Genomic DNA, 109,024 nt, shown 5'->3' with positions numbered 1-109,024 from the left:
CAACCACCAATTGTGCAAATTCTCCGACTTGAAAAGATTAGAGAGGCTTGTAATTGTCAACATGGGTAAACCTCAACCATGAGAGACAGAATGTGGAAAAAAACAGAAAATCACATTGTTTGATTTTTAAAGAATTAATTTACATATTATAGTGGAAAATAAGTATTTGGTCACCTACAAACAAGCAAGATTTCTGGCTGTCAAACAGGTCTAACTTCTTCTAACGAGGTCTAACAAGGCTCCACTCGTTAATTGTATTAATGGCACCTGTTTTAACTCATTATCGGTATAAAAGACACCTGTCCTCAAACTCAGTCAGTCACACTCCAAACTTCACTATGACCAAGACCAAAGAGGTGTCGAAGGACACCAGAGACAAAATTGTAGACCTGCACCACGCTGGGAAGACTGAGTCTGCAATAGGTAAAATGCTTGGTGTAAAGAAATCAACTGTGGGAGCAATTATTAGAAAATGGAAGACATACAAGACCACTGATAATCTCCCTCGATCTGGGGCTCCATGCAAGATCTCACCCCGTGGCGTCAAAATGATAACAAGAACGGTGGGCAAAAATCCCAGAACCACACGGGGGGACCTGATGAATGACCTACAGACAGCTGGGACCACAGTAACAAAGGCTACTATCAGTAACACACGCGCCGCCAGGGACTGAAATCCTGCACTTCCAGCTGTGTCCCCCTACCGAAGAAAGTAACGTCCAGGCCCGTCTGCGGTTCGCTAGAGAGCATTTGGATGATCCAGAAGAGGACTGGGAGAATGTGTTATGGTCAGATGAAACCAAAATAGAACTTTTTGGTAGAAACACAGGTTCTCGTGTTTGGAGGAGAAAGAATACTGAATTGCATCCGAAGAACACCATACCCACTATGAAGCATTGGGGTGGAAACATCATGCTTTGGGGCTGTTTTTCTGCAAAGGGACTAGGACGACTGATCTGTGTAAAAGAAAGAATGAATGGGGCCATGACCAAATACTTATTTTCCACCATGATTTGCAAATAAATTCTTTAAAAATCAAACAATATAATTTTGTTTTTTTTCCCCCACATTCTGTCTCTCATGGTTGAGGTTTACCCATGTTTACAATCACAGGCCTCTCTAATATTTACAAGTGGAGAACTTGCACGATTAGTGGTTGACTAAATACTTTTATGCACCACTGTATCAAGGTTCTGGAGTGGCCTAGCAAGTCTCTAGACCTCAACCAATAGAAAATCTTTGGCTGGAGCTGAAACTTGGTGTTTCTCAATGACGGCCCCGAAACCCGACAGATATAGAGAAGATTTGTGTGAAAAATTTATATGAAAACCTGGTGAAGAACTAGAGAACGTGTCCAACCTCTGTAATTGCAAACAGAGGCTGCTGCACTGAATATTACAACTGATTTTCTCAGGGATACAAATACATACCCTAACCCTAAACCTAACCCTAACCCCAGTAAATTACCCAAAAAAATTTTGAAAAATCATACAATGTGAGTTCCAGATTTTTGTTTTAGGTTATGTCTCTATAAGTGGAAATGCATCTATGATTGAAATTTCAGACCTCTACCTATTTTCTAAGTGGGTGAACTTGCAAAACGACAAGGGGTGAAAATACTTCCACTCCTCACTGTATTTTTAGAAAACGTGAAAACAAAAAGTGCACTGGTCAATTTATGTCATATGTTTACATGTAGGAGAAGGCGGGAGGATTGATGGACCCCCGAATGAAATTTCGCGTAGGCCCCAAAATGGCTTGGGACAGCTCTGGGTGCAGGTTGAGGAAGCCTTTTTACCTATGGCCTCCTCTAAAAAATATATAAAACAAATTTAAAAACAAATATCTGAATTAACATTGTGACGTCAACAATATATTCCTAATAGCGTACAGCACAAATGCTATTTTTAGACCGTAACGTCGCCATCGTAACGCGGAAGTGGGACATTATAGACACACCCTTGCATACATACCATGTTATTTCTGCTTATTTTCTCCGGTAATCTTTCAAAAAAAGAAGATGCCGATCAAACACTGCTGCTATGTAACTTGTAGAAACGACTCTAGACATTACGACATATGAAGGATGTTTTCTTCATACGTTTCCCGAAACCAAAAATTTGGAGGAAAAAATGTGAAGAATGGATCAACTTGCGCGGACGTCCATAAGACCAGTTTAACGGCAGTAAGGTGAAGCCATTCACATTTCACAAGCAGTAAACATTTTTTTTTGGGTCCATAGTCCTTTAGAAGACGAAGAGATAAGCCATTTTGATATTTTTACTTATTTTTTAGCGTGGCGTTTTGCCGTGCTGCTTCTAAAATTAAAATGATATCTGACTGCCACGTTACCTTTTCTGTTGTACAAAAAAAACAAAACAACTTTAGTAAGGGGGAAGTGTAAATAAATTATAGAATTAAGGTTTGTTATTAATGAAAAAATTAAAAATGTTCGTTAGCTGTCACTGAGTAGCATTTGCGATTGCTACACAAAAATATCAATGCAAATTGCCCCCAAGAATGGTCAGAGACGTAAGACAGCCAGAGGATATAATATATAAGAAAGACAGGGCATATGGTGGTAAGGAATAGATTGCTGAAACAGGAGAATGTCAGTCGCGTAAGGCAATGCACACAAGAAAAAGGTGTTGATAAAAAAGCTAACAACTCTGGATCAGATCGGCTCTTTTTCCCGTCTTTTTCAGCCCTCGACATTCAAGCCTCTCTCTTTAACTGAACATTTATATGTTCTTCCACATCTTTACCAGTGAATTTGGCACCAGGGACATCCTTTTCGGACAGAATCGGTAGTAAAAATCTCGTTCGTACACTATTTCCATTCATTTACTATTAGGGACACACCACGGGAGGTTGACCCGCCTAGCCACAATTGCTAACGTCATGAATATTAATGAGCAGAAGTGACGTTATGCTTACGGTACGCCATTGCAGAGAACAGTAGATTTGATGGCTGTGCTTTTATTGTGAAAAAATTCCCGGAAAAGGTATGGTTTTGTTTTTATATTTTGACGTTGCTGGTGGTCGCTGGGAGGAGAATTCATTGGGCTGCCACTGCCAGTCTCCGACTTGAGTGAAAGACAAGACTTGCGAACCTTTGCCACGACTCTCGCGGTCTGCCTCTCCCTCTCTCTATGGACAGTAGCCAGAGGGCAGACGAGAAAGCTGGACGTTTTGTTGACGGGAACTGGTGAGCCTCCCCGAGGTCTTGGCTGTGCTTGAATTCCGGAAAAAGGAAGGAGAAGCAGAACGAAAGGCAAGAAACGGGAGAGCTGCAGCCGTGAGAGATGTGCGGTCAGGCCGAGATTGCGGCGGTAAGTCGGGAAGAGTACAGCTGCTACTGTGACGTGTTATTCCCCCCGTTTTTCCCTTGACAAACATAAGAGTAGACATGTCAAGACGGGGCAAAGGAGCTACTCCTACTCGAACACATATGAGGGTCTGAAAACCACTACAGCACCATGTCTGTGGCCCAGCGCGTGCTAGCTCTCGCTGGCCGCGATTCCACGCTGAGGAAATAGCCAGACGTTTCTTGTTATCCCACTCGGCTGCTTACTACCTCCGACTGCGGAGTGGCTCCCCCCAAATAGGCTATTTTGCCTCACTTACCCCAAATCGTATTGTATCGTCGGTGCGGACTGCTGTTTTGTATAAACCGTATAAGACCTGAATCTCGTAAAACTACGGTCAAATGTAGTGGTGGAGAAAGTTATTGAATGCATTTTGTGATTAGCGCTAAGAAATGCTAGCCTTCCTGCCAGATGTTTTGTTTGTTTGTTTGTTTGTTTCGTATGTCTGACTGTCTTAATTGCATTTAAAACTGTTTAGTATTTCATATTTAAAAGTATATGTTAAAACTAGACACAGACTTGGATTTACTTTATTATTACTTGTTATACAATGCATCTTCGTACTGTATTTTCCCCCTCTATCCACAAGAAGAGAACAATATTCTAAACAAATAAAAACAGAAATACACTTTGGCTTGGTCCCCAATAGTTTTTCCCCTAGTATTGAACTCATTGCACGCTTTTGACAATGATGGACCTTTAATTCATTAAAACTGAAAGGGCTCAGTTTTCAGTGGCAGTTAAATCCTATAAAGGGTTAAGTCATAATACACTGATCACTTACTTCTGGCTGTAAGATCATATGAGCTATTTACATGTCCAAAACTGAAAAGTAGTGGTAATTAATTACTAAAGCTGCCCGAACAGTTCCTCTCTAAAGCGTAAAATGCGGTTGAAAGTATGTACAGTTCTGCACACTTGGAATTGTTGTTTCACGGGTCTCCCTCCTCCTCCTCTTGTAGGTATCCTTGTCAAAGCCTGGGCTGAGCATATTGTTCTGAAAGGAAACTGATAACAAACAGGGGAAGCGAACATGGCTGGGACCTCAGGCTTCTTTTCCAACGGACCCATCGCGTGGATGGACAATGATGCAGAGATGAACAACCTCTACAGAGACCTAGAGCTGGGCACGGTGTTGACACTATTTTATTCAAAGAAATCTCAGAGGCCAGAGAGGAGGACTTTCCAGGTCAAGCTGGAAACTAGGACTATTATCTGGACTCGGGGAACAGACAAAATAGAGGGCGAGAGTGAGTACCCACATACATTTTTACACTCAAGTGCTGATATCAGAACCTGCTTATAGTACTGTACCTCAAGCCATTAGTGAAACGATAATTATATATATATTTTTTATAATGCACATCAGTCAAAGCCTTTTGTGATGCTGCCATTGTTTGCATCATCATTGTCAAAATATTTTAAAAATCTCACAAGTAAAGCCAATTTGGCTTTTTCCCTCCTTTGAAATTAGTCATAAATTGCTTCTTTTTTAATATCTATTTGTGTTTTGATGTGATTCAAAACAGCTAGCAAAAAACGTTAGCACCTGCCAAAACTTGCTGGTTTACATATTCCTCCACTGTGCCGCTATTGTTTTGAGATACTTGAATGAATGAGCAAGCTGAAACTCACTTAGCAAACACATATTTAATAGCTGCAATGGAATGTCTTGTTTTCATTTGTGTAGGTTTGCTGTGTGTTGCTGAAATTTCTCATATGAAAATCTGTTGGTTTGGATTTGCTTTGATCAGATGTTGTATTCGTAATGTAGTGTGCTTAATTTAGTCTTAAATATTAGGGCTGTCAAACGATTAAAATTTTTAATCGAGTTAATTACAGCTTAAAAATTAATTAATCATAATTAATCGCAATTCAAACCGTATATAAAATATGCCATATTTTTCTGTAAATTATTGTTGGAATGGAAAGATAAGACACAAGACGGATATATACATTCAACATACGTTACATAAGTACTGGATTAGTTTATTATAACAATAAATCAACAAGATGGCATTAACATTATTAACATTCTCTTAAAGCGATCCATGGATAGAAAGACTTGTAGTTCTTAAAAGATAAATGTTAGTACAAGTTATAGAAATTTTATATTAAAACCCCTCTTAATGTTTTCGTTTTATTAAAATTTGTAAAAAAAAATTTAATAAAAAAATAAACTAATAGCTCGCCATCGTTGATGTCAATAATTACACCATGCTCACTCATGGTGCTGAAAGCCATAAAATCAGTTGGACCCAAGCACCAGCAGAGGGCGCCAAACACCAAAAAACAAGTAACAAGCAGACATTACACTCTGCTGTCATTTTAATCTGTTTGAGCGGGGCATGTGCGTTAATTGCGTCAAATATTTTAACGTGATTAATTAAAAAAATTAATTACTCCCTGTTAACGCGATAATTTTGACAGCCCTATTAAATATATTTCCGAATTATCATGGAACAAAAAAAAAAAATCTGTACTTCTGTTTAACCTCGGATTCGGTCTACTTTCAAAGCATCATATTTCATTAGTGATTGTTTATATTTAGAATAATTATTTGCAGAGTTTTGTTGTGCAGTGTTTTCAAATCACTGTACCGCAGAACACTACTGTGTCGTAGTATTGTCTGGTGTAGACATGTGCCGGTATGAGATTTTGACGGTATGATAACCTTAAGCAAAAATACTACAGTTTCGCGGTATCACCGTATTGCAATGATAGCTCTAAAATGTGTTATTTTGAGATGTATGGGTAGAATGTTTTTATTACCATTGAACAGGATTTTTATTTTATACAACATATTTGCAAATTGGAACATCAACATGAATATAATGTTAAAATAAATAAATAAAATACCAATATTTTGAATAAAATTGAATTAAATATATCTTATAGACTAAACCCACAGCCACAGCTGTAGTTGCTAAACATTAGAACAAAAATAGGTATTTTCCGTAAAAAAGTAAAAACACATTTTAAATAAAATTATATATATATATATATATATATATATATATACATACAGTGGTTCTTTGACACACGATCTTTTCCACATCCGACGTAAAATTTGACTCGCCATTTGTTTCTACATCCGACGACATGCTCAAAATACGACGATTTATGACATCGCCGCAGTTTTTGTTTGACTGACGCAAGGCGGATTGTCTTGTGAGAGAAATCAACACGGGTTCCAAGAAGGTCAGTGCAGGTGGTGAAAAAGGAAAAAGGTGACTCTTACCTTTGAAATGAAGATGGAAATGATGGAAAAAATTACAAAATACTTACCTTACTCTGTCCCTTTTCAATATGACTTGTCCCCCCCTGTTCTTGTCTTCCTGGTGCTGGGTGTCCGCCCTACCTCACATTGTGTCCTCAGGTAATTTCGCAATACCAACACTACAGGGTAGCATGTGTATTTAATCATGTTTTATGTATCACTTTTTTTCTCTTGTACATGTCCCACCAAACCCTTATTTTTGTTCGGCCGCATTTTATGAATGACTGAATGAATAAATAAATAAATAAAAATCCACGACCAAAGCCATGATAATTAATGTTGGAAAATATTAGTGCCACTGATGCCGATACTAGTATCGAAAGGGGCCCCGATACAGCATTTAAATCAAGCTTGAGAATGATAAACCGATACGACCGGATATCCGGTTTTACATGCGAGCGATTCGCTGTATCGGTAGCAAACTAACTATTTGACAGTAAATAGCCAGTAAATCATAGATGTATCGATCGTACAACAAGGGCTCGGCTATCGCGAGCACTAAAACCGGTTATTAGTGTCCATACCATCGCTTTGCTAGTTTTATGTACCAAGTGATGTGTAAATGAATGACACATAATTAGCTTACTCTTAAATCTTGCTGCGCAGTGCCTTCTCCACTGCTCGAACCCAAGTATCGCCACATTACTACTGAGACAGCACACATCACATAACATGAACAGCCACCACTCACAGTCATGGTTGCCTCAACTTCCCATCATGCATTTCGATTGTGACGGGCGTGTCATAACTATGCCAGAGCAAACGAAACCACAGTCGCGCATACTAAAACCATGGACAAACAACAAGAGCACTGACGCCAGGTTGCCAGGCGGAAGTTGCGAATGACAGCGATTGATTTTCAACGCACGTCGGACTTTGACGTGAAGACGGCAGCCAGATTTGCATGGGACAGAGATCGTGAGTTTTTAACCCTGAAAAATAAGTAACCCATTACAATGACACGACCTGCTGGAGATATTGTTTCCACGAAACGCAGTCTACTTAAACATGAACATGTGGATCAGTTGATCTTCCTCAAGAAAAATCTGCCCTTCAAAAAAGATATGGACAGTGATGAGGAATAAAAATGTGGAAGCACAGGCATAAGTGAATGACTTTGCTGTGTATAAGGTTAAAATAATGATTACTGACCTATCTGGCTAAAATGCCATGTTTTTATTCCCCCAATTATACCATAGGTAAAGAATAATAGCATTATGCTTTATTTATTATTTATTTATTATGATAACACTAGTAGGTTTAATTCTTTTCTTCTAGAGCTCCTGCATATAATTTTAGTTTGTAAGATGTTTACGTTGAAAGGTTGCACTTAAATTACCTACCTCTTGTGTTCAAAACAGCAGGAAATACAGAGATTGAATTACTGCACTTTATTGTTGTCTGTCACTGGAGTTTTATTTTATTATCAATCCCAGCTAACAAAATGATGGTCATCTAGTTGGCCTTATTGTTTTTTTCAGGTCTCAAAAATAAACATACATTGGTATGAACTTTTGTTGTTTAATTTTGCTTGTAGAAATTTGGTCTTTTTTTATCCATTTAATATACTGTAAGAACAAACAACAAATGTTTACTATCGTATCGTTTTCACACTGTATCAAACCGTATCGTTCTTGAACTGTATCGAATCGTATCGAATCACGTTGCCTTAAAAATGTATCGTTTTTGAATCGAATCGTAACCTGTTTATCTAGATACATATCGAATCAGCTTCATACCAGAGATTCCTGACCCTAATTTAAATGTAGGCATTGGTATAGACCCTACCCACCGACGTCACAAAATCACGTGATCGCTGTATTGTTCCGCCCCATTGTCCGTCATTTTGTGTCTGTATTATCAATGGTCTCAATTGATCGAGCAATTTATAATGCATTTCATGGAAGACCCGGTGCTTTCGGATGCTGTAAACTCACTGGATGCATTGCATAAAAGGCGTTATGTGGAAAAGCTTCAGTTTATCCATTCGCCAGATCCATATTTGATGCCTAAATCGATGTTTTTCGACCCGCAGTCTTCGCCGTCTTTGCCTGACATCTGCTAGCTACCCTGATATTTACAACTATCTTGTCCACACAAAATCAGCCTATTCTCACGAAAGTTTGAAAAACTTTAAGAGCTTGGAGGCTTATAAATACTTCGTTGCTGGTTGGGTGAAACAGGTCCTCGTCCACGAAAATTCGGCAGGAATCTATCTTGTGCTTGGAAAGGTGAGTCACGAAATTTTCAATTCAAAATCTTTTGTTCTTGCTAACATCCACTGTCAAGTCTAATGTATTTCATGTCATTTGTCAATGGAGCTAGGGCTTTTAATGTTTATATGGTTTAGCGATAGCACTCTCACTACATACATACGTGTATGTTGTCGGCAATTAGCCTAGCAATGATCTTAATTGTGGTTGTCAGCCCAAAACCCTCTAAATATATATTAAATGCATCTTACCAGATATAAAATGACTACTACATAATCTGTGGTAATCGTTTGGAGCCCAGTTTTCTCGTCGAATTGCAGCAGCCCATCTCGCTCTCCTCTCCGGGGTCTCTCGGAATCCGGTAGAACTTCAAGTCTCTCCGTCTATCTTCTCTGTTATTGCAACCGATCGCCACACACGCCTTCACCATTTTGATTATTAATGTTAACGAGCAGAAAAACACGCCGTAAATAGTAGGAATGTACGTAGCCGTAACAGGTAAACACGATGTGTTGACGGACAATTGGGCGGCACCAGTCAGGAGGGCGGAGTTGTGACGTCACGTGGGTAGGGTCTATAAGCTAGGCATGTTTTGGTATGAGATTCTGACGGTATGATAACCTTAAGCAAAAATATTACGGTATTGCAATTAAAGCTCTAAAAGAACTTACTTTGAGATAACTGGGTAAAAAAAAAAACTTTTTTTACATTGAACAGGATTTTTTTTTTCAAAACATATTACCAAATTGGAACATAATTATAATTAAGTTAAAAAAAAAAAAAGTCGGAACAAAAATATTTTTTTCCCATAAAAAGCACGTACGTAGGACTTGTACCACGTTTCCATTATACAGAGACATCTTTCTCAACATAGACAGTTGCCAGAGAGAAAAGAACACGTTTTACCAGAACTTGACACACTAAAAAGGCTGGAGTTAACTGTCGTAGCTGGTGGGAAACGTTCATAACAGTGTTTACTAACCTTTAATTCTGTATAAATGCAAAATCATATTGAAGATATTGCCTCCTCGGCAGCCACCCTCCGCAAACATGTTTTACATGTCGGTTGGCCCTCTTCCTCTAAGCCGCGGCCGTCAGTGACTTCTCTAACTGAAGTATTCCAATACCAGCGATTTCGTTTTCTTCGATTCGGGGGGGGATTCAGGACTTTCACCTCTTCCAGCCATCATGTAGCACAGCTGACTCACTGACACTGAGTAACAACCGGTGGGGGAGGATTGAGGCTAGCAGCTGCAAGCGAGGGATTTTTCCATGCATTTTTGGGACATAAAATAGCTAATACCATAGGGATGGTATGACATAAAATGTTTGCAGATTTGAAACCTTGACGTTTTCATACCACTGTATACCTTGAAACCGGTAATCGGCACATATCTAGTATCAGCTAGTGCTTAGAAAAAACGTGACGATGCTGCACAATACTGTATGTACTCTTCGAGATTTGTTTTCCAACCGTCTGCAGCCCTTTCCAAGATGGCCGCCTGTTACAGACACCACTTTAAAAGAAACAGTGCTTGTTGCCCTTCTCAAGATGGCCACTGATAATGCCGCAAAAGAAGAAAAGGAAAAATAATAAGTGTTTTTTTTTTTTAACCTAGAAAACCATTTAACCATTTCTTTTTGTTGAATGTGCTCATTTAGCTGTCATATTTTCGAGGTATGGTGCTATACATTAAATGGTGGATAAACGTACATGTTAAATGGTAACATCAGCCAGGATTTGACTTTTTATGAACGCTGACATTGACATGAACATCTATATACTAGTAGATGGTAGCTTTGTTAAAAGGAGGGAAAACTGGAAAAAAGTAGGCTTGCGAACTTCTGTCCTCTGCTAGCATGCTGGGATTAGACAAAATAGTGGAAACATCTAATATTTCGGCATCATAATCATTGAACATAACTGATAAAGAATGACATGAGGAACATTCTAATGAAGTTGACCATCTCATATGACCGGCGCAATCCCCAAACCTAAACATTATTGAGCATTTACGGTCAGTTTTAGAGATTCAATTACGAGGTCTGCTTGAATTGGCTTAAAATCCCTTTGGAAACCATTCACAAGTCGTATGAATCAATACCTCCGAGAATGGAGGCTGTCATTGCCGCAAAAGGTGGACCTACACCATATTAAATTAGGTTTTCTTGATTTTTTTAAGGTGTTTCCATTATTTTGTCCAACCCCAGTAAGTGATTAGCACATAAGCAAAGCCAAAGTGCTTATTTGGTATAATGGCACTGACACCAAATTGAACAAACATTAAAAATTGGCCTTTGAGAGCATTTTAGGTCTCAAGTTTTAGAGGAGTTCATTCATTTGTCCCCCATATTATGTAGACACAAAGTTTATTAAGCAGTGTCTGACCAAGCCATGATGGCCATTGTTTTACATTAAAATGAGTATCCAGTAATATATTACTAAACGAGACCATACAACCAGGTAACGGGATCTGTATCAGGAGGCAAAAAATGATGTCTGTGCAAACCTAGAAAGTACTCCAATTGATAATTTTTCATTCCATCTGAGCTTGCCACAAAAAAACAACAGCGCTGGCTTCTGTATTGGCTTTTTTGTCATAATAATCCACTGAACATGGTAAACCCATGAAAACATTGTCTGATATTAAACTATTCCATGGAGCAAAAACGTTTGGGGAACACTATACTACAGTACACGTCCAGTATGCCAAGAGAACACCTAACTTACATTTTGTCACTGAAGCCGTTAACTTGTAAGTCTACGTCTGGTGTAGCAGGATGGCTTGTGAACAGCTGCACTCTGCTCCGGATGCAACAAATTCACAGACAAAAAAAAAAAAAAGAGGCGCATGCTCTTTGTTATGTTTTTTTCCACAATAGTATCCTATTCCCTACACGCAAATATCGCATATGGGTTCATGGTGTAATCTGATCCTCCTAGAGTGATAGGATGATGTCTCATTTGTAAACAAGAATAGTCTGAGTTTAATATATAAAAAAGGGAGTTTTTATTTAGGAGAAGGGACATTCACACCTTATCAAAGGCACCAAAACAATTGTCCTTTTAGTTTTAACAGCCCTGGAATTTTTGGTTAAATATCCTGTAAAATGGGAGTCAACAACAGCAAATTATATTACTGGGTGGAAGTTGCAAGTAAAATTTGAATCAATAAACACATTTCTAAGTAGAGTGGTACAGATGTGAAATTAACTTGTCTTAGAGTGGCTTTCGTATCATGACAAAACGCTAAACTAATTTTATAATCGGGATGAAACCAGAATAAAATGAACACACAAACACATTTGAATAATTCAATATACACGACACGAGTGAGGTGATGCACAAGGGTGAAAGTGATACAGGCCAATAAGAGAGCAGGTTCTTGATGCTCAGCATTATGGGAAAGATTCTGACAAATAGGCAGCAGGATATTATGGCATTGTCATGTACTCTGATTGCCTGTCTTTATTTGCCACGCGCCCGCCCTCTCCGAGCGTTGCGCTTAAGTGTAACTCGTTTGTTACGTTCCAGCTCATTCTTCAGTTGTTATTACATGGCTTCTGGAGCTCATAGAAAAAAGTCAAATGTTGTAACATTATTGCATTGCTGCAAGAGGGAATTATCTATTACAGTACATATCATCTTTCGAATGCTCAATACTTTTTTGTAATAATAAGCAGAAAAAGCTTAAAAAAAAAAACTTTGTTAACCCTTTAATGCCAGCAATATGAAGCAATCATCAGAATCCCAAAATTTGAAAAATAAGGTCCTAATGAAACCTTTTTTTCAAATTTGTAAAATGAAAAGTTAAAATGAATATGTAATAAGCGCTCAGATATCTATAACCCTTGCTAAATCCTGCTTGTTTTTTTCATGGAATCTGCAGATGCATGTGTTGACTTGCATCCATCATTTTTTTTTTTAAAAGAAATGTCAAAATTTTGAATTAGTCTCAAAATCATGAAATTTTAGGTGTATCAAATGTGATACATTTGGCAATATAGGTTAAAGGAAGTCTTTGTGTATCAAAGTTTTTGAATCTTGAGGTGACACCGTACATGTTATTAGGCTTCAATATGGGGAAAAAATATGTCTTGCCCCTCTGGTCTTAGCCTCTGTAGGCATGACTGATCTAAAACCATCAAGTATCAATCAACTAGACAACTACCTACACGTTAGTATGTAGAAAATTAATGTTATCTAGTTTTGCTTATTTTCTACAAAATATGCCCCACTCTACTTTTTGTTGCTCATGCAGTAGCAAGTGGCTGCTACCTCAGGCCATAATGCAGTAAGGGTAGTGTTTCTTCTTTTCAAATCTACTCAAGTAAAAAGTATGGCTTAGTTCTTAGAAGTACTAGTGTTCTCAAAAAGTTACTCAAGTAAATGTAACGGAGTAAACGTAACGCATTACTACCCACCTCCGATTATATTACAAGTCATGCCTTCCTTAGTATGTGAAATACAGGTAAGTTTTCCAGCCAGTTTGGATCCCAACTGCTGGCTCTGTGTTTTTGACAAAATATAGTGTGGGTATGTGTGTGTCTGTGTGTTTTTGCTAATTTTGTTTTCAAAATTCAAAAACTTCTACACACACACCAATACATGCACGCACACAGCACGCAAAGGCCGTTTCCCTCAAATATGGTTCACAAATCTGTGTTAGTGAGCATTTCTCTTTTGTTACCTCTCATATGTGGTGTTTCAAGATGTTAGTACTATCTTCAGGTGCTACCGGTATGATTTATTCATTGGGCATGTGGGCACATTTTAGATGTACCAGATCTATGCATCTGGCTTTTCTCATGCAACACAAGACCAACTGGACTAGTCATTTCACTAGGCTGTAACAGAATGCCCTATAAATAACTTTGACAGATGAGATACACTCTGTCTGCAATATATGTGAGTTTTAGTTAAACTGATTGAAGGATATGGCACTTTTTTTCTTTCCTTCTGAAAGTTGATCCAGCGCAACAGCCATCATCTTCAGTCACATAATCATCTTGTTTTCCTTTCGGCTTTTCCCCTCAGGGGTCACCACAGCGAATCAGTTGACTCCATCTAGCCCTGTCCTCTGAATCCTCTGCTCTTACACTACTATCTTCATGTCCTCTTTAACTACTTCCATATACCTCCTCTTTTAATTACAAAAAGCGAATTTATTGGCTAGTTGTCGCTTGAAACAAGGGTTAGAAAAAAAAGGTCTAGTTTCGTTTCCATCAACACATTGAAAGACTTCCTCATCGTGGAAAGGTTATTTGTCTGGTGTTATTTTAGAGGTAAGTTTGTTTACCCAAGTGTTGCTGGTTGTGTAGCATCATGATGTATTTCCATGGAGAGTGATGAGCCAATGCTTGACACACAAAAAAGTTTGTTTTGGAGTCCTGCTCATGCCAAATGTAACTTTTGGTTAGTGACTATTTTTTTAAAATTAAATTTCAGTCTAACTTTCTTCATTCTTACAGTAAAATACACAATTATTTTCCTATAACACGTTACATTTGATGTCATTTCTTGCCTGATTTGGAAACATTTCACCCAAGTAAAGGTTACGTAAAACATGGGGGCGTTATGGTTCAGTAACTGTTTGCATCACTGGTGTATGGAAAGTTCTATCTTTCAGGTATGTGTTGAGTGAGTGAGATGCTTACTAAACTGACAATAATTTGTTCTTATTTACTTGCCTGAATGAGCTCATTGGATCAGCTGAGGCGCAAGTGCATATAAAACGACCGCCATTGGTTGCATAATTGTCACTGCAATTCTTTTGTGATGCCCAATATGAATTTAATCCACGTATATTGCAGGACTTAGGATCAAACTTAGTTTCATTTAGTCAACTGTTTGAAATCCTGTATTAGCAAGCATCTTTAGACGATATTTGCTGATAAGTGATAATGTCATCTTGTGCAAAGAATTCTGAGTGTCTGAAAATCCTGACGATACTTTTTTAGAATAAATGTGAGTACATGTACTACATTTTTAGGCTTTCCAAAATTTGATAAAGAGGGACTGATTTTTATAGTTCTGGAGTTAAAAATTTTGTTTGCTAGAGGAAAAAAAAATTGATCAATCAATTGTAATTTAGTCTTGTCTTGTGACAGTGTACAGCTGATTTTTTTAACGCTCACTTTTAGTTTTAATCTCGTTGAAGCTTGGCGACATCTGGAACAGAAGACGACGATGATAGAAGTCCAAGGATCTTTGTTCACTTAGTCTGTTAAATTTACAATATCTTTCTTAAACAAATCTATATATGGCGGAAAACACTCAGGTGACTTGAAGTTCCGCTCTGAGACCCCCAATTTGGCCAAATTTCAAAATTGTCCGATATGCATGTGTGATACAGCATTGGAAAACTTAAAATCTCAATTTTTTGGGGGAAGAAAATTTTTGAACAGGAGGGCATTTAAACAGCAAAACCCTATCTGGAGGTGAGAGCACGCGAGAGCAGAATTAAAGACACCATGATTTTAACGAGATATTATCGCGTAGTTACCTCATTTTGATCCAAACACTCTATGTAGCATGTATCACTGAGTGTCAAGACACAGCTATGAATGGCCACAGCTGGACTTTTGGGGGATTTTATGTGTGAAACATAGTAATGTAACAAGGGTCGGAATTCAGAAATTGCAGACATCAAGGAGTGGTCAAAATTTTCTTTTTCATATATTTACTGTTTTAAACATTTTTTCTTTTTCAATTTTTCTTTGTTTGGATCGATTATTTATCATCTAACATATCGGAGAAAATGCGACGGTAACAAAAAAAAATACAGTTAAGCGCGTGACCTTTTTACAGATGCCATTTTTATCATTGTGACGTAATTTGTTTAAAAGTTTAAAATATGCAAGTAAATAATTTTTTAAAGTCATTTTTTAAACAAAATATTAGACATCAGTTAATAATTCTAAGCTAAAAATGACAGACGTTTTGAATAATAAATATAATTAATTACCTTCGTTTTATGGCTGGGTTGAAACAAAAGCGGTTGCGCGACATCTGTAAACGGGATTTTCAGGGTAAAACTGACAAATTAAAAAAAGTTCGGGGGCTTAATGCGCCATGAATCTGCTATGGCAGCATATAGACATATTGTTCTATCAAATACAACAGTTGTTTTGGATTTAAATACAGCAGTTTCTGTTAAAGAGGAGTGCAAGAGCAGAAACTGCTTTTTCAGTCTTGTCTATGTTTTCCGCCATATGTACACTCAGATGACCAACACCACCTACAGTATATTTTCGTTCTGAGTGGTAAGCTAAAATGATTGAGAATGGCAGTTGCATTACTTCCTGTCAATTTTCAAAATTTTAGTAAATTCATTGTAAGATCATGTCTTTGAAAAAGAGTTTGGTAAGACAATGTTCCGCCGCCGTGTGCTTTTACAAAGTAAAAGGCTGTTTGTGTGGCTAGAGGCTTGTTGGGACTTGTGACAAATGATACGAAGGTTGAGATGATTTTTTCCCCCTAAACTAACAAGTGAACATAATTTTAGAATGCTACAAGAGTTCAAAAAGTTGTCATTTTCGAGTTGAATTTGTGATTTCAAACTGCGCCATTAGGTAATCGCCATAGCTTACTTTTTTTTTGTAGTGCTCCTTAATGATCCAGAATCTGTTGTCAACTCATTCATTGTCATTGATTCAATAAACGTCAAATCCATTTGAACTAGGATGGTGGGCATTGAATGATCATGTTTCAGTGCCATTGAAAGTGATAGACGCCCAATCCATTTGGACTGGGAGAGGCTGGCAGGATGTCTATCACCGTCAGTGGCAGCCAATGAGTTAACTATTTCACATGTATCTCCCTGCAATGCTCACCATCACCAATATGAAGCAACATTCTACTCGTGGATCACGTATTAAAGGGAATGCAGTGCTTAGGGGCGGGGCTGGTAGGAAAGAGGCTTAACTGCACTGCCGCATACAATTATTTAAAAAAACAAAAAAACAACAACAACAACAAAAAAAAGATAAAATGTCGCTCAACAAGTATCTGCAATAAAGACCACAGCATTCAACATTTTGTGGTGTATAAATTGCTGGAGTGAACCCTAATAATGACAAGTAGTAGAGAAGGTTGAATTAATCTAAATGTTTCCATTGTTTTTGGACATTAAAAGTGCTTGTAAGAGGCAGGATGGAAAGCTGAAGGAAGTGTGGGAGTGTGCTACAAGGTACATCCTCTCTTCTCCTTTAATGAGGTTCTACCTCAGGCTACCTCCAAATATTTGACATCTGCTCAAGTGGACCCAAAAGGTTTGACACAAAGTCAACCCGCCTTTTCACACAAGTTAGTTGGCACTTATGGTGAACTCATGATACAAATGAGAGGTCTGGTGGTACAGTGTGAGTGACCCGTTACTTTCTTATCATGATATTTTTGTGACAATTATCCTAATCATTATGTCACTAGGTGAACAAGGTACAGTACAAAACTATCTAGATAAAAAAGTGCGATACAACTGAAGCCTGTTCACCCTTTACTGTTTTAGGCTATTGAAAAAAGGTATGAAAAGACCTGTTTAGTTTTTGTAAGTTTCAGAACAAAAACATGTTCACCTTTTATTTAAACAGATGTGGTGTGTAGGCGACAAATGCACAGGAAGTGTGATGCAGGAGCAGGAAAGAGGGGCTTGAGTTGAAAAAAAGTGTGACTTGTGTGAATGAGAGAAAGAGTGATAGAACGCGAGATTTTGTGTGGGTATGTTTGCAAGAGGGTCTCTGGCTGCCAACGTTTTTGATCCACCTCCGCCCAATTGAAGTAAACGTGTGTGTTCACAAAGTCAAGGGAAGCAAAAATACAAATGTACCGTATTTTTCGGACTATAAGTCTTTTTTTTTCTTCATAGTTTGGCTGGGGATGCGACTTATACTCTGGAGCGATTTATGTGTGAAATTATTAACATATATCATTTCACATGTTATTTTGGTGTTTTGGAGTGACACTGATGGTTTGGTAAACGTGTTATTACTATTATTGTTGTTGTTATTATATCTTTATGCTATAGTTATCTGAATAACGCTTAATAAGTATGTTATATTAACATGCCGGCAAAGTTCGCATTTCGTTGTTCATATCTGTTCTATGTGTTGGATTTTATCAAGTAAATTTCCCCTCAAAATGTGACTTATATAGGTTTTTTTGCTCCTCTTTGGGCATTTTATGGCTTGTGCGACTTCTACTCAGGGGCGACTTATAGTCCGAAAAATACGGTATATATTTTACTGCTAAAGCTCAGTGAGCCAGTTTATCATATTTGAACTTGATGAGTACAAGCACAATAGTAAGTTGCATATCACTTTTTATGTTTTAATCATGGTTTCTTTCGGGGTTCTCGGGACTAGAAATACAGTTAAATACCATTGTCAATTGGCTGTTTCTTTCGTGGCAGAAGGCCCTTTGCTGATTTTGACTGTCAATCACAAACCCCACCTAGCACCTTGAAGTCATCTATCCGTTTGCAAATACAAAACCTTCACCTGGTATAGAACAATGGCCAAAACGATGCCAAAACAAAGGCCAGTCTTTTAGATTTTGTGTCTTTGATGTCACAGCCTGCGGCAATTGCATTTTTTTGTTGTTGTAGCGGTACAGAGAATAAATTAAGATTAGGCGTAACACTTAGACTGTCTGTGTATATACTTCTCTCTGAAATTGCCAGGTTGTAATTGTACACATTTCATAAATCTTCACTCGAACCATACGATTATCAGTCAAATCAAATGTATTTATTCAGCCCTTTACAAAAATCTGAGAGGTTCTCAAAGTCCTTTACAACAAAGCAAAATATAGTACATGATAAATTAAAGGCAGGAAAGAACTATATAATAAAATTGAGAGAGGAAAAAAAAAAAACAATGTGTCGCGCTAAAAGTCATTAGTATTTTTGTGGAATTTGTTTTGTTAGGGAGATAAACTGATTGTTCTCGACTCTTATGTATGTCATGTCATATGTGTGCCTTATCTCCAGTTGACATTCGAGAAATCAAAGAGATCCGACCAGGGCAGAAGTCGCGGGACTTTGAGCGCTATATGGAGGACTCCGCAGCCAGGCTAGATCAAGCTCACTGCTTTGTCATTTTGTATGGGACAGAATTTCGCCTTAAATCTCTCAGCCTAGCAGGTATGCATGCACGCATAGAAGCAACAATGTAAATGTTGTAAAAGTGATTCTTTATTTCCTTGCTTGGTGACAATAGCAACATCGGATGAAGAAATGACCATGTGGGTGAAGGGGTTAAACTGGCTTGTGGCTGACACGCTAAAGTCCCCAACACCACTTCAAATAGAAAGGTAAAGAAATAGAAGTTTGGAATATGACAGCTTGGCACTCCAAAAAATTCACGTTCGTTATTTTCTCTCTTTAGATGGTTACGGAAACAATTCTATGCTGTTGACCGCAACAGAGAAGATAGGTAAGTTGTTTATTCAAAAGTTTCATCCACTTTGAAATATTGCTACATTTACTCTTTCAGTCCCATGGAGGATTATTGACATCCAATCATGTAGCTCTTAAGTCTTTCTCCTCTTAATTTGAATTAAATTGTCCATTAAATTAAATTAAAATGAATTATCCATTTTAACTGAGAGGGTGGGCAGCGAATAAACACATTTTTAGTATTTTTGGATTCGGATTGGACATCTATTACCATCAAGACTGCTGATGAGTTAAGAAAAAGATGTATTTTATGAGTGACACCTGGCTAATGTGTTGTGAGGTGCAGTTAAAAGAACTAACCTGAAAGCAACACATGAGCAACTTTTCCAGTAGCAGAATAAAGACTGGGCATGACTTGAGAAGTTGCACGTCCGTGCTTCCTATATGAGAAAGGAAGTCCATTTGATGCTAAAGGGCCTGCTGTTTTTGGCCTAAGATTTCTGTTAATAAGAAATTCAAATCTTTATTTTGGTGGTTGAGTTTTTAAACCAGGCATGTGCTTGTGTTTAGGATATCCTGTAAAGATCTGAAGAACATGCTGAGCCAGGTCAACTACAGGGTGCCCAACATGAGGTTCCTCCGAGAGAAACTTCCGGTAACATCACTGTCTAACAGTACTTCATTTCCATTACCCATTTACTTCAGTATTTAGCAGGATACTTAAGGTGAAAGAGGATAGCACTTTTTGATTGTCTCATTTTTATTTTTCAGGACTCTGAGTTGAGGAATGGCGAAGTATCCTTCAGCCAGTTTTCTCAACTCTACCGGAACCTCATGTTTGATGCTCAGAAAAACGTAAGTTCATGTGATGTATCATGTTGTGTGTCCATTATTCACAGACACATCTGTCTGAGTTTGTGCATCCCCCCTGACAATCCACCCCCACGGTCTGATGCTGTTATCGAGGCTTGCTTCCTCCCCCATCTAACTGTTCTCAAATGGCAACAAGATCAATACAATCTAGTTCGAAACTCGCAAGCCCTTCTGGTGAAGGCCATTAGGACACGCAATAACACACTCACACCGATGAAGAGGAGACAGTCTGTGGTGTATTTAAAATAAAGGGGTGACCTCAGAACCTTCAATGACTAACTACCCTAACACAACACTAGTTTGTACACATACTCAGCCCTCTAAATAACTATAATTTCCCCTCTTTCCTCCATCTTTCAGCTGGAGATCCCATTTTTGCAGAGGTAGGTGAATACTAAATGAAGAAGCCAGTTCTCAGTCACATCTCATATATGTGCTTACTGAGGCATTATTTTCTTTGCCAGGTTCATTGACAGACCAGAACAGAGGATCTCCCTTGAGGACTTTAAGAACTTCCTCCTGGATTCTCAAATGGTATTAATCTTCTGGTTCATTGCAGAGCGGCTTCCCCCTAATGCTTGAATATTTATGTGTTTTTCTACATTCTATATAAATGCAGGATATGTGGGCTACAGATGGCAGCAAGGTTCAAGAGTATATATTTGGCTACCTGAAAGACCCTCTTAGAGAAGTAGAACAGCCTTATCTTCTCCAAGATGAGGTACACATGCTTGTACATTTTTTCTATATCCCTGATTATATTTTAGGGGCCCCTTTATGATCTACTGATAAATTGTAATCTCATGTTACACTAGTATGTTTTACACTTGCCACATTTATCCAAACTTCTATATTACTTTGTGTGAGTAGTCGATTGTCATTAATTGGCCTGATGTTGGCTTTAAACATTTCCCTACACAATTAGGAAACCAAACCCTGTTGTGTCGTGCAAGTAGTATGCATAAAGTGACGGATGCTCTTTGTGTTCGCCTTAACGTGGTAATTGACTGACGCAGTAACAACAAAGCAGAGAACACTTAAGCTATACCAACCTGTAGAATTTGGTGTCGTTTTTTTCAACAGTCTTCCAATTTTTCATGTCAGATAAAGGAAATTTGCAAGTTTTAAGCATGTAGATACTGTGTTACCTCTATATATGAATTTAATTCGTTCCAGGACCTAGTTTGTTAGTCCAAATGGTCATATGTCGAGCAGGAATTTCCCGTAAGAATTCATTATAATTCGATTAATTTGTTCCACAGCCCAAAACCTACGCTAAATCCTTCATAAATATTGCTGCTACAGTACAATTACAAATAGCAATTACACATGGCAAAACAAATTATGAATACAAAGTGGAATAATAATAATAAAAAGATTATGTAAAGAATCAGGTTCTAATGTTGCGGTTGTGTTTTGCATGCTGTTCCTGAACGCATTCTGTGACTGTGCCAATGATGTTTATTTATTTATTAATTGATGAATGGGTGGATGAGACTCTTCACCAGCTTGATTGCTGATTTTAAGCCTGCGGAGCACTTAAATTGTTAGCTGTGGCCACTTTAGGACAGCAGTCCTAAGCAGAAGATGTGAAGGCGAGAACGTGAGAGAGAATGAGTCTCCGCCACACACATAATGGAAAAATATAAGCATGTCGAGCTTGAATAAAGCAGTTGTCATTATAAACAACTAATATTGACCCAAAAAAATGACAAAACAAATAGCTCAAAGCAGAATGTAAAGCTGTGATGACATAGTAGACAAAGGCAGAGCCTTTCTGCTGGCAGAAGTGTCCCGCTGAACACACCATATAATATTTAAAACAAAAAATTCAAATGTTCAACAATATAACGGCAAAAATATCTACTTTGGGATTAATATGTATCAACAAAAGGCACAGATTATAAACCAAATTGATCTTTGTCCATGAAAATGTTAACATTTAATTAATCTAGCACAGATAGGTTGCCTAGTTTTAATTAATGCCATTTTTGGAAGGTAAGGAAAATATGCCTTTGTACAACATCATCCTTTTTGATTGCATGTCTTTACAATGTCACACCTACATTGAACACCATTTTAATGTGACTAAATTGCAGCTGTAATGTTTGTCCGGCTGTAATGTTTGTAATGTCCGGATCTTCGTATTATGTTACATTACTGGTAGTAGACCGGTAAAATGTGATGTACAATCACCTGACGGATAAAACCTATGCACTAGTATACCAATAAACAGAACTCCTGTGGATGAGGATAATCATCTTTCATTTGGCAAATATGGGGCTTGTTATTTTTTTTATTATTATTTTTCTGTTTCATATTGGAGGAGTAAAATATTCTTCCTGTTGCATTATTCTCGCCTGTCTAGTTCCTGACGTACTTATTCTCCAAAGAGAACACCATCTGGGATTCCTCCTTGGACCAAGTATGTCCAGAAAATATGAACAATCCTTTGTCCCATTACTGGATTTCCTCTTCACATAACACGTAAGGATCCAGCGTGTTTCTATCTTCACAAGTTGTTGGGTCTTGGGAACAAACGTCTAGCATTCAGTGTTGTATGTCCACTTTCAACATGAGACCTTTTGAATTGATGTCTCCAATCAGATAAAATTGGATTATTCAACAACCAAAATTAAGAATTAAGCGGGTTACAGTATATTTTGAAGGAAAACAAAAGTTTTTCATTCAATTGAAAAGTGTGAAATGGTGTACAAATGTAACACGTCTGTGCTTGTTGCCAAACAATACTCATTGAAAGAAACAAATTCCGGCGTTGCTTTAATTGACGTCCAAAAAAGTATTGGCACAGGTCAACAATGAAGAAACTGCGCATGAAATGTGTGTGTGAGGGATGCCGGTGTGATTACAGTATGAATGCTTCCGGATGAAAGAGCTAAGTATATTGTGCTTTGTCTCTTCTCTTGCTTATTTTTAGGTACTTGACAGGTGACCAGTTTTCCAGTGAGTCGTCTCTGGAGGCGTATGCTCGATGTCTAAGGATGGGTTGCCGCTGTATTGAATGTGAGTAAACACCTTGTCAGTCTGTATTACATCTGCACATAGCAGTTTCATAATTGCTGTACATTACGTCACACGTGAGCCAGTCAAGCGGGTTTCTTTGTCTTGTTTTAGTGTTGATTTGTGTCATAGAAGTGTAAGCACAAAATCAGTTGCATATTTTTTCCAACAGCAAGTAGAGGTATAAGTTCAAACTGAAGCACCGTAATACTTTTTCCATTCCATTTTACTCCTTTGCGCTTTGTAGTTGTTTAATGTGTTTTATTTTTCCAGTGGATTGCTGGGATGGTCCTGATGGAATGCCAGTCATCTACCACGGGCACACCCTCACGACAAAGATCAAGTTTTGCGATGTGTTGACCACCATCAAAGAGCACGCATTTGTTACGTCAGAGTGAGTTGTTAGAAACTTGTCTGCACTCTCAGTGTCTTCAAGGCGTCTTCGGTGATGTATAACACAGATAATTAGGCTGTACACAAAAAGTGTGGAGAAACAATGTGGCCTGAGGAAATTGTACCGTGTGAGAAAATAAGATAAGAAATGGCACCCAAACGCAGTTTAAACGGAAGTTGCAGCTTTAACTTCTGATATGTCCAACAGCTTTCCCATCATCCTGTCCATTGAGGACCACTGTAGTATTGTCCAGCAAAGGAATATGGCCACTTACTTCAAGAAACTTTTCGGAGACATGTTGCTTACCAAGGCAGTGGATATTGCAGCGGATGGCCTGCCCTCACCTCACCAGCTCAAGAAGAAGATCCTCATCAAGGTTGAGCTTTCAATGCCAGTTTATAAATAAATAGAGTACACTGACACGCTGAAGTCTTTTGTACATTTAGGCTCAAAATGTGCACTGTGTTTTGTGGAAAATTGGCGCTGGCAAATGCTTTATTTTGCCTATTTTACCACATCAGATTTTTTCTTGTTTTTCTGACTCGAGTGAGGCATTAACGTGATGGTCTGAATGGGACAAGTCACACAGAAGTGGATCATTTCAAATCCGATCTGGGTCACTTTTGTATGTAGTTTAAATCTGATCTGGGCCACATTTTCCTAGTGTGTGGCGGCGGTCTGAACTGTTAAGTCTCCCAAGTTGGAATTCATGCAGCAATTACGTCAGCTTAGAGCGACAGCGGCAGGCAGGACGGCAGCGATGTAGCTGTGCGCTAGCGCCTAGCTGGAACTCTGCTTTACTACGCAGGAAGTGGGTTTGACCACAGTCATAAAACAATTAATTGAAGAAAAGGATGAGCCTGATAATGCTCGATTTTCTTTCTGTGCGCAAAATGAGCAATATTTCAGTATTGCTTACATGGCTGAGCCGGGGTAAACTGATGCACACACATAAGGTTTATGTGCGTACGCCATGCATGCACAGTGCGTGCATGCGTTCTATCAATCCATATAAACTTTAAGACTAAACGGAGATTATTAATTTCTGTTAATTGTGTCCTCTTTTTGGAAATCAAAATATGATCACACTGGAATAACATACAGCCTGCATGTTTACAGTTACTGTATTTGTTTTGATGCTTCTGCGCAAGCGTTTCAGTTTGCTCAGCACGTGTCGGACTGTGAATTAGTGACCATGCGTAATACTTGAAAGGGCTCAGTGGACAAAGACAGTCTGAACGTGCATGCCAAAAAAACAGATCTGACAAAAAAATCGGAATTGTGCATTAAGACCTGCAGAATGAGCCTAGCCTTTGTCTTTTTTGTGCATCTCTTATTTTTGTTGTGATATTGTAAATGTAATTTTTAAGCCTCAATTTTCTTAACTCATGGCACAAATATAACTCCATAACTGTTTTCACTTTCTGTGCGACAGCATAAAAAGCTTGCTGAGGGCAGCGCTTACGAGGAGGTGTCTACCTCTACTCCCTACTCTGAGAATGACATCAGCAACTCCATCAAAAATGGAATTCTGTATTTGGAGGATCCCATCAATCATGTAAACACATTTCGAACAGTCCTAAATTTAACATATCTTTGAGAACACTTTTATATAGTATGCTCACTGTTTTATTTTTAGTTTTTTAGTTTTATTTATTATATTATCGAAAAAGTGCGACCTTTGACTGATTAACTTTTGTTTTCCTATCATTAAATACTGTATAAATAGCAATAGTAATTACATTAGTCGTGTTAAGAGAAATCGTGTTTGTGGGGAGCCAATTGAAACTGGAGGTATGAAATTATTTTGGACCAAATACAGAACCTTGGGAAACACCGCATACTATTATCACTTTATTGGATTTAGTGTTACTTATTTATGTTTTAAGTAGGGCTGTCAAAATTATCGCGTTAACAGGCGTTAATTAATTTTTAAAATTAATCACGTTAAAATATTTGACTCAACGCAGATGCCCCGCTCAGAGAGATTTAAATGACAGTACACAGTGAAACGCTCACTTGTTGTGTTTTATGGAGTTTTGCCACCCTCTGCTGGCGCTTGGGTGCGACTGATTTTATAGGTTTCAGCACCCATCAGCATTGTGTAAGTAATTATTGACATCAACAATGGCGGGCTACTAGTTTATTTTTTGATTGAAAATTTTCCAAATTTTATGAAAACAAAAACATTAAGAGGGGTTTTAATATAAAATTTCTATAACTTGTACTAACATTTTTCTTTTAAGAACTACAAGTCTTTCTATCCATGGATCGCTTTAACAGAATATTAATAATGTTAATGCCATCTTGTTGATTTATTGTTATATTAAACAAATACTCCTTATGTTCCTTATGTTGAATGTATATATCCATCTTCTGTCTTATCTTTGCATTCCAACAATAATTTACAGAAAAATATGGCATATTTTATAGATGGTTTGAATTGTGATTAATTGCGATTAATTACGATTAATTAATTTTTAAGCTGTAATTACCTCGATTAAAAATTTTAATCGTTTGACAGCCCTAGTTTTAAGTATTGTTACTTACTAAATAATTTATAGTCCAAATGTTGATTAGTCCTGTAATTCTGTAATATTACAGGTTTTATATATTTTTTTATTTTGCAAAAACATGGTTTATATTAGCACTTTCTTTAGGATCAATAAATATTGTATCCCGCTTTGAACCAAACATCTCTGAACTGCATTTCTGGTTAGGTGGTGGTCACATTTCTGTGCAGCAAATAGATGTTCTGAATAATTCATCTGGCTCATCCTGTCTCCTCATATCCTGTCCCTCTGACTGCAGGAGTGGTACCCTCATTTCTTTGTCCTGACCAGCAGTAAAATCTACTACTCAGAAGAGACCTCAAATAATCAGGCTAATGATGAGGAAGAGGAGCACAGAGAGGTTAGTCGGGCTCATTTTATGTCAATACAGACTTGGCCCACACTGTCCCAAGGCTCTACCAGTGTGTGCTCTTCATTACACTCAGGTCAAGTACTTGCTGTTAGTGGTGCATTTGAGCTATTTTATTACTCCCTCCTTATAAATCGCAGGTTTCCAATGGGATGGATCAACATGTTACAGAAAAGTGGTTTCATGGGAAATTGGGAGCAGGGCGTGACGGGCGTCAGATAGCGGAGCGGCTACTGTCGGAATACTGCCTAGAGACTGGAGCGCCTGATGGCTCCTTCCTGGTTCGAGAGAGTGAGACCTTTGTGGGAGATTACACACTGTCTTTCTGGTATGTTCCATATGTGGCACTACATGTGGTTTCTGTGAATTTGAAGATTATTTTTATATACAGGTAGTTTCCAGGTTACGACCTACCCAACTTGCGCGATTTTGACTTTACGATGCCCGATTCTTGTTGTTTTAAAAAAAAAAAAAAATTTTTTTTTTTTTTTTATATGTAATGTTGACTTTTGTTTTTAATGCACGCTTTTATTTTGGCGCAGGAAGCATAGCGCTCTACGCCACTTACTTAGTACTTCCGCACGCGAGCGCATGTACACATTAAATAACTCAGCTGTGAGAGACTTTTGTCTGTGAGTAGCTGTTTAATTATAGTCATTGAAACAAACGAAAATGAGTGATGTCTTGAGTCTCGATCATATATTTTCGTTTCATCATAATCAATAATTGATTGAGGGACACAATTCATAATTTTACTCTTCATCATGTGCATCTCTTTTCCAGGCGCTCAGGACGAGTGCAGCACTGTCGCATTCACTCCCGTCAAGAGGCCGGAAGCCCCAAATTCTACCTGACTGATAACCTTGTATTTGATACCCTTTTTGCCCTCATCAACCACTACCAGCAGGTGGCGTTGCGCTGCAATGAATTTGAAATGAAGTTGACGGAACCTGTGCCGCAGACCAATGCCCATGAGAGCAAAGAGTAAGATTTAGAAATTAGAAATTTACAAATTAGAAACAACATATTCTGTTGGGGTTCAAACTATTTTAAATGCTCACTAGTCTGTTCACTTGGTGCAATTCAAACAGTCAGAATCAGAATGATCTACAATATATTCCCTTGTTCTTTTCAACCTCTGGAAATATTGAATACAATCACTCCAAATTTTGGAATTTTATTGATATTTTAGATGGTTCCTCACCCGAGAAATGTTGATTGAGATGAAAATTATTTTATAGGCTCGGAAAGCGCAGCAGTTGACCTGAAATGGTGATTCTGATTAAAAGGTATTTCTTTAGGAAACCTAATAAAATACAAAAAAGTGACTATGCGCTTAACACCATGCTTAGATTTTTATTTAGCGTGGTTAATAAGGAATTGGGGGAATATTATTGTTGTACATTTTTGGAGGGTTATTTTGTAGCACAGCTGTACTACATATGAAAGTGTATATTCAATAAATTACGGTATATATTGTACTACATTTAAAAATGTTTTAAATTCATATGTATTAACCGTTTTAAATGTTATGATTTCCACTAGTATTTTTAATTTAGTGGTTCTTTCACATGCAACTTCAGAGAGCCTGCAATTTAGGACATAAACAAAAGAGCAGAAATTGTGGCAAATTTTAGTGATTGTGTGATCTGGTTGAAGTTTGTCATCTATGAAGTCTGTAATTTGATTACAAATTAGAGTTCAAATTGGCAACTTTTTATGCCGGAACCTGACCACCTTGTGTTTTGAACACACCTATTCACTTTTGGCCCCGCAATAAATATATTACCGTATTTTCCGCACTATAAGACGCACCTTATAATCCTTATAAGGTGCGTCTTATAATCTGGTGTTCCTTATATATGAATCGATATTGAGCAGCAACAGGTCTTACATAGAGCAGGGCGGTAAACCGAAAATTTACCGTTACCGAAATTCTTCACGATGACCGACGTAATTTTGACCATGTCGGTAAATTCGGTAATTTAATAAAAGAAGAAAATATAGTCTTTTCATCCCGCTTTGACTCTATGTTGTTCGACTATGTTCATTTCCCTTTAAGAAAGCAGACAGTGTGCTTACGTTTGGAGTCACATGGTTTTCAGGAAGCCAATCAAACAGAAGCCCGGTAGGCTAACGCTAGCTGCTAACGCTAGCGGCTTACGCTACAAGTAAACGGGATGAAGTCGGGCTTAAGTTAGCTTCGCCAAACTTTCACCCGGCATTAAGTAAACTCTTGACGGGTTCCAGATAGGGATGGAAAAACCGAGGCTTTCTGAAACAATGAACCACTTTTAAGACAATTGCCCTAAATTGAATCACTGTTTGACACACTGCAAGAGCCCCATCTACTGGATAAACAGTGCACGTTTCTTTTTAAAAGTAAAGTTGACAAATTGCCTCAGCATTACATATCTTCAATAGAATTAAGTGGATGTCGTCTATTTCAACCAGGAGATCGTGTCGTCATTAAGTGTGATTTACACAAAGTTGACCTCTTTAAGCCTGTGTCATTGCTTTTGTCTGTGAAGATGTGTTCAAAGCAGTATTTGTAATACACGACAGTGCTAGTCTTTTAAGTGGCTCGTCCTAGATGACGGGGAGTAACTATGTATTGTTTATTTTATGTAAAAATTACAGTACAGTAAGCACAGTGCTTGGGAACAGGAATATTATTTATTGCATACTGTAAGGATTTCTAAAATCATAAGATGTAAATAATTGAGCCGAATAAAAGAAAGGAAAGGTTTGTGAAACATTTTATTTTTTAATTAAGTATAATTTCTGGGGGGCGGGTGGATGTGTCGTATTTGTATCTATTCTAAATATCTAAACGTATGCCACTATCTAGTGTATAACAATGCGGAATGAATTTAATGAAATTCAAGTGATATTTTTCAAGTCATACAAGCTGTTATAAATGTTCACACAAGAATTCTTATTGTTTACAAGATTTTTTTTAAATACTTAATGTTTAGACTGCATGTGCAATTGTTAAATTGAAAGCTGGTAAATAAATTTAACGAGAAACTGTTAATTTGTATTCCATGCATTGATTCAAATTTTCAAATTATATAACAGTTTGCTTGGGCGAATTTATCGTCATTTATCGTTATCGAGGTAAATCTGCTCAATTTATCGTGATACGTACTTAAGGCCATATCGCCCAGCCCTAGTCTCACAGCAACTCTGAGCGCAGAGCCATCTAATGGATGCATAACGTAACCCTAGCCTCTACTGCGGCGTCTATTTTATGCACCTTATAATGCGTTGCGCCTTATAGTGCTGATGACACAGTACTCAGAAGACAAAAAAGACATACCTGTTCTCATCTGGTCTATTTTGTGGGGGGGGGTTTGTCCTAGGTGGTACCATGCGAACCTGTCCAGGAGTCATGCTGAGAACATGCTAATGAGAGTTCCCAGAGATGGCGCTTTCCTTGTCAGGAAAAGGGCTGAATCCAACTCATTTGCCATTTCCTTCAGGCAAGTAGTAACAGTAATTCTAACTTTTGCAGACATTTTATCACTTGATAGGATATGTTATTTATCATTTGACACTGTTTCATTTATTGTGTTTCTGTGGTTGCAATGCAGGGCTGAGGGAAAAATTAAGCACTGTCGAGTACAACAGGAAGGTCAAACTGTGGTGCTGGGCACTTCAGAGTTTGACAGCCTTGTAGATCTTATCAGCTACTATGAGAGGCATCCTCTGTATCGCAAAATGAAGCTGCGATATCCCATTAATGAGGACACACTGGAAAAAATCGGCACTGCTGTGAGTATAAGACTGATCTGACCTTAGACCAGGGGTGGGCAAAGTATTCCACAAAGGGCCACAGTGGGTGCGGGTTTCTGTTCCAACCCATCAAGAGGAAAACTTTTCACCAATCTGATGACTTGCAAGTGCAATCAGTTGATCATAGTAAGGTGCTTCTTGTTTCAGCAGAAACCTCACTGGTTAAACTGTCTGTGCTGGATTAGTTGGAACAAAGACCAGGATCCACTACGGCCCTTGAGGAACGGTTTACCACCACCCCGGGCTAGACTAATGATTAAAAATAAATTCAATTTATTTGTGGCTCCATAATGTTGAATGCACCAAGACAGTTTAGATAAGAGATTGTTTTTTTCCTAACAGGAGCCCGACTATGGGTCATTGTATGAGGGCAGAAATCCTGGATTTTATGTGGAAGCCAATCAGATGCCTACCTTTAAGGTAACTCTTCCAAAACCTCCTTAAAGATGATCCCAATCAGGCTTTTTCCCCCTTTTTTTCGTTGAGTAGGCATAAATACACAAGCAAGGCGTAGGCTTTATCTTTAAGGTGTTCCCCGCACTCGTGTGTTCAGCAAAAATTTCGTCCAGTTTGTTATTTTTCAATTTTCAATGCCCTTTGGCTAGTGAAAATGACAAGCTCAGTTAGGTACTATAACATTTCCTCATCCACTCGTGACAACAATTCTATTCATTCTCTCAAGACTCAAGAGGTGTCACTGGTGTTTCTTCATCATTTTCTACTTTGGGGGCCATTTTTTCCTATATAAAGTTGCTCGTAGCCCATTCAAATATGTTTTGTCTACTTTTGGTATATATATGTTCAGTAACTACATGAAAACCATCTAAGGTTAAACAGCTTTAAATGGATAAATAAATAAATAGCAATACTAAAATGAGAATTTGCCCTTTTCACAGCCCTTACGGCCCACAGATAAAAAAGTGAAATTATTTTAGGGCTCACTATCAGCTGTCTAATGCTCACAGTCTTAGAACACTATTGAATGACTGAATTACGTTAAAAGGGCAGACAACCTGGTTGGCATGTTTTTCTGCTCGTATGACGTTCCAGGTAAGCCCGTCAAAGGGACTGAGGACTGCCTTCGAAAAGATAAAGTGAGGAAAACAAGTATTTGACCACCCTGCGATTTTCGGCACACCTTGCAAGTTCTCCCACTTAGAAATGATGGGTGGGTTTGAAATTTTCATGGTTGGTGCTTGTCCACTGTGAGAGACATCTAAAAAAATGCAGAAATCACAGTATGAATTTTGTTAACATTTTATTAGTATAATACGGCTGCAAATAAGTATAAGAAAAATTAATGTCAATATTTGGTTCAGCAGCCTTTGTTTTTAATTACAGAGTTCAATTGTTTCCTGTAACTTTTCACCAAGTTTGCACAGACTGCAGCAGGGATTTTGCGCCACTGCTTCACACAGATCTTCTCTAGATCAATCAGGTTTCTGGACTGTCATTGAGAAACACTGAGTTTGAGCTTCCTCCCAAAATTTTCTATTGGGTTTAGGTTCTGGAGACTGGCTAGGCCCCTCCAGAACCTTGATATGCTTTTTACGATGCCACTCCTTGATTATTCTAGCTGTCTGCTTCAGGCATTTGTCATGTGCGAAGACCCAGTCAAGACCCATTTTCAATTCTCTAACTGAGGGAAGTTTATTCTCCAAAATCTCACAATACATGGCCCTCTCCATCCTCTCTTTGATACAGTGCAGTTGTATAGTCCCATGTGCAGAAAACCACCACCCCCATGCTTCACAGTAGGGATGGTATTCTTGGGAAGGTACTCATCATTCTTCTTCCTCCAAACACTATGAGTGGAATTAAGACAAAAAGTTCCATCTTGATCTCATGTGACCACATGACTTTCTCCCATGATCCCTCTGGATCATTCAAATGGTCATTGGCAAACTTAAAACAGGCCTGGACATATGCTGGTTTAGGCAGGGGAAACTTCCGTGCCATGCATGGTTTTAAACCATGACGACTTAGTGTATTACCAACAGTAACCTTGGAAATGGGGTCCCAGCTACCTTACAGGTCATTTACCAGCTCCTCCTGCATAGTTATTGGCTGATTCCTCACCATTCTTAGGATCACTGAGACCCTACGTGGTAAATCTTGCATGAAGCCCTAGTCCGAGAGAGATTGACAGTCATGTTTAGCTTCTTCCATTTTCTAATAATTTCTCCAACAGTGGATCTTATTTTATCAAGCTTCTTGGCAATTGCCCTGTAACTCTTTCCAGCCTTGTAGAGGTCTCCAATTCGGTCTCTGGTGCCCTTGGATAGCTCTTTGGGGTGGTCAGGTTTTTATATGCAGCTAACCGCCCCAAACAGGTCAAAAAGTCCACCTCCACTTCACTTATATAGGAATGGAGGTGGATTTTGTAAAGGTGACAAATAGGTCTTTGAGGCTTACAATTCTAGCCAATGGACAGGTGTTCAGATACTTATTTGCAGCAGTATAATACAAATAAAATGGTTTAAAAAATCATAAACTGTGATTTCTGAATTGTTTATTTTAGATTGTCTCTCACAGTGGACAAGCACCTACCATGGAAATTTCAAACCCGCCCATCATTTCTAAGTGGGAGAACTTCGCAGGGTGTTCAACTACTTATTTTCCCCACTGTATATGTGGAAAAATTAATGGAACGTGATGAATTATATTTGGGTTTTATTTTTAATATTCTTGTTCCTTAATAATCTATGCTTATGAACTTGGGATATCATTTGACATTCCATTTCCCCTTTTCAGTGCACAGTAAGAGCAATGTATGAGTACAAAGCCCAAAGAGATGATGAGCTCTCCTTCACTAAAAATGCCACCATCTCTAATGTAGACAAACAGGAAGGAGGATGGTGAGTTTGACATCCAATGTGAAAGCATCTCTCATTTTTGGGAGGTAAAAATATTGTGGGGGGTTGGAGATTGGCAGCGTTATTTTAGTCAAGTGTCTATGTACTGTTGATTATAAAGCTATTCTCCTAATGTTCACTTCTGGCAGGTGGAAGGGAGACTGTGGAGGGAAGAAGCAGCTGTGGTTTCCCGCAAACTATGTTGAGGAGATCAGTCCATCAGCTGCAGAGCCAGACAGAAGCGTGAGGATCAAATCTACATTACACTCTTCTTCCTGAGCTTCACTTGATTCACTTTATGCTACTTTTCCATGTCCAATAGGAGATGACAGAAAACAGTCCTCTGGGAGATCTGCTGAGAGGAAGTGTGGACGTCTCCTCCTGCCAGATTGGTGAGTGTCAAACCTCACCATTACTGCTCCATTTCCTGTTCTGTTATTTGCTTCGGTGCTGGCAATAACCTTGCCAGAGAACAACCTTCCATGATTTCACTCTAAAACGTCCTGGTTTTTGTTCTGCCTTTGATTTTGTCGGGCTTAGTTATAATAGGCAATGCCGTTATTTTTATTTATTTTTTATTTTTTTTGCTACAGCCCTTTGTTCTTTGCTAAGTAGCAATATTGGCCTTCCAGGGAGGCAGAGCGCTGCTTTTTGCAATGAAAGTTAGGCTCTTAAAGCGTCTCTACTAGTCTTAATTGAGATGTTGCCTCCCTCTAGCGGAGGTATTCGTCTCGACATTTGGTGCATTAAATCAGATAGTCCCAAACACTTAAATTTGAGAAGAAAGTTAGTATTTAAAAACAAGATAGATCAAGTGGCTCTAGTGAAAAGCAAGCGAGCATATTTCTGTTAAACCACAGAAGAAAGTTCAATATCAAGTTTTTATCAAGCTGAACTCGCTGTTGTAAGTTTCACATTTTTAAAGTGATATGTTTTAATTTCTGCACTTCTCATTCCATTCCAGTTCAGGTCACTGTCAGAGCAAATCGAGCAACTTTGGCTTCTGTCGTCAATTTTGTAATTCATTTCCTGTTGTCTTCATTTAACCAAGACTTCTCCTATGCATATCCTTGTCTTATTTCTGATTTTTTTTTTTTTTTTTGGCTCTAGTGGGAGACGACATCGTTAACTCAAACTGTTTGTACAATTTGATAACTGAGCTGATTGGCCGACAGCGGGATATCCGTTGTAAAAACAGAGAACAACAACTTTTACGGGCTGACAATCGACTTTTAAAATGGAAAAATCTTGGCTTCGCCATTAAGAACCATGTTAGAATTGTTTGCAAGAAACACTTTCTTTAATGTTTGTTAAAATATTAGTGCCGCGGAATGTGCTTTTTTTTTTTCTTTTTTTTTAACATTGATCACTTATTAAATTAAAATATGAAAATTAACACCTTTTTTCCGCTTCTTAATGTAACGCACAATTTTTTTTTTCCAGTTGTGAGAGCAATACATTTCTGTATTAAAAGACACAAATGAATAACTACAGTAGTGTGAAATTTGACATCTTGCTTTGCGGTGTATGTGTGCTTATAAAGACACAGGTATATAAATAGAGAAAACTAGAATTTTTTTAGCCATGACTTCTACATCTGTTTGTATCCTATTCAGTTGTGCGACCTGAGGGTAAAGGAAGCAGGCCACATGTTTTCTCTCTGGTGCCGACCACGGCCATGCGGACGGGCCCGGTACTGGAAGTTGCTGCCAGCAGCCAGGAGGAGTTAAAGGAGTGGGTGCTCAAGATCCGTGACGTCGCGATGACTTCAGAGGCCAAGGTTTGTGTTACAGGACCGTGGGCATACACTCACGCTGATAGGCTGCTCTTTAAGCAGCGCACCATCATGTCCATGAATATATGGATATTTTGCTGTTTTATAATGACACATACCCTTAGCTATAGATGTTTAGTTGTTTTGATTTGCTGGTGTGTTTATCCTAAATGTGTCTCTGCACAGCTGGAGGAGGGAAAGATGATGGAGAGAAGGAAGAAGATTGCACTGGAGTTATCTGACTTGGTTGTCTACTGTAGACCTGTGCCCTTTGATGAAGACAGTAAGTCAACGCAACTTTTACTCTTTTTTTTTTTTTTTTCACCAATTTTACCTTCTCATGTTTTTCTATTCTTTGGAAAATATCTTCCACGATTTGCTGGAGGACTCACTTGCTCACGGACCTCTGTGTTCATTGGTTGTATTTAGAGGAGGATGGCACCAAAGCCATGGCTTTTAGGGAAACAGTAATTTCTGTCAAGACAGAAGGGAAGAGTTAAGTTAAGCCTAGGTTTAGTGAGAAATCTTCGCAATGTTCATTCATTGTCAGCCCTTCCAGTTCAAATAGATTGGACATTTACAAGTGTCAAAACTAATTTGTATTCACAGACGGATGAAAAGAGCTTCATGATTGGAGAGGTATCATTGTTAACTGCAGAGAAAGAGTAAAGAATCTCAAGTTGTTTGCTTATTGCTTGACAAATGGTATTTTTACGATTTGCAGAGGTGACCTACATGCACATAATTTGTGCATCTTTTCCAAATTGAATGTGTTAACCCTTTTTTTCTCAACAATTGGAAGTGCAGTGCCTCTCTATGTATCCAAAACCGTTCGGTCAATTGCTGGCAGTTTTGTGCTTCTCACAACAGGGTTCGGAACCTAAACTTTACCTACAGCATTCCAGGTGAGTCAGCCCTGTTCTTGTTTCTCTGCATCCTGTAGAGATCGGCACAGAGCGCGCCTGTTTCCGAGACATGTCTTCCTTTCCCGAGACCAAGGCGGAGAAGTACGTCAATAAGATCAAAGGGAAGAAGTTCCTGCAGTACAATAGACTGCAGCTATCCAGGATCTACCCACGAGGCCAGAGACTGGACTCCTCAAACTACGACCCTCTGCCCATGTGGCTCTGTGGCTCGCAGCTTGTAGCACTAAACTTCCAGACAGCAGGTATGTATGCCCTATTTTTCATGAAGTTGCTGAAATCCAAATCAACGCGGGTTTTACACTTGTGCCTTCTCCTGCCAGATAAGCCCATGCAGATGAACCAGGCCTTGTTCATGCTGAACGGAAGGAGCGGGTATGTCCTCCAGCCCCCCATCATGAGGGACGACAACTTCGATCCCTTTGACAGACACACACTGCGGGGTCTCGAGGAAGTCACTCTTCAGATCGAGGCAAGTCTTTGAAAAATTTAGCGGTCACATTTGAGCCGGCCATGTATTTTGATAAACTGTATCCTGTTCCTGCTTTTTCCACCAAACGCAAATACAGTGGTACCTCGACACACGATCGCTTTAACACGCGATCTTTTCGACATCTGACGTAAAATTTGACTCGCCATTTGTTTCTACATCCGACGACATGCTCTAAATACGAAGATTTATGATAGCGTTGCAGTTTCTTTGTTTTCAATTCAATTCATTTCAATTCAATTTTATTTGTATTGCCCTAAATCACAACAAGGTTGTCTCAAAGGGCTTTGCAGAGGTAATGTGATACACAGTCAGAAACAGCAGATGACATAAATAGAGATGAAATAAATGAAGGTCAAGTCCTGGGCATCCCCCATCCTTCGACCCTCCATGTCGGCAAGGAAAAACTCCAAAACTCTCTGGGAGAAATGAAAAACCATTGGGAGTACCACAGTCAGGAGAGATCCACTCCCAGGACGGATAGACAGGATGGACCACGACTGCCAATGGGAATTAGCAGACTGAGTTACAGTTTGTAAAGATGCAATACAGTAAAGGAGCAAGAAGCGGTCCATCTAGCCACATCAGACGGGGGTGGCGACGAGGACGTCCATCCAGCCAGGGGTCCAGATAGTCAGGAGGCTGCAGCTGAAAAATAGCTCCTCACCAGAAGGGAGGGGGGATAGGGGACACCAGGTGACTAGTGATGAAGAGACTAGTCAACTAGATATTAACATTGGAAAATAGAAATAAAGTAAGACAAGTGGTAGGTAGAGTGAGAAAAAGGAGACAGAACTCAGTGGCTGTACTTCCCCCAGCATTATAGCTTCTAGTGCATCTTAGACTGAACTGTGAGTCTAGTCCGACTTCAACTAGCCTGACCATAAGCTTTATCGAATAGGAATGTTTTTAGTCTAATCTTAAATGTACAGACTGTCTCGGCTTCTTTAATATTAGCTGGAAGCTGATTCCATAAAACGGACTTGGTGGCTAAAGGCTCTAGCTCCGACAGTACTTTTAGAAACCCTGGGAACTACCAGTAGACCTGCATTCTGAGAGCGGAGTGTTCTGTTGTTTTCCTGCAAGATGGACGCACGGCAGATTTTCTTGTGAGAGAAATCAACATAGGTTCCAACAATGTTAGTGCAGCTGGTGAAAAAAGGAAAAAGGTGAGGCTTACCATTGAAATGAAGATGGAAATGATGGAGAAATATATGCATGTTGTGCGCGTCCGTGAACTGGCTCGACAATACGGCTGTAGAATGTCTACGATCTCAGCGGTCCTCCTCCGTTCACCAGTCTTTATAAGTTAAGGTGACAATTATTATTATTGTAACATCGCCAAACAAATTGCCAACTTCGTCAGGTTTTTAGTCATTTATTTCAGAACTTGTGCAATTCAACATGCCTACTCTCCGCCGCAGCTGACACCTACCACAGAACATGAAAAGTGAAAGTAAAAAGTCCTCTCTCAGTCTGTCAAGTAAACCCACGCGATGCGTTCATTTACACCACGCAAAATACATCCGCCACATTACATTACATTATTACAGGTATTATTGCTATTATTTTTTCCATTTTTATCATATTTTATTTGTTTTGCTCTGTGTAATTGCTATTTGCAATAGTACCAGCAGTATTTATTAAGGATTTATTGTAGGTTTTCGGGCTGTGGAACGAATTAATGGGATTATAATGTATTCTTATGGGAAAATCCTGCTTGACATACGACCATTTCAATTTACAAACAAGGTCCTGGAACGAATTAATTTCTTATGTAGAGGTACCACTGTACTAAACTCATTCACTGCCACTGTGATAAGACGAATCGGAATTACACTGACGACCACACAGAAAATTTGGCACGTTACCGGTGAAAATACTGAAACTAAGGAAACCTATCAACAACCTTCCCACTGTTTTAACGTATTTAATGTTAAAATACGCACAATAAGCAAAACACAAACACTCACACTGAACTAAACGTGCGGTAATCTGCTAACACAACTAGTGTTGCAATGATTAATCAATTAACTCGAGTATTCGATTAGAAAAAAAGATTTGAATTAAATGTTGCTGCTTCGAGTATTCGTTTAATTAAAGTGGCGTTGTAAATTTTTTTTTTAAGTGTTTTCGTTTAGTTTTATTGATTTGGGTGGATACACTGCTCTCTAGTCTGCCTCATCTCACATTGCTTAATTCAGCTCCTCCATGTTAAGACTAACATAAGCCAAGTTTTTGTTTGAGGTAATGTTTTTTTAATGCATTTGTAATTTAGTTTATTGGTATATTTAGCCGTTTTTTGTTGTTGTTTTTTTGTGGGAATATGTGTCTGAACCATTTGTTAAGAGAATTGTAAAAAGCATTTAAGCTAGCAGACTTTTGCTATGTAAGTTAGCTATTGTTCTTTTGTTTTACATAGAACTTTTATTTATTTATTTATTTTATTATTTATTATATAGTATTTTAATTTTTCACGTTCCTTATCCGATTACTCTAATTAGTTCATTGATTACTGTAATGGACTACTAAAATAATCGATAGCTGCAGTCCTAAACACAACTGATTCCAGTTCCTTATGCCACTATCACAATTCCTTCCGTATTTTAACCAACTTATGTACTTTGTATAAGAAATGCTACAGTTGAAGCCATAAGGTTACATAGACTGCGCAAAAACATTTCATTTTTCATCTAACTGCCTGGAGTCAGACTAAATCTCTTCTGTTTTAGGTCAGTCAGGATTACAGAAAATGATTTCATTTTGTTAACGAAGCGTGTGTCAAGTAATAAAGTACGTTTCCATGAATTGCGTACCGAGGCTCGCTTCATTTACGGAAGTTTCTGAAAACGATGACCACCAAAGCCTCGCTGCCCAGCTGTACCACATGCTTGCTCCACGGAGGGCTTTAGATTTTGCCGAAGGGTTCGACGGCTTGCTACAGTATAAAAACACCTCTGGCTGTATTCATGTGGGTGTTTGAAGGAGAGTTGCCATCAGGTGAAAGTTTAGAGATAGTTTGGAGAGTGAAGTGTTTAGGAGTGAGAAGGAATGTTCAAGTTACACAAGCACTTTTACTGTCCTCTGCCTGATTACGCGGACGCCCAATTCTGGAAAAAAAACAACACAAGTCGTCATATGATCATAGGGAATATTATGATTGGGGAATCATTTTCACATGCACACAGTATTACAGTAATCCCTCGCTACTTCTCTGCTCAACTTTTGCACAGTCAGTGCACCGCATGCAGATTTTTAAATCTCGTTAAGTATCTTGTGATAGAATATTTCTGAAAACATTTATTTAGACTTGATTTCCATCTACATATTTATGTACACTTACACACACACCCTTACAGATGTATCATATGAGAGAGCGAATTGATTTACGGTATGTATTATTTACACATTGTTATTTATATATTAATATTTTATTAACATTTCAAACTATTATTTCATATTATAATGATAACATGCATCTATAGGAATATATTTACACTTACTGATATTTATACACACACACACACACCAATACCCACCCACAAACAAATGTATGTTAATATCTGGGGGGTGACCCTATTTCGCGGTTTTTCACTTTATTACGTGATTGATTCCAGTCCCTATTAACAGCAATAAGTGAGGGATCACAGTACATACATATGTGATAATCAATGTGGATAGAGGATTTGGTCAAACAATATTTTGTAAATTAATTCCTTCCTGACAGACACACACACAAAAATCAACGAATCGCTCATTGGGTTGAGAGACAACTGACTGTGATCATACACTTAACCAGTAGGTGGTACCGTGCTCACATGAAGCTTCAAGAAATTAACCCTTTCTCGAACCAATTGGCTCAAGTGGTTCAATGCCTTACGAGGCTTCATCTTACCATCACTAAAAGTACTTTGTCTCTAAAAAACACAGGGAAGTCCTTATAGCTTGACTGAAACCATGTGGGTTAATTGAAGGCACACCTGGGCATGTATTTAAGGCCTCACCTCAAACACTCGGCTTCCTTGTGTGAAATCATAGGAAAATAAAATACATCGGGCAGGTAACCAAAGAATTGAGGAGCTTCCAAGTCTGGCTCATCCTTGGGTGCATTTTCCAGATCCTTTAAGGTGCCACGTTCATCTGTTCAAACAATTATACGTAAGTATAAACTAGTGATGGGTCCGTGAGACCTCATGAAGCGTGTCAACACAGTGGCACGCTGTGTTGACACAGTGTGGATACTGTGTCATTGAATACTGACACCTGCTGGACATAAAAAATCCCTACAGGCAACCCACTTGAAGGACTGACATTGAATGGCGTACCGCACGCAGGCTATTTTTAGACCGTGACGTCACATCGTAAAGCGGAAGTAAAGCCGAAGTGGGACATTATAGACCCGCCCTCGCATAGACGTAACGTAATTTGTGCTACTTTTCGCCGGTAATCTTTCAAAAATGAACATGCCGATCACGCATTGCTTTTTTGGAACTTTTAGAAACGACTCTAGACATTACGACACATGAAGGATGTTTCTTCTTACGTTTCCGGAAACCAAAAACTCGGGAGGAAAAAATGTGAAGACCGAATCAACTTGCGCGGACTTTAACACCAGCTCGGTGAATCCATTCACATTTCATATGCAGTAAACATTATGTTGGGTTGGCATGGTCTTTCAGAGGACAAAAGAGGTAAGCCATTTTTATATTTTTAACTTATTCTTTTAGCGTAACCTTGTGCTGTACTGCTTCTGTCTGACAGTGAATGACCTGAAAAGAATTACAATGGTATCTGACTGCCACTGTTACCGTTTCTGTTATACATATAAAAAACAACTTTAGTAAGGGGGAAGTGTAAATAAATTATAGGATTAAGATGTGTTATCAATGAAAAAATTAAAAGTGTTCGTTGGCTGTCACTGAGTAGCATTTGTGATCGCTACACAAAGCTAACTAAATTACCCTCAAGAACGGTAAGAGACGTAGGACAACCAGAGGATATATAAGAAAGACAGGGCTGATGGTAAATGATAGCTTGTTGAAACAGGAGAATGTCATTGTCAGTCGCGTCGATAAAAAAAGCTAAAGCTATGCTTAGGTCGGCTCGTTTTTTTCGTCTTTTTCAGCCTTCGACACTAAAGCCATCTCTTTAACTGAACATTTTTATGTTCTTCCACATATTTGGCACCAGGCACATCATTTTCGGAGCGAATTGGTAGGATTAGCTCTGTAAACATCTCCTTCGTACACGATTTCCATTCATTTCCTATTAGGGACAAAAAGTGGCTTGTCCCTACTTAGCAACAGTAGCTAATGTCATGAATATTAATGAGCGGATGTGACGTGTTGCTTGCGGTACGCCATTGACGACATAGTAAAATCATATCATTTAAGTCTTTGCATTCATATTGCATTATTCCATATCTTTAAATCATGTGAACATATATTATAATGTGAAAATGTAAGTAATAATGAAGGGGTGAATAAGGATGCTTGTGGACTTTTTGTTCTGATAAAATTTTATTCAAAAACATAGTTTTTTTAATGTTTAAAATTTAGTTGGTTCCTTTTTATTTATTTATTTATTTTAAAAAGCAATTTCACCAGCTGTGGACAACACACACTCGCATGGAACCAACGATGCCAGCATGCACAAGAATTTCTTAGCCAGTTGAAAGAGGTTTGGATAAGATGTCCATTGGCTCCTCCAATATTGAAGAAAATCTGCATTGCTTGCCATGTTCGGCTCAGCCATTCATCGTTGCACTTATGCAATTTCATCTACAGTTGCATTGCCTCCTTGCCTCCCCACTTCGTCATCTAAGTGCTACCATAGCCCATCAGAAAAAAAATTGAAGTGGAAAATAAATACTGTAAATTATATCTTAATTACCGATTTCTAATAAATTTCCAAAAAAGCTACTGTGGGAAAGTAAAGGAATGGCTCTATATCTGTGTTTATTTTGGGATTATCAGAAACTTCATTCTCATGCTTGGCCCAATAATGCTTCAGCATTGAGGAGGTGGCTACTGTTTGTATATGACAGGTTGAAAGTACAAATGCGACATTTCACCTGCCCAAAAAACTAACGTTAATAAAATATCCAGTGTTCATAGAGCCGCGCCGCGCCGTGCGACGCGATCCGTTCAGCACGTTCAGACCAGGACTCGTACCTTCACGGATGACGCATCGAGGACAAAAGCCAAGTGCTCTGACCACTATCCTAGCAGGTTACATGCATTCAAGTGCTTTGACGGCATCAAAAGGCATACTTCCACGCACCGCAAATGACGGACCCGCGTGTAACTGTCACACTAATAAACTAAGAGTTACCTTAAAATTAATTGTATTTTGAATGGAATATAACAAGTGCGTTTTCCCTGTGTTACGGCCATTTCCACAGTATGTAGACAACGAGGAAGTAACCGTGAGATGTGGATTGTTTCAGCAGCTCCATCGCGTTGACAGACGCTCTTCCTTTTGAACCAGTTTGCCGCGTCATGACTGTGTCGTCACAGTTCAATGAGTTCATGCATCGGTCACGTGATTTTCTTGTAGTGATACGCGCACCGACGCAGATGTGCTCCATGAGCTCGGCGTGCGCGCCGGCGCATTAGTGTCACTGGACCCATCACTAGTATAAACATCATGGGAATGCTCAGCCTTCACACCGCTCAGTAAGGAGACAGGCTCTTTGTCCCAGAGATGAACGTGTTTTGGTTTGGAATGTGCGACTCAACCCAAGAACAATAGCTAAAGACCTTGTGAAGATGTTTCAATTGTACATAAACAAAATGTACTTATGTACTCCTTTCTCTTGTTAAAGGTATTGGGTGCAAGGCACCTACCCAAGCACGGGCGTGGCATCGTTTGCCCTCTCATCGAGATTGAAGTGTGCGGGGCCGAGTATGACAGTGTCAAGCAAAAAACAGACTCTGAAGGTAAATATTGATTGGTAACTCAAAGGACTTGTCTTTTTTTTTTTTTTGCTGCAAAAACCCAGTAGTTTCGTCCTTTGATTGCCCTGAAGTTTTGATCGCAACAAACAATATTGATATTGGAACGAATTGTGTAGTCTGTGTTCTTTATGAATTGTATGTGTTGCTATTGTCAGTCGTCTTACTCTTGTATGCATTACTCGCATACGGTTGGCCGGAGGAGCCAATTGGCTAATTAGGGACATCTTGAGGCCGATTCATTGTGCTACTCTGGTTTATGGCAGGGGTCTGGAACCTTTTGGGCTGAGAGAGCCATGAACACCACATATTTTTTTTAATGCAATTCCATGAGAGCCATTTAATATGTTTAGAACTAAAAATACAAGTAATGTGTGCATTTTACGTAATTTCAACACTTTCAAAGTACTATAAGTCTCGGAATTCTTTTTCAATAACATTGTTATGCTGTTGCTAATCAATAATGAGTATTTCTTACCATTATTGCAACTTCTGGTGCTGATGGCTTTGTAGTCTGGTTGATACTTGGTGGGGTTAAGCTTCATGCAGGCGTTGAGACACTTAGGATCGGGGTGAACGTGGACCGGAACGGAGTTCCGCTATGAGTTTATTAGGCGGAACCGCCCGGAACGCTGCTTTGATCTCGGAAATATGATTGCAGCTGTCAAACACTGTTTAAAAAAAAAAAAAAAAAAACTGCTACGCTGCCACACACGCATCTCCAATAAGAATAACGTCAGATTTACATACATAAGTGTTAACAACAAGCCTAATATAGAACTTGTTGCGCGTCATCCATTTCCACCGATATTTATTTATTCATTTATTTCTTCGACGTAGTTCGTCCCAGCGTCTCTCTCTGTGCCTCTGACAAGTTGCGTAGCAGGCAGCAAAAAAAAAAAAAAAAAAATGCTGCTGTCCGTTCAATTGGCTGACATACTGACACGTGATGAGCAAGGATAGTTATCTCTGATTGAACGTGCATTTGAACCAAACTCCCCAAGAGAGTTGGGTGCAAAACAGGGGACTGATGAGCGGAAAAGGAGCCTGAGAGGGGTGGTTTCCAGCCAGAGCCCTCCGTTTTTTGGAACAACAAATTAGAGCTGTCCCGACTAGTCGACATAGTCGACGTCATCGATTACGTAAATCCGTCGACAACCACAACATCCCGTCGACGGTTAATGAAGGGTTAAAAAAATATATGCGTGAAAAGTTCAGAATGTCGGATGCTCTGTATGCAAACGGGGAAAGCGGCACAAAGCCAAAAAAAGCGCACCAGAGTGTCCAAAACATTGACTTATTTTAAAGAAACAAAGGAGGGTACACACTTCTGTCCTGTCTCTTCAATGCCAAGCTTGGCTGCACGTCGGCCGTGAATAAACACCTCAAGTGCCGTCACCCAGTTTGTAATTTTTTTTTTTTTTTTTTTTCATTTTTTGTACACCAGAGGGTGCTGTCGCCTTACTAAATAATGATGTTTCATTGACAATGGGCCTATATAAGTACTATTAGTATTGTTCTTAATGCTAATTGAAAGGTTTATTTCATGTTATGGTTTATTTTATGGTATAGAAAATTACATAAGGTTAAAAGGTCATAAATATATACAGTATATACAGTGATTGCACTCAAGGGAGAGATTGTCAATATAAGGTAATAATTTTAAGGTAAAGGCTATTCATATAGCCAATTCATTGATATATAAATAAGGTTTAAAAGGAAAAAGGTGAAAAGTTTTTGTTAATTTCTAATTGTTTAATTTGTGTGCACCATAGTTCTTGTGTGTTTACATCAAGGATGGAATAAAAGTTGTAAACCATCAGTTTAAGAGACCATCTTTCCAATCGGGATGCTACACTAGTTAATTCTATCAGCATTTGAACTCATTGTTTATTTGTGATTTATTATTGTTATTTACGTGTTTATTTGTACTTTAATAAATAATTTAGGTGTTCCAATATGTTTTTTTGTGAATTGATAAGCGTCAACAAAAATTTCATTGCTAAATTATTTAAAAAAATAAAAAAAACTTTAATTATTAGATTAGTCGACTAATCGTAAAAATAGTCTGCTGACTAATCGGGAGAAAATTAGTCGTTTGGGACAGCCCTACAACAAATAGAGGGAAAAAAAACAAGCTTGTTGAACTGAAGGAGCAATGCAACGGAAAATTTATCAGATCTTTAAGAGAACGAAAAGAATTGATGAGGTTTATTTTAATCTTCCATGTTAATGTGCACTTTGGACTTATTTTTGTTCATTTATGTAAGGCTACTTATTTATTTCCTTATGATTAAAAAAACAATGTTTTGTCTTCAAAATATATTCCATTTCACTCTACATAGTGTATGTTATTTGTATTTATAGTTTTTGTAAATGTATGTTACTCAGTTGTAGAATATGGACTACGTGTCCCATGATCACCCTGGGCTCACGCAGCCAATGGCATGGGAATTGGGGGGGATCTAACGTAGCACATTTACGTTGCTATTTGATGATATCTAGTGCGAAGTGTGCGAGTACTGTCAGAGCAATAAAAAAGTTAACATACGCAGCAAAAGTCACATCTGCTCATTACTGCACAACACCAGCATATGACCGGCGACGGTCGCAGTTTCGCACAGTGCGCAAAAGAGCATAACGATATTTTTTATTTTTTTAATAAAAATGTGTCTGCTAGCCAGATGCAGCGATCAAAAGAGCCAGATGTGGGTCACGAGCCATAGGTTCCCGACTCCTGGTTTATGGAATCCCATCAATGTAGAAAGTCAGTGAAAATTGGGTGCCGTATGCTGGCCAAAATGTGCTTTACAAGAACATCTTCTTGACTCTGCATCATTTACAGTGTATTGGCACAGTGGGAGTGTAAAATTAGGACTAAATGACAGATTAGGCTATGTTTTTGTTTAGTTTTCTATTAAAAGGACAGCGGATTGTGGCTTAGTGAAATTTGGTCTAATTCACTGAAGTACCCTCAGACATGACAGTGGGACTTAAAATTTAGCACTTTAAGTAAAATGGACCTGTGGTAAATTTAAGTTTGAAGTTCCACAATATTTTATGTAAACAGGAGTGTAGACAACTGAACTAAACAATCTGGCTGACTGCCCAGGTATCACAACGATCTTCTGTAGCCATCGAGAGTGGAGCTGCAACTGAGCCACAAAACATATCATTTCAAGTTGTTTAGATATTTAAACATGGCCCAAGAACTCATTTAATCAAGTTCACAATATTGACTTGATAAAATGTGTTAGGAATAGTCACAATAGCAAGTTTCGTACTTAAGGTAACTTAAGAATTTGAGTTATGTCTACTTAAAATCTTTAATTAGCATGACAAATGGATGTTTTATTTTTTTTTACAGAGTACTCATGGATGCCAAGTACAAATTCTTGATAACATCTTGCAACTTAGTTGTTTTATGTTAATCCAATATGTAGTATCAGCGTTCGCAGGATGCATCATCGCTCTGTCTATCGTGTTCTGTCCTGCTCTAGCTGACAACGGTCTGAATCCCACTTGGCCCAGAAAGCCGTTCCAGTTCGTAGTTTGCAATTCAGCCTTCGCCTTCCTTCGCTTTGTGGTCTACGAAATTGACATGTTCAGCGATCAGAACTTCCTGGCTCAAGCCACATTCCCCATTCACAGCCTGAAGACGGGTACGTGCGGCAGGACTGCCACTCGGCCGTTTTCGTCAACTGCTACCTTATGTCCTCGGTCTTACTCTTTGTACCAGGTTATCGCTCAGTCCCTCTGAAGAACAGCTTCAACGAGGACCTGGAGTTGGCCTCGTTGTTGGTCCACATGGACATTGTCAGAGGAAGAGTAAGTATTTATTGCACGCTACTTTGCCTGTTATTCTGGATATACGTTGCAGGCTTTCTTTTTCGATTTTGTCCCTGAATGTATTGCCCATGTTTACCCACATTTATAGTTTTTTTCTTTTCATGCTCCCATGTCGCAAATCCGAATTTCAGACTAACACTCGCTTTGACCAGACAAAAAACTCTAAATACAGAACTTCACCAATAAAGTCGACAGAATCTGTTTTACAGGATTCCCTTTGAGGTCCTAAGAAAATAAATTTACTAATCTTGATAAAGTGACTTAGAAAGGAATGTAATCTCAACAAGTAGTGTCTTCAGACATGTCTAAGCGATGAAGCAAAACTTTAACTACTGATGCAAATAAATGCATTTCTAATATTCTTGGAGTTATTTTAAATATTTTTTTTTGCGAAGTTGGCGTTAGAATTTTTGCCCTGGGAATGGCAAAAAATTCTAGACGGCCTTAGAAAGTCTTACATTCTACTTGTTGAAACCTGAAGGAACCCTGGTTTTAAGGTACTCCAAAACTACCAAATAATTTACTCCAGTCAAAAAGTTTCTTTCTAGATGTTTTCTTTTTTGTAATTGGCAGTAGAGCGTGGGTTTGATTTGTGGAGATTCAGCCATTTATCCTAGAAATTATCTAAAACGTGCCTTTACTTCCATCTGTCCCAGCAGTAAAAAATCATTCCTAGCAGCGCCAGACCCTCCCAATTGATAAAACATAGTTGACGAGTGTAGTCATGTTGGTCTGGTTTTATTACCCCAAAACACAAAGTAGAAATACAATAATACTTTTTTTTTTTTTTGCTAGAGCGTGCCACATAATATCAGCTGTTTGTAACCATTTGGGCCTTGGATTTAATACTGAAGCCTCTTTCACCACAGAATGAAAACGGCGATATTGTGTGCCCATTCTCCGTCACCTCGTCGATCGCGACGGCAGCCCAAACCGGACGGGAACGTTTCGGGGACCGCAGCTCTGTCTCGTCTACGTCCTCCAACGTCTCCCCAGTGCCCCAGTCGCCGGGCCAGGCCGTGGCATCTTACAGGGGCCGAGAGGGCTCCTTCGACTCCCGCTACCAGTCACCCCTTGACGACTTCAGAGTGTCGCAGGAGCCGCTGCTGGACCACATGGACCCGCAGAACCGAAGGTTTGTGGGGTAACCACTGATCCCAAGTTTCCAGACCTGATTCTGGTCTTACTTTCTCTTCTCCAGGATGATGCGGCGGACCAGAGTGGGCGGAGAGAACCGCGTCTAAGTCCCAAACTCCCCACTTGCACCCCCCTCCTCATCCGCACGCCTCTGCCCGTACTGATGATGTCACTGACTGCTGTGAACACTGTTTCCATGGAAACACCCACCACCGCTTTGGCCTACATTTCAGGCAGCTCACACAGCTCTGACCCGCAACCCCCGCCCGTCAGCCCAGCCCACTCGCCGTCGGAGAGGGATGGGACCGTGACGCCAGAGAGGAAGATTAGCTGCACAAAGAGGAAAGACGTTCGAGAGAGCAAAAGTTCCAAACGGTTTCCTGCTCCCTGTTTACTCATCTCCGCATATAAACTCAAATGTATTTATTCCTGCCGCTGACAGCTCGAGGACGAGTGGCACTCAACACGCTCTCAAAGAGCTCCCGTCTCCCATGTCGTTAATTATTATAATTATTTAAGCATTCATAATGTGACGTCTCCATTTCCTTTTTCTGTATATGTGTAAAACACGAGGGCTTCGCGACTGTTTTTAACGTCCCTCTCTTTGCGCTTTGGAGGATACTATGCACCTCCTATGTAACTTTTCTTTTTTGGGGGGTGGAAAGGCATCAGGAAAAAGTCATAGCTGGTGAGACGGCAGACGTAGCCATTTTCTTTTTGTTACATTCCAAACAGATATTGCACATGATTTCGTTTGTGCGTTACAAGCCAGTCTGGCACTGTTGAAGGTCAGTCACGCCGCTCTCATGTCAACTCAATTACATTGATGTAATTTGATTCATGTCGGCAAGGATTATTTTTATCGTGCTGCACTATTGCGAACGTGTTGTCAAAGTTCCTTGTTTTTGGTTTGCCAGCCCGCAAAAGGGGGAAAATATGCCATATTTTAATAAGTTAGACCACTGCCGTCACGTGTTTTCGAGAGTTGACGTTTCACTGCCGCCATGCTTTCATTTAAATGGAATTACCGTAACCATCTTCATTCACTCCTTTGGCTTTGCAGGCGGGGATGCCTCTGCTTTTTCGGATGAATGTCAAGGTGCCTTCAATGGGTGTGCGTAGAGCTTGTATACAAACTTTGCCTGTTTGTTTTCACTGTTATGATGTAGTCAGTATTGTTGCTCAGTGTTTGGCCACTGAGACACACCGAAGCCATAAGGTATAATGTGATAGAGGTAAGTGCAAGGATGTTCGGGGACACCCGTGTGAAGGTTTTTTTAGCGTCACGCATCCTGCATCAATAGCTGTCCATGCTGCATTACTACTAATGTGCCCAAGCGTTCACCTACATACAACTCAGCTGTTTTGACTGACAGTATCTACGATGCGCAGTGAGAAAATGTTGCTTGTGCGCTCAATTTGTTTTTGTACACTTTTTTTTTTTTTTTTTGACTCATGCAGTTTGGGGTTGAAAGCAGTCAAATGGCTGACATTCCCACAATACTTAACTTTGGATGTCCGTGCAGGGCCCTTAAGTGTCTTTTTGTTTCTTCATTGATAGTCTCGCCTTTCTGTAATGTGCCTAAACTATAGAGAGGAAAAGTATTCATTTTAATTTTGCCTTTCATAAACATATTCAACCCTGAGAAATAAAATACCTACTACTTTATACAATGCTGTCTCAATTCCTCTGCATAGAGATGCATGCATGCATGCATGTTCATTTTGTTATAAACCATTTGTGTTTGTGAAATCCAAATATTAACCCACGGAGAAAACCTTTCATGGCATTTCTTTATTCTGCAAATAACTACCTGTAAAAATGATACATTAAACCTAAGTAGGGAACTTTGGAAAAGCTCTGTTTTTATGTCTTTACAGATAAATGTATGTAAAAGTTCCATTAAAAACTAAGATGTCAAGGACAAAGTACTTGATCTAACCATATAAACAAAACTTTCCACTTGTCAGTATTTTTGTATTCTTAGGAAAAAGGTATCTGAGCCTTTATAATTTCATACAATATATACAAAGTCAGAAAAAGATCAGTGCTTAGTTTGTCATAAGACTCTTATGAACTTGCACATTTCATGTCAGCTGCCAAAGTCCAGAAGGAGTGCGACATGGCAATGTCTTTTTAAGGCTTCCGGAAATGCCTTTAGCAAAGAAAACTCACTCAATGAACAGTGTGAGCACTTGGCCAAGTCTCCTTAATATCTGTAGATCCTCCACCACACTTTGTCACTGTCCCACTACTACTTGAACGGCCTAGAAGGAACGCTGTGCACAGCAAGATATTGAAAGGGGCATGGAGGGGGAAAAAAAAGGTTGGTAATCGGGGCCAGAGATTTGTGTCCATCTCACATAGCAGCTGAAGTCCCACACACCCATCGTGGACCGGGGAGGTAAGGTTTCAAGGCCCATTCCCATCTAGTGAGTCTGACATGTCTGTAAATTCACCACCACAATCTTCTCCTGTAGTGATTCGAATGGTAAAAAAAAAATAGCATTAGAGCGCAACTACATGTCATATATTTCAGCTTTCACAAACTACCTTTAGATGGAATGAGAACCCTGTGAGAGTTCCCCTCCCCTGCTTGGCCACACAGCGACTGCTCTATTTTCTCATCGCTCCCTTTTCTCGGGTGTGGCTCCAGAGGGGAGGAGCCCGCCAACAGCGGCTCGGTTGCAGGTTTCGGGACAGGCGCTTGCTCGGGTGGAGCCGTGACTGGCCTGCTGGCGAACCAATGTCTCACAAGATCTGTTGTCAAACCGGTCATTTTTGCAAGTTCCTGTAACTGCAGCAAGAAAGGCCAGGGATCAGTGCGGCTTGTCTCAAGAATAAGATGTGCACAAAACTTTTTTTTTTCCTAATGGAAAAATGTCAGCTGGAAATTCTGTGCATCTCTTTTAACTGGGTATGGTTTATAGTAGTAGTCTCCAACCCAGTTCTCAAAGGCCCGCTGTGGGGGCAGGATTTCATTCCAACCAGACAAATGACACTTTTCCACCAATCTGGTGTTTTACAATTGCAATCAGTTGATTGTGCTAAAACAAGCATCACCTGACTGCAAACTTCATTGGTTCAACTATCTGTTGTGGGTCGGCAGAAACAAAAACCACGACCCACAGTGGGCCTTTGAGGACCGAGTTGGAGACCACTGGTTTACAGCGTCTACAGTGAATGAACTTTGACCCCATCATTTACTTGTTTGTCATCAGTACCTGTGACTCTTCCTGACTGCCATGGCTATCGAAGTGGGCCTGGAGGAAGTGCACGTTCTTCTGGTCAAGCTCTTCCTCCAGAGCCGTGTTCTGGTAGGCCTCCAACCACTTCAGTTGGCTGTTCTTCTGCATGTAGCGACAATCGCCAAACCAGCGCACCACGTCGGGCCGAGGCAGCCCCGTGCCCGAGATGAGCTCGTCGTACTGGGCAGCGCTGGGCCACTGCGTCCGCGCGTAGACTTGCTTGAGCAGGTGCAGTTGCTCTGCAGTTTTCTTACCTCGCAGCGCGGCGGGTTTGGCCACGGGGTTCGTAGTAGATTGAGCACTTCCGGCGTCCTCATCCTCTACTTTGCCATTGGCTTCGGTGACCTTCAGCATCTTCAGATTGATCTTGATGGGGTTGACTTTGGGTTCTCCGGAAGCGTCGTCATTGAGGCCCTCCGCTCCGTTAGCTTCCGTGCCCCCGCCCGATGTCCGCGCCGCTTCTTCTTCTTTCCTTTTTTCAGCTGCTGCTGCTTTCTTCTTCCTCTCGGTGAACCAGTTATGTATCTCCCTTCTGGTCATTTTGGTCTCACTTCGCAGTCTGTCCACTTCTTCTCCTGATGGCTCAGGGTCCTGTGTGAAACTGGCCTCTAGCGCTCTGATCTAAATTCCAAAAACAAAACTAAATCAGACACTTAATAACAAGGTGTAAAATTGTCGCTTTGTAGTCTTGTGCTCACCTGGTGGGGTTCTCTCTCCTTGTAGCGGACGAGTGTGAAATCAGGAGAAGGTGATCTGGGCAGTCTGCGTGATGGCGTGCTAGGCGACGTAGGAGTGTGCGTCAACGTCGGACTGAGAGGAGCAGAATTGTGCTGGGGCGTTTCTGCGGCGGAGTTGCCGCCGCCAGTTTCTGACAGGTCGACGGGTTCGGGGCTGCCTGCCTCTCCGCCACCTTCGCCGCTGCCCGCAGTCGACTTGTTTAGTACACCCGAGCCGGAGCGCGGGCCCTTGAGGTTACGAAGGTGGTAGCGTCGATCGCTAAACCACTTGCGGACTTCGCGCACCGTAAGGCCCGTCAGAGAAATAAGGCGTGCCACCTCCTCTTGGTCGGGGTATGGGTTGCTCAGAAAACTGTCCTTGAGGGTGCCCAGTTGCTCCTGAGATTTTTTGCTTTTGCAAAAGCTGGGGTCCAGGAACGTGTTGATGCCACGGGAGGAACCCACCGCAGGAGACGGCGATGTGGATTTGGAAGAAGGTGATATGGCCTCATCAATTTTTAAGGTGTTGCTTATGCTCACGTCCGCGTCACCCGCGCTGGAAGTTTCGTTTTTGTTGTCGCTACTACTCGTGTCTTTACCCTTCTGTCCGTCATCATCGATTGCAGCACAGCCTTTTGAAGGCTTGCTGTCCGTGACGGCTTTGAGGGGGTTTGTACTCTTGCTGACATCGTTTTTGCTCCTGCTGTGACTTTTCACCTTTGGGTTTCCGCGATGATTGCTCCCCAGAGTGAGGTTAATGACACTGGCTTGACTCTCTTCACTAATAACGTTGCTCGTAGCGCCTCCTCCGCTTCTATTATTTTTACTGCTGCCAATGACGTTGCTTCCTGTGCTGCTGTTGACCGCGGCCCCCACCATGATGCCTGCGCCCTTGTCGGCCGCGGGCGCCGCAGCAGGCCGGGCCTGCATCACAGGCCGGGCCGCCGCCTGCGGCTTGGGTGTCACGGCCAGCGTCACAGGGGCACCGTTGACCTGAATACCGTTGGCGACGACAGGCTGCGCCACAATGACGCTTGCTTGGCTCACAAGCGAGCCCTGCAGGATTTGAGGAATCCCGGTGGTCCCTAGGACTGTGATTGTTTGCGGAGCGGGACTCAGTGACTGGTTGTGTGACCCAGTGGCTGCAGTTTGGATTATGGTATTGAACATCTTCCTCCTGGCCTCTTCGATCTCCTCAGGAGACCAACTGATGCCCTGTTTTAGTCTCTGCGCTGTGAACCAGATCTTGATTTGCTCTTCAGGGAACTTGGTGACCACAGTCAGGTAGCAGAGCTCCGCTTTCGTGGGGTAAGGGAATTTGCTGAAGGAGGTCTTCAAAAAGGAGGAGGAGTCCATAGCGGCGTTGTAGGTAGGGATGCTGCTCAAAGGAATCATCACCTGGATAACAACAGGTGGCAAGATTAACAGATGATTTGTTTTTTTAAAAACACACACACAAAAAAAAAAACTTAAAACTCTTTCCAATAAACACAATGAAAAAAGGATTAACGACTAATTTTTCTAAATCGTGATCTTGTGCACAAATGAAAATACAGTACAGATAATAGGTGATTCGGCCTTTTTGTCCAATTAAGAAATTTTCATCTAATGTAACTTGAGCCAAAAGCAAACTTTCAACTAACTCACAAAGATGCATTAAAAGAAAAGGAAGACAAACAAATAAATTGATGATGGTTACATAATAAGTCAACGTTTTGAGCATGGCGAGGGCAACGCTGCCAGGCATCGACCTTCCTGCATTGGTTGCAAATATAACGGCTCCTAAGGCGGGTCTTTCAGCAGCTGGCTACTGATTTTAATTCCCACGTAGCACATACTGTATAGGTGATTGTTTTACTGCAACGGCCGGCAATTAAGTAGCACACAAACGCAAACACAAGAACAGCCTGCAAGAGAAGTGCTCAGGAATCCTGTCGTTAGGAAAATAAATGAAAGTAGGAAAATTTGTTTAGATATTGACGACTGTATCGAGTGCGTGTAATTTAATAGACAACTACTGTCCAATAGCGTAATTTTCAGACTAGAAGCCGCTACTTTTCCCCTCCTTTTGAATCCTGCGACTTTGTTGATTTATTTGGGTTAATAGCTAATACTTTATTTGACAGTGGTGTCATATGACTGCCATAAGACTGTCATAATTATGACATGACAGTATCATGGGCTTTAATATGTGCTTATGACAGATGTGGTTAAGTGTCATCCAGCAAATTATGTGACTAACTTCATTTATGTCCCGCTTGGATCTTTTACATCCTTTCAAAAGTGAGATAATTTGCCAAATGACACAAAATGACATCTATCATAATCATTCATGAATGCTCATGGCAGTGTCATGTCATAATTATGGTGGTCTTATGACAGTCTTATGGCGCCACTGTCAAATATAGTGTTACCAAACACCATAACTAGCAATAAATGAAACAATTGGAACAGTAACTAAAATAATTAGCACAGAACATGCATTTTGATTGTTATTTACCTCTTTTGCGCTGCAATGCATGCTAGGAGGCATGTTGGACGACAACAGTGTTGACAGCAGGTGGGAGCAGAGGGTGACTGTCTCCCCCAAGGGAGCAGTGATGGCCAAACTAAGTTTCTTGAAGCAATGAAGCTTTGCAGCCAATTGGTTCAAAATTTCATGGTGGTTCATTTGGTCTTCTGACAGTCTTATGATGGCGTTGTCAAATAAAGTGTTACCGGTTAATATCTTTTGGTGTAAACATCCAATAATACAGTGAGGACAGCTGCGGTTTATAGTCCAGTGCGGCTTATCTATGAACAAATGCTGTTTTCATGTCAAATTTGGTGGGTGGCGGCTTATAGTCAGGTGTGCTTTATAGTCCGAAAATTACGGTATTCAAGAGCAACAAAAATTATCAATAATTTTTGGATGAAAAACAAAAAAAGATGCAAATATTCTCCATGTACAGTGGGGCAAATAAGTATTTAGTTAACCACCAATTGTGCAAGTTCTTCTACTTGAAAAGATTAGAGAGGCCTGTAATTGTCAACATGGGTAAACCTCACCCATGAGAAACAGAATGTGGAAAAAAACCAGAAAATCACATTGTTTGATTTTTAAAGGAATTTATTTCCAAATTAGAGTGGAAAAGAAGGATTGTGTCACCTACAAACAAGCAAGATTTCTGGCTGTCAAAGAGGTCCAACTTCTAACGAGGTCTAACGAGGCTCCACTCATTACCTGTATTAATGGCACCTGTTTTAACTCATAATCTGTATAAGACACCTGTCCACAACCTCAGTCAGTCACACTCTGCTGTTGAAGGACACCAGAGACAAAATTGTAGACCTGCACCAGGCTGGGAAGACTGAATCTGCAATAGGTAAAACGCTTGGTGTAAAGAAACCAACTGTGGGAGCAATTATTGGAAAATGGAAGACATACAAGACCACTGATAATCTCCCTCGATCTGGGGATCCATGCAAGATCTCACCCCGTGGCGTCAAAATGATAACAAGAACAGTGAGCAAAAATCCCAGAACCACACGGGGGGACCTGATGAATGACCTATCGAGAGCTGGGACAACAATAACAAAGGCTACGATTAGTAACACAATGCGCCGCCAGGGACTCAAATCCTGCACTGCCAGATGTGTCCCCCTGCTGAAGAAAGTACACGTCCAGGCCCGTCTGCGGTTTACTAGAGAGCATTTGGATGATCCAGAAGAGGACTGGGAGAATGTGTTATGGTCGGATGAAACCAAAATGGAACTTTTTGGTAGAAACACAGGTTCTCGTGTTTGGAGGAGAAAGAATACTGAACTGCATCCGAAGAACACCATACCCACTGTGAAACATGGGGGTGGCAACATCATGCTTTGGGGCTGTTTTTCTGCAAAGGGACCAGGACGACTGATCTGTGTAAAGGAAAGAATGAATGGGGGAATGGGGATTTTGAGTGAAAATCTCCTTTCATCAGCAAGGGCATTGAAGATGAGACGTGGCTGGATCTTTCAGTATGACGATGATCCCAAACACACAACCAGGGCAACAAAGGAGTGGCTTTGTAATAAGAATTTCAAGGTCCTGGAGTGGCCTAGCCAGTGTCCAGATCTCAACCCCATAGAAAATCTGAGGAGGGAGTTGAAAGTCCGTGTTGCCCAACAATAGCCCCAAAGCATCACTGCTCTAGAGGAGATCTGCATGGAGGAATGGGCCAAAATACCGGCAACAGTGTGTGAAAAGCTTGTGAAGATTTCCAGAAAACGTTTGGCCTCAGTTATTGCCAACAAAGGGTACATATCAAAGTATTGAGATGAACTTTTGGTATTGACCAAATACTTTTTTTCCACAAATTCTTTAAAAATGTTAATTTCTGTTGTTTTTCTTTTCCACATCCTGTCTCTCATGGTTGAGGTTTACCAATGTTGATCATTACAGAGTGGGGTGGCATGGCTCAGTGGTAGAGTAGTAGTCCCCCAAGCCAGAGGTTGTGGGTTCGATTCTCCGCCCTGATGAACTCGCCTAAGTGTCCTTGAGCGAGATGCTGAACCCCACGTTGCTGTGTCACCAGTAGGTGCATGGAGAGATAGTGTAACGCGCTTTGACCGCCTTGAAAGGTGGAAAAGCGCTATATAAGTATAACACCATTTACAGGCCTCTCAAATATTTTCAAGTGAGAGAACTTGCACAATGAGTGGTTGACTAAATACTTATTTGCCCCACTGTATAACATACTTTGATCAAAACAATAATTACCTTTGGGAGATTCTTGGTAGATGAGGCATCTGAGGAAGTTGTGGTAGGAGAGGACTGATGCAGGCTTTTGCTCTGAACAGAGATCACCATTTAACGTGTTGGATTTATTTTTTTAAATGAGTAAGTCTGTAAAACTAAACAAGGACTTAGCAAGCCTACCTGTGCGACGGTGGTCTTGATCACCGGTAACGCTCCAGACCCATTGACGATCTGAATTGCTGATGGTAGCGTGACATTGCTTGTTCCATTGTGGACAATTGTGGGCACATGTGTGACTGACACAGTCTCATTTTTTTCAATCTCTTTGGAACTAAACATGGAGTGCCCATCTGAGGAAGGCTGGGACACCACAATCCGTTTAGGCTCCGATTTACCCTTCAGCATCTTCATGATTGGAGTTTTGGTGATGGAAATCTCATTATCTTTGCCCTCCTCAGTCCCACTTACTATAGTCTGCTCTACTACCGCCCTCCTGTCCCTCCTTCTCAACTGAAGAGGGCAGTTAAAGGTGCTTGGGTGAATCCTGGCATTATGCAGTGCCAGGCCCTCAAATTTGAGTGCCGAAAACCCGCAGTTCACACAGAGGAAGCACGGGTCTGAACGGAATTCTGGGTGCCTGGCGTACACGTGGTCCAAGAACAAGTTAAGGTCGAAGGTTTCGAAGTTGCAAGGCTTGCATATGTAGGTACTGGCATCATCTACGGGGAAGTCCGCTACCTCTAGTTTGGGAGCGTCTGCAAGGTTCGGCAGGCAGCGCGCATCTCCTGAAACGGTAGTTTGCCTCTGAAGCACCGGCATGTCCGCTTCAGAGTCCTCCAAGTTTCGTATAATTTTACTAGGGATCATACAAGGTGTCGTGGACTTCCTCTTGCTGGCCATGGTGTGGCTACACGGTGCTTAAATAATTGCGGGTGTGGTGCGATTGGGAGGATAGGTAGTGACTGGTAACCTATAGGCCGGGCGTAGAGGGAGGGAGCGCGCACAGTATGTCCATAGGTCCAATTGGAGCTCTCATGGCGGCCTGGAAATGAAATGTGAAGACAATGAAACATTTATTGTTACAATGACATATAAACATCACGAACTTGTTCAGTCGGTCACCCCACTTTTTTTTTAAGGAGTGTTCCTGTCGGACCCCTTCAATTCCCCTCCCCCATTCTTCTCCATCTCTTTTCTCCTCCATCAAGAAACTCTCCATCCCCACAGGGAGAGCTTTCAAACGAAACGTGCCCCTGCCCTTACACACCTTGACAAAAAAAAAAAAACCCTCAAATATTCAACAGTAGTTTTAAATATCTTTCAAACAGGGCTTAGGTTTGTTGATACCAATGAGCTTATTTAGCCACACAAAATGGCAAGGTTTCCTGGGGAGGAGCATCACCATCCCACCTCCCATCAATCCCTCCCCCAGGCGGAGAGCAGAGTAGCCAGAAATTTGGCAAATGTAAACGGACTGTTACTTGAGATTTATCTAACAGGTAATTACATTACCGTCTCCCAATTTACCGAGAGACTTTATCGGTAAAAATGTCAGCTGTGTGGGATCATTTCACCTTAAAGGACGACAAAGACAAAGAGGAAGAGTGCAACATATGCCACAATAAAGTCAAGCGTGGTGGTAAAGCAGTAAGAAGTTTTAATACAACCAAACTAATCAAGAATTTAGCGAAATACCACCACAAACAATATAAGAAATATGTTACGAAAACCGAAGGCAAAAAGAAAGGTTCTACGCAACTAACACTGGCAGAAACTTTTGCTATGCGTGACAAACTGGCACTCGACAGTCCCAAAGCCCAGGGAATAGTCAAAAAGTCATTGCCGAAGAATTCATTCGGGATGACGAGCCATTATCTCTCGTGAGTAAAGACGCACCATCCAACACTTAGAACCACGGTACAACATGCCCAGCCGTCATTACATCCTTGAGCGATTCGGCTGTGGAAGATTCGAGAACGATTCACAAACATCCAAATTCTGATTGTTGAAATATGTCAAGTAAAGCGGAACTAATACACATCGCCGTCTTCGGGACGCAATGAGAAACGGACCGCATTGCGTCCCGAGAGTAAACATCATGCTTGTCATAGACCCGGGTAATGCCGATGCTCAACTCACGGCTTTAGCTCAACTCATGCCGCTGGATAAAAAACACAAGAATACCTGACTGCTGCTGACAGCCGCTACAAACTACATCAACATCGTTTTACTGTAGATAATAGATATCATATGTATATAGAACTAGATACAAAATGACAGACTCGACGGCGTTGGCAACATTGAAGTAATGAAAACTAGTTGCATTAGTAAACAGCCGCCATCTCAAAGCAGGAGACTTCCATAGTAGGCTGTTGTGAACCTTCCAAGCGAACCTAATTAACTTTTTATCTAAAATACTCCTAAATCGGCAAAATCATGACTTGAATCTATCTTCAAAACAGTTTCAAAACTTTCACATGTCGAAAGTAGACAGAAGGGAAATTATGGAATAACGGGAGCAATTTTAACAACTTTAACAGTTGATTCGCATAATTAAATGAATTGAATGTAGTTTAAAGCTGCTGATAAAGAATGGGGACTTGAGTATTTTATTTACTGTTTTAAAATGTTAACTTGATACTGAAATAGTCGTTTATTTAAACCTGAGAGGCTTTTTATACAATTTTTGTAACTAATGCACGAAACATTTAAAGCATCTAATAGCTTGGGGGGTTTGGGGGATTTTCCACTGAGGTTGTTTGTGTGTTTTGCTTTTTTAAGACAGTTTACAATATTATTTGCACGTTTTACTGACTGACTATGTCATTTCTGTTTGTAATTTATAATGTTTTGTGTTTGTCACTGAATAAACAGGTCAGTTTCTTGTTACCAACCGTTGTGTGTTATTCAAACTCACCTAATTCAGCTGGCTAGTTGTTATCAAGAGTACTAAAACCTTTTTCAACATGAGTCTGCAAACTAAGTAAGGAGGCTCAGATAGGCCGGTATCGGTACTGGCCAGTATCGGTATCGGATCGGAAGTGCAAAAACCTGGATCGGGACATCCCTAGTCACCACAGTACGACATTTAATAAAAATAACATAACTAATGGCTATCTTGCCACAATTAATTGACTTACACAATATCAACTTTTAAAAATTATTGATGCAAGTCATCAAAACAGGATCGACAGGCAGAGATGAGTACATGTATAATTAGATTTAATTTGATTGCATCTAAATTGTGAGTTTTGCCAACTTACATTCTTATTGAGCACTACATTGCTAACTCCTTTTCTCACTAATGACAGCAACAATGGGTCCAACCGCCTGCATTTTTCATTCAGCTGCTGTTTAATTGCGAGTCCGTATCTTTTTGTGCTGTGCGATAGACAGAATTACATAGCACAAAATATCCCAATATTTTTGCTTACAAATACATTCCATTTAGTTTATTTACAAAATTCATTGTTTATATTGACCACACAATTAAATGAATTAACATGGTGAATCCAAACCACCAATGTCCTGTACAGCCAATTTAAGGAATGCAGTAAAGTTCAAAGCAGTGCTTCAAGTAAAGAAAACAATGTCTACCATGTATCCCATAAAAGTAATGCCAAGTGAAATAATAGAAATAAGTTAACAAGATTCTCTGAGTACCTCAAAGTAATTTACCGTAATCATATAAAGGGTATGCAATAATATGATACACTGCGAGAGACATACAGTATATCATATATTGCAATTTTAGCTTCTTTTATGTGTCTTATATTTCAGATGCATTCCTATAAACTGAAATTTTAAGGCAGGCACATATGACAGCACATGGTGTAGCTGTTCTTTTTTTGTAGTTCATTCATCTACTTTCTACAGCACTTATCCTCATTCTGGTCAAGGGTGAGCTAGAGACTATCTGTAAGTTGAATTTAAATTCCTGCTATACTTGACGTCAATGAGTCACTTCAAAAAGCTTCTGTACAGAGTCATGCTGCGATCATGTGACTACCTGGCGCAGTTTAAGAAGTCAAAAGCAGCCAACTGTCAACAGGTTTTTCAATGGATTGGTGAAATAGCTATGTGATTAATGTTTCTCTGACGAACCCAAAAATGATTGGTATTTATTAGTGCGTGCACAATCAATAAAACTACGAGTAGCAGGTGGAATGTATTTCAATCATGGTAGTGCAAGACATGTGTATTCCACTAAATTCGAAGTAAAAACTATGCTGCGTTAAAACTACTTTTATTTTGACGAGCATAATTTACAAAAAAATTACTGAGTAAATGGAACTCGTTACTACCCACCTCTGATGAGGAGGAAGAGATTAAGATGGGTCTCGGCCCTTGATGTGACACCTCATGTGCAGTGGCCAAACCTAACAGACGCTCACTAGCTCACCAGTTTAACTGGTAAATTGAAATGCATCTGAAAGTCCCGCCCTTTATTATGCAAGGCACAATTGCTGCTAGACATGCCGAATCAAAATGTTGGCTATAACAGAAACCTGCCCTTCTCCAAACACTGTCAAGGCCCTTCCTTCTTCTTACTCGTGCCCGCAAAGTAAACAAACGCAAAGTTTATTGCAAAAAAAAAAAAAAAAAGATCACGGTACGTTAGTTTCAGACGACACGTAATGGTCAATCCACGGGGATGCTTACTATTTCACACACCGAATACGCCATCATCAGTTTCTCGCATGCTAAAATGTTACTTCACATCTCTTTAAGAGAGAAATTGAATTGGCTTCCACTTAATCAGAGCTTCATATTTTCTTCCCTCATGATTTGAGCCGTTTGCCACAGCATAATTTGGAATTTAAGGGGTTAACAGGCAACTGCGATTGGTTACTGTCGAAAGAACATGATGCCCCTTGTTCCCTGGTGCACCCCTAGGGAGAGCCGCTACACTTGGCTTGGGCTGTTTTGCCCCTCCTACTCCACTGCCATTCAATTCTGCACCAGGGGGCACCATGCTGCCAAGGCAGACTGGTCACGTGACCGGCACAAAAGCTCTTGGGTGGACAGTCGGTCATCCATTCTGTGGCCGTGTCGGGTGAGACGAGCGGGAGACACTGTTGGGGGATGGGGAGCTGCTTTCGGGGTGGAGGAAGCATGGAGGTGTCTTGGAGAGGAATTTTCCCGACCCCATACCCCCTCCAACGCCACACCCTACCCACCCCCGCTCTTCGACGCCCCTTTTTCGCTCCAAACTACAATCACGTAGCGCTCCACCCCACTTCGCCACCTCAGCCCCGCCACCCCCCCCTTCCTCGCAGTGCTGGCTTAGACTGGAATGTTCCAAGCAAAGAAGCTCCTCAGTCAATGAACAGAAGCCAAATGTAGGCTCTATACATCCATTTAACTCTTTAAGTTCCGGTGACGATGACAGATGTGCAATCATGTGGCTCTTTTCCTCTTTCTGATGTGAATTTAAATGAGTTTGTAACTACTGTACTAGATGTCCAATCCACTGGAACTGGGAGGGCTGCCACCAATAGCTTTCAATGGCAAATACTGTACGTTGGGAAGGAAAAAAAGGAACGTCATAGATGGTGTAAAATTCAGTCCTCAGTATGGACATACAAAATTGACCCACATTTGTAGTAGAGCAAAGTTTGGGCCAATCAAGGTCTACAGGTCTCATCCCAATGAGGATGCAAAGAAATCGCATTACTATGCTGTGAACAAGACACTGTCTCGTTGATTCCAAGTGTATGAACACAATGGCGTCAAACTGGGTGTCACGTGTGGTGGGGATGCAAAGTTTGTGTCTACATGTTAGCATTTGCATGTGTGGGTTTCCTGTGTAAGTCGATGGGAGGCGGGGCAGGCCGAGTGAGGGCACATATGTGCTTACGTACGCATGCGCGCGGGGGTAGCTGCCTGCGAGTGTGTGTGAAGCTTGTTTACGGCGGTCTCTAGGCGGCTCGTTTTTCTTCGCACATCTTCCATTGACACAGAAGTAAATGTTGTCTTCCTGGTTCATAAGGTAATTTTCCACAGAGCCTGTTCGCTGGCCATGCTCAACATGACCTTCCATCCATCGGCCTGACTTCATTGAAGGCCTCCAGTGAATCCACAAAGTATAGGTCAATAGTAGCAAATCTGAATGGATTCCTTAGAAATTAGGCTTGATAGCTTGGTAACAAAAGTATTGGTCACAATTTACTATTACTGATTACAATGCCATCTTGAAGACATGTATGGATGCCAGTTGCTTGTTTATCTCATTTCAAGCTTCCTTGCTTTTTATGTCACGCAGCTACACCCCCTTGCCTGCACTTCCCCTCTAGCCCTCCCTCTGTTCAGTGCTGCTCCTCCTTCTCGTAGCATGTTTGGGCGAGGGAGACAGGACGGCAGCGCCACTGGTGTGTTAGTATCCCCATGGAAACCACCTCCTTCCTACCCTTCTACCCCAAACACTATCCATAGACAGTTCATGAAAACAAAAAGTGTGTGTACCTTACACACGCACACTCACTGTGGTAAGTTTGTAGCGGCATTCCAAGCATCTGGGGACTGCCTCTATTTTAACAGCTCCTACCGACAATGATGGTGTTTCCCAGCTAGGTGTGGTCACTGAGTAAAGTTACTGGCCAGAGATGCTGCTGATTCTTCCTGTTGAGCAAACGCCTGAGTGCCCTTCCAGACGTCTGCCTTGGTTACTTCTCGTCCTCTTCAATCAAGGGATGAATAAAACATCTACCCATGAGCTTGGCCTGCAGCGACCTACTGTATGTCCTGCCGTAACCCTAAAATAAACCCATTTTTAAAGTTTCAAGGCTAGTCTGCTTAACCTCTTTTTGTGTGTCAATTTAAAGATTTTGCGCATTTCTGCCTGTGCTGATGGTCACAACTCTGAGAGATCGGCTTTTATGGCTCACGACTCCGGCACCAGTAAGAATACTACATGTCAGTTTCCTACTGGGCCAGCCCATCCTCTCTGTGCGACTCTCAGGTCATAGAGCAGATGGCTGTGTGGGTTGAGAAGGGCTGCATTGCTGTGGCCTCTGCTGGGGCATGCAGAACTGGGCTGCTGAATAGAGAGTGAGAGAGGGAGAGGGAGAGGAGAGAAGTAAAAAATGGCGTCGCATCGTGCTCTGTGCTGTTCGACCTAAAATGGCTGACATCACAAGCTGCCAACCAGCCAAGAAGAGCACAGGTTGACGGTGCTGACCCGAACCTGCTCACGTCGGGTGTGTGAGTGAATCAGCTTGCTCTTGTCAAGACTGTTCGACTAACGGTTGACGCCGAGCTGCTTGTCAACTTGTCAGAGATACGCGAATAGACCGTCGTCATGGCACAGTGGGAGGGAGGGTGACGTCACTGAACGGGCGGCGTGCTGAAATGACTTCCTCGTAGGAGCTTTTAGTGAAGACTGAGTACATCAAATGAACCAATGTGTAAGGCTAATCTAAGAATTCAAAAGGTTTTTTTGAAACCTGTCATTTATTCATCCTCTGCCAGGTAAAAACTAAATCCCAGGAAAGCAGTATTGGAGAGAGTTAGGTACGTAGTTGCAAGCTCTGCAAGTCTGGGGTAAAGCTGAGTTTTAATAAATTTAGTGGCATGACAGTGATACAACATGCCTTCTCTACATTGAGTCGCGAGCTCAATTGTCGCTGTAGGTGAAATCTTAAATCCCCCAGAGTCACACACTCAAGAAAACAAGACATGATTCATCACCAGGACAACATGCTAACTCATTGTTGACTCTGGTGGCATCATAATCAAGCTACATTAAAAATGGGAGGGAACACACCTAGTAAATAAGACATTCATGTGAAATATGCTTGCTCAAAGTTTCTAATTATGCAAATCGTAAATTTCTTGTGTCTATGTTTTAATGTTTAAAGACACAAAATGACACCGTTTATGAGCCCAGTCATTGCTATGACATCACTTCTAGCCACATACAAACACTTACTTACTTACTTACAGACAGACTCAAACACAGGTGCATGGGACAATGGGTATTACTTAAGTCATGAGAAAAGGAGGGAATCTGGGATCATCACATTTGATTGGCTAAAATATTACTGACATAGATAAAATGCCACTTCTTGAAAATACTGGCTGTTATTTAAGTTTTCTTTCCACTATTACACATCAGTATAATGAAACTGTGTTCTAAATTTATTAATCAAGATTCTTTGCGCTAGGATGTACATGATAAAGGTGTTGTTTGTCCCTCTGACCCTTTCATCACTCCCGTTGAGACGTGTCCCACAGGTTAGAAAAAAATCGCAGTGGGTATAGAAATCGTAGCAATTTGATTTTCTTTATATTATTATTATTTATATCATTTATTTTTTTTGGGGGGGAAGAAGCCGCAGTGAAAGGGTTAAAGCAACACTTGGTAACTTTTCAGTTTTAGTCAATTTTAGTGGGTGGACAAAAGCGGTAGTGTTCCGTATTAAGGAGGACTGCGTTTCCCATGAGGGTCAGCGCTGTGTTTCCCATGAGGACCAGCGCAAACTCGCATGTGCCGGAAAATCATGATGGGCGCCTGCAGATGGATTAAACAACATTTCTGTTTCCAGCGGCTGTGTGAATGATGAAAAGTAATAAGGAAATTAATACAGTTGTGGCTAAACAATAGCATATGACGGTTAGCAACTGTGTAGCTTAGTGTGGCTAACCCCCCCACCCGTCAGCGCAGATGAGTTTGGTTTTTTGGGGAGAATGGGGCTCATGCCAGCGAGAGAAAGCTGGGCCAATGTTTATTCTGTATATCCTGGTAGCTGCCCTTTCTTTACCTCCCCTCCTCACACAAAACTTTTTGTCTCTGTTGCTCTACTATCATTGCAGAATTCGCGCGAAAGCGTTAGCATAGACTTCAGTCTTTATAATGAATGGGGAAAGGGGGAAGCGACGTATGCCGTCAAGCAGTCAGCACATTTGTAGTTTGTTTTTATGTGGCAAGGTTCCTGCCACCGTCCTCAAAGATAATTAGTGCCGGTGAAAGCGATACAGACCCCCTAAAGATATAAAAGAGGTGTCATTCAACTAGTATTCAGTCGACACATCATCACAAATGTTATGAAAATATTTCATAAAACTTATAAAGTTACCTAGTGTTGCTTTAAATAAAACATTTCATCAAAAGCAAATAATGACAATAAAAAGCACAGAAGGTTTAAAGCCCGTTTGCATAAACAGGGCAACTATGCATGTAGTTCTCAATAAACCCATTTAACGATGATTGTTAACTCTTTCAGTGCCACTGATCATCAAATACCATGATAAATCGTATTCGTCGGCCCTTTTAAACTTTTTTTTCCCTGTAAATTTAAGGAAGTTTGTCACTAGTGGACACCCAATCCATTTGAACTGGGAGATAAAACATTCATTGATTTGCTGCCATCCCTCCACTTCAAATGGATTGGAACTATATCCCTGTCAATGGCAGTGAAGTTGATCAAAAACAAGCAGAATTATCATTCTCAAAGTGTGATAAAAGTTACACAGAAGAGTCATTCAATTAATATATAAATATTTATCATTTAAACCTTTATAGGACATTCACTGAACTCATTGGCTGCCATTGACAATGCTAGATGTCAAATCCATTTTGACTGGGCGAGCCCTCAGTCAAAATGGACTCGATGTCTAGCACTGACAATGGCCGTGAAACCATTCCTCCCAGCTTAAATAAATTGTACATCTAGCACTATCAATGGCAGCCAATAAGTTAAATACTATGGAATTAAAAAATATCAACTTTAGAGTGTTTAGGGGGCCATAATCAGAGCGTATTTGTGTTTTTTATTTATTTATTTATTTTTTAATACATGTTTTTTAATTTATAATTTTATTAATATTTAAAAGATTACATAAATGCATTTAAAAATACAACAATGATTAATATTTAAAGAATAATATGATATGCATGTTATCCGGGCAGTTTCCAGCTACAGTAATGCAGCAGTAATTTTTACGAATGAAATGTCTTGTATTTTGATTATCATTACGACGTGACTTGGAGAGCTGTTTTTTTTTTTTTTTTTTTTTTTTAAGTTGGTACAAGTTTTAATACAAAACATTGTAGAAAAGAAAAGACTTAAAGGTTCGAAGCCTATTAGTGAACTTTTCGCGAGTGTTGTGCTCACTTTATTTTATAGCACACAAACGTATTACATAAAAACAATCTATTCTGATCCCAAACTTTTCAGGTTGTTACCACTTATCAGAGTGCACAAATAATAATAAAATAATCTACTTGCGAAATAAATGGAAATCGGAGCAGCTTCGTTTCCATCAGACATTTCTCCTAACGATGCCGACCTTCCTTCCGCTCAAGTTTGGCAAGGCGGAGTGAGTCCCAACTTCGTGGGCACGAAAATAATACTCGTGTTCGAACCTTAGCACCCGGAGTGGGAGGTGGAGGGATGATAAGTCCCCGGCCCGAGAAAAAACCCTCGCCACCCCCCGTCGGCTGTCGCCATTTTAAGCAGGCGACGTACGGTGCAGCTGACCGGCGAAGGTGGACGCGAAGTTGGGCGAAGGGTGAACCGGCTGTGCATATATGGAAGATAAGGAAGCGACACTCACCTCACGCTGTCGACGCACGTCGGTGTGGCAAACCAAACCAAACAAACAAACGAAAAAAAGTTTTCAATGATAGGAGCTCGGCGGAAGCGGTACGCTGCCGGGAGGTCTACGCCTCATTGATGGTAACTTAAAGGTGGAAGCTGCTCGGTCCATCGGCCGTTTGTCAAGACGCTTGGAGCCCGAGTCCTAGCCGCCGCGGCCCCCTCGTCGTTTTGGGCTTGTTTATTTCGAGTGCTTCCAGTGTCAGGAGCAAGCCAGAGGAGGGAAGGAAAATACGGCGGACGCAGAGAGGGAAGAGGCGAACACGTGACGCACACGTCACTGACGGTGGAGTTGGCGTGAGGCGAGGAGAATGCGGTGTCCCCACCGTCAATTTAAGTCCAAACATCGGACGGGCCCAGCTCCAATAGCCCGCCGCTATTAACAGTCCTACAGTCCTGTTTTGTAGCCATTTACACACCTGTCTCCCCCAGGTGAATTCTCTTAAAGTGACAGAGACTTAAATCCCCGTTGCATTTGTTATTCACTCATTGACAACGACAGACGTCCAATTCATTTAAACTGAGAAGACTGACTGTGTGCTAGTTTTTCAATGCCATTAACGGCACTAGTCGTCTAATCCATTTTGACTTGAAGGGCTGACACTGCCAACCTCTCCCAGTTGGATTGGACGTCTAGCGCCGTCAATGGCAGACAAAGAGTTAAAAACCCAAATGTAAAATATACACATAAAAACTGAATAAGTTCCTTGTGGTTGTAAATTTGTATTCACTTTTTAGTCAAACACAGGACACACCAAACAAAATTTAAGTTCAGTCTTAGCAGATTTGTCCACTTTGCAAGACTTGAATGATGTGTAGTAACTGTATACACACACAAATTACTCAATATCAAGTTATAACTGTTGAACGTGATCAATTTTGCATTATATCATGATACATTTCAACTTGTAACATGCTAAGTGTCACATTTTAATGTGATACTTTTTCACATAAAATCACAAATACCTGGCTTTATTTTATTTACAGTATTTAGAAAAAACAGCATTATTACCAAGTTAGTAACTTTGATTTATAAGACACAAAAATAAATCTGGAAACAATTGCTTTACGAAATTCTACCTTATAACATAATGGAGCAACATGAAAACATGTTATAACGTGAGCTAATTCTGGTATAACGTGAGACATACCACATAAAATGTTAATTTTATTACATAATGTAATCCTAAACTTTTTGTTAAACCTTACTTACACTTGTGAAATTAGTTGAATTGTACAGGCTATCGACCACATTTGGTAGAAAGTCATACTGTTTAGATAAATTCATAATTTTTAAGGATGAATACAATATTTAAAAAAAGGAAAAAAGAAAGTTGTTAACATACAGTCGGGCAAATAAGTATTTAGTCAACCACCAATTGTGCAAGTTCTCTTACTTGAAAAGATTAGAGAGGCCTGCAATTGTCAACATGGGTAAACCTCAACCATGAGAGACAGAATGTGGAAAAAAAAAAATCACATTGTTTGATTTTTAAAAAATTTATTTCCAAATTAGAGTGGGAAATGAGTATTTGGTCACCTACAACAAGCAAGATTTCTGGCTGTCAAAGAGGTCTAACTTCTTCTAACAAGGTCTAACAAGGTCTTAATGAGGCTCCTCTCGTTACCTGTATTAATGGCACCTGTTTTAACTCATTATCAGTATAAAAGACACCTGGCCGCAATCTCAGTCAGTCACACTCCAAACTCCACTATGGCCAAGACCAAGAGCTGTCGAAGGACACCAGAGACAAAATTGTAGACCTGCACCACGCTGGGGAGACTGAATTTGCAATAGGTAAAACGCTTGGTGTAAAGAAATCAACTGTGGGACCAATTATTAGAAAATGGAAGATATACAAGACTATTGATAATCTCCCTCGCCAGGGACTCAAATCCTGCACTGCCAGACGTGTCCACCTGCTGAGGAAAGTACACGTCCAGGCCCGTCTGCGGGTCGCTAGAGAGCATTTGGATGATCCAGAAGAGGACTGATAGAATGTGTTATGGTCAGATGAAACCAAAATAGAACTTTTTGGTAGAAACACAGGTTCTCGTGTTTGGAGGAGAAAGAATACTGAATTGCATCCGAAGAACACCATACCCACTGTGAAGCATGGGGGTGGAAACATCATGCTTTGGGGCTGTTTTTCTGCAAAGGGACCAGGACGACTGATCTGTGTAAAGGAATGAATGGGGCCATGTATCGAGAGACTTTGAGTGAAAATCTCCTTCCATCAGCAAGGGCATTGAAGATGAGACGTGGCTGGGTCTTTCAGCATGACAATGATCCCAAACACACAGCCAGGGCAACAAAGGAGTGGCTTTGTAAAAAGCATTTCAAGGTCCTGGAGCGGCCTAGCCAGTCTCCAGATCTCAACCCCATAGAAAATCTGTGGAGGGAGTTATAACTCCGTGTTGCCCAACGACACCCCCAAAACATCACTGCACTAGATGAGATCTGCATGGAGGAACGGGCCAAAATACCAGCAACAGTGTGTGAAAAGCTTGTGAAGAGTTACAGAAAACGTTTGGCCTCCGTTATTGCCAACAAAGGGTACATAACAAAGTATTGAGATGAACTTTTGGTATTGACCAAATACTTATTTTCCACCATGATTTGCAAATAAATTCTTTAAAAATCAAACAATTTGATTTTCAGTTTTTTTCCACATTCTGTCTCTCATGGTTGAGGTTTACCCATTTGGCAACTACAGGCCTCTCTAATATTTTCAAGTGGGAGAACTTGCACAATTAGTGGTTGACTAAATACGTATTTGCCCCACTGTAGTTGATAATTTTAGTGAAGAACATTGTGATTTTATGAGAGTACTGTATTTTGCTAAGAAAAAGAAGTTATGATCTTAAATATGTACTGGTATGCATTTTATCTGAGTACAAAGTTGTAATTTTAAAAATATAAATTCATTTTTTTTGTATTTATATGCACTGCTATGAAAAAGTAGTCACCTTGTCAAATCCTTCTATTTTTGCATAGTTTTGCCACTCTAATGACTATGACAGATGTAAATATCAGATGAAAATAACTCAAGAAATCACAACATACAATTTTCAAGTGGTAATTGTCTTCACTAGGGAAGAACCTTCCTTAAATTATGAATTAAGAGCAGTAATCATTAACTTTCAAATTCTGAGTTCACCTCCACTGACCACATCCAAGTGCAATTATCTCAAGACCTGTCCAATTTAAAAAAAAAATCCCTTTAATCAGAGTTGTCAGAAAAAGGATAACAAAAGAGCTGTTAAAATTATATCATTATTTAAACAAAGTAATTGACATTGATCAGTCTAGTAAGGATTGCAAAGCAATTTGTAGAAAAATGTATTTTTTTTAAAATATAGAAAGCAAACATATTCCGAAACTATATAGTTTTGAGCGATTTTGTTTTCGCCTGATTTACAAAACAAATACAACACCTACATTATAAAAAACGTTAAACTAATTAGTTTCCAGAGATGTGCATGCATGTTGGACACTTCAGATCTCTGATTTGTAGTCACACAAGGATAACTTTAAGCAATCTAAGATAACAGGTATTGCATGGTGATACCAAGCTATTCCCTTCAACAGCATTTATCAACATAAGACTGACCGCATAAAAAAAACGAAAAACACCTACTGAACAGTGGGTGTTTTCAAGTCCAAGAATCCTTTAGATAATGTCAATGTATGTACTATCGGCATTACAAATGATTCCAAAGTTGCACGAATGAGTCTGAAAACGCATGTGAATGTAGCCCAACTTAAGCTCAAATTCTTTTTTTAAAAATATATGTGACTTAATGATTGTGGTACAAAAACTACCCACTGTACAATTGTCATGAAGTAATGGTATCGCTATACAAACCAAACTTAAAGTTTGTACCAGGCTGTAAAAAGATTTTTTTTGGTGGTGAAATCGGGTGTTTTATAATAGGAATAAAGATTAGATGTCTTGAAGCCAGCCTCCTGTGGCATTCTCTGATACTGCAGGGTTTTAAAACAATTCCAGGGATTCATTTTTCAACCCAAGAGGTTGCCCTTGACTCCAGGATTCAATGGTCAGAGCCACAAATGGGGAAAACATGAAACAGTTGTGAACCGTCCTTCCAACAAAATGTTTTCTTGTCCTACCTATTCTATACAATTACTAGGCAATAGACTTTACTAGACTAGTCTTTACTCACACTAATTAAACAACAACAACAACAACTTATCAATGGGTAGTTTCACAATGATGACTTTTTAACGATTTATTGATCAAAATGATATTTTAAAAAAATATTCGCCAACCTCAAAACTTGAGTTGTCCAATGATATTGGCCAATAAAAGGATTTAAAATAATATCGGAAAATCTCGGTATCAATTGTCAATCGGTGGTCAACTATTCGCATGCCCCTCCACTTTTTCGCTTGCCCCTCAATATGATCGTCTGGTGTGAGGGTGTGTGTGTGTGTGTGTGGGTTGCAAGTGGAAAATTTTCAGGCCCCTCCAGACAACCGTCCAAGAGGCTGGCAGAGATATTTTAACACTTAAACACTATATTACAGCTTTGCGCATAATCTTACCTTTCTATTTGACCCTCCCCTCGCCCAACCTCCCCCACTTTACACCCGCAAACATGTCCCCTTACTGCAGTGCTTTTCAATTATTTTCATGTTATGCCCCCCCAGGAAGACGTAAACGTTCCGCGTACCCCCAACTCTCTGCCGCTACTATAAATATATTGTATATAAAATTATTATTATTATTTTTTTTAATCATTATTATTATTATTATTGTAAGTACACCTCTGCATAGCATTGTTCTTTTTAATATTAAAAGAAAAAAGTAATATAGATCAACTTACAATAAAGTGTAAAAAAAAAACAACAACAAAAAAAACACATCAATGCTGTAAAATAACACTCAAGATAAATTTTTTGACCGTTTGATACTGAAAATTAAAATTTGATAAAATCAAAAAATAGTAATGATTTCAAATTGATTAGCAAAATTAACTAATCAGGATAATATGCTAAACAGTTAGATCGGGAAAAAAATTATTAGAACAAAAACGATAGTGTCATTGGACGGAGGGACAGGTTTTATTTTTGCTGGTGTGGGGTTATTTTGCACTGAGCAACTAGGTATGCCACCTTATATGATTCTGACAGAGCTTGCTGGTTTACTTATGTAACACTGACTAAGCGGGAGGATTGTTGGCAATATTTGGCACGTTTTCGCTGGAAAAACAAAAAAATTCCTGTTGTCCGCTGCGAACATTTTTAGACAAAGTAAACAGACTGATCTTTCCTCGTCTCCCGCTGTACTAAAAGTCAAAGCCAAATGCTACATACACTTCGTCATATTTCCTTGTCTTAGCTTTTCATATCTTTGGTGCTCTTTGCTGTGTGCTCTTGTTTGGTTCAAAAATACTGCGCACATGCTGAAAATGAGAGTGGCACTGCCACCCACTGAGTGGATGTGCAATCACACTTTATTCTAGTACGGCAAAAAAGTATGTTCCCCAAGGTCACACGTGCCACCCCCAGCATTGCTCTGCGCCCCCCTGGGGGGGCCTGCCCCACTATTTGAGAAGTACTGCCTTAGCGGCCCCGGCCCAGTCGCACCACCAGCACCTGCCTAGGTTCTGTCCCTGAACCAGTATGCTTTTCATGCAAGCATGTTATTTCTTTTAACTCTGACAAAATACAGAACACCCCATTTAATCGTTACCTGCACAAAGTTTAACTATTTTAAACATTACACAAGCCAGTATTCTAATCATTGCCTATCCAAATAGCCAAATTTGCCAATTTGTTGGATAAACACAGTCTAATTAAATTCCAATATTTACACACATATTTGATCACACGCTCAGTATCCCCTATACAACTAATTCACAGTGTTAGTAAACGCTAACAATTGCAATTCTATAATAGACAAAACATACGGTGCCGTGAAAAGGTATTGTCCCTTTCTCAAACTCATATTTTTTATTTATTAATTTTTGTTTTGCATTTGCTTGCCCACTCTAATGTTAAAGATGATCAAATAAACATGTTTTTAAGACAAAGACAATCCAAGTAAACTTCAAAGACATCTATTAAATAATGATTTATACATAGGTGTGTGTGGGCGTGTGTGTGGGGGTGTACTTGCGTGTGTGTGGAAGGAACTAATCCAAGTACCTGCCAAGCAACGACTGGCAATGAGTTCAGCAGAACTATGTAGATTGGATATTTTTATCCAAATATTTTGGCCTTCTCATCCATGCAGAATGAATTCATCACACTGCAGGGTTTTTGAGCATGAACCGACTTTTTGAGATCATTCCACAGCTTTTCAATCGGATTTCAGCCTGTACCTTGAGTGGTCCACAACAAACATTCGCACGTTTGCTTGTTGAGTGTTTTCAATTGCGGTCCTCCCGCAGAACCCAAGTGCGCCTCAGCTTTCGGTCGTAATGGCGAACATTCTCCTTCAGGATTTTATGGTAAAGAGCAAAATTCATGTATCTATCCATCAGGGCATGTTGTCCAGGTTCTGAAGTTGCGCCATCTACTACCACTAGGAGATTTAACCTTTAGTATGGTGTTCTTTTTTGGAAACGCTGCACCACATTTTTTTTTAAGAACAGTCTTGGTCAGTGGCGGGGGAAATGGGTTGCGGCAGCACCCACTGGTGTTGGGGAGAAAAGAAAGTGTTTTGGTAGATTCTTTTTTTGTTTGTTTGTTTGTTTAAATAAATCAAGAAATAAAACATTGAAAAAATAGCATATTTAACTTTGGCGATTAAATATATATGTTAATAAGTTTTTTATTTATTTATTTATTTTTTAATCAATAACATGGTCACCACCTGACACCTTGCTTGCTATGAGGTCACACAGATGAGCAGTTACCATGGCGCAAAAACAAATTAGCGATTTTTTTCTTTACAAAACAGCGAAATTTTCTAAAATTCAATTCGTGATCGAAAATGAAGATGTTCATGATAGTTTATAATAGTGCCCAACAAGAAAAGTTAGCTGCAGATTTAGACTGAGAGCTTCAAATAGCTTGCATTGTAGCCATATTATTGTTTGTTGTTGCTGTTGAGCTGCCGCTGTGCAGAGCGCTGTTGGATATTCATTTGCAATTTATTTATGGGAGTGTTGAGAAAATTGGGTGTTAAACCGAGGCTTATTGGACCTTTTAGTTTTCAAAATTTGTTTGTGTGTCATTGCGCCGTCTAGCTGCGGGGATTTGGATTATAATACACGGGCACTTTTATTTCCAATACAAAAACTCCAACACACACTGTAGGTGAAATAGAATGCCGTCTTTGTAGTAGCCTAGTAGTAGTACGGAAACTAACCAGAATGCGTGTGTGCTGCCATGTGCACGCCTTGTATGGAGAAAAAGCGCAAACATGACAAATTTGGACCGAAACGGCTGTTTTTGGATGGGAAGAACAAAATAAGATCCTCGGCACCCCCTGCTGTGAGTGACTTCCAGCGTCCCTAGTCTTGGTGTCGTAGAAGTCTGAGTATGTGAGTCTATGGGGGCAACCTAATAATAACTAAAAATAGATCTATCTGAAGAGGTGAGTGTCCCTTCGTAAATAAAGTAAGAAAAAAAATGATAAAACAAGGTTTTTATTTATTTACTAAATTACAAGTACAAATGATCACGTTACTATGTTTTTGTGTAACCTGATATTGAGAATCGGGCTGTATTTACATTAAAAACCGCTTGATGTCGCTGCATCTTTTCATGAACGCTCACGGCAGCAAAATGCGTGTACGTCGCAGTCTCTGATTGGCTATTGTTGACAGGGGTCAAACTGTTTTGCGCATACTCAATGGACTCTCGAAAGCTAGCGTCTAAAATCTGTCAGATCAGCAGACCGTCTTAACCCGTAATACCTTTTACACATTACGACACGGATTCCATTTACTCGGCGTCGCATACTTACGTATACTTTAAGTTGCTTACAATTGCTGTACCTTGTTTTTCAACGACTGTGGTCTCAAAGAAAAGAAAAGAATGACGAGCAGCCTAAAGCGGAAAGAAGAAAGTCATTTGATGAATGGGGGTGTAAAACAGTCCACATGGAGCAAAGCGTTCAACAGTAATGCAGTTTGGGAGGAGAAGGTCAGCACCTTTTTTTTTTTTTTTTTTTTTTTTTGTTAAATATAAATCACCTGGTTAGTTGTTCATTGCATCAGTCTGATAAAATGATTCGGCCAATGGCCAATTTCCAAGAGTTTTGAATGTTTTAATGGCAGAATTCATTTTGCATGATCGAGGTAATCGTTTTCCTCCCTACTGTGACATTTGCATTAACCCTGTCTTCATCTTCTTCAATGACAAACTCAAAGAAAATGCAAATACCAAGTCAGTAATCTCCAAATATGGCCTATAAGGGTACTCAATGAAGTTACAATAAAATGTCCAAAAACGTAGGTGAATAAATGTAAATAACTGAATAAAGACATGCCAATTGAACATAATTAAAAAAAAAAAATTAAAGTTTCTAATTAAGTCATTAGCTCTAGTTGACTGCAACATCTACTAGTGACTAATTTAAATTCACAGCAGAAGGTTGAAAAGAGCCACATGATTGGGTAGGAGTGGGAACCTCAGAGCACCTCACGATACGATACGATTCGCGATACAAGGCTCACAATAACGATTATCGATATATTGGTCAGAAATTTGATACATGATATTCTACTATAAAACTGTTGAAACGGAAAAAAAAAAAAAAGTTTCAAAATAGAAAAATACTGTTTAAGTCATTTATTAAACAGTGACACCTTTTCTGTGCAACATTGCTGTAAAATATGAATCCACTGCAAATTGTGTACCTGCACATAAACTATAGAGGAAACAAACCACAACCACTGATATCTCTTGGAGAGATCATGATGAATGGCACCCTTAATTTCTTTAAAGTTTTAAATCTTTAAAAAAATAAAATAAAATAAATAAAATTAACAGTGCTGTAAGTCTCAGCAGTTGAACTTGGAGTGGGGCATTGATAAAATTAGTGGGTTTAATTTTATAGTGCACACACTATTAATAATAGTTTTCTTCGTATATGACCTTTGTTGCCAAAAGCATTGGTTTGAACACTTCCACAATCTGCTTCAGCATTTGAGATGTCGGACTTGGTCAGTCACATTCTTCCTCACCTTAAAAACAACAAAATAAAACAAAAAATATTAGTTACTTAATAGCTTTTGAGTTGAAATCCTGATTTTTGTGTGTGTTGGAAATATTGAGAGAATTAAAAAAAATATGAATTTTATGTGTATAAATTAAAAATGTAATAATTACCTATTTTTAATATGTGGACTACATTAATAATCATGCACATCACCTTATATATCTTGGAAGCGATTCAAACCATTTTTATAGCTTATTGTATCATAATGGCAGTAAGAACAGTTTGTGTAGTAAACTAGATGGAAAGTGGTTCTCAAATAATATCAAATCAGTAAATTTATGTAGGCTTGTTTGATATTTATTTTCATCCAGTTTAGTGTCCTGGTTTATATCATTCAACACCAAATGTCATCAAAATAATACATGTAAATTAAAAAATCAATTACATTGCAAAACTTTCTTCCCTCAAGTGATGAAAGCGAATCAGTGAAGAAATCCGGTGTCCACTTCGTCACCAGCTGCGAGTGAACCTTATTTTTGTTAGACAATTCTTGCATACAGCAAAGTCCTTGTTCACCTTACTTCCTTTCTTGTTGGTGTAAAATCTAACATGTGTCCAGTCCACATGTGTGATTTGTAGCAATATTTTTCTCACTTTTTTCTCCACCTGTCTCAGGAAGCTTTATTTTTTTTTCAACCCACTTGGAGCTTCCTCTCTTTTTCTCTAGACGACTTGTGCGCACTTTATCTTCACCGCCACTCTTGAGCGCCCCTAGGGGACCACCAAGGAATTGCTCAACAAACATTGCGCAGTTTACAGCATCCATACTCCATGGTATTGCCAATATGTCAAATAAAAGTATCGATACTTGGCGGGAGCATATCGATAACCGATCGGGTTGCAAAATATCGCGATATATCACTGTATCGAGATATTGTCGCACTCTTATGATTGGGCGTCTATCATTCTCAAGGGCACTGAAAAAGCTAATATTAAAAAGACGCTCTTATGCTATGTGTTAAGGTGGACTCAGACATTGGCACCTTTGTTTCTGTTTTTTTGTACTTCGCAAGCAGCCTTTTAGTGAAGCTGGACTAACACCCAGTTTGTCAGAGAAACTCGGGCATACTGCAGAAAAATTTACTTGATCTTACAGACATGAAAAAGTAACTTCAATGTATTCATTTTGCTTTTAAAAGCCATCCTTAATCAGTGACATCAACTGCCAAGGAATCTTTATTCGGGCTGCCACACCATTATTTTGACAGTTGACTCATTACGGATATATATTTATTAGCAATTAATCAACTAATCGGATCGAGTTTTTCCAGATATGTGCACACACTATTAATAAGCAAAACTAAGCTGATAGTAGACGTCTATTCGACACCTATTCAAATTTTCACCCTGTACCAGTATTTCTAAAATGTTTTAAATTATGTAACTTAAATTCAAGTTGGTACTCTGCGTTTAACTTTAAATTAACATTGTAACCAAAAAGGAAGCATTCTGAAATGTTGGGACTATTGAATACTATAGCTATCTATACATATGACGAGTCATACTATTTTACTCTTCAAAGGCATAAAATATAACAAACACGCTGGACCAAGCACAGCTGCCCGTACCTCCCAGACTACTGCGTCTCACTGCCTCCACTCTGTTGACGTGAATCAACGCTATTGGAAACATACGCAGAGGAGGCAATTTTCAGAGAGCAAGCATGAGTGTGCTACAGCACACTACAAGCTGAAGGCAGTGACGAAGAGCATGCATGCCCTCTACTTGCTAACTCGTAACAAAAAGGCAAATATAAGTTCACAATTGATTAAACAACCTTGATGCACATTTTGAAAAAAAATGCTCTGAGAATCAATAGATACCTATACTGGCCCATGCTACATAACTAACAAGTTTCAAGATGATTGGTTAACGAAAAGCAGAGGAGTAGGACTTAAAAGTTAGTGTCCATAAGAACAAGAAAAACAACAACTACATGAGTGGCAACTTGACAAGCCTTCAGCATGTAAAAGCATAAAAAGACTTAGCAGGCCTACTTTCAAGCCTGAACTATATTGGTAATTCCCATTAGTTTGACCAGCGTCATTGAACAGACCTATCATTATTCTCCGATTCCTCCCAGTCACTACCTGCATGCCCATTTTCATCACAGAAGTACGGTCACCAGTTCAGTCTACTGCCATTCATTTGCTGCAGCATCCTAATTGCAAGTTGACAGCTGATTCAGACTGTCAGCGACTTCTTTAGTCTTCCAAAGACCAGTTCGAATCTTAATCAATTTGGTTGTTCTCTTGTGAATCCATCGAAGTCATCCTTTGTGCAAAGATTGTGTTTTCCTACGATAGACTCAGTATCCCACAATGTTCTGGCATGTAAAAATAGCCAGAATATTGGACAGTTGACCAGAATAGACCAATTAGAGTCTGTTAATAGAACAAACTATGCTAAAATGAATTTGGTGTAGTCTTTACGCAATCAGTGGCTAATTTTTGCTCAACGATGTGGAATGGGTAAGAAATTAGCAAATGGGAATCATCATCTCTATATGGATACCCATCTCAATACTGATACTCCTGAGTGGGGGTTTCCCTGTGTGAAGATTTTACTAAAACAGTAAGGAAATTAGCTATTTTTCTCCTGTTTTGGAGATCGGATGTGACGTCTTATTGGAGTACCTTTTACAAAATGGGGTTTCAAACATTTTATGACATTTATTTTCCGAATGATGGGAATTGACGAGTTTTTTTTAATGGAATGTTTATTGAGGAAATGGAAATTTAGGGAAAAAAAATCACTTAGTGAAATATTTCTGCTTTTTATCTCAGAATTTCTCTGCGACTTCCGACTTTTTACTCTGCCAGGTCAAACGTATAATTTTTTAAGTATTATTCAATAACCGCTACAATTCCAACAAACTAATTTACATGATTCAGTAATAGGAAACTCTGGATATTGATCTATGAGCATTTTACCGTAAATTTGCCATCAAAGTTGATCTGTTTTTTGTTATTGTTTTTGGAAAAATATCTTCCAGGATGAATTTTTAGATGTGATCTACTGGCTCCGGCAAATAATTGCAGTAATCCTTGGAGTCATCTGGGGTGTTGCCCCGTTGAAAGGATTTCTGGGAATAGCCATGTAAGCCTTATTCCACAGCTTAAATTTTTTTTTTTTTTTTACCAGAACCTAGTTCTTCACATGGCTAATTTTCTATTCATGTTTCTAATGTTCTTTTTGCTATGGTAGATTCTGCATCATCAACGCTGGTGTCCTCTATGTATACTTCAGCAGCTTTCAACAAATTGATGAAGAAGAGTATGGTGGAACGTGGGAGCTCACCAAAGAAGGCTTCATGACATCTTTTGCTCTGTTTCTGGTGAAGGAATATTTCATTATGGTTGTGAAAAAAAATGCATCATTTCGGCTTAAAAAAGTAGCAAAGTTTTCTACTGTAAATAATTTACCAAAATGTTGTGTAACCCATCATTCTTGATGTAATCTTTCGCTTATCTACCTGTACATTTGAATTTGAAACAAAAAACGGAAGGGATTTTCCAATGGTCAGCTGCAAATTAGTTTTTTTTATAATGGAAAATAACTAGCAGTGTGGAAGGATCAAATCCCCAAAATCCAGTTTAAAATGGATCTCTTTATAGGACATTGGCAATAAAAAAAATAACTTCGTAGTCGACAATTTAATAATAAATATGAATTGTTTTCAATTATATTATTGTTTGTCCTTCCCAGGTGGTGTGGATAATCTTTTACACAGCTCTACACTTTGACTGAAAAGATTTCAGTGGACACTTTATACGAACATTTGTGTCAAGAAGCAGAAACTTCACAACTTCAAGCGTGCTGACCTGCCCACAAGCAGACTGACTGCTCAGTGTGCTCCTTAATGGGAATAGGTTTTTGAAGATGGACAAATTTGAATCACTTCGTTATTGCTGGGCTGCTTTGTACAGGTCACATCCTTTGTAGTTGTCATTTTCCCTTCCCCTGTGTCATTGTCACCATGTCTAACAAAACACTAGATGCTAAATTACAATGGATCTTTTTTAATTTGTAATGAATCGGATAATTGATAGAAAATGGATAATGTGTGCTTTTCTTTTTGTCCGTATTATCTACTGGAAAACATGCATATTGCCATCTGTGCTGATCTCTTCCCTCCATTTTCAAGATGCAGGTAATATAGCTTGTTTTCCACAGGACAGTGAGTTTGATTGATACTTTTAAGTTTCTTGTGAGATAAATCACACCAATCAGATGCATTAATATTGACATAGTGGGTTATTGTCCTACGATGTGTGTCAAAAACGCTACATGTCTAGGTTCACAAAAGATATATTTCAAATATAAAATTAAACATTTCCCCCTTTTAAAAAAGCCAAACACTTTCTCAACCTTCTCTTGCAAGTCTTCCTGCCCTCCTGGAAAGGTATTCTAAGATCTTCCACCTTGATTTTGTAAACATCTTAAAATTGGCTCCTCCTGATGACACTCGACTTTGAAAATTGGGTGGAAAAAATTTGCTCCATCGCAAGATGTTGTTTTCTGCTAGGTCAAATGCCAATGCTTTGCCTGTTTGTGAGGACTGAAAAAAGCAAGTGGTTTGTTGGCATTCTAATTTATCATCAGGGACACTTATAGTTTAAATATATACTGTACTTTATTATACCAGTCCGGGACGTTTTTTGACACACATCGTATCTGTTTTGCAATTTGTTGGCGATAATTTTATTTGAAGTCTAATATATATATAATTCTAGCAAAGGTTGTGGATGCATTTTAATATTTTTGTAACATGACCCATTTAAACCTATTATACCAGCCCAAATCAAAAAATGTCATTACAGTATTTACTGTGAATCACAAATTGAAAGTCCGAATGAGGAAACTGTTCACAGATGTAAGCTTGTTGGTATATCTAATTGTCACTCATCAATGAATTGACAGTAGAAATAATTATTGTAGCTTCCAGATCAGAGGCTTACAGTTTGTTTTCAATTCAAAGTATTTTATTTTATGAACCCAAATAAACATGCTGTACGTCTATTTTATACAATGTAACTTTGCTCAGTATTATAGTCGGGAACTTTTGTTCTCGGTTATTGCAAAGTTGTAATGATACTGTTAACCTAGATATGCAGCTGGTGTTTGAAACGATTGTGTTTTTTGATCAAATCTTTTTTGGAATCATTAAACATGGCTTCGTTTGGCCTCCATTTTAAAGACTGTTCAGATTTTTCACAGGAACTGAAAATCATCTATTAACCTGCTATTTTTAGAAGATGGAAAAGTAGTGCAACATATTATCTGTGGTTACATTATTTACAGTTGTTAACATTAGGATAAATTTATAGATTATTAAAAATAGCTTGATTTAAGAGGTTTTGATTCTAAGGTAAAGTAAATACATAATTTTAGATGTAATTAAGTGTATATATATATATATATGTTGGGGGGGGGGTAATTTTTTACCCTACTTACATTCACTCAACACGTAATCATAGGCTGAGTTTTACTTTTGTGGCAGGGGGTGCAAAAATGTTGATTACCCGGGAACGCAGTGTCGGCAAAAAATTTAAAGATATATGCTCGGATATTGGCTTAGCCCATGCTCGTACATGCAGGCATCCCAGCTGTGCGGGTGTGTGCGAGTGTGTGTGAGCGCGCGTTTTTCTGTCTTTCCTAGTGGAGAAGTAGACGCCGCATCTGTTTTGACTGAATTTTCCACCCAGGAACATTTATAATAATACTTTGAAAATTAGCGTTTTTTTGTTTGTTTCCCATCATTTTTTAGGGTTAACGTCTTTAGTGGGACAAACTGAAACCATTTTGGCGGTGCTCTCCGACATTGCATGGTCCACATCTTCAATCTTTGGTTCTCGCTCATTAGTTGTTGTTGCTTTTGAAAGCTTGGGTTTGAAAAAAATGAGAAATATCCATCTTGCCTCTTCTGTCCTCAGGTGTTTTTTTGGGGGCAAAGCGAATGACCGTCTCTTAGGGGCTAGTCACATGATCTGTTTGAAAAATAATTTTGACCCATTAAAAAATATTTTTGTTGTTCATTTCATTCATTTTTGATGTTTGTTTTATTGCTGTACAACTTTTATAAACAACATTTTACCGGCAGTCTTAATTTTATATTTATATAATATTACAAAGTCAATTATATGCAATGACATTTTCTGCCACCAGGGTGGCTATGCCCCACGTCTCCACCGTAATTAATCTCCATGTATGCAGGTAATCCGCATTTTAAAGTAACTAAAAGAATCCACAGCACGAGACGTTTTAATTAATGTATTATCATATTTTGAAGCAACACACAAACATGAAAACGACGTTATCACTATACATTAGACTACCAAAGATTTTGAAATTTAACACTCAAATCAGCGATCAAAATATAAGTATGGTGTATATTACTGTGCACTCAATACAGATACAACATACTGTTTTCCTTATAGAAGATTTCGCCGTATTACTTTTCTTGAAGAATTGAACAGTTGCAAGGCAAAGCGAAGCTTGGTGACGTTTTCGATGAGCGGATAATATGTGACGTAGAATCCAAGATGGCGGGTCCCCGTTCCACGATGAAATTTTGGAAGCCGGGTAAGTTCGTTTACATTAATGTTTTGGGCGTCGTTTTTATAACACACTGATCCAAACTCGTAAGCATATAAACAATTTGCCAATGCAATCGGATTTCGTGGGGCATTTTGCGTCAGTTTGCAATCTGCGTGATATCTGCATCCGCCTTTCTAATTCAAACAGGGCGCAAAGTATAGCAGCTCATTAAATGTGGTTATTTGAATTCCAAATTGCATTACTAGTATAGGTCCCGACCGTATCCCATGTGTGCAGGGTCCGAAGCACCCGGGATTTCTGAGGAACGTGAGCTCAACACCGAGATCACCGGCTCCACCGCTGTCTACAATCCCTTTATTTCACTTTCAATAGAGAAGCAACGACAGAAACTACCAGTTTTCAAGGTGTCACTGTCTACTAACAGCACCCAACATGCCTATCCTTCCGTTGGCTTTCACCGACTGTGCCTGACTTGGTGAAATAACTGTCTTTCCAGCATAGAAACAACATCCTGTACTTGCTGGAAACCTTTCAGACTGTCATTATAGTTGGGGAAACTGGATGTGGGAAGACAACACAGATCCCCCAGGTAAGGTTTTTGCAGCATAGTGTTTGTCAACACCAGGGGTGAAAGTGGGCGGGAACGGTCACGAATGCAGTTCCGGTATAAGATTCTGGGCCGGAACGCAGTTCCGGTATACGGTGCTTTGATTTCGAAAATATATATCCGAGTCTGATGATGACGAGTCACGTCAATGTTCGAATCCTAGCAAAACGCCTGGGCTCATTTATCCGTTCAACTGGCTGACATACTGACATGTGATCACCAGAGATAGTTAGCTCTGAATGGTTCAAAAGTGCATGTTTTCTGAAACCGCAAAAAAAAAAAAATAAATAAAAAAAAGGGGCAATGCAACAGAAAATGGATCAAATCTTTAAGAGCAAGCAAAGAGTAAAGGTGGCTTATTTATCATATTTAGTTTTATTTGCTCTGATGGGGAGGTTCAGAACATCTTAGCTGTCAATGTGCACTTTGGACTTATATTTGTTCATTTATGTGAGGCTATTTATTCATTTCCTTATGATTTAAAAAAAGTCAATGCGCGATTTTCAAAATATATTCCATTTCACTCTGCATAATATGACATTTGTACTTATTTTTCTGAATGTATGTTACTTATATCTTTTTTATTAAAAAACACAACAAAAAATGTTTACATTATCTTCAATTTTAATATACATCCTATGTTCTTAAGTAATTAAAATTGAGATTTGGCATTTAGTATGTGAGGAAATGAGGGAAAATAAAAATTAGGAGATGGAGGTTGGGGTTATAGGTCTTTTTGTTAACTTTTAATTTGCAAATCATTGAAAAAATATAATTTTGAATAAAAATCAGTTTTTAATTGTGTTATAGAAATAACTGACCAAAACAGTTCTCTTTGCATTTCAGTAGTTTCGCCCAAAAAAAAAAAAAAACACAAAAAAACCAAATTTCTGGTTCCGTGGCAACCTTCCCGCCAGGGAGTTCCGACAAGAAATTCTAACCACTTTCACCCCTGGTCAACACACCAGTGATTCAAAATCAAAAACTAGTGTGTTTTAATTTACTCTTGGTTGAATATACATGTTGTAATTTTGAAGTAGTACTTAAATGTTAGATGCATGTGGATATGCGCTCTGTGTCGTGTCCTTTGTTCTGTAACATTGATGTCAGTCAGTTCTGCTCATTCTGTAGCTATCTATTTTAATTTATCTCCCTTCTACCTCCCAAGTACCTGCTGGAGGTCGGCTGGGCAGCAGAAGGGAAGGTGATTGGTGTGACACAGCCTCGACGCGTAGCTGCTATCTCTGTAAGAGCTCTGCGGATGTCCTAAAACAGCCATCTCTTCAAGGAAAAGTTTAACACTCAAGGACGTGGATGCTTCAAACACTTTTCCTCTTCCTTGGTGCCAGGTAGCCAGTCGTGTTGCAGAAGAGAGAGGTGCTCGGTTAGGACATGAGGTAGGATACACTATTCGATTTGACGACTGCTCTGACTCTCAAGCTACAAGGATCAAGGTATTCCCTAAAACATGTTGAACTTAAAAAAAAAAAAAAAAAAAAAAAAAAAAAGTATATACATATACTGGTCCTTCTAAAAAAATTAGCATATTGTGATAAAGTTCATTATTTTCTGTAATGTACTGATAAACATTAGACTTTCATATATTTTAGATTCATTACAACTGAAGTAGTTTAAGCCTTTTATTATTTTATTATTGATGATTTTGGCAAAAAAGTCAAGAGAAACCAAAAATCCCTATCTCAAAAAAATAGCATATCATGAAAAGGTACTCTAAAGAAGCTACAAACCTAATCATCTGAATCAATGAATGAACTCAAAACCCCTGCGCAAGATTCCTGAGGCTTTTAAAAACTCCCAGCCTGGTTCATTACTCAAAACCGCAATCATGGGCAAGACTGCCGAACTGACTGCTGTCCAGAAGGCCATCATTGACACCCTCAAGCAAGAGGCTAAGACACAGAAAGAAATTTCTGAGCGAATAGGCTGTTCCCAGAGTGCTGTATCAAGGCACCTCAGTGGGAAGGAAAAAGTGTGGCAGGAAACGCTGCACAACCAGAAGAGGTGACCGCACCCTGAGAAAGATTGTGGAGAAGGGCCGATTCCAGACCTTGGGGAACCTGCAGAAACAGTGGACTGAGTCTGGAGTAGAAACATCCAGAGCCACCGTGCACAGGCGTGTGCTGGAAATGGGCTACAGGTGCCGCATTCCCCTGGTCAAGCCACTTTTGAATCTGAAACAGCGGCAGAAGCGCCTGACCTGGGCTACAGAGAAGCAGCACTGGACTGTTGCTCAGTGGTCCAAAGTACTTTTTTCAGATGAAAGCAAATTTTGCATGTCATTTGGAAATCAAGGTGCCAGAGTTTGGAGGAAGACTGGGGATAAGGAAATGCCAAAATGCCTGAAGTCCAGTGTCAAGTACCCACAGTCAGTGATGGTCTGAGATGCCATGTCAGCTGCTAGTGTTGGTCTATCATGTTTTATCAAGGGCAGGGTCAATGCTGCTAGCTATCAGGAGATTTTGGAGCACTTCATGCTTCCATCTGCTGAAAAGCTTTATGGAGATTAAGATTTCATTTTTTAGCATGACCTGGCACCTACTCACAGTACCAAAGCCACTGGTAAATGGTTTAATGACCATGGCATTACTGTGCTCAATTGGCCTGCCAACTCTCCTGACCTGAGCCCCATAGAGAATCTGTGGGATATTGTGAAGAGGAAGTTGAGAGACACCAGACCCAACACTGTGGATGAGCTTAAGGCCGCTATCGAAGCATCCTGGGCCTCCATAACACCTCAGCAGTGCCAGAGGCTGATTGCCTCCATGCTACGCCGCATTGAAGCAGTCATTTCTGCAAAAGGATTCCCGACCAAGTATTGCGTGCATAGCTGATATAATTAATTGAAGGTTGACTTTTTTTGGATTCAAAAACACTTTTTTTTTGTATTGGTTGGATGAAATATGCTCATTTTTTGAGATAGGGATTTTTGGTTTTGACTTTTTTTGCCAAAATCATCAATATTAAAACAATAAAAGACTTGAACTACTTCAGTTGTGTGTAATAAATCTAAAATATATGAAAGTCTAATGTTTATCATTACATTACAGAAAATAATGAACTTTATCATAATATGCTAATTTTTTGTAGGGGTGCACGATATCCATTTTTTGAAACCGATATCGATAACTTCCTGCTCCTCAAGGCTGATACCGATACGATAACCGACATATATATATATATATATATGTACAGTTGTGGTCAAAAGTTTACATACACTTGTGAAGAACATAATGTCATGGCTCTCTTGAGTTTCCAGTTATTTCTACAACTCTGATTTTTCTCCGATAGAGTGATTGGAACTGATACTTCTTTGTCACAAAAAACATTCATGAAGTTTGGTTCTTTTATGACTTTATTATGGGTTAACAGAAAAGCGAGTGAGAAAAATCAGAGTTAACTGATATAACTGAAATAACTGGAAACTCAAGAGAGCCATGACATTATGTTCTTCACAAGTGTACGTAAACTTTTGAGCACAACTGTATATATAATATTAAAATGTATATTCACCTGAGTTTTTGAATACCTGTAGGTTAAAAATAATAGCGTAGGATTCAGCATAGATTTGCCTTTGACCTAACCAGAATTTTCATGATGACATGAACATTATTATAATGAACAAAACAAAGTCGAGAACAGTTTTCACTTCAAATAAAGTGCCCATATTTTGTTTTATAAATAAATATAATTTGAGTCAATCAGTCAATGTCATTGACAATGTGTTCCCCTGAACAATGAGTATTGAACTAAAACAAACATAAACCCAACAGGTACTCTGCTTTGTGAGCAAATAAATCTTTTGGTGCAACAGGAGAGGAGACTTTTGTGGTCTTGGACCATGAAACAACTTTCTTAACTAGGCAATTATAGGACAGCAAGCCTATCAATATTCAAAAGGCCTCTCAACAACTTGAAAATATAACACTGCAAAATGCAAACATTTGCTAATTCATATAGTAAGGTTTATCATCCAGTGATGGAAAAATATGGCCTCTAGAACAGTATCAAAACTTTGCATACTGGCAAAACAGGAGAGGAAACAAACGCACACAGCCCAATCCACCGACACCGTGCCAAAAACATGATACAGTATATTATCGAGCCTAATAATAATGTTATTGGATTTATTGGGATGACGTCATAATTCCTATTATTGGACCGATAATTATCGAACCGATAATTATCGTGCACCTCTAATTTTTTGAGAAGGGCTATTATATATATATATGTATATACAGTCGTATATAAGTAACTCAATCGCTCATCTTTTTATGTGTCACTGTTCTTCAGTTCCTTACAGATGGTATTTTAATACGGGAAATGATGGCTGATCCCCTGCTCAAAAAATACAGGTAAAGGACTCAGGTTTCCCTTGCCCGGACGCGGGTTACCGGGGCCCCCCTCAGGAGCCAGGCCTGGAGGTGGGGCTCGAAAGCAAGCGTCTGGTGGCCGGGCCTGTCCCCATGGGGCCCGGCCGGGCAGAGCCTGAAAAGGCAAAATGGGTTCCCCTTCCCATGGGCTCACCACCTGTGGGAGGGGCCAAAGGGGACGGGTGCGCAGAGAGTTGGGCAGCAGCCTAAGGCGGGGGCCTTGGCGGTCCAACCCCCAGCTGCAGAAGCTAACTATTGGGACATGGAATGTCACCTCTCTGGCAGGGAAGGAGCCTGAGCTGGTGTGTGAGGCAGAGAAGTTCCGACTAGATATAGTCGGACTCTCCTCCACACACAGCTTGGGTTCTGGTACCAATCCTCTCGAGAGGGGTTGGACTCTCTTCCACTCTGGAGTTGCCCACGGTGAGAGACGCCGAGCAGGTGTGGGCATACTTATTGCCCCCCGGCTTGGTGCCTGTACGTTGGGGTTTACCCCGGTGGACGAGAGGGTAGCCTCCCTCCGCCTTCGGGTGGGGGGACGGGTTCTGACTGTTGTTTGCGCTTATGCACCAAACAGCAGCTCAGAATACCCACCCTTTTTGGAGTCCTTGGAGGGTGTGCTGGAAAGCGCCCCCTCTGGGGACTCCCTCGTTCTACTGGGGGACTTCAACGCTCACGTGGGCAATGACAGTGAGACCTGGAGGGGCGTGATTGGGAGGAACGGCCCCCTCCGATCAGAACCCGAGTGGTGTTCTGTTATTGGACTTCTGTGCTCGTCACCTTTTGTCCATAACGAACACCATGTTCAAACATAGGGATGTCCATATGTGCACTTGGCACCAGGACACCCTAGGCCACAGTTCAATGATCGACTTTGTAATCGTGTCATCGGACTTGCGGCCACATGTTTTGGACACTCGGGTGAAGAGAGGGGCGGAGCTGTCAACTGATCACCACCTGGTGGTGTGTTGGCTCCGATGGCGGGGGAAGTTGCTGGCCAGACCTGGCAGGCCCAAACATATTGTGAGGGTCTGCTGGGAACGTCTGGCAGAATCCCCTGTCAGAAAGAGCTTTAACACCCACCTCCGGCAGAACTTCTCCCTTGTCCCGGGGGAGGTGGGGGACATTGAGTCCGAGTGGGCCATGTTCCGAACCTCCATTGTTGAGGCGGCCGATCGGAGCTGTGGCCGTAAGGTGGTTGGTGCCTGTCGTGGCGGCAATCCCCGAACCCGCTGGTGGACACCAGCGGTAAGGGATGCCGTCAAGCTGAAGAAGGAGGCCTCTCGGGCCTTTTTGGCCTGTGGGACTCCGGAGGCAGCTGACAGGTACCGGCTGGCCAAGCGGACTGCGGCTTCGGCGGTCGCCGAGGCAAAAACTCGGACATGGGAGGAGTTCGGTGAGGCCATGGAAAACGACTTCCGGATGGCTTTGAGGAAATTCTGGTCCACCATCCGGCGTCTGAGGAGAGGAAAGCAGTGCACTATTAACACTGTGTATAGTGAAGATGGTGTACTGCTGACCTCGACTCGGGACGTCGTGAGTCGGTGGAGAGAATACTTTGAAGCCCTCCTCAATTCCACCGACTCGCCTTCCTTTGAGGAAGCAGAGTCTGGGGACTCTGAGGTGGGCTCTTCGATCTCTGGGGTTGAAGTCACTGAGGCGGTTGGTAAGCTCCTCGGTGGCAAGGCCCCGGGGGTGGATGAGATCCGCCCGGAGTTCCTAAAGGCTCTGGATGTTGTAGGGCTGTCATGGCTGACACGCCTCTACAACATAGCGTGGACATCGGGGACAGTGCCTCTTGATTGGCAGACCGGGGTGGTGGTCCCCCTTTTTAAAAAGGGGGACCGGAGGGTGTGTTCCAATTATAGAGGAATCACACTCCTCAGCCTCCCCGGTAAAGTCTATTCAGGGGTGCTGGAGAGGAGGGTCCGTCGGGAAGTCGAATCTCGGATTCAGGAGGAGCAGTGTGGTTTTCGTCCCGGCCGTGGAACAGTGGACCAGCTCTACACCCTCAGCAGGGTCCTCGAGGGTGCACGGGAGTTCGCCCAACCAGTCTACATGTGTTTTGTGGATTTGGAGAAGGCGTTCGACCGTGTGCCTAGGGGAATCCTGTGGAGGGTGCTCCGGGAGTACGGGGTACCGAGCCCCTTGGTAAGGGCTGTTCGGTCCCTGTACGACCGGTGTCAGAGTCTGGTCCGCATTGCCGGCAGTAAGTCGAATTCGTTCCCAGTGAGGATTGGACTCCGCCAAGGCTGCCCTTTGTCACCGATTCTGTTCATAATTTTTATGGACAGAATTTCTAGGCGCAGCCGAAGCGTTGAGGGTTTCCGGTTTGGTGACCTCAGCATTGCATCTCTGCTTTTTTCAGATGATGTGGTGCTGTTGGGTTCATCAAGCCATGACCTCCAACTCTCACTGGGAAGGTTCGCAGCCGAGTGTGAAGCGGTTGGGATGAAGATCAGCACCTCCAAATCCGAGACCATGGTCCTCAGCCGGAAAAGGGTGGCATGCCCTCTCCGGGTCGGGGATGAGATCCTGCCCCAAGTGGAGGAGTTCAAGTATCTTGGGGTCTTGTTCACGAGTGAGGATGGGAGGGAACGGGAGATTGACAGGCGGATCGGTGCAGCGTCTGCAGTGATGCGGACTCTGCACCAGTCCGTTGTGGTGAAGAAGGAGCTGAGCCAAAAGGCGAAGCTCTCGATTTACCAGTCGATCTACGTTCCTACCCTCACCTATGGTCACGAGCTGTGGGTTGTGACCGAAAGAACAAGATCCCGGATACAAGCGGCCGAAATGAGTTTCCTCCGCAGGGTGTCCGGGCTCTCCCTTAGAGATAGGGTGAGAAGCTCGGTCATCCGGGAGGGGCTTGGTGTCGAGCCGCTACTCCTCCGCGTTGAGAGGAGCCAGTTGAGGTGGCTCGGGCATCTGGTTCGGATGCCTCCTGGACGCCTCCCTGGAGAGGTGTTCCGGGTATGTCCCACCGGCAGGAGGCCCCGGGGTCGACCCAGGACACGCTGGAGACACTATGTCACTCGGCTGGCCTGGGAACGCCTTGGAATCCCGCCGGAGGAGCTGGCTGAAGTGGCTGGGGAGAGGGAAGTCTGGGCTTCCCTGCTAAAGCTGCTGCCCCCGCGACCCGACCCCGGACTAAGCGGAAGATAATGGATGGATGGATGGATGGCATGAATTTTATCATGTATTGTAAAAGCTCTGAAGTTTTCTTCTTTGCTGTCTTGCAGTGTGTTGATGCTGGATGAAGCGCATGAGAGAACCCTGTACACAGACATAGCCATTGGCCTGCTGAAGAAGGTATTACAAAATTGCTTTTGCATTTTTGCACAAAAATCCTTTGCATCCTGGTGGCTTTGGGTTTGCCTGAAATGCAAAACTTTCTGCACCTATTTCACTTTCACAAGCCTTTCAAATAATCTTTATCTTCATCAGATCCAGAAGAAACGTCCAGAACTGAGGCTGATTGTGGCTTCTGCCACTCTGGATGCCAAGGTAACTGCGTCATTAAGATCAAGAGATATGCTGAAGTGGCGAAGAAAAAAATGAAAGTCATTGTCAGGTCGGCTCTTATTGTACTGACAAATGCGATACAGTGCAGTCGTTAACGCCATATTATACATTAATTTAGCCTGTGCGTGCACATTATTTAGTCAAACTGGGCGGTATGTTTCAGAGACAGAACTGTGCTTAAGCTGCCCTAGATAGTGAATCTCCCAGTTACCCATGCACTTTGCATTAGTTTGGGAATGAGCTGTTACTTTCCTATAGTGTTTATGTATCATAGTTTGGCTGGATAAATAATCCGATTGTGTAAAGGGCATTGACTATGGTGTAGGTATGTAGTACAGGTAAAACATTTGGCCTGTTAGAATGGTGAATATAATTCTGTATCAAATTATATAACCTTATAATTATAAGTACCTCAAACACAGAGTTATCTGAATGCAGTTGATTCAATTTCTGTAGATTAATTGCAGGGAAGAGTTTTGTTGCTTAGAGGTAAAAAAATGAATCTCCTTTGTTGTGCTAACAATATAATTCCTTCAACCTAAAGAAATTTCACGAGTTCTTCAACCAGAATGAATCCGGAGATCCCAATAGGGACACATGTGGTATCCTAACTGTTGAGGGACGCACTTTCCCAGTGGATATATTTTACACGCTCAGGTAATGAAACACACACTATGAAGTCTTGAAATGTGACTGCACTGAATGTGTCTGTTTGGTCGTTAGTCCTGTACCTGACTATGTGAAGGCCACAGTGGAGACTGTGATGAAGATACATGAGGCAGAGGATGCTGGGGATGTACTGGCGTTCCTTACCGGCCAGGTTTGAGAATTCTGTTCTTTGATTTCAATTACAGCAATTACATTCTTTTTCAGTTGTAAATGTGAGCAGAAATTTTGTTGCGAGAGGTTAGTTTTACCACTGTTCCTGCAGGAAGAAGTAGAAAAGGTGGTGTCCCTTCTACAGGACCAGGCCAGGTCTATGTCACGACAAGGCATGAGGAAACACCTGCGAATTTTGCCAATGTATTCCGGTTTACCTTACGCTGACCAGATGAAGGTTTTTGAGCGGGTGCCAGCTACAGTTCGCAAAGTAAATGTCTTTAGAACTACTGCATGTTTGTCACCATTGCATTTGAGGATTTTTTTTTATGTGAGTGACATGGTTCCTTTCCTTACTTGAAAAAATGTAAACGTAATAAATATAAATTGTTGTCTGTTATATTCTTGGAAGGGTTAGCAAATAGGCCAAAAAAACAACAATTTTTTTTGTGTGTGTAACTGCCTTTGACACTAAAATGTCTTTGTTTTTTCAGGTGGTGGTGGCCACTAACATAGCTGAGACCTCTATCACCATCAATGGTATCGTTTTTGTCATTGACTGTGCTTTTGTGAAGCTCCGTGCGTATAACCCCAACACTGGCATTGAGTCACTGGTGGTGACTCCTATCTCCAAGGCTTCAGCAAGCCAAAGGGCAGGGAGGGCTGGCCGTAACCGACCTGGAAAATGCTTTAGACTCTACACAGGTTTGTCCGCATAGAAGAATAGTACATTTTATAGTTGTACATTTTATTCAGTGTGTGTATGTGTGTTCATGCAATATTGTATTTTCCCTCAGAGGAAGACTTCGAGAAACTGCCTCCCTCTACTGTGCCAGAGATGCAGCGCACTAACTTGGCCCCGGTTATCTTGCAGCTTAAAGCTTTAGGGATTGACAATGTGCTGCGATTCAGCTTCCTTTCTGTGAGTAGATCACTTTTCATCCACAGGAAAAGGCATAGAGTTCCATAAAGGAGATTAATCATTGCTGTAAAACATGAATCCTAGCCTTCTAGTGTTGAAAGATCTTCCTAAACACGCTGCCTTGAGAATGAGTGCATTGATTTTAATTATTCAAAATTAGAGTTGTTACTTCAAATTATTTTGTCGTTATAAGCAAGAATTTGAGCTACAACTGCACTTCAGATCCACCACTAGGCTGCAGCAAACGTCTCAATATCAAGCCACTGTGAATTCACATTGACAAAATAAGTTGTTTACTTACATTAATAAATCATATAGACGGTGGAAATGAATGCATTGGTTACTGTCGTGTTTTTTGTGATTATTTTCCGTGTTAGCTGGTCGTATGGAGTGCAAATGTTTTCATCCAGTACAATTTCATTATTGTTTTCGAGCTTTCCATTTGTGAAATATAGTTATAACAAGTTAATAGTTTAATACTACGGTATTTTAAGGCTAAAGACCCCTAAGTAAAATGACCAAATTGGTATAAATACTTCATTTATCATTTTACATTATTTATCTTGAAAGTGATTGATTGCTTGATCTTGTTTATTTTTATTTTTTTTTACTTTGGAATTCGTCATTTTAATATTTTCTTTTTTAAATCTACCACATAGCCACCTCCAGCTCAGTCTATGGTTCAGGCTCTAGAGCTTCTTTTCGCTCTCGGAGGTAAGAAATTAAAAGTATAATAGAATGCTCCGTTTCTGTATTTACAGTACTGCATTTTATATTTCTTAATATGATGGCAAGGATATGATGATATCTGAAGTTCTTTCACTGTCCGTTTGCAGGTCTAGACAATTATGGACGTTTGACTGAGCCGATGGGCGTGCGGATGGCTGAGTTCCCACTTAGCCCCATGTTTGCTAAGATGCTTCTAGAGTCAGGCAACTTTGGCTGCTCCAAAGAGATTGTGACCATTGCAGCAATGATGCAGATTCAGAATATCTTTGTTGTACCCCCCAATCAAAAGAAAGCAGCGGTGAGGAGTATAGCAATAAAAAACTTTATTATTAACTGCCAAAGCTGTTTCAGCAATCAACCCTTTTCTGTTACCTCTCCCCGCAGGCCCGTGAGCACAGAAAGTTTGCTGTTGCTGAAGGGGATCACCTCACCATGCTGAATGTGTATGAAGCTTACATAAAGGTACAGTTAGTGTACATTTCCTACATGTTTTCTTGGCGCATTAGGGAGACTGAAATGTGTTGTCTCTATTTGTGTGTTTGTAATGTGCAGCACCAGAAGAGCTCCAAGTGGTGTCAGCAGCATTTTCTCAATTACAAAGGACTGCAGCGTGCCGTGACGGTACGAGAGCAGCTGCGGCGTCTCATGACCAAGTTCAAGGTGGTGTGGACTTCCAGCGAAGGTATATCCACTTAATTTTTAACTGCTGTTTCGTTAACTGCATTTCAAAGCACAGGCTTTCATTGCTTGCTAGTAACAACTTGTATTCATGTTGTTTGCTCCCTCGCAGGTGATCCTGATGTGATCTTACGGTGCATTGTGTCTGGGTTTTTTGCCAATGCGGCACGCTTTCACCACTCTGGTTCCTATCGGTAAACTTTTTTTTTTTTTTTAATTTCTTGAATGCATTACTGATTTGTCCCATGGTGATCGGATAAAAGCTCCATAAGAGCAGCCATTTCTGAGACAACTGTGATGTCAGTTATACACTTGCACAAAAACAGACTTCTACGCAGGGGTAAATATAACAGCTAAAATATAGGCACATACATTTGATAGTTACTGTACCTGTTCAGTGTGACACTGCCTTCGCCTTTTGTTTTTCAAGCAAAACCCATGTGTAAAACAACAATTAAAATGATACATGCTAGTTGTGTGTGTAATTATGTATATCCGCATGGGACAATGAGTATTACTGACGAGTAGGACATACAATCTGAGATACATTTTTGATAGGTTAAAACAGTACTGGCATTTAAAAATATCCTCACACTACTAATGGGCATTTGTGAGAAACAATGGCTTTTATTATGCTTTTCCCCACAACTAAACGTAACTTATAAAAGAAATTATGTGATTTTTCAAATTATTAATACTAATTATTGTCTTTATAATTTATGTAATTTATTATTTATTACAGGATTATTTCCGCTGGGATGAACATTAAAGAAGTGTTGTCTTCTCCTTTAATTTGAGGCACTCAATTAACTTACAAATTTACTCAGCGTTAATGTAAATGTGATGTATGAATGGAAACAAGTAGACACAAAGGTTAAATTTACTTTCTGCTGTCTTGTGTCAGATCATTTCCCTGTCATACAATGCTGGCAAGAAGAGTTAGATACTTTGTACAGCATTTCTAGTCAATAAATAGTAACTTTTTTAGTGCAACGAATTGAAATGATTTAAATTGGATAATTTCCTGTAGCATACTTGATGATCTCTCATGACACATTAGCACAAAACGGTTGTCAATCACTGATCTTGTATATGATCCTATTAATATATTTTTTTCTCTGCCAGGACTTTGCGAGACGATCGTGAGCTTCACATCCACCCAAACTCTGTCTTGTATGGAGAGAAGCCACCCAAATGGTTAGGACATTTTTGTTGACTTCATAAATGTTTTAATTACCAATTTTTTTTTTCTTAAGCTACTGTTGTTTCTTGTGAATGTAGGCACACATAGTTCCAATCCAAGCATGTTTTTTATAGCAACAATCTTCTACCATAGGGTTGTCTTCAATGAAGTGTTGCAGACCAGCAAGTACTTCATGCGAGATGTGACTGCAGTGGAGTCTTCCTGGCTGGTTGAGTTGGCCCCTCACTTCTACAAGCAGGCTAAAGTAAGTCGGAAAAGCGTAGTTACATTGTAATTGACACTTTCTAGTAATTGTATCCCTCTTCAAGCAAAAGATCCTACCTATAATATGTTTCCTCATGAAGTTTTTATTATTAGGTGTAGCACACAAGTCACAGTCGTATTCAGAACATAGACAATGTGAAATGATGAAATCTAATTTTAGACGAGAATATGATCCTGGAATTTTATTAATGCAAGCGAGGTGATTTACGTTTCAAATGGATGACATCATTAGGATAGAAGCAGTTCCTAAAATACCTATTGTGTTTGCAAATTTCTCTGCATGCAGCAGGTGTACTACCAAATTTTGATCTGACCCAGGATAGATCTGCAAATTTAGAAGTTATTTTAAAATTGGTGAAGGAGTGATTGACTCCAGATCACCAGTAACCCTGAACCATGGATGGGTACAATTTTGCATTTCACATGCAAACATTTCTGTCATTCATTTTGTAAGTCAAAATATTTGTTCCTTGCTGGACTCTGCAACTCACTGTCGTTTTAGGTACCGTAATCTGGTCACTAACAGAAGCTTTCTACCTTCTCTTTCAGCATGATTCACTTGGGAGCAAGCGATCCCGCATCCTCTAGATCTCTTCAGCTTTTAGTGCTCCTTATGTAAATAAATACTTCATATTTATTGATCATGTCCACATTGCACAACTGTGACCATGCTCACCCACACTTGCCTTTTCATAGTGATCTCCTATTATTAGATCTGTGTGTGCGCGCGACTGCTGATGAATGTGAGAAGAGGAAATACTTGTACATAGTCAGAGAAGGCCCAGCTCCGGGGAATGCTTGCAGCCATACCTGGTTCTAGGCTTTATTATTTTTTAAGAAGTTGTATTTTTTTAATTGCTGGGTGCTGAACTATGGAAAACATTGAAATGTAAGGACATGCCACAGTTTGACACTCTTTTCTTTATCAATGTATTTTCCTTCTCATAACCTAGGTGCCTTTAGAAATGTTACTGGTAACTTTACTTGCAGTTTATCTTAAATTCTTTAAAATGGTTCCATGATGACACTGTGAAAAGACCGTCTTTACCTTTTGTGAAAGCATTTTACCCAAAATCGAGATTGTTCAGTCGTTTCGCCATTTAGTGCCAGTTACCTTCCTTCATTCGCATGTTACCCGTTTCATTCCTCAATGGATTTTATAAAAACACACGAATAATGTACAAGGAAAGCTGTGTAGACCAAATAGTGCTGTTTGTCGACATGCGACTTAAAATGGAGTTACATGCTTTCAGATGTAGCCTAATGCCTCAAAATAACTAGCATTTATCAATCCTTTTCATTATCTTCTAGCCACCAGAATGTCCACATTGCTTAAATTGGTCGAATTAGCCATATACATTAAAAATGCAGTAATATACTGTAGTTCAATAAATAGGCTTGCCGTAGCGTTACTTCACATTACTGGTTAGTAGTACATGTGCACTTAGAAATGCTTTTTTAATTTTGTTTTTCTATTTTCAGCTAAAATATCTAGAAATCTGTCTATTACAAGTTTGTCATTATATTCAATTTAGAATTTCAGACAGACATGCATGATTTCATGTACCACTGCTGTAATCTGAGCCGTTAAACCAATCACAGCCCACAGAAGCACAACATACGGTAGCTAAGCAAACCACCTATTGCATGTCTGCTGCACATTCATAGAATCATTGCTGGTATGCAAAATTGCCACCTGCCATTTCTTCACATAATCTAATAAATCTGCAATACATGCACCATGCATCAAGTGTCAGTTCTTTTGTTACTTTTTTTTTTTTAATCTGTCCTGTTCAACTGCTTAGACACTGGGAATAGGAATCTGAGTGTCCTTATGGTCCGAACAATTTTAATGTTTCACATGGGAGTTTCAGTTGGACACTATTTAGGCTGTCCACTTGATGTTGCTGTTGGTCGACAAATGCGAATTACCCTCGCATCGCGTTTTTGAAGCTACTGTTTATTGTAATAATTCAGCATTGGATTTTTTGTTGCTGTTGTTGATATTTTGTTGCAATATGAAGAATTAGAAAAAGGTATCCCAATTCATTTCTAAGTCGTCTTACTCTTAAGGTCAATGTTGAAACACGTACACAATGGTGGGAAAAATAACAGCCAGGCCAGGGGCGAGTAATGTGACCAGGCCCCCTAAACCCAAATAGTAAAGATAATCATAACATGATTTAACAACATACACATGCCCACATTGGCGGAGCTGTAAAAATTATGTATGACAACCATGACTTAGATTAAATCAAGTCTTTGAAACAAACCATATACTGTATGTTGACCTCATTATGCTCTAGTTAGTGGAGAGGCTCAACAAATTTAGCCCTGAACCCAAACCATTTGGGTTTGCCCGGTGTACCCAAATGTCAAGTTTTGGACCCCTCTACAATCTGGGCCACTGCTTGGGTGCATCTGCTCTGCCCCTGCACATTCATAAATACATACATTCATCCATCATCTAAGCCATTTATCCTCAAGAGGGTCGTGGGAGTGTTGGAGCCTATCCAGCTCATGATGGGCAGGATATACCCTGAGGTATACCCTTGCCAGCCAATCGAAGGGCACATCGAGACGGACAACCATCCTACGGACAATTATGAGTGTTCAGTCGGCCCACATGCACGTTTTTGGGATGTGGGAGAAAGCCGGAGTACCTGAAGAGAACCCGCACGGGGAGAACATGCACACTCCATACATGGACGCCGGAACTGGGATTGAACCAACAATTTCACTGTGAGGCGGACGTGCTAACCACTCCGCCATCATGCCGGCTTTATAAATAAAATAAAGTATAATTATGGATGTTGCACTTGAAGTCAGTATTGCTTGTGCGTTAATTTTTCAACCAATAAATTGGTACTTTTGTGTAAAACTCTGTAAATCTTATTTGTGATGCAACACTTTGGCAAACACAGTATTCGCTGTATAGTTCTTTTGTACATTATTCAAGGAAACTGCGGGGAAATTAGTTATCTATTGATTAGGAATTAAGTAATTTTGCTTCTGTTAACATTTTAAGAACAGATGACAGCCTAATACTGTAATGGTCCTATTTGAATAATGAGAATATTTTAGAAATACAGTTTTGAACGCTAAAAATACACTAAATTTGATAATATATGATAAATTATAGATAAACACATAAATATGTAGTTAATACACTGATATAAGCACAGTTGATGGCCTGCAAGGCTATTGCATGGTTGTGTGTGTGTGCATATATACATATACTAGTCCTTCTAAAAAAATTAGCATATTGTGATAAAGTTCATTATTTTCTGTAATGTACTGATAAACATTAGACTTTCATATATTTTAGATTCATTACACACAACTGAAGTAGTTCAAGCCTTTTGTTGTTTTAATATTGATGATTTTGGCAAAGTCAAGAAAAACCAAAAAATCCCTATCTTAAAAATATAGCATATTTCATCTGACCAATACAAAAAAGTGTTTTTTGAAAGTCAACCTTCAATTAATTATATCAACTATGCACTCAATACTTGGTCGGGGATCCTTTTGCAGAAATGACTGCTTCAATGCGGCGTGGCATGGAGGCAATCAGCCTGTTGCACTGCTGAGGTGTGATTGGAGGCTCAGGATGCTTCGATAGCGGCTTTAAGCCCATCCACAGTGTTGGGTCTGGTGTCTCTCAACTTCCTCTTCACAATATCCCACAGATTCTCTATGGGGTTCAGGTCAGGAGAGTTGGCAGGTCAATTGAGCACAGCAATGCCATGGTCAGTAAACCATTTACCAGCTGTTTTGGCACTGTGAGCAGGTGTCAGGTCGTGCTGATTTTATGGAAATCTTCATTTCCATAAAGATTTTCAGCAGATGGAAGCATGAAGTGCTCCAAAATATCCTGATAGCAAGCTGCATTGACCCTGCCTTTGATAAAACACAGTAGACCAGCACTAGCAGCTGACATGGCACCCTAGACCATCACTGACTGTGGGTACTTGACACTGGACTTCAGGCATTTTGGCATTTCCTTATCCCCAGTCTTCCTCCAAACTCTGGCACCTTGATGTCTGAATGACATGCAAAATTTGCTTTCATCTGAAAAAAGTACTTTGGACCACTGAGTTCAGTGCTGCTTCTCTGTAGCACAGGTCAGGCGCTTCTGCCGCTGTTTCAGGTTCAAAAGTGGCTTGACCTGGGGAATGCGGCACCTGCAGCCCATTTCCAGCAAACGCCTGTGCACGGTGGCTCTGGATGTTTCTACTCCAGACTCGGTCCACTGTTTTTGCAGGTCCACCCAAGGTCTGGAATTGGGCCTTCTCCACAATCTTTCCTAGGATGCGGTCACCTCCTCTGGTTGTGCAGCGTTTCCTGCCACCCTTTTTCCTTCCCACAGACTTCCCACTGAGTTGCCTTGATACAGCACTCTGGCATGAGCCTATTCGCTCAGAAATTTCTTTCTGTGTCTTAGCCTCTTGCTTGAGGGTGTCAATGATGGCCTTCTGGACAGCAGCCAGGTCGGCAGTCTTGCCTATGATTGCGGTTTTGAGCAATGAACAAGGCTGGGAGTTTTGAAAAGCCTCAGGAAACTTTCACAGGGGTTTTGAGTTAAGTCGTTGATTCAGATGATTATGTTAGTAGCTTCTTTAGAGTAACTTTTCATGATATGCAAATTTTTTGAGATAGGGATTTTTGTTTTTTCTTGACTTTTTTGCCAAAATCATCAACATTAAAACAATAAAAGGCTTGAACTACTTCAGCTGTGTGTAATGAATCTAAAATATATGAAGTCTAATGTTTATCAGTACATTACAGAAAAATAATGAACTTTATCACAATATGCTAATTTTTATAGATGGACTGGTTTATACTATATCTCTATATTTTATGCAGTCAAGAGGCGTACTGTCATTGTCTTCCAACAATGGCCACTAGAGGGCAATCTGAACTAATCTAGCTTTACAAAAATAATTCTAAATAATTTCATAATAACTCAGTACAAAGGTTGACGCTTATTTTATGTTAGTACGTATCTATTTGTATATTATTTTTAAAAAATGTATTTTTTTTTTCCCCCCAGAAAAAAAGTTACAAACATTACTGGGGGGCGGGCGGGGGGGGGGGGGGGGGGGTTAGGGGGGTTTATTTTGCCGTCGTCCCTTGTGTCCGACAGGAGGATTTCAGATTAGTGCTGGTAAAGGAAAGCGAATGCAGGTGGGTTTCACAAATGGCCTACTTGAGCCACAAGAACCCACAGAACAAGCAAACCTCCATGTCGGTTCTTAATAGTATAAATTGATTTGATATACAGTATATAGTCTCGATTCTTGACAGTTAGCCAAACACTTGGCGACACTGCAATTTGTTGCTTACCAAATTGACTTTTGTTTATGCAGTTCCTACCTGGTAATTGAGACGAAAACATATAACCTATCAGTGGCGCCTTCAGAAATTTTTCATGAGGGCACAGATGGGCCACTTAAAATCTTTAGGAGGCACACCAAAACCGTAAGCCATAATTTCCTCTTTTTATTATGTGTTGTAGCAAACAGGCCAGTAGAAAACTATTAGAAAGACTACGCCTATATACAGGGCCGGCCCAGGCCATTTGGGGGCCCTAAGCAAAATAATGCAAAGGGGCCCGTATTTTTGGCCCACCATTTCGTCACAGTATACTATGAAACCCATACATGCAATCCAACCCAAACGTCCATATTTTGTATATTAATCAGATTTTGTTGCACTGTATACTTAAAACTTCTCCCCCCAAATGATTGTCAGTACTTACAGTAGATAGTGCCAAACCTTTTTCTAAAAGAGGAAAGAAAGAAGTTAAGGAAGAACTTTTATTTTTTTAAAGCTTGTAATCAAGTATCAAAACTCACAAAAGTCAAAGCAAACTGTAGTTAAAAAAAAAAAAAAAAAATTGCCAGATTGGGGGCCCCCAAGTGGTCAGGGGCCCTAAGCAGCTGCATAGTCTGCGTATAGGCTGGGCCGGCCCTGCCTATATACAGTATACAGACAGGTTTCTGGGGTACTTCAGCTTTACTTCCGCTTTTCTACTTCGGACTTCCGTTTGACACTTTCTCCAGCTAAAACAACAGTGGAGCTGGAGTGGCATTACTCATCAAAATCCCTCAGAAAAGACCATTTGGAAATGCTGCATCCATCTGCCATCATCCCAACATGGGAGGACAACATGAAGAAATGGCTAAGAGTCGCCACAGCCAAAATAGTTCTGTATTTTATTGATTTAATGGCAGTGGCTGGAAATGCAATCAGGGACCTAAAAAGCTCCGAAGCATCCAGTTGAATGTGATCTAATACGTGAAGATGGGAATTTTGTGTTCATGAAAGCAGATGTGGAACCAAGACAGTGCCACCACAAAGCAATTACAGGTACAATTATGTTCAATTTGACTACAATTCTGTGTTGCGTCACAGCTGAGACACCATTAGCTTTGCATTAGCTCCAAGGACAAAGAATGGAAAACAAACACGTATCTACTACAAGTCATACTTGAGCTTCTTACCCTAAATCAGGGGTGCCCAATCCCGGTCCTCAAGAGCCCCTATCCAGCTTCTTTTCCATGTCTCCCTCCTCTAACACACCTGAATCAACTAATCAGGATCGTTATCAGGCTGCTGCAGAGCTTGGTGATGAGCCAATCATTTGATTCAGGTGTGTTAAAGGAGGGAGACACGGCAAACAAGCTTTGGGCACCCCAGCCCTAAATGCATACACTGCTGGCCAAAATTATTGGTGCCCCTGCAATTCTGGCAGATAATGCTCAATTTCTCCCAGAAAATGATTGCAATTACCAATGCTTTGGTAGTAATATCTTCATTTATTTTGCTTGCAATGAAAAAACAAAAGAGATTGGAAAAAAAAATCAGATCATTATCATTTTACACAAAGCTCCAAAATTGGGCCGGACAAATGTATTGGCACCCTCAGCCTAATTCTTGGCAGCACAACCTTTACACAAATAAACTGCGAACAACCGCTTTCTGTATCCATCAATGAGTTTCTTACAATGCTCTACTGGAATTTTAGACCATTCGTCTTTGGCCAACTGCTCCAGGTCTCTGAGATTTGAAGGGTACCTTCTCCAAACTGCCATTTTCAGATCTCTCCACAAGTGTTCTTTGGGAATCAGGTCTGGACTCATTTGCTGGCCACTTTAGAAGTCTCCGGTGCTTTCTCTCTAACCATTTTCCAGTGCTTTTTAAAGTGTGTTTTGGGTCTTTGTCCTGCTGGAAGACCCATGACCTCTGAGTGAGACCCAGCTTTCTCACACTGGGCCCTACATTATGCTGAAAAATTTGTTGGTAGTCTTCAGACTTCATAATGGCATGCACACAGTCAAGCAGTCCAGTGCCAGAGGTAGCAAAGCAACCCCAAAATATCAAGGAACCTCCACCATGTTTGACTGCGGGTACCGTGTTCTTTTCTTTGATGGCCTCGTTTTTTTCCCTGTAAACTCTATGTTGATGCCTTTTCCCAAAAAGCTCTACTTTTGTCTCCTCTGACCAGAGAAAATTCTTCCAAAACATTTTTGGCTTCCTCAGATAAATTTTGGCAAACTCCAACCTGGCTTTTGTATGTCTCTGAGTCAGAAGTGGGGTCTTCCTGGGTATCCTAACATAGAGTCCCTTTTCATTCTGACGTCCACCGATAGTACTGGTTGACACTGTTGTACCCTCGGACTGCAGGAAAGCTTGAACTTGTTAGGATGTTAGTCGAGGTTCTTTAGCCACCATCCCCACAATCTTTTGTTGAAGTCTCTCGTCAATTTTTCTTTTCCGACTACATCTCGGGAGGTTAGCCACAGTAACATGGGTTTTACACAGGAACATTCAGGTCTTTGGAGATGGACTTGTAGCCTTGAGATTGCCCATGCTTCCTCACAATTTTGCTTCTCAAGTCCTCAGACAGTTCTTTGGTCTTCTTTTTTCTCTCCATGCTCAATGTGGAACACTCAAGGACACAGGACAGAGGTTGAGTCAACGTTAATCCATTTTACCTGGCTGCAAGTGTGATTTAGTTATTGCCATCACCTGTTATGTGTCACAGATAAGTAACAGGTGCTGTTAATTACACAAATTAGTAGTGTTGCACCGATACCATGTTTTGGGCCCGATACCGATACAGATACCTGGCTGTGCAGTATCGGCCGATACCGATACCATTCCGATACCACTCCGTTAGCAAAAACAAAAAAACAAAAAACACACACATATGTGTGTGTATATATATATGTATATATATATATATATATATATATATATATATATATATATATATATATATATATATATATATATATATACACATATATATATATATATATATATTAGGGCTGTCAAACGATTAAAAATTTTAATCGAGTTAATTACAGCTTAAAAATTAATTAATCGTAATTAATCGCAATTAATCGCAATTCAAACCATCTATAAAATATGCCATATTTTTCTTTAAATTATATATATATTCTGTAAAATAAATTGTTGGAATGGAAAGATAAGACACAAGATGGATATATACATTCAACATACGGTACATAAGGACTGTAGTGGGCATTTCACTCTACTGTCATTTAAATCTGTTTATGCTGTTCTCACTCCGAAGCGTCTACTTTTTCCAAAGCTAGACAGCTAGTGAACGACGCCTTAATAATCAGACTTCTTCCTTTTTCATCTGATTTATTAATAAAATGGCCTCAAACCATTGTCCTCTTTAGACCGTCGTAAAACTACAAAAAAAAGTACACAAGCATTGCATTAGCAACAACGTTAGCTTAGCACGCTATAGACCCTACCCACGTGACGTCACAACTCCGCTGTCCTGAATGGTACCGCCCAATTGTCCGTCAAAACATAGTGTTAACCTGTTACGGCTACGTACATTCCTCCTATTTACGGCGTGTTTTTCTGCTCCTTAACATTAATAATCAAAATGGTGAAGGCGTGTGTGGCTGTTGGTTGCACTAACAGAGAAGATGGAAGGAGAGACTTGAAGTTTTACCGTATTCCGAGGGATCCAAAGAGGAGAGCGAAATGGACGGCTGCAATTCGACGTGAAAACTGGGCACCAAAAAATCACCACAGACTATGTAGTAGTCATTTTATATCCGGTAAGATGCATTTAAGATATACTTAGAGGGTTTTGGGCTGACAAATAACCACAATTAAGATCATTGCTAGGCTAATCGCCGACAACATACACGTACGTATGTAGTGAGAGTGCTATCGCTAAACCATATAAACATTAAAAGCCTTAACTCCATTGACAAACGACATGAAATACATTAGACTTGGCAGTGGACGTTAGCAATAACAAAAGATTTTGAATTGAACATTTCGTAACTCACCTTTCCAAGCACAAGATAGATTCCTGCCGAATTTTCGTGGACGAGGACCTGTTTCACCCAACCAGCAACGAAGTATTTATAAGCCTCCAATCTCTTGAAGTTTTTCAAATTTTCGTGAGAATAGGCTGATTTTGTGTGGACAAGATAATATCAGCGTAGCAGATGTCAGGCAGACAGGGCGAAGACAGTGGGTCGAAAAACATCGATTTGGGCATCAAATATGGATCTGGCGACTGTATAGAACGAAGCTTTTCCACATAACGCCTTTTATGCAACACATCCAGTGAGTTTACGGCATCAGAAAGCACCGGGTCTTCCATGAAATGCATTTTAAATTCCTCGATCATGTGCTGAACTAAAAGTGCATGTACTGAATTAACAGTATTTGCAGCATTATCTATAGTCACTGGTATGGATTGATTTGGCCTGCTTAACTTCAGTCATGGCGGTTTCTAATTCATCAATGTAGTATATGGACTACGTGTCGCTCTGGGCTCACGCAGCTAATGGCATGGGATCTAATGTATCACATCTAGGTTGCTATTTGATTATATCTAGTGTGTGCGCGCGAGAGTTGGCATGGGATCTAACATAGTACATCTAGGTTGCTATTTGATGATATCTAGTGTGCACGCTGCGCCGCTTGCTTTCTGGCCACAGAAGTCACTTCTGCTTATTACTGCACAACACATATGATAATCGACTTTCATAAACAGGACGAGTTTGAAGTACGGCGCTCTTAATTTGCCACTCATGGTTCATCATGAAACCATGAGTTTGCGTAGTCTCCCACGGGTTTAACCTTTCTGATCCCAGTGGCTCTCCTGTAGATCCTACTCACCTACGTCACAAAATGGGCGTGTCGCTGTTTCCGGCCGCCATATTGTACCTAATTTTTAGACCTATTCTCATTGTTATCAATTAGTCGAGCAAGTTATAGAGCAATTTATGGAAGTCCCGGTGTTATCTGACGTTGTAAACTCATTGAATGCGTTGCATAAATGGCGTTACGTGGAAAAGCTTCAGTTTATCCATTCGCCAGATCCGTATTTGATGCCTAAATCGATGTTTTTCGACCCGCTGGCTTCGCCTGACATCTGCTATCCTGATATTTACAACTACCTTGTCCACACAAAATCAGCCTATTCTCACGAAAGTTTGAAAAACTTTAAGAGCTTGGAGGCTTATAAATGCTACGTTGCTGGTTGGGTGAAACAGGTCCTCGTACACGAAAATTCTCAGGAATCTTGTGCTCGGAAGGTGAGTTACGAAATTTTCAATTCAAAATCTTTTGTTCTTGCTAACATCCACTGTCAAGTCTAATGTATTTCATATCATTTGTCAATGGAGCTAGGGCTTTTAATGTTTATATGGTTTAGCGATAGCACTCTCACTACATACATATATAATTTGTAATAAATATGAAGTGCGATAGCACTACTCCAGATTGTCCCTAGTTCAATTTATTTTTTGGCTTTTGACCTCAATAGTGAAATTGTAAATTAATTGTATGACAACTGTCTGATTATCCCCTTATAATTATATATTTTCAGGTAGTTCATTCACAACGTCTGAGTGTATGTTGTCGGCGATTAGACTAGCAATGATCTTAATTGTGGTTGTCAGCCCAAAACCCTCTAAATATATATTAAATGCATCTTACCAGATATAAAATGACTACTACATAATCTGTGGTAGTCGTTTGGAGCCCAGTTTTCTCGTCGAATTGCAGCAGTCAATCTTGGTCTCCTCTTCGGGTCTCTCGGAATACGGTAAAAATTCAAGTCTCTCCGTCTATCTTCTCTGTTTTTTGCAACCGACTTCACCATTTTGATTATTAATGTTAACGAGCAGAAAAACACGCCATAATAGGAGGAATTTATGAAGCGCTAATGCATTAACATGACGAGTATACGGACAACATGGCGCGGGGGCGTGACTGTGACGTCACGTGAGTAGGGTCTATAGCTGGCATTAGTTTACACATGCTAGTCGTTTGTGAATACCATGTCAGATGAGCAGTGTAACATCGCGGATATGCGTTGTACTTTACATCCTTAAAATTGAAGACAAAGGAGTTAATTTCGTTTGGTAATTTCAAGACAAAGACATACAAATGTCATGCATCGGGATTTGGGAAGTTAGCTCACGTGGGAAGGACAGTACATTTGCGTTCAAGTGATGCCAGTACATGGTATCGGCGCCCTAAATGTTGGTACTCGTCGATACCGATACCACCAATTTGGGCCGGATCGGCGCCCCCTGACGATACTGGTATCGGTATCGGTGCAACTTTACAAATTAGAGAAGCATCACATGATTTTTCAAAGGGTGCCAATACTTTTGTCCAGCCCATTTTTGGAGTTTTGTGTAAAATGATAATGATTTAATTATTTTCCCATTCTTTTTTGTGTTTTTTCATTGCAAGCAAAATAAATGAAGATATTACTATCAAAGCATTTGTAATTGCAATCATTTTCTGGGAGAAATTGAGCATTATCTAACAGAATTGCAGGGGTGCCAATAAATTTGGCCAGTAGTGTAAATTCAAGTATTAGCAAGTTTTTGTTCGTTTGTTTACAGGTAGAAAATGCTGGCAAGGGTAGACAACTTGATGTGCCTCACAACAACACTTACTGTACATTGATGGACGTATGTCGAGGCTACATGCAATCGGCTTTGATGATGGAAGGCTCGACTTATGCTCCACCTTTGCCAATATTTTTCTAATAATTTTATAAATTTTGATTTATTGACCGGTTTTCCACATGCAAAAAATCGTTTTAAATAAAACAAGAAATGGAATCACGTTGTCCAAAAGTTTTATTGCGATCAATATCTGCAATAATAAAAGAATGACATACTATTTGTGTGTATATGTACTTGTGTGATGAGCTCATAATATCATAACTATAATCTATCCAGATGAAAAATACCTTGTAGGATTTCCTTGTAACAACAAAATTCGTGTCAGCCCTTCTGCATTCGGCAACTGTAATATTATTTGTAATTTTGCCTCACTTTGGTCACTGAAGTGGCCGGCATATCAATCTACACCTCATGTTAACACAGGCTGCGCGGATTGTTAGAATTTTGTCCATGAACAACCAACGACATGATAAGAACAAACACGCAGTCTTTTAGGTGGATCTTTTAGGGTTAAAACTGCGAGCCAAATCCCTATTCTGCTGCTGGTTTCGATTTATGATGAGGTAGACCGTCAACTCGATCCCGAGATCCAACTACG

General features: G+C 40.0%; 4 protein-coding genes across 4 annotated transcripts; 3 read left to right on the top strand and 1 right to left on the bottom strand.

The window, feature by feature from the left end:
• The first annotated feature begins 2,984 nt into the window (after positions 1-2,984).
• On the top strand, positions 2,985-50,105 carry plcg1 (phospholipase C, gamma 1). Its single transcript, XM_057821799.1, has 33 exons — positions 2,985-3,332; positions 4,331-4,618; positions 18,851-19,003; positions 19,080-19,173; positions 19,248-19,295; positions 19,829-19,913; positions 20,030-20,113; positions 20,492-20,514; positions 20,596-20,665; positions 20,751-20,852; positions 22,500-22,618; positions 23,070-23,155; positions 23,426-23,546; positions 23,754-23,922; positions 24,982-25,104; positions 26,358-26,459; positions 26,609-26,796; positions 27,252-27,452; positions 29,834-29,953; positions 30,065-30,245; positions 30,609-30,686; positions 33,021-33,124; positions 33,271-33,364; positions 33,444-33,513; positions 34,738-34,901; positions 35,082-35,178; positions 35,839-36,063; positions 36,142-36,290; positions 43,135-43,249; positions 46,765-46,926; positions 47,004-47,092; positions 47,983-48,248; positions 48,315-50,105. The coding sequence occupies exons 2-33, from the start codon at positions 4,402-4,404 to the stop codon at positions 48,355-48,357; spliced, it is 3,942 nt and encodes a 1,313-aa protein (XP_057677782.1). The 5' UTR covers positions 2,985-3,332; positions 4,331-4,401; the 3' UTR covers positions 48,358-50,105.
• zhx3b (zinc fingers and homeoboxes 3b) lies at positions 50,041-67,953 on the bottom strand. The gene is made up of 7 exons (XM_057821812.1): positions 67,493-67,953; positions 57,116-57,977; positions 56,957-57,028; positions 52,198-53,613; positions 51,476-52,120; positions 50,805-51,048; positions 50,041-50,725 (listed from the first exon to the last, which is right to left on the bottom strand). Exons 2-7 carry the CDS (start codon positions 57,833-57,835, stop codon positions 50,664-50,666), a joined length of 3,159 nt encoding a protein of 1,052 aa, XP_057677795.1. The 5' UTR covers positions 57,836-57,977; positions 67,493-67,953; the 3' UTR covers positions 50,041-50,663.
• A 7,395-nt stretch (positions 67,954-75,348) lies between these two features.
• Positions 75,349-81,932, top strand: rab5if (RAB5 interacting factor). The gene is made up of 4 exons (XM_057827939.1): positions 75,349-75,655; positions 79,729-79,832; positions 79,941-80,070; positions 80,442-81,932. Exons 1-4 carry the CDS (start codon positions 75,548-75,550, stop codon positions 80,481-80,483), a joined length of 384 nt encoding a protein of 127 aa, XP_057683922.1. The 5' UTR covers positions 75,349-75,547; the 3' UTR covers positions 80,484-81,932.
• A 1,288-nt stretch (positions 81,933-83,220) lies between these two features.
• On the top strand, positions 83,221-98,301 carry dhx35 (DEAH-box helicase 35). The gene is made up of 21 exons (XM_057830418.1): positions 83,221-83,318; positions 83,571-83,698; positions 83,791-83,883; positions 85,070-85,147; positions 85,251-85,355; positions 88,213-88,274; positions 91,532-91,601; positions 91,737-91,796; positions 92,359-92,471; positions 92,538-92,634; positions 92,746-92,904; positions 93,128-93,338; positions 93,431-93,555; positions 94,215-94,269; positions 94,392-94,582; positions 94,669-94,746; positions 94,837-94,966; positions 95,075-95,156; positions 96,088-96,159; positions 96,299-96,410; positions 96,980-98,301. Exons 1-21 carry the CDS (start codon positions 83,279-83,281, stop codon positions 97,016-97,018), a joined length of 2,100 nt encoding a protein of 699 aa, XP_057686401.1. The 5' UTR covers positions 83,221-83,278; the 3' UTR covers positions 97,019-98,301.
• The last annotated feature ends 10,723 nt before the right edge of the window (positions 98,302-109,024 follow it).

The sequence above is a fragment of the Corythoichthys intestinalis genome, chromosome 2, assembly GCF_030265065.1.
Source record: "Corythoichthys intestinalis isolate RoL2023-P3 chromosome 2, ASM3026506v1, whole genome shotgun sequence".
In the NCBI taxonomy this organism is placed as follows: domain Eukaryota; kingdom Metazoa; phylum Chordata; class Actinopteri; order Syngnathiformes; family Syngnathidae; genus Corythoichthys; species Corythoichthys intestinalis.
Note: the sequence above shows the minus strand (reverse complement) of the source record. Positions and strands in the feature narration are given on the sequence as shown.

What these genes read in the sequence shown, in the direction of transcription:
- dhx35 (XM_057830418.1), top strand. Translation starts at nt 83,279, where the DNA reads ATGGCGGGTCCCCGTTCCACGATGAAATTTTGGAAGCCGG. An exon ending in GGTGTGGACTTCCAGCGAAG is followed by an intron (nt 94,967 to 95,074) that starts GTATATCCACTT and finishes GCTCCCTCGCAG; the next exon opens with GTGATCCTGATGTGATCTTA. An exon ending in ACTTCTACAAGCAGGCTAAA is followed by an intron (nt 96,411 to 96,979) that starts GTAAGTCGGAAA and finishes CTTCTCTTTCAG; the next exon opens with CATGATTCACTTGGGAGCAA.
- rab5if (XM_057827939.1), top strand. Translation starts at nt 75,548, where the DNA reads ATGACGAGCAGCCTAAAGCGGAAAGAAGAAAGTCATTTGATGAATGGG. An exon ending in ATGCAGTTTGGGAGGAGAAG is followed by an intron (nt 75,656 to 79,728) that starts GTCAGCACCTTT and finishes AATATCTTCCAG; the next exon opens with GATGAATTTTTAGATGTGAT. An exon ending in CATCTTTTGCTCTGTTTCTG is followed by an intron (nt 80,071 to 80,441) that starts GTGAAGGAATAT and finishes TGTCCTTCCCAG; the next exon opens with GTGGTGTGGATAATCTTTTA.
- zhx3b (XM_057821812.1), bottom strand. Translation starts at nt 57,835, where the DNA reads ATGGCCAGCAAGAGGAAGTCCACGACACCTTGTATGATCCCTAGTAAA. An exon ending in AGGAGAGAGAACCCCACCAG is followed by an intron (nt 52,121 to 52,197) that starts GTGAGCACAAGA and finishes TTTGGAATTTAG; the next exon opens with ATCAGAGCGCTAGAGGCCAG. An exon ending in GGTTCTCATTCCATCTAAAG is followed by an intron (nt 50,726 to 50,804) that starts GTAGTTTGTGAA and finishes GAATCACTACAG; the next exon opens with GAGAAGATTGTGGTGGTGAA.
- plcg1 (XM_057821799.1), top strand. Translation starts at nt 4,402, where the DNA reads ATGGCTGGGACCTCAGGCTTCTTTTCCAACGGACCCATCGCGTGGATG. An exon ending in TAAATCTCTCAGCCTAGCAG is followed by an intron (nt 19,004 to 19,079) that starts GTATGCATGCAC and finishes TGGTGACAATAG; the next exon opens with CAACATCGGATGAAGAAATG. An exon ending in TGGAAAAAATCGGCACTGCT is followed by an intron (nt 30,246 to 30,608) that starts GTGAGTATAAGA and finishes TTTTCCTAACAG; the next exon opens with GAGCCCGACTATGGGTCATT.